The sequence below is a fragment of the Scyliorhinus canicula genome, chromosome 17, assembly GCF_902713615.1.
Source record: "Scyliorhinus canicula chromosome 17, sScyCan1.1, whole genome shotgun sequence".
NCBI classification, from domain to species: domain Eukaryota; kingdom Metazoa; phylum Chordata; class Chondrichthyes; order Carcharhiniformes; family Scyliorhinidae; genus Scyliorhinus; species Scyliorhinus canicula.
Genome location: NC_052162.1, coordinates 117410634 through 117554812, shown reverse-complemented (window position 1 = coordinate 117554812; position 144179 = coordinate 117410634). Strand labels below are relative to the sequence as shown.

The window sequence follows — 144179 nt, the reverse complement described above, 5'->3', positions numbered from 1 at the left end:
GTCATGTTGCACCTTTATAGAACCTTAGTTGTCGCACTTGGAATATAGTGTTCAATTTTGGTTGCCACATGACCAGAGGATGTGGAGGCTTTGGAGAGGGTACAAAAGAGGTTTACCAGGATGTAACCTGGTATGGAGGGCATTAGCTATGAGGAGAGGTTGGATATACACGGTTTGGCCTCACTGGAACAACAAAGGTTGAGGGGCAACCTAATAGAAGTCTACAAACTTATGAGGGGCATGGACAGAGTGGATAGTCAGAAGCTTTTTCACAGGGTGGAAGAATCAATTACTTGGGGACATAGGTTGAAGGTATGAGGTCAAAGTTTAGAGGAGATGTGTGAGGGAAGCTTTTTTTTTTACATAGAGGGTAGTGGGTGCCTGGAACTCTGCCAGAGGAGGTGCTGGTGAAAGCAGGTATGATAGTAACGTTTAAGGGGCATCTTCACAAATACATGAATAGCATAGGAATAGAGGGATACAGATACGGAAGTGTAGAAGGTTTTAGGTTAGACAGGCAGCATGGTCGGTGCTTGGCTTGGCTTGGAGGGCCGAAGGGCCTGTTCCTGTGCTGTACTTTTCTTTCTTCTTTGTGACCTGCTTCTCACAGAGGGTGATGAATTTGTGGAACTCGCTGCCGCTTAGTGAGGTAGAGTTTGAGTCATTAAATGGTATAAAGGAGATAGACATATTTCTGATTTTAAAAACAGGTTTAAGGGATATGGGAACAGGTAGGGAGGTGGATTTGCGACCAGGAAGATATCAGCCATGATCTGATTGAATGGCGGAGCAGGCTTGAGGGGCTGAATTGCCTTCTTCTGCTCTGAATTTCTATGTTCCTATATTACAGAACTATAAATAATATATCTAATCTGTACCATATAAGAACACTAGACATATTTCTGTCCTATATTAATTTACCGTCTCCTGAAATGTCAGCCATCTCCTGGGGAAACCAGCCCTTTAATTGTGAACATTGGGAAAGAGACCATCCTTTTAGCCAGACAAATCAATGTGTCAAGCTGAGGGAGCAAAGGATGCCAATGTCCTTGAGAAAGAGAGACCTGGGCCAACCTTTCCTCCCTGCACCCTCCCTGGATTCACCTCCTTTCCCTTCAATTGCTGCAACTCACCAATTGAAGGTCAGAAGGAGAAAATAAAGTGTTTTACTCACAGATGTTGGAGACAGGAGAAAGTGTCCGTCTGTGTGAAGCTCAATCTTCATTAACACAAAGCTGGCACTTCGATTGGCTGGAGCACCATAGTCCTTCCGGTTGTCAGCATATTCCCATGGTCAACATCTCAGCAGGAAGTTCAAAATGTGGAGATGCCGGCGTTGGACTGGGGTGAGCACAGTAAGAAGTCTTACAACACCAGGTTAAAGTCCAATAGGTTTGATTCACCTGAGGAAGGAGCTGCGCTCCGAAATCTCGTGTTTGAATCAAACCTGACTTCTTACCAGGAAGTTCAAGGGACGGGTTTTCCACTGCCCATGCGCAACTTCCCCTCCCCCCTTGGACATGCGCAGTCCCAAGCTGGGGATGGAGTGAGAGATCTCACTTTGGCCGGAGTATCAACCGGTTGCCAGGAAACCTTGTCTGGAGGAGGTGCAGGAAGAGGGGTCACAATCGGTGGGGGCGGGGTTCCCGTGTGCGCCCGGCCTTCGCACTGGAACCCGGAGACATCAGGGAGCAGCAGAGTAATTGCTATTGGATGATTCAGGCACATCGTTATTGTGACGTCACGAAGACTGCCCAGCACAGTCTCCACTTGTTCCGGTTGCCGGAGCTTCCTCCACTGTCTACCCAGCAAACCTGCTGCTCCTGTCTCTGAGTGAAGATTGAACTTCACACAGACTGAAACCTCTTCCTGTCCCCAACATCTATGAGTAAAACACTTTCTTTTCTCCCCTTTTCCGTTTATTTTCTCATTCTGACCTTCAATTGTTTAAAATCTCAGGCCCAGATGAGATGTATCCCAGGCTGCTGTGGGAGGCAAAGGAGGAGATTGCAGAGGCTCTGACAATTTTCAGAAGCGGTGCCGGAGGACTGGAGCACAGATAATGTGGTTCCATTATTCAGGAAGTGAAGTAAGGAAAAAACAGGAAATTACAGACTGAGCCTCACCTCAGTGGTAGGGAAACTTTCGAAAAAATTCTGAGGGCCAGAATTGATCTCCACTTTGGGAGGTAAGGATTAATCAAGGATAATCAGCATGGTTTTGTCAGGGAGATCACGTCTTACAAATGTGGCCTTTTCAGGAGCTGTCTCAGTGTGTAGCTAATGGTAGTACAGTTCATGTAGACTACAGGGACTTCAGTGAAGCATTTGACAAAGTGTTGCATGGGAAACTGGTCAAGAAGGTAAGAGCCCATGGGATCCAGAGCAATTGGCAAATTGGATTCAGAATTAATTAGTGGTAGGAGGCAGAGGATGATAGTTGTAGATTGTTTTTGTGACTGGAAGCCTGTGTCAAGTGGTGTTCCACAGGGATCAGTGCTGGGCCCTTTGTTGTTCGTAGTGTACATTAATGATCTGGATGTGAATGGAGGAGGTATGAGCAAGTAAGTTTGCAGATGATACAAAAATTGTTTGTATGCTAAGTAGTGAGGACGAAAGATTAAAGGGTGAGTACGGGGGGTCAGAGGGATCTTGATGTGCCTGTCCATAGATCCCTGAAGTCAGAAAGGAAAGTAGATACAGTGGTTCAGAAGGGATATGAGATACTTCTATTAGCTGAGGTATAGAATGTAAGAGCACGGAGGTTACGATGGAGCTGTATAAAAAACAGTCTTTAAGCCATAGCTGGAGTACTGAGTGCAGTTCTGGTTGCCACATTAGAGGAAGGATGTGATTGCGCTGGAGAGGATGCAGAGGAGATTCATTAAGCATGTTGCCTGGGCGTTTCAGCGATGAAGAGAACCTGGTTAGGAGTTTCCTGGGAGCAGAGGAGGCTGAGGAGATATGTGATATGGGCGGCACAGTAGCATAGTGGTTAGCATTGTTGCTTCGCAGCACCAAGGTCCCAGGCTCGATTCTCCTCCTGTCTCCATGGGTTTCCTCCGGGTGCTCCAGTTTCCTCCCACAAGTCTCGAAAGACGTGCTGTTAGGTCATTTGGACATTTTGAATTCTCCCTCTATGTACCCGAACAGGCGCCGGAATGTGAAGACTAGGGGCTTTTCACAGTAACTTCATTGCAGTGTTAATGTAAGCCTACCTGTGACAATAAAGATTATCATTATACAGATTTATGAAGGACATAGCTAGAGTAGATAGGAAGAAAGCTTTCCTTTTAGTTGACGGGTCAGTAAACAGTGGGCATAGATTTAAGATAAGGGGCAGGAGATTTAAATGGGATTTGAGGAAAAATATTTTCACCAGAGGGTGGTGGGAATCTGGAACTCGCTGCCTGAAAGTGTGGCAGAGGCGGGAAACCTCACAACATTGAAGAAATGAGATGAGCACTTGATAGGCCATAGAATACAAGGCTATGGACCAAGTGCTGGAAAGTGGGATTGGAATATATAGGTGTTTGATGGCTGGTACAGAAATGATGGGCAAAGGGCCTCTTGTTTTGCTGTAAAACTCTCTGATTCTATGAGATTTGTCTTCATAGAATCCCTACAGTGCAGAAAGAGGCCATTGGGCCCATCAAGTCTGTACCAACTCTCCAAAAGAGCAGCCCACCGAGGCCCAAGCCCCAACCCTATCCCCAGCTAACCTTATTGGACACTAAGGGGCAATTTAGCATGGCTAATCCACCTAACCTGCACATCTTTGGACTGTGGGAGTAACCCGGAGCTCCTAGAGGAAATCCACACAGACACGGTGAGAACGTGCAAACTCCACACAGACAATCAGCTGAGGCTGGAATTGAATCCGGTTCCCTCATGCTGTGAGGCAGTAGTGCAAACCACTGTGTCTCACCGTGTGTTATATGATACAGATTAGATTATTACTGATGGTTATGAAATAAAATACATTCATTATTCTTGTTTTGGACTGTAGTACAGTAGCTACATTATATATTTCCAATCAGATTTATAACAGAAGAGGAGTCCATTGGACATTTTGAGTCGATGCCGACTCTGTTGGATATTTCTGTCATTATCGAGTGGGTCCCATTCTGTAACCCTGCAGCACCCATCCAATTTCATTTAGAAATTATTATCTCTGCTTGACTCCCCTCATAGGCAGCAAGTTCAAGGACATGATCAGTCACAATCCCCTGTATCTAAACCAACTGAAACAATCCTAAACATTAAAACATTTTCAGTCCAGTAACATAGACGTAGAACATAGAACAGTACAGCACAGAACAGGCCCTTCGGCCCTCGATGTTGTGCCGAGCAATGATCACCCTACTCAAACCCACGTATCCACCCTATACCCGTAACCCAACAACCCCCCCCCTTAACCTTACTTTTTAGGACACTACGGGCAATTTAGCATGGCCAATCCACCTAACCCGCACATCTTTGGACTGTGGGAGTAACCCGGAGCTTTTGGGCAGCAGGGTAGCATAGTGGTTAGCATAAATGCTTCACAGCTCCAGGGTCCCAGGTTCGATTCCCGGCTGGGTCACTGTCTGTGTGGAGTCTGCACGTCCTCCCTCTGTGTGCGTGGGTTTCCTCCGGGTGCTCCGGTTTCCTCCCACAGTCCAAAGATGTGCGGGTTAGGTGGATTGGCCATGCTAAATTGCCCGTAGTGTCCTAAAAAAGTAAGGTTAATGGGGGGGTTGTTGGGTTACGGGTATAGGGTGGATACGTGGGTTTGAGTAGGGTGATCATGGCTCGGCACAACATTGAGGGCCGAAGGGCCTGTTCTGTGCTGTACTGTTCTATGTTCTATGTTCTATCTTTGGACTGTGGGAGGAAACCGGAGCACCCGGAGGAAACCCACGCACACACGGGGAGGACGTGCAGACTCCGCACAGTGACCCAGACGGCAACCGAACCTGGGACCCTGGAGCTGTGAAGCATTTATGCTAACCACCATGCTACCGTGCTGCCCAGACATATATCTGTCTGGCAGCCTCTGTGTCCAGGTCAGGAAGCATTGAGCAGAGATCTGTCAATCAGCCTGAATCAGCACCTTCAGGAGAATTGGGAGGGTGAATATTAGATACAGCAGAGTGAGAATGGAGGGAGAGTGTGTGGGATGGAGATTTACAACTTTTGGGGAATGAGAGAGGAAAGAATGTTCCACATAAACTACAATTGTCTGTTCTGAATTTCTATCCTATACTGACAGTGATGATATTTGTAAACTCCTTTTACAGGATATTAGAAGAGGAAGGTCTACAGACAGAAATCTCAAAACGAAACATTGTATCAACATCTGACAGTCACTCGATTCATTAGGTTCTGAATATCATTGGCCTGTCAATCTAGAAGAACAAACGTTTGTCTGTTCTGTGGGCTTCAAGAGATTTAAAACATCAGTGTGGCTGGAAAAGCACCGAGACACACACACCCGAGTGAGAGTGTTCCAGAGCACTGACTGTGGAAAGAGCTTTAACCAGTTACACAACCTGAAAAAACATCGCACCATTCACAGCGGGGGGAGGCTGTACACGTGTTGTGTGTGTGGACGAGGCTTCAACTGATTGTGCAACATGGAGAAACCGTGGAAATGTGGAGACTGTGGGAAGGGATTTAGATCCCCATCTGTGCTTGAAACCCATCGACATAATCACACCGGAGAGAGGCCGTTCACCTGCTCCGTGTGTGGAAAGGGATTTGCTCACTTATCTAACCTGTGGAGACACAGTGTCACTCACACCAATGAGAGACCCTTTAAATGCTCTGACTGTGGGAGTGGCTTCAAAAGCTCTCGAGAACTGATGTCCCACCAACGAGTTCACACAGGGGAGAGGCCATTCATCTGCTCGCAGTGTGGAAAGGGATTCACTCACGTATCTAACCTGCGGAGACACAGTCTTACTCACACCAATGAGAGACCCTTTAAATGCTCAGACTGTGGGGGTGGCTTCAAAAGCTCTCGAGAACTGATCTCTCACCATCGAGTTCACACTGAGGAGAGGCCGTTCACCTGCTCTGTGTGTGGAATGGGATTCACTCGCGCATCTAACCTGCGGAGACACAGTGTTACTCACACCAATGAGAGACCCTTTAAATGCTCAGACTGTGGGGGTGGCTTCAAAAGCTCTCGAGAACTGATGTCTCACGAGCGGGTTCACACTGGGGAGAGGCCGTTCATCTGCCCTCAGTGTGGGAAAGGATTTTCTCAGTTATCCAACCTGCAGAAACACCAGCGATTTCACTCTGGGGAGAGGCCTTTCATCTGTTCTCAATGTGGGAAGGGATTTTGTGTTTCATCGCACCTGCTGAGACATCAACAAGTTCACAAGTGAACAAGGGATTGGATTCTGCTGTTCATATTTCTGCTCTTAATTACAGCCAGGACTGCATTGTGTTCATTCTGTCAGTTGGTCAATGGGGATGGTTGGAAGGTTTCTTTCTGCTGGACTGGCCGGTCTCACGACTTTGCCTCCTGTGGGCTGATGCTCTTTGGGCCTTGTTGTGAATATCTGGTTCCAAGTTTCACGAGGACCAGAGACTGAAAGGGTATTTGGACGTTGGAAGATATTTTATTTCCATTCCTGATTGGAAACCACCAAAGCAGCCACATTGCCATGAAGATGGGCTATGGTGGTTACATGATTATTTTGTTTAATTTATCTGGGTATTTCTCACAGAAGGAAACTGTCAAGGTATGAGGGACAAGTTGTGATACATTGGGAACTTACAGTAAAGGTGTGACAATAGATAGACAATTGCTGGCATTTAAAATATTCTAACATATTTACATCAAATATAAATTCCGTTAGAAGCAAAAATCCAACAGGAAACGTGATGGAACCGTGGCAAGCAAAATTTAAGATTCCCATTAGTTCAAAGTGAAAGAAAGTGGGTAAGAATGTAGTAAGCCTGAGGATTGGGAACTTGTTTAGAAATCAGCAACGGCGGACCAAGAAACTGATGATGAGGAATTAGAATACGAGAGCAAACTCAGAATAGTCAACATGGATTTAGGAATAGGAAATCATGTTTGACGAACGTTTTGGAGTTTTTGAGGATGTCACTAACAGAATTGATAATGGGGAGTCCGTGGATGTAGTACACTTGGAGTTTCAGGATGTTCCTTAATAAAAACCCCACAGGAGGTTAGTCAGCAAAATGAAAACACATGGGATGGGAGGTAATATACTGGTGCTGCAGTGGTTATCCCTGCTGTCTACGGCGCTGAGGACCCGGGTTCAATCCTGGCCCCAGGTCACTGTTCATGTGGAGTTTGCACATTCTCCCCGTGTCTGCATGGGTCTCACCCCCTCAACCCAAACATGTGCAGGGTAGGTGGATTGACCACACTAAATTGCCCCTTAATTGTAAAAAATAATTGGGTACTTATTTAAATTTAAAATGTAGATTCTCTGCCATTTTTCTATTCCCACTACTATAAATTCTCTTGTCTCCCCCTGAAACGGACCCACGTTTGTCTTCGCTAAATATTTCCTTTTTACGTACCTATAGAAGCTTTTACTGCCCACACACGGCAGCTACTGTTTGGTGGTCTATAAACAACTCTTACCAATGTTTGCTGCCCTCTGCTGTTTCTTAGCTCCACCCAAACAGTTTCCACATTTTGTATCCCTGATCTGAGATCCTCCCTTACGTACTGACGCCATCCTTGTTATCTGCGCAGCATCACCTCCTTTTCCTTTTTGCCCGCAGTATTAGCAAACGTAACGATCATGCCTTCAGTCCCGTCATCCAACTCATTTATATAAATTTTAAAAGTTGAGGTCCCAGCACTGATCCCTGTGACACACCGCTCATTACATATTGCCAACCAGAAGATGACCTATTTATGCCGACTCCCGGTTTTCTGGCAGCTCGCCAATCATTCACTGTGAAAGACAGTTCCGGGGTTAAAGCCTGCAGATTGGGAAAAGAAAAGAATGGAAACCTCTGGATTGAATAATCACTTTGAACTGGTTCTGAGACAATTGAGTTTCAACTTCCAGGGTAGAGTAGAGAATAATTGTGGAGTAGAATTTTAGATTGTGTAAAAGGGAAAAGTTGTATTTTATACTTTAATGTGCAGGTTTCCTTCAAAAATAGTGTTTCGTTAATGTTGTTTCTATTTTGTTTGTTGCAGCAAAATCATAAAGATGTCTTGTCATGTGATCCTTTAATTTGTTGACTGCAAATTTGATTTTTTAGTATTAGTTACTGACCTTTACAGAGATCCTAATCCACAAGTTTTGACTTCCCATTTGAGCCTCGGGCACCTTTCTGTCTCTATTGCTCGTCTCAATGACAGCCAGGCAATGGAGCGGAGGGCTGAATTTAGCTGGGACCTGCGCTCCAGTTGGGAAATTGCCACGGGTGTGACACTAATAAAGAGACAGGGAGTTGCTGGAGAACTGACTGGAAAATGGACCCCCAACCAATCAGGGTTCGGCGGTGGGGTAACTGGGGCTGATGGGGTCGTGACCCCCCAGGTTCAGTGCCCCTGTGTCCAATGTGGGGAGTCACAGGAGCTGGGTACAGGGAGCTGAAGAGAAACATTTGGGTCTAGAACATTGTGAACATGGTTTTATTCTGGTTATTCTTTTACTCTGGTTGTCTTTGATCCTCAAGTCATTTTCTGATTTTTTAAATCCATGTTCTGCTTCATTAATAAACTTGTTTCATTAAAAATATATATTTTTTGGTCTTTTTCTAATTAAATTCATTCACTTTGGGGAAAGTGAGTGAGAGGGGTTGGCAGGCTCTTTAACAGAGAGTGAGCCCCTCTAAGGTAATTAGCAAGGGAGCCAGAAGGGTGGAGGAGACTTTTTCATTTGACGCACAATGTTTAAAAATGAGATTCAGGGATGAACTAATTGATCCAGGCTCTTTGAGTAGGGAACAAGGAATGTCAATAAAGGGCAACCTGGAGATGTAGTTTATCTAGATTTCCAGAAGGTATTTTCTAAGGGGCCACATCAAAGGTTATTACACATACTGGGAGCTCATGGTGTGGGGGGTTAACCTATCAGCAAGGATAGAGGATTGGTTAGCTAACAGGAAGCAGAGAGTTGGTACAAATAGGTCATTTCTGAGTTGGTAAGATGTGACAAGTGGAGTGTCACAAGGATCAGTGCTGGGCCCTCAACTATTTACAATCTGTATTAATGAGTTGGATGATGGGATTGAATGCATGGCGGCTAAATTTTCTGATGACGCAAAGATAGTTCGGAAAGTAATTTGTGAAGTGGACATAACAAGTCTGCAAAGGACGTTAAGTGAATGACAAAACTCGACAGATGGAGGATAACGTGGGAAAATGTGAATTGTCCACTCTGGCAGGAAGGATTAAATAAAACAATATCATTTAAATGGTGAGACATTGCAGAATGATGAGGTACAGAGGGATCTGGGTGGCCGTGGACAGGAATCACAATAAGTTAGTTTGCAAGTACAGTAAGTGGCTCGATCGAGTACTTAAACAGTTTAATCAGGCTTTATCGAGTGAGTTGAAATCACTTGGGAAGGCCAATGGAATATTATGTGTATGGCAAAGGGACTGGAATATAAAAGTCGGGATGTTTTGCTGCAGTTGCACAGGGCCTTGGTGAGACCATATTTGGAGCACTGTGTACAGTTTGGGTCTCCTTATTTCAGAAATGGGATAATTGCATCAGAAGCAGTTCAGAGGAGGTCGACTCCCCGGATTCCTGGAATGAGGGGGGTTATCCTCTGAGGAAAGGTTTGACAGGTTGGGCCTGTATCCAGTGCAGTTTAGAAGAATGAGAGAGGATCTCACATGTTTCAATAAGATCATGAGTGGAATTGACAGAGAGATTGCTGAGAGATTGATTCCCCTTGTGGCAGAGACTAGAATTAGGGGACACGGCTTAAACATTAGGGGTGTCCCATTTAAGAATATTGTTTTTCTCCTGAGGGCTGTGGATCTGTGAATCTCTCTTTCCCCAGAGAGTGCTGGCGGCAGGGTCAGTGAATATGATTTTGGATTGAATTTGATAGATTCTTGATTGACGAGGGAGTGAAAGGGTGGAGGAAGGAAAGTGGAGTTGAGTTAAGACCACAATCAGATCAACCCTGATCTTATTGAAAGATGGAGTGGGCTCAAGGGGCCGAATAGCCTGCGACTGAGCAGTAATATCAAAGTGCAGCAGTATTCCCATTACACTCTGGGTAGAAGAACCATCTCCAGGTATTCCCATGCCAAGCAGTGAAAACATGGTGGCCTTGACACCCAGGTGTTGTCTAGGATTCCAGACACTCTTGTGTTCTCTGTCCTCTGGGAGCTGTTTATCTCCCTGTTCCCACACAGCAAGTCGTCTGTTCTCAGCTCTGCTCGATTTCTGAGGGAGTTTGGTCCCTTTTACACCTTTCGGATCAATAAAACATTTGGTCAGTGAAGACTCAAACCACAATTTCCCATCCTGTCATCTGTCAATCATCCTTATCCAGAGCATAATAACAGGAATAAAAACAGGAGAAGTATAACACTCAAATTCAAAATAAATCCACAGCCAGTCATAGAATTTAATTTAATGTTCACTCATTAGCAAGAAAACCTGAAGTAGGGAGTCCCCCAGGATTCTTGCACTCCATACCTTGAGGGGGAGGAAAACTCTCTCTCCGACCCCTCACTCAATTTCACTCTGTTATTTTCCCATTCTGTTCTGGCTCCACCTGGGACAACATCGATTTGATTTTTTCTTCTGAATTAGCGCTGTGAGTTCCAGGTTCCTGGTACATTAGGACAGATGCTTCGAGGAACAGATCAAACATGAATGTAAAAGATTCTCCAACTGTCTCTTTGTGGACAGTTCTTACTCAGTATTATTTCTCCCAAGCCCTTCCTTGTCCCATTATCGCTTTAATTTCACTCCCACTTTGCCCATGTCCAGTGTGTTTAATTCTATCCGGATTGTTTTAAAGTCAGTTTCTCTCTGGAGTGTGTGTCAATGTCTTGATGATGTCACAATGGTGTCTCAATCCCCTAGCCACATTAACCATTTCATCTCCTGCTGTGTCTCCAGTAGCTGTGTGTGTTTGGTACCCGGTCTTCAGTCCATTTCACCGTGAATTTAGGCTTGTTATTTTTCACATGTAACAAATCACAACTGCACACCCACACCAGGATCCCAAAATCATGTCACATATTCTTAACTCTCAGATGCGCTGATGAAAAGATCAAAGTGAGTGTCTGTCTGTCTTATCTGCCCTGTTATGGTGCTGATATTTCATGTCGTGGCCGGGCTTTCAAATGTGCATTTCTTTAAAACAAAGTTGATGGGCCAAGATGTAAATATTTCCAGAAGAAAGTGATCAACTTATTCATGCCGTCTGCACATTCCAGACTTTCACTAGAGCGTCGGAGGATACCAGATTGATATATTCCATTCAACCACACCCAAGGTAAACATTCCAATCATTTATTGTCCAGGACAATATTCCCAGTATCTTTCAAACAGAAATTAAACATTCCCGTCTGATCGCAGATATTAACATATTCTGTTTGTTTGTTCAGGTCAGGCTGGGATTGTTCACCTTGGAGCAAAGGAGGTTGAGGGGAGATTTGAGAGAGGTAGACAAGATTATGACAGGTTTATTTGATTTGATTTATTATTGTCACATGTATTAGTGTACAGTGAAAAGTACTGTTTCTTGCATGCTATACAAACACATAGCGTACATAGGAAGGAGAGACTGCAGAATATAATGTTACAGTCACAGCTAGGGTGTAGAGAAAAGATCAACTTCTTACGAGGTAGGTCCATTCAAAAGTCTGATGGCAGTCGGCAAGATGCTGTTCTTGAGTCGGTTGGTACGTGACCTCAAACTTTTGTATCTTTTTCTTGACGGAAAAAAGTGGAAAAGAGTATGTCCGATGCGCCGTGGGATCCTTAATTATGCTGGCTGCCTTTCCGAGGCAGCGGGAATTGTAGACAGAGTCAATGGATGGGAGGCTGGTTTGCGTGATGGACTGTGCTACATTCACAACCTTTTGTAGTTTCCTACGGTCTTGGGCAGAGCAGGTTCAATACCAAGCTGTGAGACAACCAGAAAGGATGCTTTCTATGGTGCATCTGTAAAAGTTGGCGAGAGTCGTAGCTGACATGACAAATTTCCTTAAGTCTTCTGAGAAAATAGAGTCGTTGGTGGGTTTTCTTAACTATAGTGTCGGCACTTCCGGTGGCGTCTTTGAGGGAGTAAGTTGCACATTTGGTGGTTCTCGCTCCGGACGGACTTTTGGACCTTCCCCCCCCCCCCCCGACTTTGTTGTGCTTTTGATCGCTGGATTTGAAGGTAAAAGCACTCAGGCACTGAATCCATACATAGGTGTATGGAACTAAGAAGCAGAAAAACTCAAAAACATTAAAGAAGAAGGCACGCACGGGCTGTGTGGAGGCTGCAGCTGAAAACAACATGGCCGATGTCGGGATCCCGATGCAGACAGCCCAGCCAACAACGGAGCATCTGTTGAAGGTCATCCAAGAGGGTTTCACCGTGTTGAAACGGGACAGTTTAGACTCAATTCAAAAATCGATCAATCGGTTGGAGCACAGGCTGGATGTCCAGGATCGGACAATCCAGAAGATGGAGAAGGCACTGGAGGAGCAGGAGGATCACCAAACGGTGGTGGAGATGGAGATGGGAAGGCTGAAGGACCAACAAAAAAGGCTTCTGGAGAAGGTAGAGGGCCTGGAAAATAGATCCCGTCGGCAGAACGTAAGAATCGTTGGTCTCCCGAAGGGGGCTGAAGGAGTGGATACTGCAGCGTATGTGGCAGGCATGTTCCAGAATCTGTTGGGGAATGATGTCTTTCCTCGTCTGCTGGAGATGGACAGGGCGCACAGAGCGCTGGTGAAGCAGCCGCGGTCTGGTCTGCGTAAGTAAAAGTTATTCGGTTCTGGGGTTATTTTTTTTGTGTTCTGATGGGGGTAGTTGGTTGTGTCTATTACTTTGTGTGACCTGAATTGGGGTCTATTGTCAGGGTTTTCTTTGTTTTATCAGAGAAGTGGTTTCGATGGGCGGGGGGGGGGGGAGAATGAGGGAACAATAGATGGGAGACTTGTTGGCACCGGTGTTGAGAGCCACGAGGCTAGCTGGGTGAGATAGTCTACAGAAGCCAGGTTAGGGGGGTGGGGGTGTGCATATAGCTAGTTTATGGCAGGGGTTAGGTTACAGGGTGTTGTTGTTAGGGGGGAGGAGGGGTGTAGTTGATCTGCTGACGAGGGAGGGACTTGGGCTTAATAACACGGGGCAGCACGGTAGCATGGTGGTTAGCATAAATGCTTCACAGCTCCAGGGTCCCAGGTTCGATTCCCGGCTGGATCACTGTCTGTGCGGAGTCTGCACATCCTCCCCGTGTGTGCGTGGGTTTCCTCCGGGTGCTCCGGTTTCCTCCCAGTCCAAAGATGTGCGGGTTAGGTGGATTGGCCATGCTAAATTGCCCGTAGTGTCCTAAAAAGTAAGGTTAAGGGGGGGGTTGTTGGGTTACGGGTATAGGGTGGATACGTGGGTTTGAGTAGGGCGATCATTGCTCGGCACAACATCGAGGGCCGAAGGGCCTGTTCTGTGCTGTACTGTTCTATGTTCTAACAGTGAGGAGGTCGGAAGTGGGGGCTGCCAGGAGGCGGGCCAGGGGAGGCGCGACACATAGGCTGGGGGCAGGCTCAAGAAAGGAGATGGCTGATCGGCGAAGGAGGGGTGGCACAGTGCCCCCAACCAGGCTTATCACCTAACGTTATAGGGTTAAATGGACAGGTCAAGGGGGCACGTGTGTTCGCGCATTTGAGGGCTCTGAAGGCGGACATAATTATGCTACAGGAGACTCATCTGAAAGTAGCTGACCAGGTTAGATTAAGGAAGGTGTGGATTAGCCAGGTCTTTCATTCGGGGCTGGATACTAAGACCAGAGGGGCTGCGATTTTGATCCACAAACTGGTGCAATTTGAGGCGGGCAGTACAGTTTCAGATGGGGGTGGAAGATTTGTCATGGTTAGTGGTAAGCTCGAGGGGGTGAGGGTAGTTTTGGTCAATGTATACGTCCCGAATTGGGATGATGTAGATTTTATTAAGAAACTACTGGGGAGGATATCCAACCTGGACTCGCACAAGCTGATTATGGGAGGTGATTTTAACACAGTCCTTGATCCCAGCCTGAATCGGTCGTGTCCAAAAACGGGTAGGGTGCCAGCAGTGGCAAAGGAACTGAGAGGGTTCATGGTGCAAATGGGGGGGGGGGGGGGGGGGGGGTGTGTGACCCATGGGGAAGGGGTTTTCGTTCTATTCACCCGTTCATCAGGTGTATTCCCAAATTGATTTTTTCATCATGAGCAGGGATTTGCTGGCGGGGGTAAGGGATGCAGAATATTCAGCGATCACTATTTCGGACCATGCTCCACATTGGGTTGATCTGCAGGTCTGTGGGGAAAGCTATCAGTGCCCACAATGGAGGTTAGAGGTTGAAATGTTGGCGAACGAGGCGGTGTGCAAAAGGTTGAGGAAATGTATGCAAAACTACAGAGACAGATACCATCCTTCCCACGCCTGCCACGAAAGGGGATCCAGGACAGGGTAGTGTCCAGTGGATGGGATGGGGAGGGTTTTGGATATATATAAAAGGACTTATGGGAGCAGAGGAGACGCAGACCGAGGTGCTGAATCTTCAGTGGGAAAAGGAGGTTGGAGGTGAGTTAGAGGATGGCGTATGGGCGGAGGCATTGAGCAGGGTAAATGCGACCACAACGTGCTCCAGGCTCAGCCTGATCCAATTCAAGGTCGTCCAGCGGGCCCACATGACAGAGGCCCGGGTGAGTAAAGTTTTTGGGGTGGAGGACATGTGTGCTAGATGTGCGGGAGGACCAGCGAACTATGTCCACATGTTCTAGGCATGTCCAAAACTCAGGGGGTACTGGTAGGGATACGCAGACGTTACGACCCGGGTACTGAAAACAAGGGTGGTGATGAGTCTAGAGGTGGCAAATATGGGGGTTCAATTAGGCAGGTCCCTGTCGGATGGGATCCGTTTTTTGTTTCGCACTATGCTATTGTTGTTTGTCCACTGTTTTATCCGGTTGTTGTTTATTTTGCCAAAAATACCTCATTAAAATTGTTTACTAAAAAAAAACTATAATGTCGGCATAGGGTGGGCAGGACACGTTGTTGGTGATATGGACACCTAAAAACTTGAAGTTCCCGACCCGTTCTACTTTGTTCCCATTGATGTAGACAGGGGAATGTTCTCCACTACGCTTCCTGACATCGATGACAATCTCCTTCATTTTGTTGACATTGAGGGAGAGATTATTGTCGTCGCACCAGTTCACCAGATTCTCTATCTCATTCCTGTACTCTGTCTCGTCATTGTTTGAGATCCGACCCACTACGGTGGTGTCATCAGCAAATTTGAAAATTGAGTTGGAGAGATTATTGTCATTACACCACGCCACTAGGTTCTCTATCTCCCTCCTGTACTCTGACACATCGTTGTTTGAGATCTGACCCACTGCAGTCGTGTCATCGGCAAACATGGAGGTGGAGTCAAATTTTGCCACACAATCGTGTGTGTACAGGGAATACTGTAGGGAGCGAAGTACACAGCCTTGTGGGGCCCTGGTATTGAGGACTAACGCAAAGGAGGAGGCATTTTTGTTTATCCTTACTGATTGCTGTCTGTGGGTCAGGAAGTCAATGATCCAGCTGCAATGGGAGGAGCCAAGTCCTAGGTTTTGACATGAGCTTGGCTAGGATTATGGAGTTGAAGGCAGAGCTGTAATTAATGAATAGGAGTCTGACAGAGGAGTCCTTGTTGTCGAGATGCTCCAGGAATGAGTGTAGGGCCAGGGAGATGGCGGTGGAGCCTGCGGTGGACAGGTAGGGCCATGGTGTCTGCGGTGGACAGGTAGGGCCATGGTGTCTGCGGTGGACAGGTAGGGCCATGGTGTCTGCGGTGGACAGGTAGGGCCATGGCGTCTGCGGTGGACAGGTAGGGCCATGGCGTCTGCGGTGGACAGGTAGGGCCATGGCGTCTGCGGTGGACAGGTAGGGCCATGGCGTCTGCGGTGGACAGGTAGGGCCATGGCGTCTGCGGTGGACAGGTAGGGCCATGGTGTCTGCGGGGGACAGGTAGGGCCATGGTGTCTGCGGGGGACAGGTAGGGCCATGGTGTCTGCGGTGGACAGGTAGGGCCATGGTGTCTGCGGTGGACAGGTAGGGCCATGGCGTCTCCGGTGGACAGGTAGGGCCATGGTGTCTGCGGGGGACAGGTAGGGCCATGGTGTCTGCGGGGGACAGGTAGGGCCATGGTGTCTGCGGGGGACAGGTAGGGCCATGGTGTCTGCGGTGGACAGGTAGGGCCATGGTGTCTGCGGTGGACAGGTAGGGCCATGGTGTCTGCGGGGGACAGGTAGGGCCATGGTGTCTGCGGTGGACCGGTTGCGGTGGTATGCGAATTGCAGTGGATCAAGGCACTCTGGGAGTGTGGAGTTGACGTGTCTCATGGCCAACCTCTCGAAGCTCATCATAATGATCGATGCCAAGGCCACCGGATGGTAGTGGTTGAGGCACGTTGCCTGGTTCTCCTTTGGCACCGGTATGGATGGTGGTCTTCTTGAAGCAGGTGGGAATCTCGGAACGGAGTAGGGAGAGGTTGAGGATGTCCGGAAACACATCCGTCAGTTGGTCTGCACAGTATCTGGGTGCACGACCAGGGATCCCGTCAGGACCTGCCGCTTACCAAGGGTTCACTTTCAAGAAGGCCGATCTGACTTTGGAGGCTGTGACGGTTGTTATGTCACAGGTTTGTGTCTCCAAGGTTGCTGGGGCAGTTGACAAAGATTTGTTGGTTTCCTGTTGAAGTGAACATGGAATGCATTGAATTTGTCGGGGAGGGGTGCCCTGTTGCCAAAGATTCTTCTCGGCTTTGCAGCTCATTATGTTGTTGAAGCCGTGCCACAACCGACAAGAGTCCATGTCATTAGTCTGTGCTTCTAGCTTAGTCTGGTATTGTTTCTTGACGTCCTTGTTGGCTTTGTGGAGGTCGTACCTAGATTTCTTGTATAGGTCAGGGTCGCCTGTCTTGAATGCCTCAGACCTGGCCTTCAGTACGGAGTGAATCACCCGATTAAACCATGGTTTCTGGTTGGGTAACATAGATATTACTTTCTTTGACACACAATCTTCTACACACTTGCTGATGAAGTCTGTGATGGTGCTGGCAAACTCGTTTAGGTTGGCTGCCGAGTTCTTGAATATGGACCAGTTCACTGACTCCAAGCAGTCGCGTAGGAGCTCTTCTGTTGCCTCAGACCAGCATTTGCACGACATTCTTAACCGGATTCTCCCGTTCAGTTTCTGCTTGTATGCCAATAGAAGGAGCACCATTTTGTGGTCCGATTTTCCGAAGTGCGGTTGGGGATGGATCGAGAGGCGCCCTTGATATTTGTGCAGCAGTGGTCAAGGATGTCGGGGCCCCTGTTGGGACAGGAGATGTGGTGGTGGAATTTTGGCTGTACACTCGAGGTTGGCCTGGTTAAAGTCCCCGGCCACGATGAACAAGGCCTCCGGGTATTCTGCTTCATTGTTAGGTGTGACGTCGCTCGTGTTTGATCAGGTTGGATGAGGTTCTGAACCTCTTTGTGCAGTGAGAGCAGCTGAACGGTCTCTCCTCAGAGTGAATGCGCTGGGGGGACATCAGTAACTGTGAACTTTTGAAACCCTTGCTGCAGTCAGAGCATTTAAAGGGTCTCTCATTGGTGTGATTGACATTGTGTTTCAGCAGGCTGGATATTTGAGTGAATCCCTTATCACACACAGAGCAGATGAACGGCTTCTCCCCGGTGTGAACTCGCTGGTGTGTCTGCAGGCTGGATAACCGCGTGAATCCCTTATCACACACAGAGCAGATGAATGGCCTCTCCCCAGTATGAACGCTCTGGTGGCTCTTCAGGTGGGATAACCGAGTGAATCCCTTATCACACACAGAGCAGATGAATGGCCTCTCCCCAGTGTGAACTCGCTGGTGGTTCTGCAGGTTGGATAACTGAGTGAATCCCTTATCACACACGGAGCAGATGAATGGCATCTCCCCGGTGTGAAGTCGCTGGTGTGTCTGCAGGCTGGATAACTGAGTGAATCCTTTATCACACACAGAGCAGATGAATGGCCTCTCCCCGGTGTGAACTCGCTGGTGGATCTGCAGGTTGGATAACTGAGTGAATCCCTTATCACACACAGAGCAGATGAATGGCCTCGCCCTGGTATGAAGTCGCTGGTGTGTCTTCAGGTTGGATAAATGAGTGAATCCTTTATCACACACAGAGCAGATGAATGGCCTCTCCCCGGTATGAACTCGCTGGTGTTTCTGCAGGTCGGATAACTGAGTGAATCCTTTATCACACACAGAGCAGATGAATGGCCTCTCCCCGGTGTGAACGCTCTGGTGGCTCTTCAGGGTGAATAACCGAGCAAATCCCTTATCACACACAGAGCAGATGAACGGCTTCTCCCCGGTGTGAAGTCGCTGGTGTGTCTGCAAGTTGGTTAACCGAGTGAATCCCTTATCACACACGGAGCAGATGAATGGCCTCTCCCCGGTGTGAAGTCGCTGGTGTGTCTGCAGGCTGGATAACTGAGTGAATCCTTTATCACATACAGAGCAGATGAATGGCCTCTCCCCGGTGTGAGCGCTCTGGTGGCTCTTCAGGGTGGATAACCAAGCAAATCCCTTGTCACACACGGAGCAGATGAACGGCTTCTCCCCGGTGTGAAGTCGCTGGTGTGTCTGCAGGCTGGATAGCCGAGTGAATCCCTTCCCACAGTCCGAGCAGGTGAATGGCCTTTCCCCAGCGTGAACTCGTTCATGTCTCCGCAGGCTGCCAAAGACAGCGAATCCCTTTTCACACTGAGAGCAGGTGAAAGGCCTCTCTCCAGTGTGACTGCGTTGATGACTTTCCAGCTGGCATGGGGCTGTGAATCCCTTCCCACAATCCTCACATTTCCATGGTTTCTCCATGGTCCGGGTGACCTTGCGTCTCACCATGTTGGACGATCAGTTGAAGCCTCGTCCACACACAGAACACGTGTACAGTCTCTCCCTGCTGTGAATGGTGTAGTATTTTTTCAGGCTGTGTCACTGGTTAAAGCTCTTTCCACAGTCAGTGCTCTGTAACAGTCTCACATTGGTGTGTGTGTCTCAGTGGCTTTTCCAGACACACTGATGTTTAAAATCTCTTGAAGAAGACAGAATAGACAAACAGCTCTCCTTCTAGATTCAAAGGCCGATGATATTCAGTTCCCAAGAATCGAGTGACTCAGTCAGTTCTTGACGTTATATTTAGTTTGAGATATCCACCTCAAGCTCTTCTTGTTCTAAATTCCTGCAGAAAGATTTTACAAAAATCATCACTGTCAGTACAGGATAGAAATTCAGAACAGACAATTCTAGTTTCTATCGAACATTGTTAGCTCTCTCGCTTTCCCTCAAATGCTTAAAATCTCCATCCCACGCACTCTCCCTCCATTCTCACTCTGCTGTATCTAATATTCACCCTCCCAATTCTCCTGAAGGCACTGAATCAGGCTGATTGACAGATCCATGCTCACTGCTTCTTGTCCTGGACACAGAGACTGCCAGACAGATATATGTCTATGTTATTGGACAGAAAATATGTGTAATTTACAGAATGGATTCACTTCCTCCCCTCCCAATTCTTATGAAGGTGCTGATTGATGCTGGTCAACAAATCTAAACTCATTACAACCTGTACATCTAAGTATATTTACTGATTAGAGATGGGGCGATTCTATATAATGTAGGTACAGTACTATATTACAAAGCTAGAAATAATAATGCATGTATTTTATTACAGAAACATCAATAATATATAATACATTCCATATAACTCTGTCCAATATAAAAGTTTTTAAAATTAATTTATGGGATGTGAGAGTCGCTGGTTCAGCCAGCATTTATTGCCCATCCCTAGTTGCCCTTCAGAAGGCAGTGATGAGTTGCCTTCTTGAACCGCTGCAGTCCTTGAGTTGTAGGTACATCTCCTGTGCTGTCAGGGAAGGAGTTCCAGGATGTCGCCCCAGCAACAATGAAGGAAGGGCGATATATTTCCAAGTCCGTCTGGTGAGTGACTTGGAGGTGAACCTCCAGGTAGTGGGATTCCCAGGTATCTGCTGCTCTTGTCCTTTTAGATAGTAGTGGTCATGGGTTTGGAAGGTGCTGTCGGAGGAACCTTGGTGAGTTACTGCAGTGCACATTGTAGATGGTATACACGGCTGCCATTGTTCGCCGTTGGCGGAGGGTGTGAATATTTGTGGAATGGGGAGCAGTCAAGCTGGCTGCTTTGTTCTGGTTGGTGTAGGACAGCATCTTGAGTGTTGTTGGAGCTGCACTCAATCAGGCAAGTAGTGATGACTCTATTACACGCCCGACTTGTGCCTTCTATATGGTGGACAGAGTTTGGGGGTCAGAAGGTGCGTTACTCGCTGTGGTCTTTGGCCTGCCCTGGTAACCACAGTATTAATATGGCTGGTCCATTTCAGTTTCTGATCAATGGTAACCCTCAGGATGTTGGTTGTGGGGATTCAGCGATGCTAATGCCACTGAATGTCAAGGGGCGGAGGTTAGTTCCTCCTTTGTAGGAGATGGTCATTGCCTTGCACTTGTGTAGCACAAATATAACTTGCCACTTCTCAGCCCACATCTGGATACTGTCCAGGTCATGCTGCATTTGGACATGGACTGCTTCATTATCTGAGGAGTCACGAATGGTGCTGAACATTGTGCAGTCATCCACAAACATCCCCACTTCTCGCCTTATGATGAAAGGGAGGTCATTGATGAAGCAGCTAAAATGGTTGAGCCTAGGAGTGTGCCCTGAGGAACTCCTGGAGCTGAGATGATTGACCTCCAACTTCCACAAGCATCTTCCTTTGTGCCAGGTATGACTCCAACCAGCGGAGAGTTTTCCATGATTCCCATTGACTCCAGTTTAGCTGGGGCTACTTGATGCTATACTCGGTCAAATGCTGCCTTGATATCAAGGGCAGTCACTCTCACCTCACATCTGGCATTCAGCTCTTTTGTCCATGTTTGAACCAAGGCTGTAATGATGTCAGGAGCTGAGTGACCCTGGTGGGACCCAAACTGAGCGTGCCATGAGCAGGTTTTGCTAAGTAAGTACCACTTGATAGCACTGTTAATGACTCCGTCCATCACTTTGCTGATGGTGGAGAGTATTCCGACAGGGAAGTAATTGGTTGGCTTTGATTTGTCCTGTTTACTGTTCCCTTTGATATCAGCCATCTCCTGGGGAAATCAGCCCTTTAACTGTGAACATTAGGAAAGAGACAAATAAATGTGTCAAGCTGAGGGAGCAAAGGATGTCAATGTCTTTAAGAGAGAGACCTGTGCCAACCTTTCCAGAGTCTGCACCCTCCCTGGATTCACTTCCTTTCACTTCAGTTGCTGCAAGTCACCAATTGAAGATCAGAATGATAAAAGAAATGGAAAGGGGGAGAAGAGAAAGTGGTTTACTCACAGATGTTGGAGACAAGAGGAGGTTTCAGTCTGTGTGCAGCTCAAGCTCACTCAGGGTTGGAGGAACAACAGCTTTGCTCGGCACAAACCTCCATGTCCAGCTTCCGCATTGAGACAATGGGGGAGCTCTGATTGGCGGAGGAGCAGAGTCCTTCCGGTCCTCCAATCTTCCTATTGGTCAACACCTCAGCAGTAAGGTCTGCACATGCGTAGCTTCCCCTCTCCCTTAGACAGGCGCCGTCCCATGTTAGGGGAGGGGCAGATCACCGACGGCCGGAACTGTCAGCAGGTTGCCTGGAAATATTGTCGCGAGGATGTGTGAAAGAAGGGAACTGTGGGTGGGGGCGGGGCGGGGCTCCCGCATGTGCGCGCTCTGGGCAATGACGTCACCGCGGAACGGATTTATTCCTGTTGGCTGATTTAGGAGGAGCTCCTTTGTGATGTCACAATATGGAGGTTGGCCAATGAGTTTCAGACTAAAACTTCCTCCTCTGGGCAACATCTGGGAGCAAATCAATGTCTCCCTTTCAGAAGGTCATAAGATATAGGAGCAGAGTTAGGCCATTTGGCCCATCAAGTGTAATCCTTTAACCCGATTAAAAACGTCTAATTCCTCCTTAAATTTACTCAGTGTCCCAGCTCCACCGCACTCTGGGGCAGTGAATTCCACAGATTCACAACCCTTTGGGGGAAGCAGTTTCTCCTCAACTCTTTAGAATTTGTGACCTCTTTTTAAAAATAATCTTTAATGTCACAAGTAGGCTTACATTAACACTGCAATGAAGTTACCTGTTCGGGCACACAGAGGGAGAATTCAGAATGTCCAAATTATCTAACAGCACGTCTTTCAGGGCTTGTAGGAGGAAACCAAAGAGGAATCATAGAATTTACAGTGCAGAAGGAGGGCATTCAGCCCATTGAGTCTGCACCAGCCCCTGGAAACAGCACCCCAGCCCAGCCCAGGCCTCCACCCCATCCCTGTAACCCACTTAACCTTTTTGGACACTAAGGGCAATTTATCATGGCCAATCCATTGTTTATCATGGCTAATCTACCTAACCTGCACATTTTTGGACTGTGGGAGGAAACCTGAGCACCTGTACAAAACCTGCACAGACACGGAAAGAACGTGCAGACGCCACACAGCCGGTGACCCAAGCCGGAATCGAACCTGGGACCCTGGAGATGTGAAGCAACTGTCCTAACCACTGTGCTAACATGCTGCCCATCTTATCCTCAGACTATTACCTCTCGTTCTAGAATGCCTGAAAGACTTGCTGTTAGGTGAATTGAACATTCTGAATTCTCCTGTGTACCCGAACAGGCACCGGAATGTGGTGACTCGGGGAGTTTCATAGTACAACTTTATCACTGTACCCAATTCACTTTTTCCAATTAAGTTGCAATTTAGCGTGGCCAATCCACCTGGGCTGCACATCTTTGGGTTGTGGGGGCAAAACACATGCAAACATAGGGAGAATATGCAAACTCCGCATGGACAGTGACCCAGATCCGGGAGCGAACCTGGGACCTCGGCGCCGTGAGGCAGCAATGCTAACCACTGTGCCACCGTGATGCCCCATTGCCGTGTTAATGTGAGCCTACTTGTGAAAAAAATAAAGATTATTATTATTAAGAGGGAATAGCCTCTCCAAAGCAGCCTGCAGGACGTGCGATAATGCAGAATCGCCGAGCAGAAACTATTAGCCAAGTTCCGCACACATGAGTATGGCCTCAACCGGGACCTTGGAATCATTTCCCATTACATTCACCTCACCACCATCTGGCCTGGGCTTGCAAAATCCTACCAACTGTCCTGGCTTGAGACAATTCACACCTCTTTAACCTGTGATTATCCCTCTCTCTAGTCACTCTGTCTGGACCTGTAAAGACATAATTACCTGCAAAGACTCGCATTCAAAAGTATCGTCTTGCATCATTGACTTTATCTATATATATGTTTCTGGAACTCACCTCTTCACTCACCTGAGGAAGGAGCTGCGCTCCGAAAGCTAGTGATTCAAAGCAAACCTGTTGGACTTTAACCTGGTGCTGTAAGACTTCTGACTGTGCTCACCCCAGTCCAACGCCGGCATCTCCACATTAAAGTAAAAGGGCAAAGTGGCCGCACGGTGGTGTAGTGGTTACTGCTGCTGCCTCACGGCGCCGAGGTCCCAGGTTCGATCCCGGCTCTGGGTCACTGTCCGTATGGAGTTTGCACACTCTCCCCGTGTTTGCATGGGTTTCACCCCCACAACCCAAAAATGTGCAGGGTAGGTGAATTGGCAATGCTAAATTGCCCCTTAATTGGAAAAAATAAATTGGGTACTCTAAAAAATTTTTAAAGTAAAAGAGCAAAGTTTATTTATAGTTTAAGAGTTACATTCCTAATAAAAATAGTGTTCAGGCATTGTTGCTTCTAGTTTTTTGCAGTAAAAGGCATAAAACTTGAAGTTTTTGCCTTTTGACTCTTTAATTTGTTCACTGGGTTTAGAATTTATCTTTTAAAGTTACTGATCTTTTCATAAATCTTGATTTAGACTACAAGTTTCAACTTTCCATTAAGCCTCAGGCAACTTATGTCTCTCTATTGCTCATGTCGATGACAGCCCAGCAACAGAGCTGAGGGCTGGAGATGCTGTCACTACTTGTAGGAGCTGGAATCAGTAGAAAGAAGAACCATAGTTTCTGGTTGAGCTTTATGTTAGCTGTCTGACCATGATGACCATATATAAATAGCTAACCAGGTAATATGCTATGATGAGGGTTCAGAAACAGACCCTGGGTGGACGGGTTCACTGAAACTGTGGGCTTGTCAGCTGTACAGTGAAACCAGGCATCCAACAGCCACAGAGACCTCTAATATTGGACACTGGGTTTAACCCTGTTCTGTATTAAACAGACCTATCTGATACTGGGGGTGATATAGTTAATCTGACCCTTAATTCATTCAATTCCAAAAGTGAATAACATTGATTCAAGTACAGTGATTACTCTGTTAATCTGTGAATAAAGAGGTGTCAGTTCATGCAGATCTCTGTCTGAACTCAATTTCATTACTTATTTTTGTTACTGACTCAGGTGCCTCTCTCTCTCTTTTCTCTCCTCTCACTCCTGCCTCTCTCAGTCTCTGGTGCCCCCCTCTCTCTCTCGTGCCTCTCTCTCCCTCTGCTGCCTTTCTCTCCCTCTGCTGCCTCTCTCTCTCTGTTATCAGTGCTTGGGAAGGCAGGTGGGATAGTTTCCTTTGGTAGCTGAGGGCCGAGAATATAAGAACAGGGAGATTGTGCTGGAACTGGATCAAACACCAGTTAAACCACAGCCGGAGCACTGCAGACCGTTCTGGTCACCACATTGCAGGAAGGCTGTGATCACACGAGGCTGCAGAGGGGATTTATGATGATGTTACTCGGGATGGAGAATTTTAACTATGAGGAAAGATTGGAGAGGCTGGGGTTGTTCTCATTGGAACAGAGGAGGCTGAGGGGAGATTGAATTGAGTTGTGTGTAATTCTGAGGGGCCGAGATAGAGTGAATATTTCCCTCAGCAGAGTCCAGCCCCTGCAGTCAAACATGAAGTGGCTGGTGTGTCAGGAAGTGGGATGAGTGAGTGACTCTCTATCCGCACAGAGAACATGTCAACAGCAGCTCCCCAGTTTGAACTCGCTGGTGTGTCAAGAGGCTGGAGGATTGGCTGAATTCCATCCCACTCCTGGAACATTTTTCAATGTCCTCTCCCCAGTGCCAGCAGGCTGCCTGACTGAGAGAAGCTCTGTCCACAGACAGAGCAGATGAATGGCCTGTCGTTAATATGTTGATGCTGGTGTCATATTGATATTGTTCATTCCGGGGACTTCCGGTGACAACATGTTGGTGGATGTCACACGTTAGGTGGCTCCTGTGAGAGTCACTGATTTTTGGACTTTTATGCTCGGTTTAGGGAGTTTCTGGATGAGTTGTTGTGGGAAGTCATAAGGAGGTCAAGGAATGTCGAAGTCCCAGAGGAAAGGTGCTGGAAAGAAGGGGGTGAGCGAAGGTCCGCCGGCGAGTGCTGCTGTGAGTCCTGCAGGAAGGAAGATGGCGGGGGCTGGGTGGTCGGGTGTGGCCGCTCCCCTCACCGGGGAAACTCTGACCGAGGTGATGTCAGAGCTTCAGACATAAGTAGATATTACCCCTTTGAACTGAATCACCCATATTCCTCTCGGTGGTCTGTTCTATTCTCTGAGCCATCACCCATTTGTTCCGGTTGATCCTCGGTCGTCTCTGAAACGGAATCTTCGATGCTTGGTTCTTATACTCCTTCTGACCCGTGTCCCAGACAGGTCAAATTTACTCTACTTCAAACTGTCGAATTACATCTTTCTTGTAACCACAGAGCCATTCGTCAGACATTGTGGTTAAAGGTGTCAACTCAGCATTTCACAATCTTTTCCATCAGTGCATTGCAGACTCTAAATAGGTCACTGGTCAAAAGGTAACAGGTCTCATTTCAAGTTGACCAAATCTTTCCCATCCTGCCTGCAATCAGTCAATTTAGCACAAACAGGGTCTTATTGCCACAGTGGAGTTTGAAAGGCTGTTTGCCAAGCGTTTGGAGGTGCTTTGGAGGGAGATGACAGCTTCACTTTAGAGTGGGTGGAGGAGGCGTTTGCACTGGTAAAGGCGGCAGAGATGAAGACGTCGGTTGAAGTGTGGGAGCAAGGAGAGAAGTTGAAGGGGGATGGAGGAGACACTGTCACAACACAGCAACCAGTTCACCTCGATGGGTGAGGAGCTGTGGAGAGTAACGGGGGTTAACAAAGGCTCAGAGCGAAGGTAGGGGACCTGGAGAACTGGTCAAGGAGGGAAAATATGAAAATCGTGGGCCTGCCTGAGGAGTGGAGGGCCTGAGGCCGACCGAGTACTTGGCAAAGATTTTTGCTGAGTTGGTGGGGGAGGAGGAAGATCCACCTGCTACGGGTTAGACAGGTCACATAGGTCACTCAGGCCGAAGGCTGGAGTGAATGAGCCACCACGGGCGGTTATGGTCGGCTTCCACAGCTACCACGTGAAGGAAAAGGTTTTGAGCTTGGCACCCTAGCAATGCCACGTAGGCACCCTGGCAGTGCCACCCAGGTGCCAGCATGGCAATTCTGGGGTGCCCAGGTAGCACTGGCAGGCTGGCAGGCGTACTGCCAGGGTACCACGCGGGCAGTGCCAAGGTGTCAGGCTGGCAATTTGCTCGCACTGAGGATCAAGTCCGGGGATGCACTGCCCATGTGAGGTGGGGTGGAGAGGCCCGAGGACCCCCTTATAGGTGAGTTGAGACATTGGGGGGTCCGGGGGTCGAGTCAGGGGATCAAGGCGGCTTCACTTAACATTATTCCAGCACTGAGGGGCTTTCCTTTTGGAGATCCTCAATGCAGGAATAATGCTGAGTGCAGCCTTGTGTGGCATTCCCCACCGGAGCAGTTAAAAAAAGCAGAATGCCAATAGTTAGTGCATGCGAAGTGGGAAGGTGTTGGTCGATGCAGATACCAAGATCTGACGGAGTAGCTGGTGAGAAGGCGGGTGGCCTTTCGATGGGTGAATGGGGCATAGTCCGGCAGCAGAGTGAGATTTGGAATGGTCGACCCAGCAAAGCTGAGAGTGACTCATAACTCAAAGACTTTTATTTTGAGGCGGCGGAGGCGTTTGTTAAGGCTGAAGGACTGAGACTGAGATGAGAGTTGGGATTTGGACTTGGTTGGTGGGGACGGGGATTGTGTTCTCTTATTGAGGGTTTTCTATTTTATTGGTGATTTGTTTCTGTCTCTTAAATTGGGGGGCGGTTTATGTGCATGTGTTGTGTTTTTTCTCTTATGCACGCGGTTCTGTATTGTTTCTTGGTATCAGGGAGGTGGGTTTTGGGCACATGGGGCTGGGTTACTGAGGAGGGGGTGGGGAGGAGAGGGGGCTCTGGCAGGGGTCGCCACATGAGGAAACGTAGGTTGGCTAGTGAACGGGAATGTGGTGGGGAGGGGCTGTGGTCATTGGTACCTGGTCAAAAAGGTTTCAATGGACCTGGGAGGTGTGAATGGTGGGGGGAGGGGATCGATCCTGAGTGAGGTGTCTTAATTTTGCTGCATAGTCCCCATAGCTCTCGACTCCCTTATCGGAAATTGGTAGAACTCATCCTTGAAATATTCAATCCACTGATCCCAGTGGAAGAGAAATCCAGGGACAAACAACCCTCAAAGGAAAGAGATGATTGGAAATATATAATGTAGCTACAGTTAATATATGTTTTTTTTAAATTAAATTCAGAGAACCCGATTAATTTTTTTTTCCAATCAAGGGGCAATCCAGCATGGCCAATTCACCTATCCTGCACATCTTTCTGGGTTTATGGGGGTGAGACCCACGCAGACACGGGAGAATGTGCAAACTCCACATGGAATGTGACCCAGGGCTGGGACCGAACCCGGGTCCAAACTTTCCAGTGTCTGCACCCTCCCTGGATTCACTTCCTTTCCCTTCAGTTGCTGCAAGTCACCAGTTCAAGGTCAGAATGAGAAAAGAAATGGAAAGGGGGAGAAAAGAAAGAGTTTTACTCACAGATGTTGGAGACAGGAAGTAGTTTCCCTCTGTGAAACTCAATTTTCATTCACACAAAGCCCGCGCACTGATTGGCTGGAGGAGAACAGTCCTTCCGGTCCTTCATTTCTTCCCATTGGTCAACACCTGAGCAAGAAGGTCAGGTTATTGACTCCTCCCTGCACATGCGCAGCTTCCCCTCTCCCTTGGACATGCGCAGTCCCGCGCCGCCCACCCGCGCGGCGGATAGAGCCGTTTCTCCAGTCCGGGGAATTGTGGGAGCCGAGGCCGCCATTACTCATCTGGAGCCCAGTCTCCAAACTCCTGGGACTGGGATGAAAAGTGCGGGTACGGGACAATCACTGGATTTGACTGTGACGTCTCCCTTTGCAGAACAGTTTGTTAACTTCAGGTGTAAAGATTTAGACATCTGGGTGACATATTGGGGAGGGAATAGGTGAGACTGAAACTGAACCCGAGAGTCAGCACCTTCAGGGAAGGAGGATTGAGGGAAAAGCAGGAGGAGCATAGTGGGATGAAGTAGTGTTACAATCAGTAGGGAGGAGGTAGAGATTGGGGACACAGATTTATTGTTTGAGACAAAGAGTGATTCTGCTGTTGTTGCTGTCACAAACCTTATTGATGCTGAAGGTTGGGGCTTATTTTTGCTGATGTTAGAGACCCCTGTAACTGAGATGGAGTTTAAAATTCTGGATTCAGGTCAAATGAACCACATTTGAAATGCATACCCTGTGTCCTGTCCTTCTTGTAGTTCAGTTGTGTCTGCTGATTGCTGGGTGATCAGTGTCTCTTTAAGAACTGCAGTTTGTGATCTCTCCACATTCATTCAGGGACTCTCAGCTGAAATTATTTTACAATAAAACATTCACTGTCAGCATCGCACCCAAACAAATCCATTGGTGTGAAATCAACAATACCAAGTCGGAAATGTTCCACTGATTGAAATGACATAGCATGGACATCAAATAAACATGCCATAAGGTCCACCTGGTCTGTGATGGTTTTGATGCTCCACATATGTTTCCTCCCAGTCTTCTTCACCTTCACTGTCAGTCAGAGCTCAGTGGATAACACTCCTGCCTCTGAGTTCCAAAGGATATAAATTTAAGGTGAATGGTGGAAGATATAGGGGGGATGTCAGAGGTAGGTTCTTTACCCAGAGAGTAGTGGGGGCATCGAATGCACTGCCTGTGGAAGTAGTTGAGTCGGAAACATGAGGGACCTTCAAGTGGCTATTGGATAGATACAGTAGAATGTGAGGGTATAGATTAATTTGTTCTTAATCTAGGACAAATGTTCGGCACAACATCGTGGGCCTAAGGGCCTGTTCTGTGCTGTATTTTTCTATGTTCTATGTTCTGGGTTAATTTCTCAATCAGGACTTGAGAACAAAACCCACGGCTGCCCTCTAGTGCAGTGCTGAGAGAGTGCTGCTCTTTTGGGGGTGCCATCTTTCAAATGATGTGTGAAACTATGGTCCCATTTTCCTCCTTTGGTGAATATAAAATATCCCAAATCATTCTTTTTGAAGAAGAGCAGGGAAGTTAAGTAGGGTAAAACTAACCTGTCTCACGATGGTCTAAACCCAGCTCATGTTCGCTATTTGTGGGTCAATATATATCCCTCAATCAACATCACTAAAACAGAACATTATTATCCTCTTGCTGTTTGTGGGATTTTGTTAACTGTCAATAAGTTGTAGGAAGACTACACACAGATACAGACAGGTTAAGTGAGTGGGCAACAGTTTGCAGATGGAATATAATGTTGGGAAATTTGAATGCGTTCATTTTGTCAAGAATAATAGAGAAACACAATTCTATTTAAATGGAGAGCGATTTCATTACTCAGTGTTACAGGGGGATCTGGGTGTCCTGGTGCAGGAATCACAAAATGTTAATATGAAGGTGCATTAAGTGATTAGGAAAACAACTGAAACATTCATGTTTCCCACAAGGGGAACGAAAGTTACAGCTGTGCAGGGCTTTGGTGAGACCACATCTGGAATATTGTGCACTATTTCTTCACTTTGTTTAAAACACAAAAATGTAATTGTGTTAACAGCAGTTCAGAGAAGGATCACGCGACTCATTCTCAGGATGAAGGGCTTCTCTTATGCAGAAAGGTGGAACATGTTACGTCCTTAGCCACAGGGGTTCAGAGGAAGGAGAGGTAATATTATAGAAATATTTACAATCCTAAGGTGATTCAATAGGGTGGAAATTAGGTGGATGTTTCAAATATGAGACTAGAACCAGGGGACATAGTTTACCAATGTGAGATCCACCATTCAGAAGGTGATTGAGGAGAATGTATTTCTCACAGAGGGTGTTTAGCCTGTGGAATTCTCTTCATCAGAGAACAGTAGGGCTGGGCCATTGAATATATTCAGGGTAGAGTTAGACAGATTATTGACAAAGGAGACAAGGGTTATGGGGTGAGACAGGAAAGTGGAGTTGTAATCTCAACCAGATTAGCAATGATCTTATAGAATTGGGCAGCAGGTTCAAAGAGCTGAATGGCATACTCCTGTCCCTATGTTCCTATCTTGTTTTGCCTAAATTTGCTGCCACGTTTCCTACACAACAGTGACTACACTTCAGAAAGTACATAATTGGCTGGAAAGTGCATCGAGAAATCCAGTGGCCCTGAAAGCTGTTATCCAAGTCTAAAGCTACGTTAGAGTATCTGACACTTAAAGGGAGATGCTATTGAAGATATTTCATCACCGAGCTTATGTATAGTACAAATTATTAATGACACAAATGTGTTAATGAGGTGAAGTTTAACAGCCAATTATGATAAAGTGGCTGACTCCAACTATTCTCCATGGAATCACTAGTCTTTTTAGTGACTGCAATGTACTGACATCACCAAACCTAAACACGTAGAGCTTCCATACTCATCGATCCCCAAACAGGCTGAATGTGCCCTACACCCAAAGTGGGGAGTCACAGGAACAGAGTACAGAGGAGCTAAAGAGGGTCCAGAACATTGTAAATATCCTTTTAGTCTGGCTGTCTTTGAGCCTCAACTCATTTTCTGCTTTTTATAACCATGTTCGGTTTCATTAATAAACTTATATCAGGAAAAATATTTGATTTGTGTTGACATTTCTTGATTAGACTGATGCACATTAAGGATAGCGGGTAAGAGGGGTTGACAGGCTCTTTAACAAAAAGTGAGTCCCTCGAAGGCAGTGTTTTTCAAACAGTTTTACTTAGTACCCATTTTTGTCAACCGATCGATCTTCGTGACTCACATCGGCCGAAATGTGCGACCCACATTGGCCGATCTTTGCGAGCCACATCGGCTGACCTATGTTACTCTCAGTGGCCGACCTTCGTGACCCACCATTTTCACTGACCTTTAATGTGACAAGTGAGCCTGCTTGGTACTCACGATCTCACTTGCTTTGTTATTCAATGTTTCATTTCTGACAACGACTTCAGCAGATTATTCAAGATCTCACCGCATCCATTGAAAAAAATGAAGACATTTATCCTCAAACTTGCCATGTTTCGTCATCAAATGTCTTTGAAGTTTTGAGGGTTTTAAACTTTCACTTCCCAGTGTTTCCCTGTATATAACACACTTTGAATCCTGATTTGCAGTGGGACAATAAATAACGCATACCTCAAGTATTCATCTTTATGCTGCTTTGTTCCTGTTCGCAGCTTCTTCTTCATGGATTGTTCACCAGAGGCCCTGGAGCTCAAAATGGAGGAATCACTCTCGTGCGCCCAGAGCACGTGATGTCAGTGTGGCCTGCTGTCTGCCACCATGCGAGACAGAAGACTCCAGCCATTTAAAAAGAAATTCTGCTCCTGGGTCAGCGCACTGACATCAGGAGGCCGGGTTCTACCCCGCTGGGCTCCGGGCCTGCACACTGCTGAGGGGGCACCTATGCAGGGAACAGCCGGCATTCTAAAAGCCGGTTGCACCGTTGAGCACCAATTCTCGTGATCCGGAACGCCATGGCACGACCCTCCCGATACCCGCCCAGGACCTACCCACAGGTTGTGCTGCTGGATTTGAAAATGACTGCTCCAAGGTAATTGGCAAAGGAGCCAGTCGGGTAGATGAGATTTTATTTTTTGACACAGCGAGAGGTTCGGATCTGCCTGAAAGCTGATTCAATAGTATCTTTCCAAAGGGTAAACACTTGAAAGGTAAGAATTTGCAAGGCTGTGGGGAAAGAGCAGAGCAGTTGGATGAATCAGTGAGTCCTTCCAAAGAGATAGCAAGGGCATGATGGGCCAAATGGTCTCCTCCCGCACCAAATGAATCTGAGCCTCCTGCTTTTGTGCAGGTTAAAAGGGACACATTTCATTGCAGCCTCTTCCCTGTATATGTATTTAAAGAGATGGTTTTCTCTTTAGCTCTGAGTGACCGATATAACAATTGGTTGGAACCCATTTCCCAGTCAGTACTCCAGCACCTTCCTGTCTCTCTATTAGTGCGATGCCCAGGGCAGTTTCCCAACTGGGGCACAGGTCCAGTTATTCTCAGCTAAATTCAGCAACCAGCTCTCATTGAGACGAGCAATAGAGACAGAAAGGTGCCCGAGGCTCAAATGGGAAGTCAAAACTTGTGGCTCTAAACCGAGACTTCAACATTTGTCAACCAAATCCATGTTATTTATACTGGGGTTTCTATTATTACCGTGCCACCCCTTTTCATGTTACATTGATGTACTTTAGGGAAAGTGGGTGAGAGGGAAGGTGGGAGTTTTAACGGGCAACTTTCCCTTTCTAACTTTGCATTGTCGATAGTGTCAGCCGTGGCTCAGTAGGCAGCTCTCTCACCTCTGAATCAGAAGGTTGTGGATTCAAATCCAGGGGAGTTATCCCCGGTGTCCTGGTCAATATTAATCCCTCAATCAACATCACTAAAAACAGATCATCTGCTCATTATCACATTGCTGTGTGTAAATTGGCTGCTGCATTTCCTACATTGCAACAGTGACTGCACTTAAAAAGTACTTCATTGGTTGTAAAGTTCTTTGGGACGTCCTGTGGTTGTGAAAGGTGCTATAGAAATGCAAGTTCGTAAATTGAAGATTTAGGTTTTCAGATCTTGTTATCTGGAACTTTATTGATTTCAGCCAACCCCAACTTTTCATTTCATACATTCACTTTGGTTCAGACAAGGCAATTAAGACAAAGACAGAATTCTCTTGATATTAAATTTAAAAAGTTTATTCAAAGAAACTTTAAGACATTGACTTTTACAACTTCATGTGGGTGATCAGTCTGTAGCAGCGTAACCCTCTCTGGCTCCTTCTTTGACAGTAATTCTTGTGGAATTCAGCCTCGGGATTCTGGCTCCTTCTTTGACAGTAATTTCCTTGGAACTCGGCCTCGGGAATCTTCAGTACTTGGCCAGCAAGAAAGACCTTCAGAACCTCTGCTTTTATCCCCAAAGTGACCATTACCTCAGGTCAGAGTTGGGCCTGTGGTCACATGACAATTGGTCAATTTGGTCACTGGATTAATTTAATTGGATCCCCAATTACAGACACCACCTTCTCTCATTATCTCAGACAGGAATACAATAGAACTGTTTCATACTGTCCCTTTATTTGATTCTATACAATCCCTTATTCATACAGTTTCAAATGTTGAGGCTAATCAGAGCTTGAAGGTCTCTCTTGCCAGTACATTTATCCTCATTGCATTCTGTACAGACACAGCAATTGAGCTTTTACATTTTTATAGCAAATAAAACTCAGACTCTGATTATAACTACTGATTCATTATTGATTATTTAATTGTCACTCAATTAAGGCTCATTACTTAATCAGTCATCTGTGACTGACTGGCAGCTAATTAATACAGTCATCTTTAATTAATACATTTGGTTAATACAATATCCACTGGTTGAAAAAGACAGTTTTATGGAAGACAATCACTTTCTTTCTTACTAACTTTGATTGGATTGAACAATGAGTCTCAGACGTGAGCCAGACTTTGGCAGGATATGATACCCTGTAGCTTCACAAAATTCTGGAACAATTTGTTACTTTAAACAATTTCACCTTATTCATCAGTTTTGACAAACAGTTTGGTTTATACAGAATTAATTTTTAAAAGACAGGTCCAGTCAGGTTTCAGAGTTTAACTTGGCTTCCTTAACCTTGTTACTTATAACAATGAAGATGATGAGCGATTGATGTTTAAAAAGAAATATTATTCATGAGGCAGACCCAGAATTTCTGACATTACAACAGTGACTACACTTCAAAAGTACTTCAAAGGCTGTAAAAAGCTTTAGGAGATTGTGTGGTCATGAAAGGTGTTATAGAAATAGATATAGAATCCCTTGAGTGCAGAAGGAGGCCATTCAGCCCATCGATTCGGCACCAACCCTTCAAAAGAGTACTCGACCCATATCCACTCACCCACAACCCCATAACCTAACCTGGACACTGAGGGGCAATTTATCAGGGCCAATCCCCCTAACCCATACATCTTAGGACTGTGGGAGGAAACCAGGGCACTCAGTGGAAACCCACACAGACACGGGGAGAACGTACAAACCACACACAGTCAGTGACCATAGCCAGAATTGAACATGGGTCCCTGGTGCCGTGAGGCAACAGTGCTAACTACTATGCCATTGTGCCACTCAAATAAATATAACTTATTTTTAGAACTAGTTTCCAAACTTGGATACATCACACTCGGTCCACTCACCAAGATCACTCATAAAGACCGAGACTTGATTTTATGTAGCAACCATGTCTTTTTCACTGCATTTCAAAGACCCTGTGAAAATCCAAACACAGTATCTCATGAAAGTATTTGATTTAAAACAGAATGATTTGTTGTGATTTGGGATTCACTGCCTGACAATGGTGCAGGAAGTAAATTCGACTGTAACTTTCAAAAGTGAACTGGACAGATTATGCAGGAAAATAAACTTGCAGGGTGATGGGACCAATTAGATTGTTCATTCAAAGAGATAGCATGGGAATGGTGGGCTGAATGGCCTCCTTCTTTGCCCTTTGATTCTCATTTACATTTGAAGAAAATCTTAGACTTGAACCAGAGTTTGGCAGTATTTGGGAAATACCTGAAATCCACTTCCTACGAGGGGATAGAAGCAGAGATGATGGAATGGTTTCCAAATAGAAATTGGATGGGCTTTTGAGGGAAATAAACGAACCGGGAATAGAACAGGGCAATCATTTGATCAACAGAAACCTACAAGTTGTGAATCTTTGGAATTCTCTACCCCAGAGGGCTGTGGAAGCTCAGTCATTGAGTGTGTTTAAAGCAGAAACTGACAGATTTCTAAATACCAATAACACAAAGGGATATGGGGATAGTGTGGGGAAAAAGCATTGAAGTGGATGATCAGCCATGATTGTATTGAATGTTGGAGCAGGCTCGATGGGCTGAATGGCCAACTCCTGCTCCTATGTTCCAATGGTACAAAGATGCAAGAGACACCCAGATAAATTAGACAAAAGAACCATGTAACCACCATAGCCCATCTTAATTGCAACGTGGCTGCTTTGGGAACTAAATATCTTCCAACATGCAAACACCTATTCATTCTGTGCTTCTCGTCAAACCTGGAACCAGGTAATCGCAACTAGCCTCAAAAATGGTCAGCCCACCGGAGGCAGAGGTGTTAGACCGGCCAGTCCAGCAGAAAGAAACCCTCCAATCATCACCATTCACCAGATGTCAGAATTAACAAAATGCAGTCCTGGATGTCAGTGAGAGCAGAAACAATAACAACGGAGCCAACAGCTGGAATTTGTGAACTTGTTGGAGTCACAACAGGTATGATGAATCACAAACCCCCCTCCCCACATTGAGAGCAGATGAATGGTCTCCCCCCCCAGAATTAACTCGCTAGTGTCTCTGGATCATTGAATGTCTCCCCTGCTCAGAGCAGGTGAATGGCTTCTTCCAGGTGTGAACTCGCTAGTGTTCCTGCAGGGTGTATGGATATCTGAATCCCTTCTCTCACCGAGCAGGTTAACGCCTTCTCCCCTGTGTGAATGCGCTGGTGTGTCTGCAGGCTGGATAACCGAGTGAATCCCTTCTCACACTGAGAGCAGGTGAATGGCTTCTCCCCAGTGTGAACTCGCTGATGTATCCGCAGGCTCGATGAAGTAGTGAATCCCTTCTCACACTGAGAGCAGGTGAACGGCTTCTCCCCAGTGTGAACTCGCTGGTGTTTCCGCAGGTCAGATGACTGAGTGAATCCCTTCTCACACTGAGAGCAGGTGAACGGCCTCTCCCCAGTGTGAACCCGCTGATGTATCCTTAGGTTGGATAACTGAGCGAATCGCTTCTCACACTGAGAGCAGGTGAACGGCCTCTCCCCAGTGTGAACTCGCTGGTGTATCTGCAGGTGGGATGACTGAGTGAAACCCTTCTCACACTGAGAGCAGGTGAACGGCCTCTCCCCAGTGTGAACTCGCTGGTGTGTCCGCAGTTCGGATGACTGACTGAATCCCTTCTCACACAGAGAGCAGGTGAACGGCCTCTCTCCAGTGTGAACTCGCTGATGTATCCGCAGGTTGGATAACTGAGCGAATCCCTTCTCACACTGAGAGCAGGTGAACGGCCTCTCTCCTGTGTGAACTCGCTGATGTGTCCGCAGGTTGGATAACTGAGCGAATCCCTTCTCACACTGAGAGCAGGTGAACGGCCTCTCCCCTGTGTGAATTCGCTGGTGTGTCCGCAGGTCGGATGATTGAGTGAATCCCCTCCCACACAGAAAGCAGGTGAATGGCTTTTCCCCAGTGTGAACTCGCTGGTGAATCTGCATGCTCCTTAAAGTAGTGAATCCCTTCTCACACTCAGAGCAGATAAACGGCCTCTCCCCAGTGTGAATCTGCTGGTGTGTCCGCAGGTCGGATGATTGAATGAATCCCTTCCCACACACAGAGCAGGTGAATGGCTTCTCCCCAGTGTGAACTCGTTGGTGTTTCTGCAGGTTGGATAACTGAATGAATCCCTTCCCACACACAGAGCAGGTGAACGGCCTCTCCCCAGTGCGAATGCGTCGATGAGCTTCTAGTGCAGATGGAGCCCTGAATCTCTTCCCACAGTCCTCACATTTCCACCGTTTATCCAGGGTGGGGGTGTCCTCGTGTCTCTCCAGGTTTGTCGATCAGTTGAAGCCTCCTCCACACACAGAACACGTGTGCAGTCTCTCCCCGCTGTGAATGGTGTGATTTTTTTTTTCAGACTGTGTAACTGGTTAAAGCTCTTTCCACAGTCAGTGCTCTGGAACACTCTCACTCGGGTGTGTGTGTCTCGGTGTTTTTCCAGTCACAATAATGTTTTGAAGCCGACAGAAAAGACAAACATTTCTCCTTCTAGATTCAAAGTCCGGTGATATTCAGTGCCAAGGAATTGGGAGACTCAGTCAGATTGAGACGTGACGTTTGAGATTTCTGTCTGTAATTCCTCCTCTTCTAATTTCCTGTAAAAACAATTTACAAAAGTTACTTTTCTTCTCCTCATTTTGGAGAAGGTATCCTGAGGGTAACGACAGTCTGGCCATGGGGTTAATCCTCCGGGTCCTCAGTCTTATTGAGTAATGTCCCCTTGGATCTATTGTGGTGGTGATTCTTCTGTATTTTTGTTATTATGGGAGGGTTTATGTGTTGTTGACTTTATCCTACTCTGGTACAGACGGGGCTTTTATCCGTGAAAGGAGCAGTTTGGGGAAACTTTGGTGCCTCTGGTGTAAAGTGGGCTGGAGGAGGGGGTAATGGCGCACGGCCGATTGTGGTGTGAAAATCTGTTCCTGTTCTCCCTGTGGCCTAAATAATGGCGGCAGTTAATCTGCAAATTCTCTCAGGGAATGTACGGGGATCCATCACCCTATCAGAAGGAAAAAGATCCTCTCCTTTCTTAAGGAGAAAGTCGACATGGCTTTATTACAGGAAACACATCTGGATTATGAGGAACACTTTAAATTGAGGCGAGATTGGTTGGGGCAGTTTTTTTCACCTTTTTTTCATCCAGTAACAGGATTGTGGCGATGCTTATTATACACTATCCAAGCAGTCAGGGTAACCCTGCCGATTACAATGTGCATGTCAATTTCCTTTGTGCCGGTGCCCCATCTCCCTCCCCTCCGCCCCCTTCACTCGTCGTTTCTGGGTCCTTTCCTGGGCCCTTCACTGTACAATGGGAGTTATCTGTTATTTACAAGTGGACGGTGCCTGGCTGGTCCGATACCCTGAAGGCTGCCATTTGTGGGCACGGCCCGATGCTCATAACCATGGACATTGCCTCTCAATAGGCTGTGCAGAATTCGACAAGTCTGGGGCATACCCAGAACATGTGGGCATGGTTTGCCAGGCCCCGCTGGCACCATTCACATTTGTCCTCCGTCTCCGGGAAGAACCTGCTCATTCGGGTTCTTGTCAGGTGTGCTCTGTGCACAACATTCAGCTGCATGAAGCTTAGCCTTGTGTAGGAGAAGGTGGAGTTGGTCCCGTTCAGTGCTTCGCTCCAGAGTCCCCACCCTATTCCCGTCCCTCGCTCTTCCTCCCATTTTTCCTGGGTTTTGTCAAGTAAGGAGCGCATCCTTATTCAGAGTTGTCCGTACAGGTCCCCACAGTTTCCCTTCCCCAGACTGTCTGTGCCCAGTAACTCCTCTTGCATTGTGCTTCTCAGGGTTCCTGGGTATGATGGTGTCTCCTTGTGGAGAAAGCTTTTGACCTGGAGCTCATCCCTGTTTGGTAGGTCCAGTCTCTCTGTCAGCTCCTATTTCCTGTCTATTTCCTGTTTAAAAGTCCCCAACCATCAGTGTTCCTCCGTCCTGTCTCCACCCCTTGAAGGTGGCGGCGAGAATGGCTGGTGCAAACCTATGGTTGCCGCAGATGGGGGCCACGATGGACACATCGGTCAGACTGAAATGCTGCCACATCTGGTTCCAGGTTCTCAGGGTCACTACCACCACTGGACTGGAGTGTTTTGCTGCCGGGGATGGGAGTGCAGCCGTGACGAGGGCCCGGAGGGTCGTTCCTGTACATGAGGACTCGTCCATCATCACCCATTCCGTGTCAGGGTCCTTTCCCCATCCCCTTACTCCGCTGTGGCTGCCCAGTTATCAAATTGCAAATTCAGGAGGGCCAGGCCTCCCATGTTTCTTCTCCATTGTAGTACTATTTTAGGGATTTTTCAATTCTTGCCCCTCCGCACAAATTCCATAATCATCTTATCTATTGAATGGAAAAAGGCCTTGGGGATGCAGATCGGTAAGGATCTAAACAGGAAGAGGAACCTGGGCAGTACGTTTATCTTGATCATCTGCATCCTCCCCGCCAGGGAAAGCAGGAGTCCATCCCATCTCTGTGGGTCGTTTTTGACTTCCTCCGCCAGATTGGTCAGCTTCCACTTGTGGATCCGTGTCCACTTCTGGGAAACCTGGATCTCCAGATAGCGGAATTTATTTTGGGCTATTTTAACTGGGAGGCCCTCCAGCTCTGCCCCTCCCCATTCTGAATTCTCCCTCAGTGAACCCGAACAGGCGCTGGAGTGTGGAGACTGGGGGATTTTCACAGTAACTTCATTGCAGTGTTAATGTAAGCCTACATGTGACAATAATAAAGATTATTATTACACCAGTCTCTCTCTGTTATTCTTTACCTGGCCTATTTTCCTCATGGCTGCCTTCTTTCTCAGCTGGTGAGCCAGCAGGCGGCTAGCCCTCTCCGTGCTCATAACAGATCCCCCATGTCTGGCGGAGTTGGTGCACTGCCTTCCTGGTGGATAGCAGGTGAAAGTTCTTTTGCAGCTTCTTCCTCTCCAGCAGAAGCTCTATGGTCAGGGCCTCGGAGTATCGTCTGTCAACCTCTAGAATAGAGTTGATCAGTTGCTGCCTAACCGCTCTCTCTTCCCTGTCTCTACCAGCCTTTTGGCGATTATTTCTCCCCTAATCACAGCTTTCAGTGCCTCCCAGAACGTGGAAGGTGAGACTTCCCCGTTCTGGTTGTTAGTGATGTACTTGCCGATGGCCGGTGATGTTTTCTGGCAGAAGACCTTGTCGGCCAAGTGGGTCGCGTCCAACCTCCATGTGGGGCTTTGGGCTTGGCCCGTCTCCAACCTCACATCCATGTAATGTGGAGCGTGGTCTGAGATTACAATCATGGATTATTCCGCTCTGGCTATTTCTGGAAGCACCGATTTCCCCACAACAAAGAAGCCAATGCGAGTGTGGACCTTGTCTACTGGTGAGAATGAGAATTCCTTCTCAGCCGGGTGTAAGAACCGCCAGGGATCCACTTCCCCATCTGTTCCATGAACCGCCAGGGATCCACTTCCCCATCTGCTCCATGAACAGCCAGGGATCCACTGCCCCCGTTTGCTCCAGGAACGTTCCCAGTTCCCTCGCCATGCGTGTCATTTTCCCTGTTCTAGGATTGATCCGTCAGTCAATGGATCCTGTAAACAGTTGTGAAGTTCCCCCTCTCATCATCAGGCCGTATCCCCCCTCTTCCATCACCCCCCCCCCCCACCGCACCATATCCCCCCCTTCTATCTCCCCCCACCCCACCGTATCCCCCCTCTTCTATCTCCCCCCCCACCCCACCATATCCCCCCTCTTCTTTCTCCCCCCCTCACCACCGTATCCCTCTCCTCTATCTGCCCACCTCCAGACGCTCTCTTCCCAGTGGGAGATGTGCCGCGGTCCCGCTCTCTCTCGTACTTCCTGGCACTAGCTTTCCCGCTGGTGTGTGGCCCCCTCACCCAGGATCGATCTGACCCGCTCCTACACCCGCTCTGCTTGTGTTCCTGCTGTCCCCTCCTCACCCTCTCCTGCGCTCTGCTCTCCTCTCCCCCTCCCTCCTATCCGCTGGCTCCTTTGTTCATTGCGAGGTGACGCAGTCGGAGCGACCTGTGAACCCTGTCGATCTCTAGCGGTTTGGGGAAGCTGTCCCTCCCAATCAGGTTGCCCAGCATTTGGGCCACGTAGTCGATTGGGTCCCTGCCCTCGATCCCCTCTGGCAGGCCCACTATCCGAATGTTCTGCCTCCCTGACCGATTCTACTGGTCCGCGACCTTTTCCAGCTCTCGAACTGTGCTGCCCTGGGCTTCCAGTTTCCTCCACATGCCATTGAGCACCTTCTGCCTGGCGGCTAGCACCTCCGCCAGCTTGACCGTCACCCTTATCTCAGCCTTAATGTCATCCTTCATTGCGTTTAGTTCCTTGGTTAGGAACATCCTCCAGCCATCGCCTGGTCGGGGTAGGGGTGGGGCTTGTTTTCTGGGTGGCCGGTCTCCCTCTCTCGGGAGACTGGAGACCCCTCGCCTCGTGGGCCCGCCGACCCGCTTGCTCGCCGCTCCTGTCACTTGCCGCAGTTTCTGTGACCCTGCAGCCTTTCCAGCTGTTGCTTCCTGGCATTTTGTTGTCCGCAGTATTGCTGAGGGTGAGGGGATGTCTAAGTCTGATTTTGCGGCTAAATTCGGCCGACAGTGCCTATTTTTCTGTTGGATGGAGAAGAGCCACCTGATGTTTGACTACTCAGCACATCCCCGTCACAAGTTCCCTCTCTTTTGAATGTTGACTTGAAACTGCGACCTTATGCTCCGGCGATAAGGCTGGAGGACATCCTTCCGACAATCGTGCGGGAGAACCAGACTGGGTTTATACGGGGAAGATTTTCCAGGAACAATGTTGGAAGGTTGCTGAATGTGATTCAGGCTTTTCAGAAATATCCATTGGATGGGCTGCTGATCTCCTCCGATGCAGAGAAAGCTTTTGCTCGAGTTGAGTGGAATTATCTGGTGTATCCGCTGCGAGGTTTCGGGTTGGGTGAGGATTATATTGAGTGGATTCAATTGTTATATCACAGACCGGCAGCGGCGGTGATCACCAATGGTTTAAGGGTATCGCAGTTTGAGCTTCAGAGAGGGACGAGGCAGGGCTGCCCTCTGTCCCCCTTGTTGTTGGCCACTGAACCATTGCCAGAGGATATTAGATCGCATCCTCTGATGTCGGGACTGGGGGGTGGGGTGAGGCAGCACAAGATCACCCTGTCTGCAGATGACAGGCTCCAGTTTGTGTTGAACCCCAGTGTTTCAGTCCCGGCCATTATTGGGGTAGCGGATATTTTCATTCAGATTTTAACATTTACAAAGTAAAACCAACACAAAACGCCTAAACCCACCCCAACTCCCTAACCGACCTCTCCAACTCCCTTCTCTCCCCCAAAGCAGTTGACGGTAACCAGCTCCTTGAAATTATAGAACATAGAATCCCTACGGTGCAGAAGGAAGCTATTCAACCCATTGAGTCTGCACCGGCTCTTTGAAAGAGCACCCTACATAAGCCCATGTCTCCACCCTATCCCTGTAACCCATTAACCCCACCTACCCTTTAATGTAAGCCTACAAAGCCTCCGTCACCCTGCTCCAACCCCTCACCTACTCTGCGTTCGCCACCCAATAATAGTATAACCGGTTCAGCACAGCCAAACCCCCTGACTGTCGCCCTCTCTGAATCACCGTCTTCCTAATCCTTGCCACCCTATCTGCCCACACAAACGATTAAACCAACCTATCCACCCCCAGAAAGAACAATTTTGGCAAAAAGACCATTAGGCACTGAGATAAAAATAAAAACCACAGCAAAATGTTCATCTTAGCCAGCAGCACCCGACTGTGGATAGATTTAGTGCCTTCTCTGGTTATAAGATGAATTTTACTGAGTCAGAGGCCATGCTGGTGGGGGGAGGAGGAGTGTTGAAGGGTAAGCCCCCCTCCGCTTGCTAAGTTCCTAATCAGATGCTCTCCCCATGGGATTTAAATATCTGGGAATGTGAATGACCCCTCTTTCAGACAGCTATATGGGGCTAACTTTCCACAGCTGATGGTGACTATTAGGAGGGACCTTGTCCGGTGGTCGGCTCTTCCGATTTCATGGTGAGGGAGGATCACCTTCATTAAAATGAATGTGTTGCCCAGACTGTTGAACCCTCTGCAGATGCGGCCTATACTGCTGTCGACCAGAGTCATTAAATAAATTAATGGAATGATTAATACATTTATCTGGAACAAAAATAAACCTCACCTCAAGTTTGTTGAGCTCCAATCACCAGGAGCTAAGGGAGGTTTGTGTCTCCCGAATATCTGGCTTTATCAATTGGCCTCTCATCTTATGTTCATATGGAATTTGGTTAGGATAGACCCAACATCCTTCAGGTTGGATATGGAAGCAGGCCAGCCAGTTCTCCTTCTGTCCAAAACTGGCATAGGCTGATTACGGAATGTATCCCATTGGAATTTTTAATGTCTGTACTTCATTCTAAGTCTGATGCATTTGTTAAATTATGAGACCCGTGTCTCAAATACATGTGTTCTAATCTGGTTGACCTGCTCCTCCAGGGCTTTCCATCAGTGAATTCAATTCAACTGAGCCCAGAGTAGGGCACAGTGAGGCACAATGGTTAGCACTGCTGCCACACAGAGCCAGAGACCCAAGTTCAATTCCTTAAGTGGCTGTCTGTGTGGAGATGCGCATACTCCCTGTGTCTGCGTGAGTTTTCTCTGGGTGCTCCGGTTTCCTCCCACAGTCCAAAGATGTGCAGGTTAAGTGGATTGGTCATGCTAAATTGCCCATTACGGTCCAAAGATGTTAGATTAGGTGGGTTGGCGATGATCAATGCACCGGATTATGGGGAGAGGGTGGGGAGTCTGCTTTTTCTGAGGGTCAGTGCAGGCTTGAAGAAGCAAATGGCTTCCTTCTGCACTATAGAGATTCTGTGTCATCTATATTATTTTAATTCAACTATGCTGTTAGTTTGTTTTGTAATATTTTGGGGTATGCGCCCTGCATTGTTATTCTTCTGTTTTTATATAATCTTATCCTCTTTCCCCACTTACTATGTTAACCTGTCAACTGGTTGTACAATTAACCTGGCATTTCATATGGAGGCTCTGGTCGCTCAAATATCCTGCTATGAATTAATTCTGCAATGTGTTGCTTGTAATTATGCGGCAATATCTCTTGTCCCGCTCTGTGCCCATTTTCCACCAATTTTTCTGTTATTCTGTTGCATTCATTATTTTAAAAATGGTTAAAAAAAGGCATGACAAAAGAAACATTAAAAATCTGTCCAACTCATCCTTGAATATATTCAGTGACCCACAGACTCCACTCGTCCCTGAGGAAGAGAATTCCATAGACTAATAGCCTTTTGAGGGAAGAGATGACTGGAAATATATAAATAGCTACAGTACAATATTACACAACCAGAAATAATAATAAATGCACTTTATTACAGACCATAAATAATATATCTAATTTAAAAATATAGACATATCTCTGTCAGATATTAATTTACTGTCCCATTAAAATGTCAGTCCTGTACATCTTTGGGTTTGCGGGGATTAGACTCAAGCAGACATGGGGAGAATGTGCAAACTCCACACGGGCAGTGAACTGAGACCGGGGATGAACCAGTTCCCTGGTGCTGTGAGGCAGCAATGCTAACCACTGCGCCACCATACTTTATTTAAAGAAAAGAAAATAATATTTAAACGTTAACCCGGACACCAACAGATTGCTTGCAGTTTCTTAAGGCAAATTACCGCGGATGCTGGAATCTGAAATGAAAGAGAAAATGTAGGAAAATCTCAGCAAGTCTGGCAGCATCTGGAGGGAGAGAAAAGAGCGAACGTTTCGAGTCCGATGAGTCTTTGTCAGAGTCATTAGACTCGAAACGTCAGCTCTTTTCTCTGCCAGACCTGCTGAGATTTTCTAGCATTTTCTCTTCCTTTAATTGTGAAGATGATGTGGAGATGCCGGCGTTGGACTGGGGTGAGCACAGTAAGAAGTCTTACAGTACTAGGTTAAAGTCCAACAGGTTTGTTTCAAACACGAGCTTTCGGAGCACTGCTCCTTCCACAGGTGGAGGAAGGAGCAGTTCTCCGAAAGCTCGTGTTTGAAACAAACCTGTTGGACTTTAACCTCGTGTTTTAATTGTGAACATTAGGAAAGAGACCATCCTTTTAGCCAGACAAATAAATGTGTCAAGCTGAGGGAGCAAAGGATGTCTATGTCTTTAAGAGAGAGAGAGACCTGGGCCAACCTTTGCATAGTCTGCACCCTCCCTGGATTCACTTCCTTTCCCTTCAGTTACTGCAAGTGACCAATTGAAGGTGAGAATGAGAAAAGAAATGGAAAGGGGGAGAAAAGAAAGTGTTTTACTCACAGATGTTGGAGACAGGAGTTTTTTTTCCTTCACTTCCGCTGTGACATCACAATGGGACCCTGCCTGAATCAGCCAATAGGAGTTACTCTATTCCGCTGTGTCATCACCGGGTTCCAGTGCGCAGGCCCGGCGCTCCCCGCCCCCTCCCGTTGTTTCGCCCGCCCCCTGAACAAGGGAGAAAAAAACCGACAACAGAACCTCCTCGAGACAAGGTTTCCAGGCAACCGCCTGACGGCCAGAGCGAGAAGCCAATCGGTGATCTCCCCCTGCCCACGACTGCGCACGTCCAATGGAGAGGGGAAGCTGCGCATGTGCAAAGGGTAGCCCGCCTCATGACCTTTTCCTGAGCTATTGACCAATAGGAAGAGTTGGAGGACCGGAAGGACTCTGGTCCTCCAGCTAATCAGCGCGGGCTTCGTGTGACTGCTGGATTGAACTTCACAATGACGCAAACTTCCTCCTGTCTCCAACATCTGTGAGTAAAACACTTTCTTTTCTCATTTTGACCTTCAATTGGTCACTTGCAGCAACTGAAGGGAAAGGAAGTGAATCCAGGGAGGGTGCAGACTCTGGAAAGCTTAGCCCAGGTCTCTCTCTCTCTCTTAAAGACATTGACATCCTTTGCTTCCCTCAGCTTGACACATTTATTTGTCTGGCTAAAAGGATGCTCTCTTTCCCAGTGTTCACAATTAAAGGGCTGGTTTCCCCAGGAGATGGCTGATATTTAAGGGGCCAGTAAACAGGACAAATCCAACCCAGCCAATTACTTCCCTCTTGGAATACTCTCCATCATCAACAAAGTGATGAAAGGAGTCACTAACACCGCTATCAAGTGGCATTTACTTAGCAATAACCTGCACATGGACGCTCAGTTTGGGTACCGCCAGGCTCACTCAGCTCCTGACCTCATTACAGCCTTGGTTCAAACATGGACAAAAGAGCTGAAAGCCAGAGGTGAGAGTGACTGCCCTTGGTATCAAGGCAGCATTTGACCGAGTATGGCATCAAGGAGCCCCAGCTATACTGGAGTCAATGGGAATCTGAGGGAAAACTTTCCATTGGTTTGAGTCATACCGGGCACAAAGGAAGATGGTTGTGGTGGTTGGAGGTCAATCATCTCAGGTCCAGGACATTACTGCAGGAATGATGGGTTTCCTCCAGGTGCTCTGGTTTCCTCCCACAAGTCCCGAAAGACGTGCTTGTTAGGTGTTTTGGACATTCTGAACTCTCCCTCTGTGTACCCGAACAGGTGCCGGAGTGTGGCGACCAAGGGCTTTTCACAGTAACTTAATTGCAGTGTTAATGTAAGCCTACTTGTGACTATAATAAAAGATTATAAGGAGAATTGGGAGGGTGACTATTAAATACAGCAGCATGAGACTGGATGGGGAGTGTGTGGAATGGAGATTTAGAGCATTTGAGGGAAAGAGACAGAGCAAAGAATGTTCGCTAGAAACTAGATTTGTCTGTTCTGAATTTCTTATCCTGCACTGACAGTGATCACTTTTGTAAAATCTTTTTGCAGGAAGTTAGAACGAGAGGAGTTTGAGGTAGATATCTCAAACTAAATATTGCGTCAAGAACTGACTGAGTCACTCAATTCTTGGGAACAAAATATCATCAGTCTTTGAATCTAGAAGGAGAAATCTTTGTCTATTCTGTCTGCTTCAAGAGATTTTAAACATCAGTGTGTCAGGAAAAGCACTGAGACACACACACATGTGTGAGACTGTTACAGAGCACTGACTGTGGAAAGAGCTTTAACCAGTTACACAGGCTGAAAAAATACTACACCATTCACAGCAGGGAGAGACTGTTCTGTGTGTGGACGAGGCTTCAACTGATGGTCCAACGTGGTGAGACGCAAGATCACCCGGACCATGAAGAAAGCATGGAAATGTGAGGACTGTGGGAAGGGATTCAAAGGCCCTTACGGGCTGGAAAGGCATCAACGCAGTCACACTGGAGAGAGGCCGTTCATCTGCTCTGTGTGTGGGAAGGGATTCACTGACATTGGCAACCTGCAGAGACATGAACGAGTTCACACTGGGGACAGGGCATTCACCTGCTCTGACTGTGGGAAGGAATTTACTCGGTTATCCCACCTGCAGAGACACCAGAGAGTTCACACTGGAGAGAGACCATTCACATGCAGTGTGTGTGATAAGGGATTCACTCAGTTACCCAACCTGCTGGTCCACCGTCGAGTTCACACTGGGGAGAGGCCATTCACCTGCACTGTGTGTGGGAAGGGATTCACTCGGTTATCCCACCTGCGGACACACCAGCGAGTTCACACCGGGAAGAGGCCATTCATCTGCACTGTGTGTGATATGGGATTCACTCAGTTAGTCCACCTGCAGTCACACCAGCGAGTTCACACTGGGGAGATGCCATTCACCTGCACAGTGTGTGGGAAGGGATTCACTCAGTTATCCAGCCTGCTGAGCCACAATGTCACTCACACCAATGAGAGACCCTTTAAATGCTCTGACTGTGGGAAGAGTTTCAAAAGATCTCAGGCGCTGATGATCCACCAGCGCATTCACACTGAGGAGAGACCGTTCGGCTGCTCTCACTGCACAAAGAGGTTTAAAACATCATCCAACCTGATGAAACACCAGCGGGTTCACACCGGAGAGAGGCCATTCGCTTGCTCCAACTGTGGGAAGGGATTCACTCAGTCATCCCACTTGCTGAAACACAATGTCACTCACACCAATGAGAGACCCTTTAAATGCTCTGACTGTGGGAGTGGATTTAAAAGCTCTCAGGTACTGGTGATCCACCAGCGCACTCACACTGAGGAGAGACCGTTCAGCTGCTCTCACTGCACAAAGACATTTAGAACATCATCCACACTGTGGAGACACCAGCCAGTCCACACTGGAAAGAAGCCATTCACCTGCTCTCACTGTGGGAGGGATTCACTCAGTCATCCAACATGCTGAGACACCAAAGGGTTCACAAGTGATGACGGGTTAGATTCTGCTGTTATTCCTGCTGTTAATCACATCAAGGACTGAACCTGGAGTGGGTGGAGAGGTTTGTCTCCTCGTCAACTCCTCCTGGTGCTCGGACGTGGCGACTCTGGCGAACTACTGCTCCCCGGACCTGGAATACCCGACTGTGAAGTACCGTCCATACTACCTTCCACGGAGTTCACTTCTGCCATCATCACAGCGGTCTACATCCCACCCCAGGCGGAAGTGAAGAAGGTGCTTGATGAATTGTAACCGCTATAAATAACAATGAAGCAGAATAACCGGAGGCCTTGTTCATCGTGGCCGGGGACTTCAACCAGGCCAACCTCAAGACTATATAGCCAAAATTCCACCAACACATGTCCTGTCCCAACAGGGGCCCCAACATCCTTGACCACTGCTACACAAACATCAAGGGCGTGTAGCCATCTAAGATGGACACTGGGCTACAAAATGGAGTACTGCTAAGGCTGCAGGGAAAAACAGTCTTAGTGAGGACAAGCAGCTTGCAGAAGACTAATTTGCATTCTGCACGTACAGAAACCAGTTTCTGGCCAGGTGCAGAGTTTCAACCAAAGGTGCAAATGGAAACAGATCTGCATAGTAATGAGGTGATCCAGATCCAGACCCCGCACAATAGAAACATTTAAGTATCAATGGATACTTTTCCGTAGACGCCCAGACAGAATGGCGCCACAGCAACCAACACAAAGAGCCGTAGGGACTGCCCCACCCATCGAGGAACGACCCTCAGATTGGGGAGTTTGGAAAATATCGATTGGGAGAGACCCAATCGATACCCGGCAGGTAAAAGAACCGCCCCAAGGGGGCACGGACTTCTAGGACCTATAAGAGTAGGTCCCGCACATGGTTCGGTCTGCTTTGCTCCGGCTCAGGACTGCTTGCTTGCTCCGGCCCAGACTTGTTACATCGCATCCTGACTCCAGTTTCATCACCAGCCGTTGAGCCTCAGCCATCGAACTGTAAGTGCCAATACAACGATCGCTACGTGATCCAGACCTTGCTAGATCCTGACAACGTTAAGAATCAGAAAGTTGCAGACCAAGAACGGGACAAAGGCCTTGTTCCCTGACCATGCCTGTTCCTGTCTAGATAAGTATTTAGTTGTTTAGTATTAGAAGTAAGTTAGTCTCTTTAGCGTATGCATGTGTATTTATTATATTTGTTATAATAAACACCAATCGTTTGGACTTACTAATCGGTGTTAAGACTTATTGCTTTGAACCTGACCTTGATATACTTGTGACGGTGTCTCAATACGGCACCTGGCGACTCCGAGCATAATTACATATACAGAGCCATAGTAGTGTTAAGCACACGGCCTTTAAACGGAGGCGTGTTAATCACACTCCAGTAAAACGAGCAACATTTAGTGGCGACATCCTGACGGGACGCGGTTACAAGTGGCACCCCCACTCCGTCGAGGACCCAGAAATTTGAATTAGAAATCTGATTGGAGAAAAAGGAAAAATCACAAGTGGTCAAGGTGTTCAAACCAATAAAGATAATTCGGAAGTGTGTTTTGTGCATGCGTACTAACAGGGTTGTAAGGTAAACCTGAGAGCTTTTTGTTGAGACGAACTGTCGGGAGTTTTGTGAGCGGAACATAGCGAAAGCCTTACCCGTCTTGTAAAACATTACCTCAACACCCCCTGTCCTAAATTAAGAGAGAAAGAGAAAATGGCCATGCAGGCAATGGAACGCCTCATGAACCCAGAACGGTTTGTGGTCGCAGCGACCAGCAGTAGCCGAGTAGGTCAGTGTCCCGTGTGGAAGCTGGAACTCCGCAAGTACCTGAAAGGAAAGGGATGGCCCCTTTGGGATGAGTTCTGTATGAATGAGGAGACAGGTCCCGGAAGTATAGGACATACTTGGTGGGAGAACCTCTCTCAAATTCATAAGAAAAATCCGAGTAAAGCACGCAAGCCGATGGCAATCGTGTCCTGTTTGGCACAGTTGCGAGGCACTGAGGAGATCGTTCAGACGCTCCGAGCAGAATTAGAAGAGAGAAACAGGATGAGCAAAGTTGATGTCAGGGACATAGAAAAGGAAAACATGGAACTAAGAGGGAAGCTGGCAGAGAAGGGTAGAGAGGTGGATGATGCCAAGAGGGCACATCAGTCATGTCTAGCCCATCTGAGCAGTTCCCAGACCCAGTATGAAAAAGCCTATCAGGATGTGCAACGCGCCGTCCTGATAAGAGAGGAATCGGAAAAGCAGGTAGAGGCATTGCAGAGGCAATGCTCTGACCTTAAGGCAGCGTTAAGAGCACTCCATGCTGCCACCACAGAACAAAGACAAAGCACAGTGGATCATGCCAAGTGTAGGAAGCAGATTGCGGAGCTGCAATCTCTGCTTTCAGTGCAGAATGGGTTCCAAAGTACTTTTGGAACGCAGTTAGATGAGGAGAATGCCCCAGACTGGCAGGAATTGAGTGAGACAGCGCAGCGCTATGTTCAAGGAACATGTGCGCCAGCACCGCAGCAGAAAAGAAAAGCACCCCAACCTCCAACAGATCAGATAGTTACCGCAACTATGAATCCAGTCACCACCCAAAGGAAAGCGACCACAGAAGGCGCACCCGATATCACCTACACCACCCCCTTAACTGTAACCCAACTCAGGGACGCGTGTGAGAAAATCACTCCGTTTCTCCCACCGCAGACCCCCACCACTTTTTCGCGAAAGTGAAACAGCAGGCAATCATGTACGGCCTGGACGAGAGAGAGCAGGTTAAGCTCACGGTTCTGAGCTTAGACCCGTCTGTAGTAGCAGCCCTCCCCGACCCACAGAACGTTGGAGGAGGCACACTAGAGGAAATGCACACCTCCATCTTAGATGCAATGGGATACAATAGAGGAGACCCAGTCGAAGGACTAAATAAGTGCCGACAAAAAAGGACAGAGCATCCCACAGCATTTGCAGGAAGGCTGTGGATCCATTTCAACGCAGTTTTCGGCGATTTAAACCGAGCGCATTTGAACCGTGAAAACATGGTTAAATGGACGCGCACCATAATTTCCCATGCCACAGATGCAGGACAGAGTGCTTGCAATAGCTATGACCCCTCAGAAGAGGCCCATAACGAGAAATGGGTTCTGAAAAGATTGTCCCGCGCTTGGGAACAATCGGTTCAGGGCAGAATTAAAATAAAGACCCCAGAGGAAGCTCAGGCTGCTGCGGACATTCAGACAGTGAGAGCACACCAAAGACCCGCATGGGTAAATGAAGGGAAGAACAGCCCTCCACAGAAGTTGCTCGAATGCTACAACTGTGGCCAATTAGGACATTTTGCAAAGGAATGCTATGCACCCCAAAGATCACAGAGAGGCCAGCAGACAGGCACTCTGAACAGAAATAGAGCAAAGCCGATCCATAGTATAGGAATACAGTCAGGACAGACCAATGTGGACGGAACGGACTGACGGTGTTCGGGCTCCCCCACTTGGGTCTGTGACACTCTTTGGGATCAATCCGGAAGACCGGTAGTCACAGCTAAGGTTAGAGGGAAGCCCATAGAGTTACTTTGGGACACAGGAGGGTCCCGCACCACAATTAATTCCACCACCACGGCACAGGCAGACACGTGGCCGACCACCTCCACCATCACACTTAGTGGTTTTACAGGACACTCACAGCAGGGACACATTACAGCCCCCGTAGCAATCCAGCTAGGGAACATCTCTACCAAACACCCCGTCGTTTTAGTAAATCTTCCCCGTACAGCAGAACACATATTGTGAATAAACTTTATGAATGCCCATAGCCTGTCATTCGACCCACATAGCCTGTCATTCGACCCAGTAAACCAGTGTGTCTGGCGAATGGCAAGGTCAGACAGAGCACCCGCTACTCTCACAGTAGGAGAGTACGCTAATCGGATTAGCGCATTAGGCGACTATTCTTTCGACCTGACTACACTAAGCACGGACAGACAAGTGAGAGCAGTTTTAAATAGTCACCGGACAGCATTTGCCAGTCACCGGCACGACTGCGGCAGAATGACTGGACAAGTTCAAGTTACCGGACCTGACCCCCGACCATAGAAACAGTACAGATTTTCCCTAGAAGCAGAGAGAGAAATAGGGAAAGTAATAGGTAGCTTATTGGAGCAAGGGGTACTTAGAACAGTAGCCTCGACCAATAATGCTCCTATTTGGCCAGTGAGAAAGCCCGATGGACCATGGCGACTGACCATTGATTATCGGGAGCTCAACAAAGTAACCCCAGCAGTAGCCCCCACGGTAGCAACAAGTCCCGAGACCATGCTCAAACAGGGACTCAACTCCAAATATTTCACGGTATTGGACATTAGCAATGGCTTCTGGTCAATCCCATTGGCAAAGGCGTGCCAGTACAAATTTGCCTTCACATTTAAAGGACAGCAGTATACGTGGACATGCCTCCCACAAGGATTCCACAATTCACCCTCCATTTTCCACCGACAGCTGGCAAATGGTTTAGAAAAATTTACCCGCCCCGAATGTCTGGTACAGTATGTGGATGACCTATTACTGCAGACAGACACAAAGGCAGAGCACATTACGCTTCTGGCCAAGCTCCTGGAACTTTTAACCTCGATTGGATGTAAAGTTAACCCCAGAAAGGCCCAGATATTGGAAAATAAAGTGATGTATTTGGGTACAGTCATCACACACGGCAAACGCGAGATTGAATTCAAAAGGATTGATTCGATTGTCAAATTGCCCCTTCCCCAGAATGTTTCAGCCCTCCAGTCGTTCTTAGGACTGGTTGGGTACTGTCGGAACCATATCGATGGATTCGCGACAAAGGCAGCCCCACTCTCAGACCTCCTTAAGAAAGGAGCACCTTGGGAATGGCTTCAGCAGCATACAGAGGCTGTGGAAGAGTTAAAGAAAGCCCTTAGCGCAGCACCCGCGCTACAAGTCCCAGACCAACTCTCCCCCTATGCAATAGAGGTAGCGAGCACAGATCTGACCCTCTCGGCCGTGTTACTTCAGGAACGGCACGAGCAGCTACGACCCGTGGCTTATGCCTCAAGACTTTTAGACCCAGTAGAACAAGGATTCTCAGCCTGCGAGAGGCACCTCCTAGCAGTTTTCTGGTCAGTTCAATACTTTTCCTACATCACTGGACTCAACCCCATCACCATTTTGACCGAGCACACCCCCACACAGTTACTCCTAGACGGTCGACTGAAGGACGGTTCAGTTAGCCAGATTAGAGCAGCTAGGTGGACGTTACTTCTACAAGGACGGGACATTACGGTTAAACGGACCCGCACACACACATTTTTAGCCGACAACCTCCAATATCCAGGACAGCCCCATGAATGCGAAATTGTAGCACCGCTACACAACACAGGACCCTTCATAGCGAAGACACCCCCCAGGAAGATAGGGAACCCACGACAAAGCCCCCAACACACAGACACGTGTGGCCCACTGAAGATATACGTGGACGGTTCATCCACAGTTTTAGATGGTGAGCGTATCACTGGATGCGGCATCTATGCAGAGGACACGCAGGGTCGCGCTTTAGAGGAGATTGCATTAAAATTGCCAGGTCACTTAGGCGCGCAGGCAGCAGAGCTCGCGGCCATAGCTTACATAGTGGACCACCCTGATTCCTTCCCCAGCCCGGCAGACATATATTTGGACAGTCTATATGTCTGCAACAGTTTAACGGATTTTCTATCCCTGTGGAGGACACGAGGTTTTGTCTCCGCAGACAGGAAACCCCTTCCATCAGCCCCTTTACTCCGCCACATCCTAGACAAAGCGAAGGATAGGACCTTTGGAATTATCAAAGTTAGGAGCCACCATAGGTCATCCCCCCCTGGAAATGTAAAAGCCGACACACTGGCAAAAGCAGGTTCCAGGCGAGGACACTTTTGGACACCCCCAGCTAGCGCACCAGCTAGCGCCCCTGTGAGTGCAGTTCAAGTCTCACAGACGGACATTAAAGATTTAGCCGAGGCACAGAAGCAGGATGAAGATCTCAGGGAGATTTTTAAAGGAAATTTTGTGCCACAGTACGATAAGTTCCGACACGCTCTGACCACACATGAGGGTGTGATCATCAAGGACCAGCTTTATGTAGTCCCGCAACAGGATAGAAATCAAATGATTGCCTTGTTCCATGACGGTCATGGACATCAAGGGATCGACCCGACCACGAGGCACCTCCGGCAACTCTGTTGGTGGCCTAATTTAAGGACCGATGTTACCCATTACATCGAGAATTGCCTTATTTGCGCCCAGAATAACCCGGAGAGATATTCCAAGAAGGCACAGCTTCGGCATACTCGACCAGTTAATGGCCCTTGGACAAACCTCCAGATCGACTTTATAGGACCATTGCCCCCTTATAGGAATGGCTATAAATACGTGCTGGTTGTAATTGATACCTTTACCAAATGGGTAGAGGCATTCCCCTCACGAACAAATACAGCTGAGACAGCTGCAAAGATCCTGACCCACCACATCTTCACGAGATGGGGTTTACCCAGAAGTATAGATTCGGACCAGGGATCTCACTTCACAGGACGTGTCATGAAGAACGTCCTGACCATATTCGGCATTAAACAAAATTTTCACATTGCGTATCACCCACAGTCAAGCGGGATTGTAGAGCGCATGAATCGGACCCTAAAATCGACGCTTAGAAAAATGGTTCAGGAAAACAATTCTACATGGGATTCAGTACTCCCATTTGCACTAATGTTTATCCGCAACACGGTTTCAACATCCACAGTTTTCACCCCACACACACTCATGACCGGACGCCCTATGAAAGGTACAGAATTCCTTTTAGGACTGGACATGACTAGCCCCGAAGTGACGGCCCTCACGCATGAGAAAGCTGTTAAAGACCTAGTTGAGACTGTGAGGTCTGCACAGATCGCAGCCGCAGTTCAACTGGGAAAACAACGCAAACAAAGCACAGCTTGCTTTAATAAGAACGTACACCCCACAGAATTTCAGGTTGGGCAACAGGTAATGCTATCTGTGTATAACCCCAGCAGTTTTTTGGCACCAAAATATTCCGGCCCGTACTCAATTTCGGACAAAATTAGCCCCTCAGTTTACAGGATAAAATACCCCAATGGAAAGACTGCGTAGTTCCATATTAACCAACTGAAGGCATATGGAACACAGTCTAATCACTGCACACCATGTCCTGCTAGACACAGCAGAACATCTCGCCCCGCCCACTAGAGACACGTTTCCACCATCCCCCTCACAGACCAGTTCATCATCGGACTCGCCCACGACTCCGCCCACTGACTTCAGACCACGCCCCGAAACGCCCACAAGCTGCCACAGCAGAGACAGCGAAACTGACACTGACTTTGAGGACAGCCACAGCACACAACCCTACAGCCCCCACTGTAGCGACTACGACCCCGACTCCAGTGACCCCATGGAAGTCACCTATGTTAAATACCCAGACCCACCACCCGACCCCGACGAACCCGACAATACCCCTTCAGGTTTAGACCCCACACTTTGGCACAGGAACAATTCATACAGATTTGTCCGTAACGATGAAAGTGACCCCCGGTCACATAATTCCAAGATTGCATGCCTGATCCACACAAGGGTGTGGGATCCGGGAGAGCAGGACGACACGGTGTCTGAATCCCGATACGGCAACCCCTTTGTAAACCTGTTCACAGAGGCAGAGGAAAAGTGAGGTGTCCAGATGATGTAAAATAGGAACCACTTGAGGGAAGCGATATCCTTTCTGATGGAACCTGCACGTATGTTTTGTTTGTAAGTTTACGTTTGTTTGTCTTTTAATGTTAATGGTTCAGTTGGAGGTTGGCCACCTTCTTTTCAGCTAAAAAGATTGTGACCACCTCACATGATGGCTAAAATGTATGGAGCACAGCTCAACTTTTCACAAGGAGCATCTTGGCTCCTCCCTTGTTTTTTAGGTGCCCCTCTATTCGGTGAATAGAGGCTGCAATCCCACGGTTAACACATTCTTGCCCGTTCATTCCAGGTTACTCAGGCAGTGGAGAAACGGCACTGAGGACCCGCCCTGTCTGAGAACCCATTTTGGTCAGCCAAGCTCGGGTACGGCACAGCACGCCTTACCTGGGGATTTCATCCAAATCTTACCCGTAGCGGCCCATACGCAACTCATTCGACCTTTCGTTTCAAAATTTGCTTTCATTTTTCATTAGGTAGCCCTTAGGCCGCCATCCCACATGCTATTTACATCCAGGAACATTCGGATGGTAAATTGGCAAAGCCTGCGAGACAGCTCGCAGGAGGAAAGTTGTTAGGTGTATTTCTGCTCCTAAATTCACTTTTGAGAAAAAAAAAATGAGGGGAGTCACAGGGAGTGACTTGGCCAGTCATTTAAGGGTCAATTGGAATGAGAGGACAGATACACTAACAAGTACGGATATTAAACTGTGTATTGACAGATACTGTGCTTGATCCCATAGCTTTCGAAAGACGAAAGAGGGTTCACGGCAAGGATCGGCCATACAGAAGGAAGAGGACAAAGAGAACGAAGAGAAGACCATGATGGAAGCCTATCTATTAGTTTTAAACGTTGTTGTATTTGTATATGTGCAAGCAAGTCACGTTTCCCCCAAAATCCTCGCCGTTAATGTTTCCCTCACACCAACTCCCCTGTGCTCAGCACTGATCAGCAAAGTTCAGACCTGGTGCACAAAATTCATGACATGGTACTCAATGTCGTACGTGATTGAATCACTGTTGGTGATTGCAATTCTCTGCATCATTGTACAGACCCTCAGGTTGAGGAAATGGAAAAGGAGAGCCTCCCGTTCCTGCCCCTCAACCATTTACGGAGTTCGATCCCCTATTTTTCGGTTTCACCAATCCCCCCAACCCCTTGATGAATAAAGCAATATGTTAATAAAGAAGACACTAATGTATTATATTGTTCTGAACTCGACTGCTGAGTCAGAAAGTGATATGTAATGTGGTGTGAATGGATAAGGTTTTTAGACTGTAATAAAATGTTTAAAATGAGATAAGGATAGTACTTGTGATAGGTAGAGGTTCCCGGTTATTGGTAATGCATGTCCCCTTTGACATAGCGCCAAGTAGAAATGTGAGTTAAAATTTTTTTTGCCATAGTTAAGGACAGAGTAGACGCCCAGGGACTTGCTAAGGTCAGGGAACACAAAGAGGGCACCCAAAGGCACTCGAAGAAACGTGCATAGGTGATCCTTCACAATTTCTTGTGAGGATCACAAGGAGGGAATGTAGCCATCTAAGATGGACACTGGGCTACAAAATGGAGAACTGCTAAGGCTGCAGGGAAAAACAGTCTTAGTGAGGACAAGCAGCTTGCAGAATACTAATTTGCATTCTGCATGTACAGAAACCAGTTTCTGGCCAGCTGCAGAGTTTCAGCCAAAGGTGCAAATGGAAACAGATCTGCATAGTAATGAGGTGATCCAGATCCAGACCCCGCACAATAGAAACATTTAAGTATCAATGGATACTTTTCCGTAGACGCCCAGGCAGAATGGCGCCACAGCAACCAACACAAAGAGCCGTAGGGACTGCCCCACCCATCGAGGAACGACCCTCAGATTGGGGAGTTTGGAAAATATCGATTGGGAGAGACCCAATCGATACCTGGCAGGTAAAAGAACCGCCCCAAGGGGGCACGGACTTCTAGGACCTATAAGAGTAGGTCCCGCACATGGTTCGGTCTGCTTTGCTCTGGCTCAGGACTGCTTGCTTGCTCCGGCCCAGACTTGTTACATCGCATCCTGACTCCAGTTTCATCACCAGCAGTTGAGCCTCAGCCATCGAACTGTAAGTGCCAATACAATGATCGCTACGTGATCCAGACCTTGCTAGATCCTGACAACTTTAAGAATCAGAAAGTTGCAGACCAAGAACGGGATGAAGGCCTTGTTCCCTGACCTTGCCTGTTCCTGTCTAGATAAGTATTTAGTTGTTTAGTATTAGAAGTAAGTTAGTCTCTTTAGCATATGCATGTGTATTTATTATATTTGTTATAATAAACACCAATCGTTTGGCCTTACTAATCGGTGTTAAGACTTATTGCTTTGAACCTGACCTTGATATACTTGTGACGGTGTCTCAATACAGCACTCCGTGCATAATTACATATACAGAGCCATAGTAGTGTTAAGCACACGGCCTTTAAACGGAGGTGTGTTAATCACACTCCAGTAAAACGAGCAACAGGCGCCTGATGATCCAGCCCCGACCGCACTTTGGAAAATCGGACCACAAGACGGTGATCCTTCTCCTGGCATGCAAGCAGAAACTTAAGCGGGAGAATCCGTTTAAGAAGGTTGTGCAAATGCTGGTCCGAGGCAACAGACGAGCTCCAAAGCGACTGCTTGGAGTCAGTGGACTGGTCCATATTCAAGAACTCAGCAGCCAACCTAAACAATTTTGCCAGCACCATCACAGACTTCATCAGTAAATGTGCAGAAGATTGTGTGTCGAAGAAGGTAGCACGGTAGCATAGGGGTTAGCACAATTGCTTCACAGCTCCAGGGTCCGAGGTTCGATTCCCGGCTGGGTCACTGTCTGTGCGGAGTCTGCACATTCTCCCCATGTGTGCAGGGGTTACCTCCGGGTGCTCTGGTTTCCTCCCACAGCCCAAAGATGTGCAGGTTAGGTGGATTGGCCATGCTAAATTGCCCTTGGTGTCCAAAATTGCCCTTAGTGTTGGTTGCGTGGGGTTATTGGGTTATGGGGAGAGGGTGGTGTGGGCTTGGGTAGGGTGCTCTTTCCAAGAGTCGGTGCTGACTTGATGGGCTGAAGGGCCTCCTGCACTGTAAATTCTATGATTCTAAAGGTAGTATGTACGTTACCCAACCAGAAACCATGGTTTAGTCGGGAGTAAAGGCCAGTTCTGAGGCATTCAAGACAGGTGACACTGACCTGTACAAGAAATCTAGGTACAACCGCTGGAAAGCCAACATGGACATAAAGAGACAATACCAGACTAAGCTAGAATCACAGATTAACAACATGGACTCTTGTTGGTTGTGGCAAGGCTTGAACAAAATAATGCGCTACCAAACAAAGCCGAGTAAAATCTTTAGGCGCAACCCTCCCCGACAAATCCAATGCATTTGATACTTGTTTCGAGCAGGAAACCAACAAACCGTTGTCAACTGCCCCAGGAGCCATGGACACACCCATACCCACCGTCACAGCCTCCAAAGTCAGGTTGGTCTTCTTGAAAGTGAACCCTCGAAAAGCGGCAGGTCCTGACGGAGTCCCTGGTCGTGCACCCAGATCCTGCACGGACCAACTGACGGGTGTGTTCGCGGACACCCTCAACCTCTCCCTACTCCGTTGCGAGGTTCCCACCTGCTTCAAGAAGACCACCATCATACCGGTGCCAAAAAAGAACCAGACAACGTGCCTCAATGACTACCATCCGGTGGCCTTGACATCGATCATTATGATGTGCTTCGAAAGGTTGGCCATGAGACACAGCAACTCCAGATTCCCAGAGTACCTTGAGCCACTGCAATTTGCATACCACCGCAACCAGTCCACAGCAGACGCCTTCTCCCTGACCCTACAATCATCCCTGGTGCATCTGGACAACAAAGACTCCTATAGTCAGACTCCTATTCATTAACTACAGCTCCGCCTTCAACACCATAGTCGCAGCCAAGCTCATATCAAAAGTCCAAAACCTAGGACTTGGCTCCCCCCTCTGCAACTGAATCCTTGACTTCCTGATACACAGGCCACAATCAGTAAGGATAAACAACAACTCCTCCACGAAAGTCCTCAATACCAGGGCCCCACAAGGTTGCGTACTTTGCTCCTATACTCCCTGTACACACACGACTGTGGCAAAATTTGGCTCCCACTCCATCTACGAGTTTGCTGATGACATAACTGTAATGGATCGGATCTCAAACAACGATGAGTCAGAGCATAGGAGGGAGATAGAGAACCTGGTGGCATGGTGTAATGACATGAATCTCTCCCTCAATGTCAGCAAAACTAAGGAGCTAGTCATTTACTTCAGGAAGCAAAATATCGTACACACCCCTGTCTGCATCAATGATGCTGAGGGGGAGATGGTTCACAGCTTCAAATTCTGAGGTGTGCACATCACCAACAAACTGTCCTGGTCCACCCACGTCGACACTACGACCAAGAAAGCACAACAGCGCCTATACTTCCTCAGGAAACTAAGGAAATTCAGCATGTCTACATTGAATCTTACCAATTATTACAGATACACCAGAGAAAGCATCCTATCTGGCTGCATAACAGCCTGGTATGGCAACTGCTTGGCCCAAGACCGCAAGAAACTACAGAGAGCCTTGAACACAGCCCAGTCCATCACACAAACCCACCTTCCATCCATTGACTCTGTCTATACCTCCCACTGCCTTGGGAAAGCAGGCAGCATAATCAAAGACCCCTCCCACCCGGGTTATTCTCTCTTCCATCAGGCAGGCGATAAAAAAGTCTGGGAACTCACAATAACAGATTCAAAAACAGCTTCTTCCCCTCTGTTACCAGACTCCTGAATGACCCTCTTATGGACTGAACTGATCTCTCCACGCATCTTCTCCACAGAGTAGCACTACACTCCGTATGCTTCACCCGATGTCTACGTATTTATATTGTGTATTTCAGAAGTTCATAAGGTATAGAAGCAGAATTAGGCCATTCGGCCCATCAAGTTTGCTCTGCCATTCTATCATGGCTGATATGTTCCTCATCTGCTGCCTACAATGTTGCAGACCAAGAGCTGGATTGCAAAATGAGCCAGATCATCTCCTCCCTAGAACACATGACCGAGGAGCGGGAGTGGGCAATTTAGCCTCCCAATCCTCACACCCTCAATGTGGCTGATCCTGGCCTCAACTCCACTGACCTGCCCGTCCTCCATAACCTCCGTATGTCCTTTTGTTTTTTCATGTATAGAATTATCTGTCTGGACTGTACACAGAACAATAGTTTTCACTGTACCTCGGAGCACGTGGCAATAAATCTAAATCAAATCTTGTTCATTCTGACACTTGGTGAAGTGGGCGGGTCAGAGAATTTCTTTCGGCTGGACCGGCCGGTCTCACCACTTTGCTTCCAGTGGGCTGATGCTCTTTGAGCCTGGGAGAGCACATTTCCACTGACATGATCCACAAAAGCTGATGAAGGACATTTATTTTGTCCTGGACAGTAAATAGTGTTTTCCCCCACTAAGGTAGATCTCAAATAAAATAATACATTTGTCTCTGTTCCATTGAGTCTACAGCACAGGGCCAGGCCAGTCAGCTCAATTTGTCTCTCAGTATTTATGCTCCACATGAGCCTCCACCCACCTCTCTTCATCTCCCCCCATCAGCATCTCCTTCTATTCCTTTCTCCCTCATGTATGTATCTAGCTTCCCCTTCAATGTATTCATGCTGTTCAGCTCAACCACTCACTGTGGGACTGAGTTCCACATTCTCACCACTTGCTGGGCAAAGAGGTTTCTCATCAAATCCCGATTGGATTATTGAACCCCTTCATCATCTTAAAGATTTCCCTCAGATCACCCTTCAGTCTTCTCTTTTCCAGAGAAAAGCAGCCCCAGCCTTTCCTGAGGGTGAAATGCTCTCAGTTCTGGTATTATTCTTGTGAATCTTTGTTGCACTTTCTCCAGTGCCTCCATTTCCTTGTTCTAAATGGAGATGACAAATGTTGACAGTGCTCCCAGTGTAGTCTAACCCTGGCTCTAAACAAGTTGAACATAATCTCCCTGCTTTTCAATTCTATCCCTCTAGAATGGAACCCTATATATGGGCCCCACACTTTAGGAAAGATGTGAAGTTCTCCGAGAGGGTGTAGAGGAGATTTACAAGAATGGCACCAGGGATGAGGGACTTCAGTGCGTTGGAGAGACTGCAGCAGCTGAAATTTCGATCAGAGCCATGAGGGCACAGAAGGAGGCTATTCAGCCCATCAATTACATGTTGGCTCTGGAGCAAACCAAATCCCAGTGCCCCATTCTATCCCTGTAGCTCTACAATTTAGTTCCCTCAAATGCCGATCCAATTTCCATTTGAAATCCTCCACTGTCTTCATTTCCACCCCCCACACAGGCAGCGAGTTCCAGGTCATTACCATTCACTGCATCAAAATATTCCCTCTGATTCGAATCCCGGCCCTGGGTCACAGTCTGTGTGGAGTTTGCACGTTCTCCCCATGTTTGCGTGGGTTTCACCCCCACAACCCAAAGATGTGCAGGTTAGTTGGATTAGCCACGCTAAAATTGCCCCTGAATTGGAAAAAATAATTGGGTACTCTAAAAATTTTTTTAATGTTCTCCCTGACAGACCCCCACCCCCACATCTCTAACCCTAAACCTGAAATCTGTGTCCCCCTCATCCTTGTCTCATCAGCGAATGGGAACAGCTTTTCTTTATCCACCTTACCTAAACCTGTCATAATCTTGCCCACCTCTCTCAAATCTCCCCTCGACCTCCTTTGCTCCAAGATGAACAATCCCAGCCTGACCTGAACAAACAAACAGAATATGTTAATACCTGGGATCGGACAGGAATGTTTAATTTCTGTTTGAAAGATACTGGGAATATTGTCCTGCACAATAAATGATTGGAATGTTTACCTTGGGTGTGGTTGAATGGAATATATCAATCTGGTATCCATCTACGCTCTAGTGAAAGTTTGGAATATGTGGATGGGTGAAAAAGTTTATCACTTTCTTTTGCAAATATTGGCATGCTTTTAAAAATAATTTAGAGTACTCAGCTATTTTTTTCCAATAAAGGGGTAATTTAGCATGGTCAATCTATCTGCCCTGCACATCTTTTGGGGGTGAGACCTATGCAGACACTGGGGAGAATGTGCAAATGCCTCACAGACAGTGACCTGGGACTGGGATCGAACCCGGATCCCCAGCGTCGTGAGGTAGCAGTGCTAACCACCGTGCCACGCCGATATATTTACATCCTGGCCCATGAACTTTGTTTTAAAGAATTCCACATTTGATATCCCGCCACGACATGAAATATCAGCACCATAACAGGGCAGATAAGACAGACAGGCCCTCACTTTGATCTTCAGCGCATCTGAGAGTTAAGTATATGTGACGTGATTTTGGGATCCCGGTGTGGATGTGCAGTTGTGATTTGTTACATGTGAAAAACAACAAGCCTAAATTCATGGTGAAATGGACTGAAGACCGGGTCCCAAACACACACAGCTACTGGAGACACAGCAGGAGATGAAATGGTTAATGTGGCCAGGGGATTGAGACACCATTGTGACATCATCAAGACATTGACACACACTCCAGAGAGAAACTGACTTTAAAACAATCCGGATAGAATTAAACACACTGGACATGGGCAAAGTGGGAGTGAAATTAAAGCGATAATGGGACAATGAAGGGCTTGGGAGAAATAAGTAAGATTCCTGGGGGACTCTCTGCTTCATGTTTTCTTGCTAATGAGTGAACATTAAATTAAATTCTATGACTGGCTGTGGATTTATTTTGAATTTGATTGTTACACTTCTCCTGTTTTTATTCCTGTTGTGGTTATGCTCTGGGTAAGGATGGTTGACAGGTGACAGGATGGGATATTGTGGTTTGGGTCTTCACTGACCAAATGTTTTATTGAACCAAAAGGTGTAAAAGGAACCAAACTCCAGCAGAAATCGAGCAGAGCTGAGAACAGACGACTTGCTGTGTGGGAACAGGGAGATAAACAGCTCCCAGAGGACAGAGCAAACAAGAGTGCCTGGAATCCTAGACAACAGGGGCAGCACGGTAGCATAGTGGTTAGCATAAATGCTTCACAGCTCCAGGGTCCCAGGTTCGATTCCCGGCTGGGTCACTGTCTGTGCGGAGTCTGCACGTCCTCCCCGTGTGTGCGTGGGTTTCCTCCGGGTGCTCCGGTTTCCTCCCACAGTCCAAAGATGTGCGGGTTAGGTGGATTGGCCATGCTAAATTGCCCGTAGTGTCCTAAAAAAAAAGTAAGGTTGGGTTACGGGTATAGGGTGGATACGTGGGTTTGAGTAGGGTGATCATTGCTCGGCACAACATCGAGGGCCGAAGGGCCTGTTCTGTGCTGTACTGTTCTAAAAGAAAAAACACCTGGGTGTCAAGGCCACCATGTTTTCACTGCTTGGCATGGGAATGCTGACTCCCTGTACCGGGGACGGAGCGTGGGGAAGACAATTGTTTGAGAGTTTGACGTGGCTTTGGCGGGTACAGATGGTTCAATGACAGGCTTTGTAATTGGTCCATTCAAATGTTAACCCAATGATTGGGTTAAATCAGTCTCCATAGACTTTGTGATGTAATAAAGTATAAGAAGGGATTCCCCGAGCACAGAGATTTGTTGAGGTTTTACATATTCCACTGACTGGGACCATGGCATCTGGGGCAGAGCAGGGAGCATTTACCTGGAGTTGGTGCTTCTACCCAGAGTGTAATGGGAATGCTGCTGCCCTTTGATATTACTGCTCAGACATGAGCATGTGTCAGCTCTTATTTATACTGAATAACATCTAACCACTGTCACCAATAAGGGTTATCACTGTGAATCATTTCAGAGTTTGGGGAAGCGGGTGTTAAGCGTCTATACCATACAAATTAGGAGCAGAACACGACCATTCGGCCCCTCGAGCCTGCTCCACCATTCAGTAAGATCAGGGATGATCTGATTGTTGTCTCAACTCCACTTTCCTTCCTCCACCCTTTCACTCCCTCGTCAATCAAGAATTTATCAAACTCAGCCTCAAAACGTATTCACTGATCCTGCCCCTCCACTCTCTGAAGATCCACAGACCCACGGCCGTCAGGAGAACAAATATCCTCATCAGCATCTTAAATGGGAACCCCATGGGCTGGATTCTCCGCTTGCCAGCAGCGCACCGATGCCTGGGGATTTCCTGGCGGCGTGGAGCTGCCCACAATGGGAAACCCCATTGACCGACTGGTGAGACGGAGAATCCCGCAGCCAGCGGAGCGCACTGCACCAGAAAACTGAATCACGGCCCCGATTTTTAAACAATCTCAGCATTCTTTCTGTCAATTCCACTCAGGACCTCGTGTTTCAATAAGATTATCTCTCATTCTTCTCAACTGCAATGGATACAGGCCCAACCTGTCAAACCTTTCCTCAGAGGATAACCCCCTCATTCCAGGAATCCGGGGAGTCAACCTCTAAATTGTTTCTAATGCAATTACCTCATTTCTGAAATAAGGAGACCCAATCTGTACACAGTGCTGTAAATATGGTCTCACCAAGACCCTGTACAACTGCAGCAAAACATCCCAACTTTTATATTCCAATCCCTTTGCAATAAACAATATTCCATTGTGCTTCCCAATCACTGGCTGTACCTGCAAACTAATTTATTGAGATTTGTGTATCAGGATACCCAGATCCCTCTGTACTCAGAGTTCTGAAATCTCTCCATTTATATATGCTGTTTTATTTAATCCTTCCTGCCAAAGTGTACAAGTTCATGCTTTTCCACATCATGCTCCATCCATAACATTTTTGTCCATTCACTTAACCTATTTATTGTCCTTTGCAGACTCCTTAAGTCCGCTTCAGAAATTACTTTCTGACCTATCTTTGTGTCATCAGCAAATTTTGCTGTCAAGGACGTCACGGTGGTGCAGTGGTTATCACTGCTGCCTCACAGCTCTGAGGACCCGTGTTTGATCCAGGCTATTAATCAGGAGATTAGAGAAGCTTGTAGCATGGGTAAAACAGTTATCATGGGTGACTTCAATCTGCATATAGTCTGTAAATCTAATGAGCACTGATGCTGTGGAGGGCAAGTTTCTGGAGTGTGTAGGGACGGTTTTCTAGAACAGTAAGTTGAGGAACCGACTAGAGAACCAGCTGTCTTAGATCCAGTATTATGTAGCGATAAAGAGATAATTAATAATAATCTTTATTGTCACAAGTAGGCTTACATTAACACTGCAATGAAGTTACTGTGAAAAGCCCCTCGTCGCCACATTCCGGCGCCTGTTCGGGTACACAGAGGGAGAATTCAGAATATCCAATTCACTTAACAGCACGTCTTTCGGGAATTATGGGAGGAAACCAGAGCACCCGGAGGAAACCCACGCAGACACGAGGAGACTCCACACAGACAGTGACCCAATCCAGGAATCAAACCTGGGACCCTGGCGCTGTGAAGCAACAGTGCTACCCATAGTGCTACCGTGCCACATATAATAATCTTGCTGTAAAAGAACCTTTAGGGCTGAATGACCACAATATGACAGAATTTTACATTAAGTTTGAACATGAGGTACTTCAATTTGAAGCCAGGGTGTTAAATTTGAACAAAGGAAATTCTGACAGTGTGAGGGACAAATTGGCTGAGGTGGTTGTGAAAAATACATTAAAGGTGTGACAGTACACAGGAAATGGAAAGACTTTATAGAATTATTACACCGTTTACATTCCTTCAAGGCACAGGAACCCCAAACAGAGGGAGTTTAAAAAAACATAACATTTAGAGTACCCAATTCATTTTTTCCAATTAAGGGTCAATTTATCATGGCCAATCCACGTTCCCTGCACATCTGTGGGCTGTGGGGTGAAACCCACACAAACACGGGGAGAACGTGCAAACTCCACATGGACAGTGACCTGGGGCGGGATCAAACCTGGGACCTCGGTGCAGTGAGGCAGCAGTGCTAACCACTGTGCCACTGTTATGCCCGCCAACAGAGGAAGTTAAAGACAGTATAAGATTGAAAGAAAAGGCCAATAAAGTCACCAGAAATAGTAAAGCTGAGGATTGGGAGGATTTTACAATTATGCAAAGGAGGGCAAAGACACTGATAAAGAAAGGGAGAATAGAATATCAATGTAAACTAGAAAAACAACATTAAAAATGGACTAAAAGCTTCAGTCGGTACATAAAAAGGAAACATTTGGTGAAGATAAACATGGGTCTTTTCTAGGTAGAGACAGGAGAATTTTATAATCGAGCATAGATCTTTAAAATGTCATAAACAAGTGCAGAAAGTCATGGAGAAGACTAATGAAATGCTGGCCTTTATATTTAGAGGACTGGAGTATAAGGACACAGACGTTATGCTGCAGCTTTACAGAACTCTAGTTAGACCCCACTTGGAGACTGTGAGCAGTTCTGGGCACTAAACCTAGAGGTGACCAGCTGTGTAGATGAGGGAAATGCATTTGACGTCGTCTATTTGGACTTCAGCAAGGCTTTTGATAAAGTCCCACATGGGAGACTGAGAGCGAAGGTAAGAGCCCATGAGATCCAAGGAAACTTGGATCCAATATTGGCTGAGTGGCAGGAAGCAGAGGGTGATAGTTGGAGGGGTGTTTTTCTGACTGGAAGCCTGTGTCCAGTAGGGTCGCACAGAGATCAGTGTTGGGGCCCTTGCTGTTTGTGATTTATATAAATGACTTGGACATGAATGTAGGAGGGTTGATCAGTAAGTTTGCGGATGACATGGAAATTGGTGGGGTGGTAAATAGTGAGGAGGATAGCCTTTCATTACGGGGGGAGATAGACGGGTTGGTCAGTTGGGCTGATCAGTGGGAAATGGAATTCAATCTGGATCAGTGTGAAGTGATGCACTTGGGCAGGTCAAACAAGGCAAAGGGAATACATGATAAACGGCAGGACCCTGGGAAGCACCGAGGATCAGAGGGACCTGGTGTGCATGTACACCAATCCCTTAAGGTGTCAGAGCAGGAGGATCCAGTGGGTAAGAAGGCAGATGGCAGACTTGTCTTTATTAGCTGAGGCATCGAGTTTAAGGGCAGGGAGGTTATGCTTGAACTGTACAAAACATTGGTTAGGCCACAGCTATAGTATTGTGTGCAGTTCTGGAATCCACATTATAGGAGGGATGGGATATCACTGGAAAGGGTGCGGAGGAGATTTACCAGGATGTTTCCTGGTTGGAGAGTTTTAGTTATGAAGAGAGATTGGATAGACTTGGATTGTTTTCCTTGGAGCAGCGGAGACTGAGGGGGACATGATTGAGAGGTTAAAAATTATGAGGGACAGAGATAGAGGAGACAGGAAAAAACTTTTCTCTTTGGTGGAGGGATCAGTGACCAGGGGGCACAGGTTTAAGGTAAGAGGCAGGAGGTTTAGAGGGGCTGTGAGGAAAAGCTTTCTCACCCAGAAGGTGGTGGGAGTTTGGAACTCGCTGCCTGAAAGGCTGGTGGAAGCAGAAACCCTCAGAACATTTCAGAAGCATTTAGATGGCGATGCCCAGGCTATAGGCCAAGTGCTGGAAAATGGGATTAGAATAGCGTTTTTTAAAATGTTTTTATTCTCCATTTTCACATTTTCCTTCAAAATTTACACCCCACCAACAGACAGTAAACAGTAACAAATACAAAATCAATCTCCTTAATAATAACAACGATCCCATCCTCCCACCACCCCAAACAGCGGTTGAAGCCGGCCAGTGAACAGGAGTGAGATGGGGGGGAGGGGGCTGCGGCCATCGGAGCATGGCAGAACAGGGTCCGAAGGGTCTAGCTGGGGTGGAAATTTGGGAGGAAGGAACCGACGTTGGGGGGAGGAGTTTTACAAGTGACAGTGGAGGGAAGGAGTTTGGGGGGCGGGGGGGATGGTGTTTACAACTCTTGGGATTAGAATAGTTAAGCGGTTGTTTTGGACTGGCGCAGACTCGATGGGCCGAAAAACCTTTACTGTGCTCTATGACCTATGTGAAGTTGGTTACAATCGGATCAGCTGGTGTCTCTGATGGATAATCGAGTGATTCACTTCTCACACTGAGAGCAGGTTAACGCCTTTTCCCCAGTGTGAATTCGCTGGTGTCTCTGCAGGCTGGATAAGTGAGTGAATCCCTTCTCACACTGAGAGCAGGTAAATGGCCTTTCCCCAGTGTGAATCCACTGATGTGCCTGCAGGGTAGATGAACGAATGAATCCCTTCCCACACTGAGTACAGGTAAACGGCCTCTCCCCAATGTGAATCCACTGATGTTCCTGCAGGGTAGATGAACGTCTGAATCCCTTCCCACACTGAGAGCAGGTAAACGGCCTCTCCCCAATGTGAATGCACTGATGTCTCTGTAGGGTGGATGAATGTCTGAATCCCTCCCCACAATGAGAGCAGATAAACGGCCTCTCCCCACTGTGAATCCGCTGATGTCTCTGCAGGGTGGATGACTGTCTGAATCCCTTCCCACAATGAGAGCAGGTGAATGGCTTCTCCCCAGTGTGAATTCGCTGGTGTCTCTGTAGGTTGGATAACCGAGTGAATCCCTTCTCACACCGAGAGCAGGTGAATGGCCTCTCCCCAGTGTGAGCTCGCAGGTGTTTCCACAGGCTGAACGAACGACTGAATCCATTCCCACACTGAGAGCAGGTGAATGGCTTCTCCCCAGTGTGAACCCGCTGGTGTCTCCACAGGCTGGATAAATGTTTGAATTCCTTCCCACATTGAGAGCAGGTAAACCGTCTCTCCACAGTGTGAACTTGTTGGTGACTGTGAAGGTTGGATAACTGAGTGAATCCCTTCTCACACTGAGAGCAGGTGAACGGCTTCTCCCCAGTGTGACTGCGTCGATGAGCTTCCAGCAAACATGGGGCTCTGTATCCCTTCCCACAATCCGAACATTTCCACGGTTTCTCCATGTTTTGGATCATTGAAGCCTTGACCACACACAAACACGTGGACGGTCTCTCCCTGCTGTGAATGTAACCAGTGATGTAACTGGTTAAAGCTCTTTCCACAGACAGTGCTCTGGAACACTCACACTCGGGTGCGTGTGTCTCGGTGCTTTTCCAGTCACACTGATGTTTAAAATCTTTTGAAGTCAACACATGAGGCAAACATTTCTCCTTCTAGATTCAAAGGCTAATGATATTCAGATCGAAAGGAATCGAGTGACTCTGCCAGATTGAGACGTGACGTTTGAGATTTCTGTCTGTAATTCGTCCTCTTCTAATATCCTGCAGAAACAATTTACAAAAGACATCACTGTCAGTAGAGGATAAAAATCCAGAACAGACAATTAAGTTTCTATGGAACTTTCCTCTCTCATTCCCCAAAAACTGTAAATCTCTGTCCCCCACAGATCCAAAACATGGAGAAACCGTGGAAATGTTTGGATTGTGGGATACAGTGCCCCATGTTTGCTGGAAGCTCATCGACGCATTCACACTGGAAAGAAGCCATTCACCTGCTCTCGGTGTGAGAAGGGATTCACTCAGTTATCCAACCTACACAGACACCAGCAAATTCACACTGGGGAGAGGCCATTCACCTGCTCTCAATGTGTGACGGGTTTCACTCAATTATCCAGCCTGCTGAGACACCAGCGGATCCAATCCAATCCAAATTTTCTCAGGGAATGTACAGGGCATCCATCGCCCTATCAGAAGGAAAATGATCGTCTCCTTTCTTAAGGAGAAAGTCGACATAGCTTTATTCCAGGACACGCATCTAGATTAAACTCAATTGGGGCGACACAGTGGCAGGGTGGTTAGCACTGCTGCCTCACAGCTCCAGGGTCCCAGATTCAAATCTGGGCTCGGGTGACTGGCTGGGTGGAGTTTGCACATTCTCCCAGTGTCTGTGTGGGTTTCCTCCGGGATCTCCGGTTTCCTCCCAGAGTCCAAAGATGTGCAGATTAGGTGGATTGGCCACGCTAAATTGCCCCTTAGTGTTTAAAAAGGTTAGGTAGTGAATGAGTTGTCTTGAAGGAGTTGGGTGACTGGGATAGGCTGGAGGCATGGGCTTAAGTAGAGTGCTCTTTCAAAGGCAGGTGCCGACTCATTGGGCTGAATGTCCTCCTTCTGCTCTGTAGGGATTCTGTGATGAGGAATACTTAAAATTGAGGCGGGATTGGGTGGGGCAGTTTTTTTTTGCCTCCTTTTCATCAAATAGCAGGGGTGTGGCAATCCTTATTAATAAAAATATCTCATTTAAGGTTGAAACCTACACCAAGGACAAAGAAGGTAGATATGTTATCATTAGAGGTTCAGCGCATGGAGATGCTGTTTCAATAATGAATGTTTATGGATCCCCGAATTACTCCCCGGCTTTCATTACTAAGGTTTTTGGGGATTTTGTAGAGTTAGTTTCGACTAACTCTTTTGTGGTTGGTGACTTCAACTGCCACTTAAATCCTCTGGTAGATAAGCTCCCGGTTACCTGGAGCAACCCCCCCCCCCCCCCCCCCCCCACGCTGCCAGCTGGGGCGTTGGCCTCGGCTTGTGAGGAGGTGGGTTATGTGGATGTTTGGAGAACTTTGCACCCGAGGGGCGGAGATTTTATCTTCTTTCCAGCCCCACAGCAATGTCAGACTAGAATCGACAACTTCCTTGTGCCAAGGACAATCCTGCACCTGGTGTCCTCCTGCAACACAGGAAAAATCGTAATTGTGGACCACCTCCCCCCCCCCCCCCCCATTTTGTCCCCAAGGTTCTGCTCAAGGGCTCACGTTCCAGTCAGATAAGAGGTACTTCATTTACTACATATTTTAAGGAAGAGTTTGAGTTCTTCCTTTTGGTTAACTCGATCCCTGGTATTTCCACCTCCATTTTGGGGAGATGTGTAAAGTTCATAGTCGGGGGCTGGTCATTTCTTCCACAACTAATAAAAGGTGCAGGATGCTGGAGAACCAGAGGCGTCTGGAGGTTTGTTTGGCGAAGGCCGAGGAGAATCATATGGAGGCCCCGAGTAAGCTATCGCTGAAGGAGGTTAATGCAGCAAGAGTGGCTTTGGACTCCCTGTTGACTCAGCAGGTTGCGAAAAGTTGAAAGTTTGCGAGGCAGAAGTTGTACGAGTTTGGGAATAACACGAGCAAATACAAAGGCCGACTTTGGAGTGATTTTCGCTGTGTAGCTTGGCGGAGGGAAAAGGGTCATGAAGATGGAAGAAATAAACAGGAATTTGGGGAATTCTATGCAGGATTATACAAGGCTGAGCCTCAGGAAGCTCAGATGTCAAAGACCATGAAGGAGTTGCAGCTGGATAAAGCACTGGGATTTGATGGGTGTGGGTTTTATAGGGGATTTGAGGATTTATTGTTATAATAACCTTTATTGTCACAAGTAGGCTTACATTAACACTGCAATGAAGTTATTGTGAAAAGCCCCAAGCCGTCACATTCCAGCCCCTGTTCGGGTACAGAGAGGGAGAATTCAGAACGTTCAAATTACCCAACAGCACGTTGTTCGGGACTTGTGGGATAAAATCGGAGCACCCGGAGGAAACCCACGCAGACGCAAGGAGAATGTGCAGACTCCGCACAGACTATGACCCAAGCCAGGAATCAAACCTGGGACCCTGGACCTGTATTCCGCTGAGTCGTCACCGGGTTCCAGTGCGCAGGCCCAGGAGCCCCTCCCCCACCCATTGTTCACCCTCCCCCACCCATTGTTGCCCCTCCCCCTGCAACTCCTGGAGACAAGGTTTCCAGGCAACTGGCTGACGGAGCAGCAAAGCAACAATGCTAACCACTGTGCTTCCCTGCTGCCCATGTTGGATCCATTAGTGGGTAATATTGTCATTCTTTTGACTCAGGGATGCTGCCACCGATTCTTCATCAGGCTTATGTTTGATTGATTCTGAAGGCGGGCAAGGACCACAGGAGTGGGCCTCTTAGCAGCAAATCTCTCTTTTGAATCTTGACTTGAAGCAGCTATCTAAAATATTGGCAAGAAGGCTGGAGGATATCCTTCCGACAATCATTTTTTAAAAATAAATTTAGATTAGCCAATTATTTTTTCCAATTAAGGGGCAATTTAGCGTGGCCAATCCACCTACTCTGCACATTTTTGGGTTGTGGGGGCGAAACCCACGCAGACACGGGGAGAATGTGCAAACTCCACACGGACAGTGACCCAGAGCCGGGATCGAACCTGGGACCTCAGCGCCGTGAGGCGGTTGTGCTAACCACTAGGCCACTGTGCTGCCCTTCCTTCCGACAATCATGTGGGAGGTCCAGACTTGGTTTTTAAGTGGAAAATTTCCCAGTAACAAAGATGGAAGGTTGTTGAATGTGATTCAGGCTTTGCAGAAATGTACATTGGATGGGTTGGTGATCTCCTTCGATGCAGAGAAAGCTTTTGATCGAGTTGAGTGGATTTATCTGGTGTATACGCTGCAAGGCTTCGATGAGGATACATCAAGTAAATACAATTGTTTCATCAAAAATAATATCGCCATAGTCCCAGATGACCATCGGCTGCTTCCCCTTTGAGGGGTAGAGTTACTTGGTGGTGGTTTCCTGAAGATCACCATATCTCAGGTGAGGGACAAGGTTGAGAAGGCTGGGCCTTCATGTGTAATCTCAGCTGGCACAATAACTGAACACAGGCTGCTAGCCTCGCTCTGCATCACTAACCAGCTGAGCTAAATTCCCCGCTGTTACATTACAGGCTGGGCAGTGGCAAGGCTTATGGTTGTCGTATTTGAGCTTCAGAAAGGGTCTCGACAAATAAATGTGTCAAGCTGAGGGAGCAAAGGATGTCAATGTCTTTAAGAGAGAGAGAGAGACCTGGGCCAAGCTTTGCAGAGTCTGCACCCTCCCTGGTTTCACTTCCTTTCACTTCAGTTGCTGCAAGTGACCAATTGAAGGTGAGAATGAGAAAAGAAATGGAAAGGGGGAGAAAAGAAAGTGTTTTACTCACAGATGTTGGAGACAGGAAGACGTTTCACCTTCACTTCCGCTGCGACATCACAATGGTGCCCTGCCTGAATCAGCCAATAGGAATTACTCTATTCCGCGCTGTCGTCACCGGGTTCCAGAGCGCAGATGCAGCCCCTCCCCCACCCATTGTTCCCCCTCCCCCTGCAGCTCCTGGAGACAAGGTTTCCAGGCAACCGGCTGACGGCTCCGGCCAGAGGGAGAAGCCGCTCGGTGATCTCCCCTCCCCCGATCCGTGACTGCGCATGTCCGAAGGAGAGGTGAAGCTGAGCATTTGTGAAAGAGAGCCCGCCTCCTGCCCTTTCACCTGAGGTATCGACCAATGGGAAGAGTTGAGCGCAAGCATTGCGTGAATGGATATTGAGCTTCACACAGAGTGAAACCTCCTCCTGTCTCCAACATCTGTGAGTAAAACTTTCTTTTCTCCCCCTTTCCATTTCTTTTCTCATTCTCACCTTCAATTGGTCACTTGCAGCAACTGAAGGGAAAGGAAGTGAATCCAGGGAGGGTGCAGACTCTGCAAAGCTTGGCCCAGGTCTCTCTCTCATAAAGACATTGACATCCTTTGCTCCCTCAGTTTGACACATTTATTTGTCTGGCTAAAAGAATGGTCTCTTTCCTAATGTTCACAAATAAAGGGCTGCTTTCCCCAGGAGATGGCTGACATTTAAGGGGACAGTAAATTAATATCAGACAGAGATATGTCTGCTGTTATATGGTACATATTAATTATATTTTTATGGTTCTGCAATAAAGTACATTTATTATTATTTCTAGTTGTGTAATATTGTGCTGTTGCTACATTATATATTTCCAGTCATCTCCTCCCTCAGAGGATTGTTAGTTTCTGAATTTCTCTTCCACAAGGACCACTGGAGGCTGGGGGTCACTGAATATATTTAAGGATGAGCTGGATGTATTTTTAATATTTTAAAATGTTTTTTTAACCATTTTTAAAATCATGAATGAATGCGACAGCATAACAGAAAAAAATGTGGAAAATGGGTACAGTGCAGAACTGATATTGCCGCATAAATACAAGCAACACATTGCAGAATTAATTCGTAGCAGGATATTTGAGCGGCTAGAGCCTCGAGATGAAATGCCAGATCAATTGAACAACCGGTTAACATAGTAAGTGGGGAACATAGAACAGAGAGAAATACAGCACAGAACAGGCCCTTCGGCACACAATGTTGTGCCGAACTTTTGTCCTAGTTTAATCATAGTGTCCAAAATTCTCTGATAATCTAAGGGCAATTTATCATGACCAGTCCATCCAATCTGCTCATCTTTGGACTGTGGGAGGAAACCGGAGCACCCGGAGGAAACCCACACGCACACAGGGAGGATGTGCAGATTCCACGCAGACAGTCACCCAAGCCGGAATTGAACCTGGGACCCTGGAGCTGTGAAGCAATTGTGCTATCCACAATGCTACCGTGCTGCCCTTAAGAACAAATTAATCAACACTCCATTATTCTACCATAATCCATGTACCTATCCAATAGCCGCTTGAAGGTCCCTAATGTTTTCGACTCAACTACTTCCACAGGTAGTGCATTCCATGCCCCCACTACTCTCTGGGTAAAGAACCTACCTCTGACATCCTCCCTATATCTTCCACCATTCACCTTAAATTTATGTCCCCTTGTAATGGTTTGTTCCACCCGGGGGAAAAGTCTCTGACTGTCTACTCTATCTATTCCCCTGATCATCTTATAAACCTCTATCAAGTCGCCCCTCATCCTTCTCCGTTCTAATGAGAAAAGGCCTAGCACCCTCAACCTTTCCTTGTAAGACCTACTCTCCATTCCAGGCAACATCCTGGTAAATCTCCTTTGTACCTTTTCCAAAGCTTCCACATCCTTCCTGAAATGAGGTGACCAGAACTGCACACAGTACTCCAAATGTGGCCTTACCAAGCTTTTGTACAGCTGCATCATCACCTCACGGCTCTTCAACTCAATCCCTCTGTTAATGAATGCTAGCACACCATAGGCCTTCCTCAACACTCTATCCACTTGAGTGGCAACTTTCAAAGATCTATGAACATAGACCCCAAGATCTCTCTGCTGCTCTACATTGTCAAGAACCCTACCGTTAACCCTGTATTCCGCATTCATATTTGTCCTTCCAAAATGGACAACCTCGCACTTTTCAGGGTTAAACTCCATCTGCCACTTCTCAGCCCAGCTCTGCATCCTATCTATGTCTCTTTGCAGCAGACAACAGCCTTCCTCAGTATCCACAACTCCACCAATCTTCGTATCATCTGCAAATTTACTGACCCACCCTTCAACTCCCTCATCCAAGTCATTAATGAAAATCACGAGGGGGATCCGAAGGGGAGGCAGAGAGCACAGAGTCTCACTCTATACAGATGACCCACTCCTCTACATTTCTGACCCACAAAGCAGCATGGACGGAATCATTGTGCTCCTGAAAGAGTTTGGAACCTTCACGGGCGACAAACTCAACATGAGCAAAAGCAAGATCTTCCCAGTACACCCGCAAGGGGGGGGGGGGGGGGGGGGGGGGGTTTGGGGGGGGGGGGGGGGGGGTGGGTGGGAAGAATGCTAGGATCCCAAAGAAGGTCCTACAAAAAACAAAATCCTGGGGGGGCTAGCCCTCCCAAACCTACAATTCTACCACTGGGCAGCGACAGCCAAGCGAATAAGGGGATGGATCCAGGAGCCAGAGGCCGAGTGGGTGCGCGCGGAGGAGGCCTCCTGCGTGGGGATCTCCTTCCGGGCCCTCGCCACGGCAGCACTCCCATCCCCACCCAAAAAACACTCCAGCAGCCCGGTGGTGATAGCCACCCTCCAATCCTGGAACCAACTGCGGCAGCAATTTGGCCTGACCAAAATGTCGGACAAAGCTCCCATCTGTAACAACCATAGATTCACACCAGCGCTGACTGACGCCACCTTCAAAAGGTGGAGGCAGGACGGGGGGACACTGACAGTCAGGGACCTATACACGGACGACAGGATCGCAACACTGGACGAACTGACAGAGAAATTTCAGCTAGCCAGGGGGAACGAGCTAAGGTATCTGACCTTAAAAACTTCCTACGAAAGGAGACAAGGACGTACCCACAACCGCCACCACAGACACTACTGGAAGAACTACTGGACGCAAGCATACTAGACGAGGGAAACTGTAGTGACATGTATGACCGACTGGTAGATAGGGCCGACACCGTACTGGACGCAACAAGAAAGAAATGGGAGGACGACCTGGGGATGGAGATAGGGTGGGGACTCTGGAGCGAAGCACTGCATAGGGTCAACTCCACCTCCACGTGCGCAAGGCTCAGCCTGACGCAGCTAAAAGTGGTACATAGAGCCCACTTAACAAGAACCCGTATGAGTAGGTTCTTCCCGGAGGTGGAGGATAGATGTGAATGGTGCCAAGTTGGCCCGGCCAACCACGCCCACATGTTCTGGTCTTGCCCCAGACTTGTGGAATACTGGACAGCCTTCTTCGAGGCAATGTCCAAAGTGGTGGGAGTGAGGGTGGAGCCATGCCCGAAAGTGGCGGTCTTCGGGGTCTCGGACCAGCCAGATCTATTCCTGGGGAGGAGGGCGGACGCCCTTGCCTTTGCCTCCCTGATCGCCCGCCGTAGAATCCTGTTTGGCTGGCGGTCAGCAGCACCACCCAGCGCTGCAGACTGGCTGTCCGACCTCTCGGAATCTCTCCAAATGGAGAAAATCAAACTCGCCATCCGAGGGTCAGACGACGGCTTCCACAGAACGTGGGAGCCATTCACGCGACTGTTCCGGGACCTGTTTGTGGCCAACAAATAAGAGGAAGAATAGCCAGGTAGCCAAGAATCAGGGGAACTTAGTCAAGAATCAGGGGAGGGTATCCAAGGCATGAAAGGGAGAGAGGGACTGGGAGGGTGGGAAGGAAGGGGGGGGGGGGGAGGGGGAGGGCGGCTAAACCTGAAGAAAGAAAGGCGAACCACAGGGGGAGGGGGGAAGACAGCTGAACTTGAGGAGGGAGGGGCGAACCGTGGAGGGAGGGGGGACAGGAGAGGAGAACCAGCGGGATGGGGCGGGGGGGGCAGGGAAACGGGAGCCGGAAGGAAGGCACGGGGTGCCAAAACGTGTATGACATCTCCAGGAGCGGGGAACGAGGAGGTTGGGGATGGAGGACAGGCGGAGGCGAGCGGGGGACGGCAGCGAGAGCCGTCCGGGAGAGGCACGCGACCTGGCCAGGTGTCGCACATTGTGGTTATCTCCCTGGCACCCAAATGTATATTTGCCCCCCCCCCCCCCCCCCCCCCGTACTTACGTGGTGTAAATAATTCGGCCAGATGCAGAGCTGCCGCTGTCGAGTTGGTGCACAGTACCCCACCAGTTAGTCTATTTCACATTTTATTGTATTCTATGTTGGGGTGTGCCCTTCTCTTCTAAATATGTGTATACATATAGATATATGTTTCTTATACTGTGTACATAACGGTAATTATACCTTGTTCAAAAACCCAATAAAAACCTTTATACAAAAAAGGGACAGATCTCATTGCAGCCTCTTCCCTGTATATGCATTTTAAGAGACAGGTTTCTCTTTCCCTCTGAGTGACCGATATAACAATTGGTTGGAGGCCCATTTCCCAGTCAGTCCTCCAGCACCTTCCTGTCTCTCTATTAGTGCGATGCCCATGGCAGTTTCCCAACTGGGGCACAGGCCCCGTTATTCTCAGCTAAATTCAGCCTCAGCTCCGTCGCCTGCCTGTCATTGAGACGAGCAATACAGACAGAAAGGTGCCCGAGGGAAGTTAAAACTTGTGGCTCTAAAGCAACACTTTAAAATTTGTCAGTCAAATCTATGTTATTTATATTGGATAAAAGCAAATTACTGCGGATGCTGGAATCTGAAACGAAAGGGGAAATGCTGGAAAATCTCAGCAAGTCTGGCAGCATCTGTAGGGAGAGAAAAGAGCTAACGCTTTGAGTCCGATGACTCTTTGTCAAAGAGTATTGGGGTTTATATTATTAGATTTAGGTACTGGAGGCAAAGGGTGGGGTTTTTAAAGGGTAACTTTCCATTTCTAACTTTGTATTGTCTATAGTGTCAGCCGTGGCTCAGTGGGCAGCTCTCTCACCTCGGAGTCAAAGGTTGCGGGTTCAAATCCCAGTCCAGGGACCTGAGGACAAAATTCAGTTCGAACATTCCTCATCCCAGCATTGAGGGAGTGCTGCACTGTCAGAACAGCTTCTTTCAAATAAGATGTTGAACTGAGGCCCTGTCTGCCCCTCTCAGGTGGGTGTAAAAGTTCCCACAGCCACTATTTTGAAGAAGAGCAGGTGAGTTATCCCCGGTGTCCTGGTCAATATTTATCCCTCAGTCAACATCACTAAAAACACATCATCTGCTCATTATCACATTGCTGTGTGTGGGATCTTGCTGTGTGTAAATTGGCTGCTGCGTTTCCTATATTACAACAGTGACTGCACTTCAGAAATATTTCATTGGCTGTGAAGCACTTTGGGACATCCTGTGGCTGTGAAAGGCGCTATATAGTTTTTAAATTTATGTTTTCTGATCTTGTTATCTGGAACTTTATTGATTTCAGCCACCCCCAACTTACCATTGAATAAATTCACTTTGGTTCAGACAAGGCAATTAAGGCAAAGACATTAGTCTCTTGATATTAAATTTTAAAAGTTTATTCAAAGAAACTTTAAGACATTGACTTTTCCAACTTCATGTGGGTGATCAGTCTGTAGCAGCGTAACCCTCTCTGGCTCCTTCTTTGACAGTAATTCTTGTGGAATTCAGCCTCGGGAGTCTGGCTCCTTCTTTGACAGTAATTTCCTTGGAACTCAGCCTCGATAATCTTCAGTACTTGACCAGCAAGGAAGACCGTAAGAACTTCTGCTTTTATCCCCAAAGTGACCATTACCTCACATCAGAGTTGGGCCTGTTGTAACATGACCATTGGTCAATTTGGTCACTGGATTAATTTAATTGGATCCCAATTACTGACACCACCTTCTCTCATTATCTCAGACAGGAATACAATAGAACTGTTTCATACTATCCCTTTATCTGATTCTGTACAATCCCTTATTCAGACAGTTTCAAATATTGTGGCTAATGGAGGTCTCTCTTGCCAGTAAATTTATCTTCGCTGCATTTTCTTTACAGACACAGCAATTAAGCTTTTACATTTTTACAGCAAATAAAACTCATCATTCACTAGAACTACTGAGTCATTATTGATTCATTAATTGTAACTCAATTAAGGCTCATTACTGAATCAGTCATCTGTTACTGACTGGCAGCTAATTAATACAGTAATCTTTAATTAATACACTTGGTTAATACAATATCCACCGGTTGAAAAAGACTATTTTATGGAAGACAATCACTTTCTTTCCTATTAACGTCGATTGGATTGAACAATGAGTCTTAGATTTGAGCCAAACTTTGGCAGGATATGATACCCTGTAACTTTACAAAATTCTGGAACAAATTGTTACTTTAAACAATTTTGCCTCACTCAACTTTGGTTTATACAGAATGAATTTTTAAAATAAAGGTCCAGTCAGGTTTCAGAGTTTAACATGGTTTCCTTAACTTTGCTACTTATAACAGTGAAGATTGACGAGTGATTGATTTTTTAAAAGAAATATTATTAATGAGGCAGACCCAGAATTTCTGACATTACAACAAAAATACTTCAAAGGCTGTAAAAAGCTTTAGGAGATTGTGTGGTTATGAAAGGTGTTATAGAAATAGATATAGAATCCCTTGAGTGCAGAAGGAGGCCATTCAGCCCATCGAGTCGGCACCGACTCTTCAAAAGATCACTCTACCAATATCCACTCACCCGTAACCCCATAACCTAACCTGCACATCCCTGTGCCACTCAAATAAATGTAATTTAATTTTAGAACTAGTCCCCAAACTTGGATATAATCACACTAGGTCCACTCACGAAAATCATCACTAAAGACTGAAACTTCATTTTATGTAACAACCATATCTTTCACTCCATTTCAAATCCCCTGTAAAACTCCAAACACAGTGTATCGTGATTTGAAATTCACTGCCTGACAATGGTGCAGGAAGTAAATTCAACTGTAACTTTCAAAAGGGAACTGAACAGATTCTGTGGGAAAATAAACTTGCAGGGCGATGGGACCAAATCGATTATTCATTCAAAGAGCTAGCATGGGGATGTTGGGCTGAATGGCCTCCTTCTTTGCCCCCTGATTCTCGTTTACATTTGAAGAAAACCTTCGACTTGAACCAGAGTTTGGCAGTATTTGGGAAATACCTGAAACCCACTTCCTACCAGGGGGTAGAAGCGGAGATGATGGAACGTTTCCAAAAGGAAATTGGATGGGCTTTTGAGGGAAATAAACTGACAGGGATACGGGGATAGAACAGGGCAATCATTTGATCAATAGAAATCTACAACTTGTGAATCTTTGTAATTCTCTACCCCAGAGGGCTGTGGGAGCTCAGTCATTGAATGTGTTTAAAGCAGAAACTGACAGATTTCTAAATCCCAATAACACAAAGGGATATGGGGATAGTGTGGGGGGAAAGGCAATGAAGTGGATGATCAGCCATGATCGTTTTGAATGGTGGAGCAGGTTTGACGGGCTGAATGGCCAAGTCCTGCTCCTATGTTAAAATGATACAAAGATAGGTAGGAAAGTAAATTGTGAAGAAGACATAAGGAGGTTACAAAGGGATATAGATAGGTGACATGAGTGGGGAAAGTTCTGTAAAATCTAGTATTATGTGGGAAAATGTGACATTGTCCATTTTGGCACAAAGAATAAAGAAGCTTATTATCTAAATGGTGAGAGATTGCAGAGCTCTGAGATTCAGAGGGATCTGGGTGTCCAAGAGCATGAATCACAAAAGGCGAGTATACAGGTACAGCAAGTAATTAGGAAAGCTAATAGAATGTTATTGTTTATTGTGAGGGGAATTGAATACAAAAGTAGGGAGGTTATGCTTCAGTTATACAGGACATTGATGAGACCACATCTGGAGCACTGTGTACAGTATTGAAAATAAAATGAAATGAAATGAAAATGCAAATGAAATGAAAATCACTTATTGTCACGAGTAGGCTGCAATGAAGTTACTGTGAAAAGCCCCTAGTTGCCACATTCCGGCGCCTGTGCAGGGAGGCTGGTACAGGAATCGAACCATGCTGCTGGCCTGCTTTAAAAGCCAGTGATTTAGCCCAGTGTGCTAAACCAGCCCTCATTGCTGTCATTTAAGGAATGATGTAAATGTGTTGGAAGCAGTTCAGAGAAGGTTTACTGGACTCATACCTGGAATTGGAGGCTGGTCTTATGAGGAATGATTGGACAGGCTGGGCTTGTGTCCGATGGAGTTTAGGTGACTTGATTGGACCGTGCAAGATCTTGAGGGGCCTTGACAGGGTGGATGTGGAAAGGATGTTTCCTCTTGTGGGAGAAAATAGAAATTGGAGTCACTTTAAAAGTAACAACTTGCCCACTTAAGGCAGAGTCTTTGGAACTCTCTTCCTCAAAGGGCAGTGGAAGCAGAGACTTCGAATATTTTGAAGGCAGGCTGAATAGATTCTTGAAAAGCAAGGGGGTGAAAGATTATCAGGAGAGAAGGCGGGAATAGGACCATACTAAGACCAGACGTAATAGGAACAGGAGTAGGCCATTCGGCCCTTCAAGCCTGGCCCATCTTTCAATAGGATCACAGCTGATCTGACATTTCTCACGTTCACTTTCCTGCCCTTTCCCTGTAATCCTCGGTTCCTTTACTGATGAAAAATCTATGTCGGCCATAAATATACACAAGGACTCTGTCCCCTCAATTCACAGTTCCAAAGACTCTCAGAAGACTTTCCTCCTCATCTCAATCTTAATTTTGCTCCTCTTTATTCTGAGACGATGCCCTCTGGTCCAAGACTCTCCCATGAAGAACCTGTGAAGCCCCTTAAGAATCCTGTCTGTTTCAATGAGATCACCTCTCATTCTTCTAAATTCCAATGAGTAGAGTCCCAACCTGTTTAATCTTTGCCCCGAAGACAATCCCTCCATAATGGGGATCATCACAGTGACCCTTCTCTAAACCTCCTCCGATGAAATATTTCCTTACACAAGGGGATCAGAACTGCTGACAGTTCTCCAGATGTGGCCTCACCAGCACCTTGTCCAGCTGCAGCAAGACTTCCCGACTCTTATACTCCAACCCCCTTGGAATCAGGGCCAACATTCCATTAGCTTCCTGATTACCTGCTGCACCTGTCTGCTAGCTTCCTGTGTTTCGTGCACAAGTTCCCCCGAGTCCCTTTGTGTTGCAGCTTTCTGCAGTTTTTCTCCATTTAAATAATACTGTTCTTTTGTTCTCCCTTCTGAAATGAACTTCACATTTTCCCACATTATGCTCCATGTAGCAACCTTTTGTCCACTTGCTCAACCTCTCAATATCTCTTTGCAAACTGTTTGTATCCCCCTCACAACTTGCCTTTCCACCTATTTTTGTGTTGTCTTCAAATTTGGCTACAGTACGTTCGCTTCCTTCCTCCAAGTCATTAATATAAATTGTACACAGTTGTGGTCCCAGCACTGATCCCTGTGGAACCTCACTGGTTACAGGTCACCAACCTGAAAGAGAACCCTTATCCCCACTCACTGTTCCTGCTCATTAGCCAATTCTCTATCCATGTCAATATACTACCTCCAACTCCATGGGTTCTTATCTCATCCACTATCTCTGTAGACATTTCTTTTAGGATTCTAGGATGCAGCCATCCAGGGGACTTATCTTATCCCCATTAGTTTGTCCAATACAACTTCTCCAGTGATGGTATTTAATTGCTCCCTCCGTATTCTTTAGTATTGATGGGATATTCGAAGTACCTTCCACCGTAAAAACTGATGCAAAATATCTGTTTAACTCCTCTGCCATTTCCTTGTTCCCTATAACTGACACAGTGGCATGGAGGCACAATGGTTAGTACTGTTGCTTCACAGCTCCAGGGACCTGGGTTCAATTCCCAGCTTGGGTCACTGTCTGTGCAGAGTCTGCATGTTCTCCCCAAAACTGTGTGGGTTTCCTCCGGGTGCTCCGGTTTCCTCCCACAAGTTCCAAAAGACGTGTTTGTTAGGTGAATTGGACATTCTGAATTCTCCCTCTGTGTACCCAAACAGGGGCCGGAGTGTGGCGACTAGCGGATTTTCACAGTAACTTCATTGCAGTGTTAATGTAAGCCTACTTGTGACAATAATAAAGATGATTATAATAAAGAATATTATTACGCTCTCTCTCAAGATTTATTTTCTAAGGGGCCTCTGTGGAGTTGAGGTTACAATCAGACCAGCCGGGAACTTACTGAATGGTGGAGCAGGCTCGAGGGGCCGAGTGGCTCCTCATTCGGATGTTATCACATCCTTTATAATAGATTGTAGCATTTTCCCTCCAACTGATGTCAGGCTAATGGGTCTGTGGTTCCCTGTTTTCTCTCTCTCTTCATAGCTTCATTTTGCTGTTTAATTTTTGCTTCTTAAAGGAATCTATATTTTATGTAAATAAAATGCGAGCGGTTGCCTGTCTATTGTCTATCGTCATACACAGAACAACAAAGAACAAAGGACAGTACAGCACAGAGCCTGCTCGGATCATGATGTCTGTCTAAACTAAAACCTTCTGTGCTTCCAGGATCTGTATCCGTCTATTCCCATCCTATTCATCGATTCGTCAAGATGCCTTTTAAACGTCGCTATCATCCCTGCTTCCACCACCTCCTCCAGCAGCGAGTTCCAGGCACTCACCACCCTCTGTGTACAAAAACCTCCCTCACACATCTCCTCTAAACTTTGCCCCTCGCACGTTGCCCCTCAAACCTTAAACCTATGTCACCTGGTAATTGACTTTTCCAACCTGGGAAAAAGCTTCTGACTATCCACTCTGTCCGTGCCACTCATAACCTCGTAAACTTTTATCAGGTCGTCCCTCAACTCCGTTGCTCGAGTGAAAACAAACTGAGTTTATCCAACCTCTCCTCATAGCTAATACCCTCCAGGCCAGGCAACATCCTGGTAAACCTCCTCTGTACTCTCTCCAAAGCCTCCACATCCTTTTGGTAATGTGGTGACCAGAATTGTCGGCAATATTCCACGTGTGGCCTAACTAAGGTTCTGTACAGCTGCAGCATGACTTGCCAATTTTTATACTCAATGCCCCGACCAATGAAGACAAGCATGCCGTCTGCCTTCTTAGCTACCTTATCCACCTGCATTGCCACTTTCAGTGATATGTTTATTGTAATTTCCCAATCTACCAGACAACTTGCCCCTCAAACCATGACAGTTTCCTTCTGCGAGAAACACCCAGATAAATTAGGCAAAAGAACCCTGTAACCACCATAGCCCATCTTCATGGCAACGTGGCTGCTTTGGGAACTAAATATCTTCCAACGTGCAAACACCTTTTCATTCTGTGCTCCTCGTCAAACTTGGAATCAGGTAATTGCAACGAGGCTCAGAAATGGTCAGCCCACCGGAGGCAGAGGTGTTAGACCGGCCAGTCCAGCAGAAAGAAACCCTCCAATCATCACCATTCACCAGATGTCAGAATGAACAAAATGCAGTCCTGGATATCAGTGAGAGCAGAAACAATAACAACGGAGCCAACATCTGGAATTTATTGTGAACTTGTTGCAGTCACAACAGGTGGGATGAATCACAAAACCCCTCCCCACATTGAGAGCAGATGAATGGCCTCTCCCCAGAATTAATTCGCTAGTGTATCCGTAGTTGGGACGGGTCATTGAATGTCTCCCCTGCTCAGAGCAGGTGAATGGCTGCTTCCAGGTGTGAACTCGCTAGTGTTCCTGCAGGGTGTATGGATATCTGATTCCCTTCTCTCACTAAGAGCAGGTTAACACCTTCCCCCTAGTGTGAACTCGCTGGTGTGTCTGCAGGTGGGATAACCGAGCGAATCCCTTCTTACACTGAGAGCAGGTGAATGGCCTCTCCCCAGTGTGAATTCGTTGGTGTGTCCGCAGGTTCGATGAAGTAGTGAATCCCGTCTCACACTGAGAGCAGGTGAATGGCTTCTCCCCAGTGTGAATTCGCTGATGTATCCGCAGGTTGGTTAACTGAGTGAATCCCTTCTCACACTGAGAGCAGGTGAACGGCTTCTCCCCAGTGTGAACTCGCTGATGTATCTGCAGGTTCGATGAAGTTGTGAATCCCTTCCCACACTGAGAGCAGGTGAATTGCCTCTCCGCAGTGTGAAGTCGCTGGTGTAGCCGGAGGCTCGGTAAAGTAGTGAATCCCTTCTCACACTGAGAGCAGATGAATGGCCTCTCCCCAATGTGAACTTGCTGGTGTGTCCGCAGGTTCGATGACGTAGTGAATCCCTTCTCACACTGAGAGCAGGTGAACAGCTTCTCCCCAGTGTGAACTCGCTGGTGTGTCCGCAGGTTCGATGAAGTAGTGAATCCCTTCCCACACTGAGAGCAGGTGAATGGCTTCTCCCCAGTGTGAAGTCGCTGATGTATCTGCAGGTTGGAAAACTGAGTGAATCCCTTCTCACACTGAGAGCAGGTGAACGGCTTCTCCCCAGTGTGAATTCGCTGGTGTGTCTGCAGGCTGGATAACACAGTGAATCCCTTCTCACACTGAGAGCAGGTGAATGGCCTCTCCCCAGTGTGAACTCGCTGGTGTCTCTGGAGTTGGGGTAACACAGTGAATCCCTTCTTACACTGAGAACAGGTGAATGGCTTTTCCCCAGTGTGAAGTCGCTGATGTATCTGCAGGCTGGATAATCGAGTGAATCCCTTCCCACACTGAGAGCAGGTGAACGGCCTCTCCCCAGTGTGAACCCGTTGATGTCTCTGCAGATAGGATAACTTAGTGAATCCCTTCTCACACTGAGAGCAGGTGAATGGCCTCTCTCCAGTGTGAAGTCGCCGGTGTGACTGCAGGGCGGATAACTGAGCGAATCCCTCCTCACACTGAGAGCAGGTGAATGGCCTCTCTCCAGTGTGAACCCGCTGGTGTTGCTGCAGATCGGATAAAGTAGTGAATCCCTTCCCACACTGAGAGCAAGTGAACGGCCTCTCCGCAGTGTGAACTCGCTGGTGTCTCTGCAGGGTGCATAACACAGTGAATCCCTTCCCACACACAGAGCAGGTGAATGGCCTCTCCCCAGTGTGAATGCGACGATGAATGTCCAGCTGAGATGGAGCCATAAATCCCTTCCCACAGTCCATACATTTCCACCGTTTCTCCATGTTTTGGGTCTCCTCGTGTCTCCCCAGGTTTGACGATCAGTTGAAGCCTGTAAAAGAAAAAAATGGGAAAATATGTCATTTGAAACATGGAGGTCTGGCAATACCTGGATAAGGTACATGAGAGAATGTAGGGAAAAATCCCACGAAGGGTTAACAGCAGCTGCAAAAGAAGGTTTTGAAATGCAGATAGCCTTTATCAAACAGGCATTAAGAAAACAGCTTGTGACTATTCAAGCTGTAAAACTAATGTATGTCTTTTAAGTCACAGCAGATTGAACTTTTAGTTATATGGAAAAAAACAATATTTTGCACCTTCTTTGAAGTTAATTATTTTAGTAAGCAGCTAAAAAAGAATTGCTAGGATTTTCAGTTGAAATGGGTGACAAATGTTTAGGTGTGAAATTCTGCTGACACCAGGTGAATATGGGAAGCTGGAGACGTATCCACGGGAACACAGGTTAGCCCCAAATCGGAGTCAGAGTTCTGAGCTGGGGTCACTATTTGGTAATAAAGCAACTTTAGAAATTACAGAAACCAGATATAACACCCCTCTGGGATCAAAGTACTTTTGAACATCACAAAGGAAACAATATAATCAGAGTTCGATGAGCTGAAGTCATGCTCAATATGAATACAGAGTCGTGTTAGAAATAATTCAGATTAAAGGTACCTTGTTCAATCACGAGTAAAATAAAGTTACTTTACGATATCATATAAACGTAATCACTGCTAGAAGGAGAATATAAACCGTAAAGAAGGGGACAGCCAGCAGAGAGTCAGCTCTCATAGCTCGTTCACGGGAAGGATATAGCATAGCAACCGAGCAGAACAGCAAATCCATCTGAGGAAGACCAAAAGCTAAAGAAGAGAGATTGTCACGGTGGAACTGAAGGTCTTTTCAACCAACCAGGAGAATCCAGAGCCAAGATCTTTTTACTTTTCTGTAAAGACAGTGATTGCATCTTTTAAAAGAAAAAATGTAATAATAAAATAACTTAAACGTTTTAACCTGAAACATTGGTTATTACAAAGTCTACTTTACTTACTTAGCACCGTGGGACCAGGCTCGATGCTACTAAGTGGTAAGTAGATGAAATTCTTAGATGAAGATATGGGTTATACTGGGGGAATAACTTGAAACACTAGTTTGACCCGAATAGCACCCACCTAAGTCTGCAGAGGAGTCAGGGAGTGAGAATCCCTGTTCACCATTTACAATGTCTTATTGACATTTTTTGGTATGGGGGAATTCTAAGAATAGTGGTGAGTTTTTTTACTTCAAGCTCGTCCACACACAGAACACGTGTACGGTCTCTCCCCGCTGTGAATGATGCAATGTTTTTTCAGGCTGTGTAACTGGTTAAAGCTCTTTCCACAGTCAGTGCTCTGGAACACTCTCACTCGGGTGTGTGTGTCTCGGTGCTTTTCCAGTCACACTGATGTTTAAAATCTTTTGAAGCTGACAGAACAGACAAACCTTTCTCCTTCTAGATTCAAACTTCGGTGATATTCAGTTCCAAGGAATTGAGAGACTCAGTTAGATTGAGACGAGACGTTTGAAATTTCTGTCTGTAATTCCTCCTCTTCTAATATCCTGGAAAAACAATTTACAAAAGACATCACTGTCAGTACAGGATAGAAATTCAGAACAGACAATTCTAGTTTCTGGAGAACATTCTTTCCTCTCATTCCCCAAAAGGTGTAAATCTCAATCCCACACACTCTCCCTCCATTCTCACTCTGCTGGATCTAATATTCACCCTCCCAATTCTCCTGAAGGTGCTGATTCAGGCTGATTGACAGATCCATGCTCACTGCTGCCTGTCCTGGATACAGAGACCATTACAAATAGGAGCTGCAATTGGCCAATCGGCCCATCGAGCCTGCTCATCTATTCTGTGGGATCATTGACCGATCTATGTCAGCGACATTCTCCGTGTTATTGACCAGAGGATGAGTGTGGTGACTCAATATCTGTGAGCTCATGAGGCCGAGCTGTAAAACACCATGAAGAGGCTCGATGATCCGGAGAGAATTCTGAATATTGAGCAAGATGCCTCCTCGGGGGAGGTAAGATTTAAATCCTTGGAAAACCGACTGAGCGGCGTTGGGGGGGGGGGGGGGGGGGGGGGGGGTGTCCTGGAGCACTTGGAGAACCAAGGATCAGAGAAAGAACATCCGAGTCGTCGGCCTGCCAGAAGGTGTGGAGGGTAAGGCTCCCGTTAGGTGCTTCGAGGATCGGCTGCCACATTTTCTCAAGATGGATATGAAGTCTGGGTGTTTCCAATTAGAAAGGGCATCGGATCCTGTCTTTGAGGCCGAGGGATAGTTTTCATCCCAGGCCTGTAATCATTCACTTCCACAACTTGAAAGATCACCAGAGGGTCCTGGAAATGGGTAAGGTGAGGTGGGACCTGGCTCCATGAGGGAGTGAGGATTTCCTTCTTCCAGGACTTTTCGGCAGCCACACAAACGAAGCATCGAGGCTTCGATGAAATTTGAAGGGAAATCAAGGTTGCGGGAGTGAATTATGTCGCTTTATCCTGCGACCCTGAAAATTGTATCCGACAACTCCGTCAAGTCTTTCAATAATCCGACTACTGCCTTGGCCATTGTTGAATCCACGATGGGCAAGGATTTGGAGGGATGGTTTGCAGCTCAGTATAACTCAGGCTCTAATCCGGACTCTTTCCCTATCATGGTGTTGTTGTCTGAATTTGTTATCTTTTATCCCGTTGAAGAGAGTTGTTATTCTGAGAGCGCCGATTGAATGTCTTCTTCTCCTTGAGCGTTACAGGGACTCGTATTATCTTATCTCAGTTATGGTATATGTGCCGTGTGCTTATTATCCGTCATCTTTCTTCTATTATCAGAGCGTTAATCATGGCAGAACCGAGTGGTGCCATTGCCGAGGGGTGGGTGGTGGTGGATGCAGGTCTTCACGGGTGGGTCTAAAATGTGGGAGGGACATTTGATCCCCATTCCCTTGTTGGCCCTTCTTTTCTTCTTCTCATTTTGGAGAAGGTATCCTGAGGGTAACGACAGTCTGGCCGTGGGGTTAATCCTCCGGGTCCTCAGTCATATTGAGGAATGTCCCCATGGATCTATTGTGGTTGTGATTCTTCTGTATTGTTGTTATTATGGGAGGGTTTATGTGTTGTTGACTTTATCCTACTCTGGTACAGACGGGGCTATTATCTGTGAAAGGAGCAGTTTGGGGAAACTTTGGTGCCTCTGGTGTAAAGTGAGTTGGAGGAGGGGGTAATGGCGCACGCCCAATTGTGGTGTGAAAATCTGTTTCTGTTCTCTCTGTCGCCTCACTAATGGCGGCAGTTAATCTGCAGATTTTCTCAGGGAATGTACGGGGCATCCATCACCCTATCAGAAGGAAAAAGATCCTCTCCTTTCTTAAGGAGAAATTTGACATGGCTTTATTACAGGAAGGGGGGGGGGGGGGGTTTCCACCACCTTTTCATCAAGTAGCAGGGGTGTGGAAATCCTTATTAATAAAAATATCACTTTTAAGGTTGAAACCTGCACCAAGGACAAAGGAGGTGGATATGTGATCATTAGAGGTTCGGTGCATGGAGGTGTTGTTTCATTAATGAATGTTTATGGACCCCCGAATTACTCCCCGGAGATCATTACAAAGGTTTTTGTGGATTTAGTAGACTTCAACGGCCACTTAAATTCTCTGGTAGATAAGCCCCTGGTTACCAGGAACCCCCCCCCCCCCCTCCCCTCCCTCCCTCCCTCACTCCCTCATGCTGCAAGGTAGGGCGTTGGCCCCGGCTTGTAAGGAGTTGGGTTATGTGGAGAGCTTTGCATCAAAGGGTATAGATTTTACCGTATTTCCAGCCCCACATCAAAGTCATAATAGAATCAACGACTTTTTTCTGCTGAGGACGATCCCATACTTGGTGTCCACAGAAAACATCGTAATTGTGAACAATCTCCTCATTTCTCTGGAGATCCTACTCGAGGGCTCACCCCCAGGTTAAGAGTGGTGATTTGATGCTTCCCTGATAAGAGTTACGTCATTTCCGACACATTTTGATGAAGAATTTGAATTATTCAGTTTCTTTAACTTGGCTCCTGGTATTTCTCCCTCCATTTCCCCCTGCAGACATCTATAGCTCCTGCCAGAGTGTGTGTGTGTGTGTGTGTGTGTGTGTGTATGTATGCGTGTGTGTTTGGGGGGGGGGGGGGGGGCTGATCATTTCTTACGCTGCTAATAAAAGGTACAGGATGCTGGAGCACCAAAGGCGCCTGGAGGTTTGTCTGGCAAAGGCCGAGGAGAATTATAAGAAGGCCCCGAGGAAGCGATCGCTGAGGGAGGTTAACACGGCAAGAGTGGCTTTGGACCCCCTATTGACTCAGCAGGTCGGGAAAAGATTGTAGAAGTTTGGGAATAAACCGAGCAAATCCCTGCCATATAGCAGTGGTTAGCACAGTTGCTTCATAGCATCAGGGATCCGCATTCCATTCCTGGCTTGGGTCTCTGGTCTATGCAAAGTCTGCACGTTCTCCCCGTGTCTGCGTGGGTTTCCTCCAGGTGTTACAGATTCCTCCCACAAGTCCCGAAAGACATGCTGTTAGGTAGTTTGGACATTCTGAATTCTCCCTCATGGTACCCGAACAGGCGCCAGAGTGTGGCGATAGTGGATTTTCACAGTAACTTCACTGCAGTGTTAATGTCAGCCTAATTGCGACACTAATAAAGATTATTATTATAGCGGATTTGAGGATTTGTTGTCAGATCCATTGGTGGATATGTATTGTCACTCTTTTGACTCGGGGATGCTGCCAGCAACTCTCTGTGACGCTTATATATCTTTGATTCTGAAGACGGGCAAGGACACGGAGGAGTGGACCTCTTATTGGTCAATCCCTCTTTTGAATCTTCACTTCAAACTGCTATCTAAAGTTTTGGTGAGAAGGCTCGAGGACATCCTTCCGACAATTGTGCAGGAGGACCAGACTGGCTTTATCGGGGAAGATTTTCCAGTCACAACTTTGAAAGGTTGCTGAATGTGATTCAGGTTTTTCAGAAATATGCACTGGATGGACTGGTGATCTCTTGGATTGGATTTGTTGATTGTCACGTGTACCGAGGTACAGTGAAGAGTATTTTTCTGCAAGCAGCTCAACGGATCATTAAGTCAGGGGTGGATTAACCATTAAGCAAAATAAGCACGTGCTTAGGGCATCAAGGGAAGGGGGCACCACAGAAATTTTCCATAGCCGAATTTACCATGGTCCATGGGCCATATGGTGCAGTACTGCAAATGGTGCAGCTGAACCAGGATCCGCAAAAAGGGGCCCCCACATTAAATGAAAAAATTACATACAGATATATACAATAATAACAAGAGCACTCAGAGAGTGCAGACCTCCTCCAAGGGTTATGAAATCGAAGGGAAAAAAAATCCCCCCCCCCCCCACATAAATGAAAGCAGGGGAAACTTTGTATGCAGTCTGTGAAATTTGTATACAATCTGTACAACGTCAGTGGAAAAAAAACAAACACACACATACTCCGACAAAAACATAACCTCCTTGGTGGAAGTAAAAATAAAGATAATAGTAATGATAGAGGTTAATGATATACATTAATCTTGGGAATACAACAAAATTAGAATCTGGTAACTGCCCCACGGTCCACGGAGGCTCCCGTGATCGTTCTTGTCTTTTATTTCCTTTTATTTCCTTTTCTTTTCATGTACTTGTCTTTTATTTCCTTTTCTTTTCATGTACTTAATCATTAAGTACATGAAAAGAAAAGGAAATAAAAGAAAATACATAATACGGCAACACAAGGTACACAATGTAACTACATAAACACCGGCAACAGGTGAAGCCTACAGAAGTGTAGTGTTAATAAGGTCAGTCCATAAGAGTGTTGTTTAGGAGTCTGGTAAAAGCGGTGTACTGAAAGCATTTGCTCAAGTTGAGTGGATTTATCTGGTGTAAACACTGAGAGGCTTCAGGGTTGGGTGAGGATTATATCAAGTAGATTCAATTATTATATTAAAGGTAAAGTCACCATAGTCCCAGATGACCAGAGGCTGCTTTCCCCTTTGAGGCGAGGGACAGGTTTGAGAAGGTGGGGCCTTCATGAATAATTTCAGCCGTTACGGGAATTAAACCAACGCTGCTGGCCTCGCTCTGCTTCTCTAACCAGCTGAGGGAAACCAGCCCTCTGTTATATTACAGGCTGGGCAGCAGCCGGGCTCATGGATGGTTTATATTTGTCGTATTTGAGCTTCAGAGAGTCTCGACAAATAAATGTGTCAAACTGAGGGAGCAAAGGACGAGAGAGAGAGAGAGAGAGACCTGGGCCAAGCTTTCCAGAGTCTGCACCCTCCCTGGATTCACTTCCTTTCCCTTCAGTTGCTGCAAGTGACCAATTGAAGGTGAGAATGAGATAAGAAATGGAAAGGGGGAGAAAAGAAAGTGACTTACTCACAGATGTTGGAGAAAGGAAGAAGCTTCCGTCTCACTGAAGCTCAATCGTCACTCACACAAACCCCGCGCTCTGATTGGCTGGAGGACCAGAGACCTTCCGGTCCTCCAAAACTTCAATTGGTCAACACCTCAGCAGGAAAGATAGTGGGCGGGCTCTCGTTCACACATGCGCAGTCCCGGGGGGGCCCCGCGGAGATCACCGAGCGGTTCCTCGCTCTGGCCGGAGCCGTCAGATTTCCAGCAGGTACACGTGCAGGCAGAGGACGAACAAAGGGTCGGGTCGGGCCTCCCGAGTCTGCGCCTGCGCACTGCAACCCGGAGACGACACCCGGAACAGCGTGATTCCTATTGGTTGATTCAGGCAGGGCGCCATTGTGATGTCACAAAGCGGAAGTTGGATGAAATCTCCCCCTGTCTCCAACATCTGTGAGTAAAACACTGTCTTTTCTCCCCATTTCCATTTATTTTCTCATTCTGACCTTCAATTGGTCACTTGCAGCAACTGAAGGGAAAGGAAGTGAATCCAGGGAGGGTGCAGACTCTGCAAAGCTTGCCCTAGGTCTCTCTCTCTTAAAGACGTTGACATCCTTTGCTCCCTCAGCTTGACACATTTATTTGTCTGGCTTAAATGATGGCCTCTTTCCCAATGTTCACAATTAAAGGGCTGGTTTGCCCAAGAGATGGCTGACATTTAAGGGGACTACAAATAATATCGTCCCGCAATATGCCTGGTGTTATAAATTGCAGATTTTTTGATTATTGATAGTTGTGTAATCAAGTATATTTATTATTATTTCCAGTTGTGCAATATAGTTCTGTCACTACGTTATACATTTCAAGTCATCAGTTCCCTCAGAGGGTTGTTAGTCTCTGGATTTCTCTTACACGGACCAGTGGAGTCAGGGAGTCACTGAATATATTCACGGATGAGTTGGACAGATTTTTATTTTGTTATGGTTTTTTAACCATTTTTTAAATAATGAATGGAACAGAGTAACAGGAAAATTGGTGGGAAATGGGCACAGAAGAGAACAAGAGATATTGCCGCATAAATACAAGGAACACATTGCAGAATTAATTTGTACCAGGATATTTTAGGGATCAGAGACACTATGTGAAATGCCAGATCAATTGAACAACCAGCTAACAGGTTAACACAGTGAGTGGGGAAAGGTTATACAAAAACAGATTATACAATGCACACCCCAAAATATTACAAAATAGACTAACAGCATAATCGAATTAAAATGAAGAACACAACATAGATGACATAGAATTCCGATAGTGCAGAAGGCCATTCACCCCTCAGGTGTGCACTGAGCCTCAGAATAAGCCCTTCACTGAGACCCATTCCCCATCCTATCCCCGTACATCGATCATGGCCAACCCGCCTAACCTACATATCTTTGGATATTAGGGGCAATTTAGCATGACCAACCACTTTAGCTACACATCTTTGGACTGTGGGAGAAATTCGGATCACCCGGAGGAAACATGGAGAATGTGTAAACGCCACACAGACAGCCACTCAAGGAATCAAACCTGGGTCCCTGGCAGCAGTGCTAAATACTGTACCCCACTCCCGGCCTAAGTTGAATTTAATTTACTGATGGAAAGCCCAGGAGGAGTGAGTCTGCTGGACGAAGTCAAAAATGGCCCACAGAGATGGGATGGACTCCCGCTTTCCCTGGCGGGAGGGTGCAGATGATCAAGGTACTGCCCAGGATCCTCTTCCTATTTGGATCCTGACCAATCTACACCCCCAAGGCCTTTTTCCATTCAATAGATAAGATGATTATGGCGTATGTGTGTCAGCGTCATGGGGAATGCATACAACAATGAAACCCACGCTCTCACCCCCTTGCCAGAGTCATAATTACATTTAGTCACCTCCTGATGTTACTGGAGAGCCAACTCCTCTTCACAAAATCCGTTTGATCCTTAGAAACCACCACCGGCACACACCCCTCCTACCTACACGGCAACACTTTCACCAGGGCCTTCATGTCCGTGTTTAACAGTGAAATGGGCCTGTAGGACACACACTCTGGTGGGTACTTCTTTTCTGAGATCAATGTCTGCACCAACGTAGCCGACAGATCTCCCTCTTCCACCCCCTCACTAAACACACAACAACTGGGGAGGGGCAACTCCGTCATAAACTGCTTAGAAAATTCCACCGGAAAGCCATCGCCTACCCCGCCTTCATCCTGCCAATACACTCCATTACCTCCCTTAACCCCAATGGCTCCTCCAGTGCTGGCCTCTACCCCTCCAACTCCGGGAACTCCATCCCATCCAGGAACTGCCCACACCCGCCACCTCCCCCACCGACTCGGCCCTATACAGCCCCTGGTAGAAGGCCTTCAACACCTCATTTATCCTTTTGGGTCCAATACCACCTCCCCCTTCGCCGCCTTCACCTGCAGAATTTCCCTTGACGCTGCCTGATACTGCAGCTGGTGGACCAGCCTACGCCTCGCCTTCTCCCCATGCTCACACTGCAGCCCCCTCACCCTCTGCAGCTGCCCACCGCCCTACCCATCGCCAGTTGGTCAAACTGCCCCTGCAACGTCTTCCTTTCTGCCAACAATTCCTTCGTGGGGTCCACCTCCACTACCTCATCCAGTAACCACCGGTGCTCCTCTCTTCTCACCCTCTCCCTGTCGGCTTTAAATGAAGTGATTTCTCCCCGGATACCGGCCTCCCACAACATGGCCGCCGGCACCTCCCTGATCAGGTTGAGCTCAGCCTAGTTCTTAATCGCTCCTCTCGCCTTCCCACAGAATTTCTTATCAGCCAAAAGCCGAGAATTCATCCTCCACCCCGGTCTCTGCACCTGTCCCGATCAAAGCCTCACACCTAACCAGTGCGGTGATGGTCTGAGATCATGATTCCAGTCCGACCATCGCCATCAGCACCGACCGGCTCACTACAAAAAAATCAATCCTGGAATACACCCTATACACGTGCGAGAAGAAGGAATATTCCCTCTCTCCCGGGTTCACGAACCTCCACCGATACACCATCCCCATCCTTTCCAGAACCTTCAGAGCTCTTTCATCATTCTCGAACTTCCCATCGACTTAGGGCTCGACCTCCCCGACCTCCATGACACAATTAAAATCCACTCCCATGATCAGCTGCAGAGAATCCAGGTCCGGAATCGCTCCCAGTAACTTCTTTACAAAACCAATATCATCCCAATTGGGCGCATACACATTTACCAACACCACCGCCGTCCCCTCTCACCTACCACTCACCATCACAAACCTCCCCCCAGGTCCAACACCTCTCTGGCCCCCGTAAACCCTGTTCTCTTGCTCAACAAAATGGCCACCCCCTTGACTGTGAATCAAACCCCGAGTGAAACACTTGACCCATCCATCCCTTCCTCAGTCTTATCTGACCTTTCACCCAGAGATGAGCCTCCTGCAAGAAAATCACCTCTGCTCCCAAACTCTTCAGGTGTGCAAACATACGGGACCTCTTGACCGGCCCATATAGTCCGCGGACATTCCATGTCACGATTCTCACTGGAGGCTTACGCCTCCCCGCCCCCCCCTCTAGTGTCCGCCAACATCACCATTGGGTTCCCCCCCCCCCCCATCCCCACACTGAACCGGGCCCAACCAAGATGGTTCCCCCACCCTGCCCAGAACCAAACCCATCCTCCATACCTCCCACGTCGCCGTACCTCCTCCCATCCCTTACTCCCCCTCCTCCCACACTGGCTAACCACCCCCCACCCCAGGCTTCACTACACTTCCGTTCACTGGCATTACCTGGTACCGTGGTGACTGCACCCAAAGGCCACCCCCAACAACTCCCCCATCCCCTCCCCCCACACAACCCACATTGATCTTGCGTAGAAACGTGGCCGCGTGCAACAAGCAACGGACTACATAGATCACCCAAAGTCTGGCTGGGTACAGCACCCCGAATCGGACCTTTCGCCGATATGGTACTGCCTTGGCCTTGTTGAACCCCGCCCGCCTCCAGGCCAACTCCGCTCCAATGTCCTGATATATCCTGATTCGGTTTGCCTCCCATTCACAGTCCTGCTGTGCCCTGGCCCACCGCAGGATCTTTTCTTTGTCCTGGAACTTGTACATCCGCACAATCACTTCCCACGGCGGCTCCCCCACTCTCAGCTTCTGCCTCGGGGACCAATGGGCCTGATCCACCTCTGGGGCCTTGTCCAACACCTTCTCCTCCACCAACTTGGCCAGCATCCTGGCAACGTAGCTCGTAGCACTCATTCCCTCCACTCCCTCTGACAGACCCATAATCCACAGATTTTACCACCTGGACCTGTTCTCCTGCTCCTCCACCTTAGACCGCAGCGACTTACACAACTCCCCCAGGATCACCACCTCCACCTCCAACGGCACAATACGGTCACTCTGATCGGTCCCCACCTTCTCCACTTCACGGATCATCACCCTCTGCATCTCGAGGCACTTTCCCACCATTCCAGGGTCCCGCAAAGAGGTGCCACTGCCCCCTGAATCGCCTCGGCCAGTCGCTCTGCATTCCCTTCCTCTGCTGCCCAAACTCCTCTTTATTTAAAAATATTTCTTATTCTCCTTTTTCACATTTTCTCCCAAATTTGCATCCAACAATAAACAATAATCAGTAACGAATATCATGTCAATCCCCATATCAATAACAACGATCCCATCCTCCCACCAAAGCCCAGACATTAGCCCGCATGCTATCATAAACAGATGACAAAGAGGAATCAGGAATCACCCATAGTCACCATTAACACCTACAGTCCTCCCCCCGCCCCCCCCCAACCCACCCAGCCCCCCTAATGTTCAATGTGATCCAATTCTCGAAAGTGCATAATGAATAACGCCCATGAATTGTAGAACCCGTCCATCCTTCCCCTCAGTTCAAATTTGACCTTTTCAAGCGTTACGAATTCCAGCAGGTCCCCCCGCCATGCCAGGGCACAGGGTGGAGAGGTTGATCTCCACCCCAACAGGATCCGCCTTTGGGCGATCAATGAGACAAAGGCTACAAGATCTGCCTCCGCACCCATTTACAACCTCGGCTGGTCCGACACCCCGAATATGGCCTCCCGAGGGCCCGGGTCCAGTTTCACGAGCACCACTTTATAGATTACCCTAAACACCTCCTTCCAGTAATCCTCCAGCTTTGGACAGGACCAAAACATATCAATGTGATTTGCGGGGCCCCCCTGCAACATTTGCCGAAACTCCTCTTTAATGAGGTTGCCAGTTAACTGCTCCATCTGCAGACCCTCCCCCCTCCTCCCTAACTGGAACAGCGCCAAGAGTCTCCCCAACTCTTTCACCAGCTCTTTACCTATCTTCAGTCGGGTCTGATAGCCCATAAACATGCCCATCCAGGGGAGAACCTCCTGCCCTGCACCCTCCGCTCCACTTTACTGCTGAATGTACCCGGAACTCAGGCAAAAAAGGGACAAAGCCAACACCTTCGAGCAGGAGCCGCCCTGTGTGCGCCCACTCACTCCATGGCTGCTACTGGAAGTCCATGATGCGCACTTTTGAATTCAAAACACCCAGGATTCACATCCAGCTGGAGAAAACATGGCAGCCGGTCCTCGAAGAACCTAATGGGAGCCTCACCCTCCACACCTTCTGGCAGGCCGACAACTCGGATGTTCTTTCTCTGACCTCGGTTCTCCAAATCCTCCAGGACCTCCGCCACGTCACTCGGCCGGTTTCCAAGAATTGAATTCTTGCCTCCGCCGAGGAAGCATCTTGCTCAACGTTCAGGATTCTCTCCTCCGGATCATTGAGACACTTCATGGTGTTTTACAGCTCAGCCTCATGAGCTCAGAGATATTGAGTCAGCTCACTCAGCCTCTGGTCAATAACACGGAGAATGTCGGCAGTCATCATTTTCACCGCCTCCGAGAGAGCCCCGGAGAGCGCGGGGTCGAGAGACTTCCTGAGGGTCAGGCCGCCATGTTGAAAAGGCGGCTCCACTCCCACTGAATCCGCCTGCACTCTTAGCGATGGATGTTTTGACGTTTTTCAGCATAATCCCACCAAACCCAATCCCGAAGCCTTCCAGGGACATGACAACAAATATTAATTGAAGGATGAGGTAGATGAGTGCCAGGCAATCAGGATAAATGACGGATTCTATGCGAATGGCACCAGAACCTGCGGAAAAGCAGCTACTCCCCCACCCACCTCGCGTGGATCCCCCCAGACAGATTTCTGATTGATGAGGGAGTCGAGGGTTCTGGGGAACAGGCAGGAAAATGGAGATGAGGGAGGGATTTCTTCACACGAGGATGTGGAGGCTTTGGAATTCTTAGAATGTTAGAATTCCTACAGTGCAGAAGGAGGCCATTCGGCCCATCGAGCCTGCATGGATCCATATCCCACCCTATCCCTGCAGCCCCACATTCTAACCTGCACATCCCTGGACACTAGAGGGCAATTTAGCACAGCCAATCCACTTACCCCGTACATCTGGGAGAACCCAGAGCACCCGGAGGAAACCCATGCAGACACGGGGAGAACGTACAAACTCCACACAGACATTGACCCAAGGCTGGAATTAAACCCAGGACCCTGGCATTGCGAGGCCGCAGTACTAACCACTGTGCTACCGTGCTTCCCCAATTCTCTACCCCAGAGGATTGTGGGGCCTCGGTCATCAAATATTTTCAAGACAGAGATTGACAGGTTTCTAGATATTGAAGATATCGGGGGATAGTGTGGGAAAATGGTGCTGAGGTAAATCGGACAATGATCCCATTGAATGGTTGAGCAGGCTCGATGGGCCAAATGGCCGACTGCAACTCCTATTTGTTATGATCTCTGTGTCCAGGAGTGAGAATGGAGGGAGAGTGTGTGGGATGGAGATTTACAGCTTTTGGGGAATGAGGGAGGAAAGAATGTTCCATAGAAACTAGAATTGTCTGTTTATGAATTTCGATCCTGTACTGACTGATGATTCTTTTTCAGGCGATTAGAAGAGGAGGAATTACAGAGAGAAATCGCAAATGTCACGTCTGGGATCTGTCAGAGTCACTCGATTCCTTGGACCTGAATATCATCAGCCTTTGAATCTAGAAGGAGAAATGTTTGCCGGATCTGTCAGCATCAAAACATTTTAAACATCAGTGTGACTGGAAAAGCACCGAGACACACACACACCCGAGTGAGAGTGTTCCAGAGCACTGACTGTGGAAAGAGCTTTAACCAGTTACACAGCCTGAAAAAACATCGCACCATTCACAGCGGGGAGAGACCGTACACGTGTTCTGTGTGTGGCCAAAGCCTCAACTGATTGTCCAAACTGGAGAGACACGAGGAGACCCAAAATTTGGAGAAACCATGGAAATGTGGGGATTGTGGGAAGAGATACAGTTTCCCATCAAGGCTCGAAGCTCATCGACACATTCACACTGGGGAGAGGCCGTTCACCTGCTCTGTGTGTGGGAAGGGATTCGTTCAGTTATCCAACCTGAAGTCACATCAGCAAATTCACACTGGGGAGAAGCCATCCACCTGCTCTCAGTGTGGGAAGGGATTCACTCAGTTATCCAGCCTACGGAAACACCAACGAGTTCACACTGGGGAGAAGCCATTCACCTGCTCTCAGTGTGGGAAGGAATTCAGAGATTCGTCCAACCTGCGAACACACCAGCGAGTTCACTTGGGGGAGAAGCCGTTCACCTGTACTGAGTGTGGGAAGGGATTCTGTGTTTCATCACAGCTGCTGAGACACCAGCGAGTTCACACTGGGGAAAGGCCGTTCACCTGCTCTGTGTGTGGGAAGGGATTCACTCGGTCATCCTATCTGTTGAAACACCAGGGAGTTCACAAGTGATGACAGGAATTAGATTCTGCTGTTATTGCTGCTGTTAATCACATCCAGGACTGAACCATGTTCATTCTGACAGTGAATGAAGTTGGAGGGTTTCTTTCTGCTGGACTGGCCCGTTTCACTGGGTTTGCTTCCAGTGGGCTGATGCTCTTTGAGCCTGGGAGAGAACATATCCACTGAAATGATCCACAGAAGCTGAAGAAGGACATTTAATTTATTACTGGATAGTAAAGAGCATTTATCCCCCCACTACAGACAGATATAACATAAATACAGAAAGAACTGGAAAAAAGCAGCAGGTCTGGCAGCATCTGTGGAGAGAGAAACAGAGTTAATGTTTCACGTCTAATGTAACTACTTCTGAACTAAAGAGAGGGAGAAATGTGATGGATTTAATGCTGGTGAGAAAGGGGGACGGTCAGACAGAACAAAAGGGAAAGTCAGTGACTTTTCTAGTCAGCAATAACCATGAGAGTAATGGAAGGCGATAGAGGTAAAAGGATTAAATAAGAACTCATTAAGAATAATTAACTATAATCATATTAAGGATATTAGGGGCTGGTTTAGCACAGGGCTAAATCGCTGGCTTTGAAAGCAGACCAAGGCAGGCCAGCAGCACGGTTCAATTCCTGTACCAGCATCCCTGAACAGGTGCCGGAATGTGGTGAATAGGGGCTTTTCACAGTAACTACATTTGAAGCCTATTTATGACAATAAGTGATTTTCATTCATATCATTTCAGCATTACTTGAGTGTAACAATAGCTGGTAATCCACTAAGGGTTAATCCAGATCATACACTTTAATTTCTTAAGTTTCACATCTGCAAGGTCAGTGACGTCAACTAGCTAAAAGGCCCCATTGTATCGTAAGAACTGGTGCTGCTGTCCTAAAAACGATTAGTCCAGTTTCTATGGTAACAGCCAGTCTAGGGTGATAATGCCTTTACGAAAACTGTGTTTTTCAATTAATGTTAGATGCAGGTGTGGATATTTTGCAAAATTGGCAAGCGATGGAATCGGAAATTTGCATCGATACATTTAAATGCAAATATCTCTTAAATTGAGGGACAGACATTTTGGCTGAATTGAGGAAATTATAAATTAATTAAAGCCAATCAGAAGTAAAAAGAAGGCGAGACATTAAGATAATAATCTCCTTAAAAATCACTTACCGAGATGGAAAAACTCATCCTGGGATCACCCCATCTATATTTCTGAAACCTATTTCCTTTGCTGCTTGCTTCTGCTAATCACCATCTTTCTTTTGTTTAAATTACTTAGTAATTTTATCCTGTGTATTATGCTTTGAAGAATTACCATGATCTGCAATTGAATGAAAACTCACTACTGTATTCGCTAAAGATAATCAATCTGACTAGCTTGCTACAGGGCTAGTTGGAAACTTTTTACATTTTGTATTGAAAATAAGTTTACCAGTGGCACAGCTGACAAATAAAGTACAAGGGGACTTTGCCAAAAAGCACAGACTTGATCTCTGTTATTTGAGAACTGAGAAGGAATAACTGATATCCAGGGTTCCATTTGTCAGGGATTGGTTAGAGGGAGGGTGAGATTAAATGTGAAAAAATGTCCTGGAACAAAAGGCAAAGGGAGAGGTAATGGTTGTGGTAAAGAAACAAAGCATTGGTCCAGAGTCAGTGTTAATGGCAGAATAAAGGACAGCTCTGTCTGGAAGCAAAAAACATGAAAACAAGATGCAGACTGGCACTCGGCAAAAAACCAAATCAAAATGGAGGAGAGAGTTCAGGGTGTGAAGTTGTTGATCTCAATGTTGAGCCCAGAAGGCTGTAAAGTGCCTCATGGGAAGATGAGGGGCTGTTGGTCCAGCTTGTGTTGGGCTTCTCCGGAACATTGCAGCAGGCCGAGGACAGGAATGTGAGGCTGGGGGACTCAGTGACGTATTTAGGAGAGGGGGACACACGGGTTCTAAATATAGGTTTGAGGCACAGCGGCCGCTGACGGGAACTTCCAAACCCACCAACCTGACTGGGGAAGATACAAACCCACCGGAAATACCCAGGAAGGAATAAAACAAGAAAGGTGCGATTACTCTTCAGATTCCGAGGTGTCGCAGGGTTCGGTAAGTAACAAGGTGGTGAGGGCGGCTCTCCCTCTCCCCTGCCGAATATGTTGCCGATGGCGACGATATTGGCCGTATTGTGGTGGCCGGATTAGAGAAACATCATCAAAACTTGGGGGTGGGATTAAAGAAATCGGTCGAGGAGGCCCCGGCTCATATCTCTGCAAAATGGGAAAATCTGAGTAAAATCCTGGAAACACGGGGTGCCACAGAGAAAAGCTGGGAACAGCCTCTCCGACTATACTGATCGGATCGTAACAGCCTCTCCGACCACACTGATCGGATCGTAACAGCCTCTCCGACCACACTGATCGGATCGTAACAGCCTCTCCGACCATACTGATCGGATCGTAACAGCCTCTCCGACCACACTGATCGCATCGTAACAGCCTCTCCGACCATACTGATCGGATCGTAACAGCCTCTCCAACCACACTGATCGGATCGTAACAGCCTCTCTGACCATACTGATCGGATCATAACAGCCTCTCCGACCATACTGATCGGATCATAACAGCCTCTCCAACCATACTGATCGGATCGTAACAGCCTCTCCGACCGTACTGATCGGATCATAACAGCCTCTCCGACCATACTGATCGGATCGTAACAGCCTCTCCGACCATACTGATCGGATCATAACAGCCTCTCCGACCATACTGATCGGATCGTAACAGCCTCTCCGACCATACTGATCGCATCGTAACAGCCTCTCCGACCACACTGATCGCATCGTAACAGCCTCTCCGACCATACTGATCGGATCGTAACAGCCTCTCCGACAGTACTGATCGGATCGTAACAGCCTCTCCGACCACACTGATCGGATCATAACAGCCTGTCCGACCACACTGATCGGATCGTAACAGCCTCTCCGACCACACTGATCGGATCGTAACAGCCTCTCCAACCATACTGATCGTATCATAACAGCCTCTCCGACCATACTGATCAGATCGTAACAGCCTCTCCGACCGTACTTATCGGATCGTAACAGCCTCTCCGACCATACTGATCGCATCGTAACAGCCTCTCCGACCGTACTGATCGGATCGTAACAGCATCTCCGACCACACTGATCGGATCGTAACAGCCTTTCCGACCGTACTGATCGGATCGTAACAGCCTCTCCGACCATACTGATCGGATCATAACAGCCTCTCCGACCATACTGATCGGATTGTAACAGCCTCTCCGACCACACTGATCGGATCGTAACAGCCTCTCCGACCACACTGATCGGATCGTAACAGCCTCTCTGACCACACTGATCGGATCGTAACAGCCTCTCCGACTATACTGATCGGATCATAACAGCCTCTCCGACCACACTGATCGCATCGTAACAGCCTCTCCGACCATACTGATCGCATCGTAACAGCCTCTCCGACCGTACTGATTGGATCGTAACAGCCTCTCCGACCACACTGATCGGATCATAACAGACTCTCCGACCAAACTGATCGGATCGTAACAGCCTCTCCGACCATACTGATCGGATCGTAACAGCCTTTCCGACCATACTGATCGGATCGTAACAGCCTCTCCGACCACACTGATCGGATCATAACAGACTCTCCGACCATACTGATCGGATCGTAACAGCCTCTCCGACTATACTGATCGGATCGTAACAGCCTCTCCGACCGTACTGATCGGATCGTAACAGCATCTCCGACCACACTGATCGGATCGTAACAGCCTCTCCGACCGTACTGATCGGATCGTAACAGCCTCTCCGACCACACAGATGGGATCGCAACAGCCTCTCCGACCATACTGATTGGATCGTAACAGCCTCTCCGACCGTACTGATCGGATCGTAACAGCCTCTCCGACTGTACCGATCGGATCGTAACAGCCTCTCTGACCATACTGATCGCATCGTAACAGCCACTCCGACCATACTGATCGGATCGTAACAGCCTCTCCGACCATACTGATCGGATCGTAACAGCCTCTCCGACCACACTGATCGGATCGTAACAGCCTCTCCGACCGTACTGATCGGATCGTAACAGCATCTCCGACCACACTGATCGGATCGTAACAGCCTTTCCGACCGTACTGATCGGATCGTAACAGCCTCTCCGACCATACTGATCGGATCATAACAGCCTCTCCGACCATACTGATCGGATTGTAACAGCCTCTCCGACCACACTGATCGGATCGTAACAGCCTCTCCGACCACACTGATCGGATCGTAACAGCCTCTCCGACCACACTGATCGGATCGTAACAGCCTCTCCGACTATACTGATCGGATCATAACAGCCTCTCCGACCACACTGATCGCATCGTAACAGCCTCTCCGACCATACTGATCGCATCGTAACAGCCTCTCCGACCGTACTGATTGGATCGTAACAGCCTCTCCGACCACACTGATCGGATCATAACAGACTCTCCGACCATACTGATCGGATCGTAACAGCCTCTCCGACCATACTGATCGGATCGTAACAGCCTTTCCGACCATACTGATCGGATCGTAACAGCCTCTCCGACCACACTGATCGGATCATAACAGACTCTCCGACCATACTGATCGGATCGTAACAGCCTCTCCGACTATACTGATCGGATCGTAACAGCCTCTCCGACCGTACTGATCGGATCGTAATAGCATCTCCGACCACACTGATCGGATCGTAACAGCCTCTCCGACCGTACTGATCGGATCGTAACAGCCTCTCCGACCACACAGATCGGATCGCAACAGCCTCTCCGACCATACTGATTGGATCGTAACAGCCTCTCCGACCGTACTGATCGGATCGTAACAGCCTCTCCGACTGTACCGATCGGATTGTAACAGCCTCTCCGACCATACTGATCGCATCGTAACAGCCTCTCCGACCATACTGATCGGATCGTAACAGCCTCTCCGACCATACTGATCGGATCGTAACAGCCTCTCCGACCACACTGATCGGATCGTAACAGCCTCTCCGACCATACTGATCGCATCGTAACAGCCTGTCCGACCGTACTGATCGGATCGTAACAGCCTCTCCGACCACACTGATCGGATCGTAACAGCCTCTCCGACCACACTGATCGGATCGTAACAGCCTCTCCGACCATACTGATCGGATCCTAACAGCCTCTCCGACCGTACTGATCGGATCGTAACAGCCTCTCCGACCATACTGATCGGATCGTAACAGCCTCTCCGACCATACTGATTGGGTCGTAACAGCCTCTCCGACCATACTGATCGGATCATAACAGCCTCTCCGACCGTACTGATCGGATCGTAACAGCCTCTCCGACCGTACTGATCGGATCGTAACAGCCTCTCCGACCATACTGATCGGGTCGTAACAGCCTCTCCGACCATACTGATCGGATCATAACAGCCTCTCCGACCATACTGATCGGATCGTAACAGCCTCTCCGACCGTACTGATCGGATCGTAACAGCCTCTCCGACCATACTGATCGCATCGTGACAGCCTCTCCGACCATACTGATCGGATCGTAACAGCCTCTCCGACCACACTGATCGGATCGTAACAGCCTCTCCGACCGTACTGATCGGGTCGTAACAGCCTCTCCGACCACACTGATCGGGTCGTAACAGCCTCTCCGACCATACTGATCGGATCGTAACAGCCTCTCCGACCGTACTGATCGGATCGTAACAGCCTCTCCGACCGTACTGATTGGATCACATCACTAGAAACCAGGCTGACGTACAAAAGTCTAACAGGATTAGACAGGGTAGATTCAGAAAGAATGTTCTCTATCGAGGGGGAGTCCAGAACTGGACTCATAATTTGAGGATAAGGGATGGTAAACCTTTTAGGACTGAGGCGAGGGGAAATTTCTTCACCCAGAGACTGGTGAATCTTTGCAATTCACTATCACAGAAAATAGTTGAGGCCAAAATGTGTAATTTCAAGAAGTAATTAGATACAGTTCTTGGGGCTGAAGGGATCAATGGATATGGAGGGAAGGCTCAGGGTATTCACAGAATTATAGAATTTACAGTGCGGAAGGAGGCTATTCGGCCCATCGAGTCTGCACCGGCCCTTGGTAAGAGCACCCCACTTAAGCCCACACCTCCAACCTATCCCTGTAACCCCACCCTCTATCCTCTCTGGCAGACCCACTATTCTGACGTTCTGCCATCTGGACCGGTTTTCCTGGTCCTCCACTTTCCCTCTTCGGCTCCCTTGGGCCGTCACCAACCTTCTCACCTCCGTTTCCAGAGCTTCGATCCTGTCGCTCTGGTCCGAGGCAGCTTTCTCCAACTCCAGGATTGTTTTCTCCTGTGCCTCCACCTTCCTTCCCAGGCCTTTGATGGTTCGCTGCATTGGGTTTGTTGCCTCCGACATCACCTTCATCATCGTGTGGAGCTCCGTCCTGATCACCTCCTTCATGGCATTTAGCTCTCTTTCCAGCACCATTCTCCATTAGTCCCCCTGCATGTGTGTGTGTGTGTGGGGGGGGGGGGGGGGGGGTCGCTGCGTCCTGCTCCGCTGTTCGGTTCGCCGGCTTTTCCCCCTCCTGGTTCGCCTGAACCTCCGCCTCGCCTCGTGTGGCCTCCTGTCTGTGCACCCGCAGTTCCTGCCCCTTTCCTTCGCTGCTGCTCCTAATATCTCGCCATCCCCTCTGTTTGTTGCTGCCAGGCATGTTCCTTCCTTGCGTCTTTCACCCTTGGATGGATTTTGGTGGGCTTTTTAAGCCAGAATTCCCGATAAATTGCCTCTGTGGGGTTTGTTTGGGTGGAGAGCCACCTGATGTGTGTCCGCTGAGCAGATCGCCACCACCAGAAGTCTTGCCCCTATTTAACTTGATGATCAGCCATGATCATAATGAATGGCAGAGCAGCTCGAAGGGCTGAATGGCCTCCTCCTGCTTCTATTTTCTATGTATGTTTTATGTATTCAGCCCACCCAAAATATGTCTCCCATCAAGGCGCCAACCTGGAAAAATCCTCCCACACAGGACATCAACGCAAATTCCACCGGGCAAATGAATGGGAATCATTGGACTTGACAAACAAGGACCTGGTCTGAAACCCAACCCAACAGCTGCCTGCTTTCCACCTTCCCAGGAAAGAGTGGTCCACACTTAACAGGTTCAGGACCGGCCAGGGCCCCTGCCTGACCAACCTCCACAGATGGGGCATTAGTACCAGCTCACCTCACAGAAGAATGTCCAATCCGCAGACACAGCGGAGGCCTATCCGCACTCAACACAGGCAGGACCAGAAGAAACTGCTCGGCTGGGAGACTTTGCATTCGCTAAATAAAATACTGGACCAAAGCTCCTTGTGATGAAGACAATTCCTTCAGACTGATCAGCATCACCTTCAGCCTCAGAATTCTCTCTGCCATGTGTCACTTTGATGACCCTGGTTTTCCACTTTGGGCAGTTCATCACAATGATATTTTCAGTCGGACCTGAAGCTGCTGTTAATTGTTCCCCAGTCATTCCTGGGGTTCATTCACCTATTAGTGCTGTTCCAATTCTGACTATTGATTGATATCTAGATCTGCTAAAGATACTTTCACCCTAATTCACAATCTGTCCAAGTCCAAATATGCATCATAGATATCCAATAGATCATCTTTCTTGTAAACCTCATTAACGAAACCCTAATGGAAAATCCAAACTTTAATCAGGATCCAACTGACCGGCGACCAGCTCCCAGAATACTTTGCTTCTGATTTTCCCTTTGTTAGGAAGTGAGAATGCTGAGGCCGGACCTTGTTTCCTCCTTGGTGGGGACGTAACCCTTGTCCACATCTCCACTTCATTCTTCCACTGGTCGTATGGCTCAGACTCCGAGAACATCGGCGAGTAATCAGACCCTGACAATTTCCACTCGCTTCAGTTATTTCCCACAAAAACTACTGGGATTGTAAGATTCTGTCTGAAATGTTATTTTCCAACTTTCACCATATGATAAGGGTTGTGTATTACCATAATATAATCCTGAGAGTCTTTTGGTGAAGGAAGAAACTGGAACCAATCTGTACTTGGTATAGATTTATTCACAGAGTGAAACATTACAGGTAGATACCTCCTGACCCCACTCCACTCCATGTCAGAAAGGAGGGGAATTAATTTAAACAGCCCTGATTTCTCCTCTCACTACTGGTCTGTAAACAGAATGGAGGTTTTGATTCCTGATCTCCCCCTTTATAAGTGGTGGTGTATTTTCCTTCACCTTTCAGTTTGGTGTGAGCTCGAACCTCCATTAAGAATCCAGCCTCTGGCGTTGCCCTGGTGACGGGCCGGTGGGCGGGGCTAGGCCTCCTCCCGCACCGCCCGCTCCGGACTCAGCCGCACCGACTGCCCGGTGAGCCCTGTGCCGCCTGCAGCTGCCGCACGGAGCCCTGGACACCCCGGTGTTTATGCCGGTGGGAACCCAGGGAACCCTGAAGGGAATCGCCATCCCGCAGCTGGAGGCGCTGGGCTGCCAAATCTGCCTGGGCAACACCTACCACCTGGGCATGAGGCTGGGGCCGGACCTTATCAAAAAGGCCAATGGACTGCATGGTTTCATGAACTGGAAGAGAGCACTGCTAACGGATAGCGGTGGGTTCCAGATGGTGTCTTTAGTGGAGTTGGCAGAAGTGACGGAAGAAGGGGTGCGATTTCGCTCTCCTTACGATGGGAAGGAAATTCTTCTCTCGACCGAAACATCCATTGAAATACAGAATGCTCTAGGTTCAGACATCATGATGCAGCTGGATGATGTTGTCAGCAGTACAGTGACTGGGCCGAGGGTGGAGGAAGCCATGTTCAGGTCTGTTCGCTGGTTAGATCGCTGCATTGCAGCAAACATGAATCCCGGGCAGCAGAGTCTATTTGCCATTATCTGGGGGGGGGGGGGGGGGGGGTCTGGATGCTGAACTGCGGAAGAAATGTCTGACAGAGATGATTAAATGTGCGTCTCTGGTTTTGCCATCGGAGGATTGAGTGGCGGGGAGGAGAAGGATCATTTCTGGAGAATGGTGAAGCTGAGCACAGAGTACCTCCCACCCGTGAAACCACGTTACCTAATGGGAGTGGGGTATGCGACAGATCTGGTGGTGTGTGTGGTTCTGGGCTGTGACATGTTTGACTGTGTATTTCCCACACGCACAGCGTAGTTTGGATCTGCACTCGTTCCCTGGGGATCTTTGCAGTTGAAGCACAGGCAATATGCCAAGGATTTCGGGCCCATCGATGAGGATTGTGAATGCCCGACTTGTAAGAGGTACACTCGAGCATATCTCCACGCTCTGTTCAGGAGTGACACTGCCGTCCTCCATCACATCACCATCCACAACATTGCCTACCAGCTGAACCTGATGCGCTTTATTCGTGAGAGTATTCAGCAGGAGAAATTCCCAGCGTTCGTTCAGCAGTTCATGAAGCGGATGTATGGGAGTGTAGAACAGTACCTACGCTGGGCAGTTGAAGCATTAAGTACTGTCAATATTAAACTGGAATAAACACTGTCACCAGGAATGGGTTATGTGCTTCAAGATCTGTTGCTGGGTGAAGATGCGGAACCCGGCCACAGCATCAGTGAACGAGGCAGCTCCCATCATGTGGCTCTGATCTCTCCCACTGTTACTCTCACCCCTGTTGTGTTGCTGAATGTGTAATTTGTTACAAAAATAAAAGTGATTTAAAAAAAAAGAAATGCTTCCTTGATAAACAATGTACAACACAAGTGACAACAATCTCCGGTTACTCGTCACAGGATCTATCCGGGAATGTGCCGATCCTGGCCAGGCTGCCTGGTGTTCAGGCTGGAGAGGGAATTTTGTTGTAGGTTAGTTGGATGCTGGACATGGAGAAGCTGGACATGGAGGTTCTTGCCGAGCAAAGCTGTTGTTCCCCGAACCCTGAATGAGCTGCACACAGACTGCAAAATCCTCCTGTCTCCTTCATCTGTGAGTAAAAGACTTTCTTTTCTCCCCCTTTCCATTTATTGTCTCATTCTCACCTTCAATTGGTGACTTGCAGCAACTAAAGGGAAAGGAAGTGAATCCAGGGAGGGTGCAGACTCTGGAAAGCTTGGCCCAGGTCTCTCTCTCAAAGACATTGACATCCTTTGCTCCCTCAGCTTGACACTTTTATTTGTCTGGCTAAAATGATGGTTTCTTTCCTAATATTCACATTTAAAGGGCTGGTTTCCCCAGGAGATGACTGACATTAACAGTAAACAGGACAAATCAAACCCAACCAATTACTTCCCTCGGAATATTCTCCACCATCAGCAAAGTGATGGATGGAGTCATTAACAGCGCTCTCAAGTGGTACTTACTCAGCAAAACCTGCTCACGGATGCTCAGTTTGGGTCCAACACTCAGCTGCTGACCTCATTACAGCCTTGGTTCAAACATGGACAAGAGCTGAATGCCCGAGGTGAGGTGAGAGTGACAGCCCTTGGCATCAAAGCAGCATTTGACCGAGTATGGCATCAAGGATGAGCAGCTAAACTGGAGTCAATGAGAATCGGGGAAAACTCCCCGCTGGTTGGAGTCAAACCTGGCACAAAGGAAGATGGTTGTGGTGGTTGGAGGTCAATCATCTCAGCTCCAGGAGTGCCTCAGGGCACATTCCTATACCCAACCATCTTCAGCTGTTTCATCAATGATCTCCCTTCCATCATAAGGTGAGAAGTGGGGATGTTTGCAGATGACTGCACAATGTACAGCACCATTCTCAACTCCTCAGATAATGAAGCAGTCCATGTCCAAATTCAGTAAGACCTGGACAATATCCAGGCTTGGCCTAACAAGTGGCAAGTTACATTGTGCGACACAAGTACCAGGCAATTACCATCTCCAACAAAGGAGGATCTAATCACCGCCCCTTGACATTCAGTGGCATTAGCATCGCTGAATCCTCCACAACCAACATCCTGAGGGTTACCATTGATCAGAAACTGAACTGGACTAGCCATATTAATCAGGGCATCAGGGCAGGTCAAAGACTTCAGCGAGTAATGCACCTCCTGACCACCAAAGCCTGTCCACCACATACAAGACATAAGTCAGGCATGTAATAGAATAATCACCACTTGCCTGGTTGAGTGCAGCTCCAACAACACTCAAGATGCTACTCTACACCATCCAGAACAAAGCAGCCTGCTTGACTGCTCCCCATTCCACAAATATTCAAACCCTCCACCGCCGACGAACAGTGGCAGCCGTGTGTATCATCTACAAGATGCACTGCAGTAACTCACCAAGGTTCCACAGACAGCACCTTCCAAACCCATGACCACTACTATATAGAAGACAAGAGCAGCAGATACCTGGGAACCCCACTACCTGGAGGTTCACCTCCAAGTCACTCACCAGACGGACTTGGAAATATATCGCCGTTCCTTCATTGTTGCTGGGGCGACATCCTGGAACTCCTTCCCTGGGGCAGCATGGTAGCATGGGGCAGCACGGTAGCATGGTGGTTAGCATAAATGCTTCACAGCTCCAGGGTCCCAGGTTCGATTCCCGGCTGGGTCACTGTCTGTGCGGAGTCTGCACGTCCTCCCCGTGTGTGCGTGGGTTTCCTCCGGGTGCTCCGGTTTCCTCCCACAGTCCAAAGATGTGCGGGTTAGGTGGATTGGCCATGCTAAATTGCCCGTAGTGTCCTAAAAAGTAAGGTTAAAGGGGGGGTTGTGGGGTTACGGGTATAGGGTGGATACGTGGGTTTGAGTAGGGTGATCATTGCTCGGCACAACATCGAGGGCCGAAGGGCCTGTTCTGTGCTGTACTGTTCTATGTTCTAATTCCTGGAGTAAAAATGTGAGTTGCTGATCCTGCCCTCGTCCAGCCTTCCTCAGAACCTGCCTCGTCTCTGCCCGGTGTGAACAATCGGTTCCACCCCAATTGGGTGAGGTGCTGAGGAATTGACTGAAGGTTTGTTAGCTGAAGGACAGTGATAGCAAGCAGCAAATTCGTGTTGGTTTTACATTGGTAAGGACGAGGGGTTCACACACTCCATCGCAAAGGGTCACAGCTACACCTCCGCTTCTCTTCCTGTCAGCTCAGCCGTGGCACACCAACCCCACCTCACAAACCCAGAAGCTGCTCACACTTACCGCAGCTGGAGCTTCAGGACTGAGGACCACTGAGATATCTAACTGTAGGGAGTATAATGGCTGAGCCAACACCGTGTACAACCCTGGAGAGCTACCTCAGCAGATGCCCAGAGGGAACGCAGCCGTGTACCTCAGCCCGCGAGCAGCTGGGGTGCTGACAACACGGACTGGAAATACCACAGGATGACCATGGGTTTATCAACCATTGTCGACCAGGCTTTGACTGTAATTCTGCGCGACTCCACTAGATGGTGCAGTTGGCACCCTGCAGTCTGAGATTACTCCACTAGATGGTGCAGTTGGCACCCTGCAAATTGAGATTGCTCCACTAGATGGTGCAGTTGGCACCCTGCAGTCTGAGATTACTCCACTAGATGGTGCAGTTGGCACCCTGCAATATGAGATTACTCCACTAGATGGTGCAGTTGGCACCCTGCATCCTGAGATTACTCCACTAGATGGTGCAGTTGGCCCTGCAGTCTGAGATTACTCCACTAGATGGTGCAGTTGGCACCCTGCAATCTGAGATTACTCCAGTAGATGGTGCAGTTGGCACCCTGCAGTCTGAGATTACTCCACTAGATGGTGCAGTTGGCGCCCTGCAGTCTGAGATTACTCCACTAGATGGTGCAGTTGGCACCCTGCAGTCTGAGATTACTCCACTAGATGGTGCAGTTGGCACCCTGCAATCTGAGATTACTCCACTAGATGGTGCAGTTGGCACCCTGCAGTCTGAGATTACTCCACTAGATGGTGCAGTTGGCACCCTGCAGTCTGAGATTACTCCACTAGATGGTGCAGTTGGCACCCTGCAGTCTGAGATTACTCCACTAGATGGTGCAGTTGGCACCCTGCAGTCTGAGATTACTCCACTAGATGGTGCAGTTGGCTGGGTTTAGCCAATCCTGGTTTCTACAGTAACCAATAGGCTCAAAACAAATATTAAAAGTATTTTGGAGAGAAAAAGATATTTACACTAGAGGTGTGAAATTGATATATTACTGGTCAACAGGAATAATTATTGACCAACTTTGTCAGCAAACTTCCGACAGTCAAGTATATATTTTTAATTCTATTCCCATTGCTGGATTCAGCAACAGACTGGGTATTTGTTCATCTATTCACACAGACTGGGTATTTGCTGAACTCTTATTCTATGTATAATCAATGACTCATTTCTTCTCTCGTCATTAGCAGTTGTATTAAGAATCTTGTGAAAATAAAAGAAAAATTCTCCTTCCAGAAATCATCTGGGAGATTTGCTAAAACTTTTTTTAAAATCCAGTCTCAGGGTGGACTCAATCTCTATTTGGTGTGGATTTGTTCACAGAGTGAAATGTTACATTTATAGACCACCTGATGTCAGTCAGTGTCTCTTTCTGCTCCTTTAAAACAAATAACATTGAATAGGCAGTGAAACAAAAAACAAATTACCAAAGTAAAGTTATAAAACTTGAAACTAAAATGTTATCTTGTGAGTCAATGACGCAGCTCAACCCCCGCAGTGCCCACCGGGAATGAAGAATGGCTCAAGTAACCATCTAATCCAGGGGTGGGCAAACTTTTCCGTGCAAGGGCCACATTCAGAAATTCACAATTTTAAAGGGCCGCATAGTATATTAAGTAAAATGATTACTTCACCCGGTTATGATTCTGGGCGCCTCATGTGGAACATAGAACAGTACAGCACAGAACGGGCCCTTCGGCCCTCGATGTTGTGCCGAGCAATGATCACCCTACTCAAGTCAACGTATCCACCCTATACGAGTAAGTAACCCAACAGCCCCCCCCCCCCCCCCCCATTAACCTTTTAAAAAAAAATTTTTTTTTTTAAAAGTTTTTTTAAAAAAATAAAAAATTTTTAATGACTTGGTGGGCCGCATAAAGACCTTTGGCGGGCCGCATGCGGCCCGCGGGCCATAGTTTGCCCACCCTTAATCTAATCAATACTGTGTATACTGAAACCCAACAGATACAATTAACACCCACAGTCAGAGCATCTAAAAAGTCTCTAATCAGTATGACTGCCCTGGTGTCTTAGCAGCTCAGATGAACAAATAAATCCCTTCCCACACACAGAGCAGGTGAATGGCCTCTCTCCACTGTGAACCCGCTGGTGTGTCTGCAGGTGGGACGACTGAGTGAATCCCTTCCCACACATGGGGCAGGTAAAAGGCTGCTCCCCAGTGTGAACCCGCTGGTGTGTCTGCAGATGGTATGACTGAGCGAATCCCTTCCCACAGTCAGAGCAGGTGAACGGCCTCTCTCCGGTGTGAACTCTCTGGTGTCTCTGCAGAGTGGATGAATCAATGAATGCTTTCCCACACATGGAGCAGGTGAACGGCCTCTCCCCACTGTGAACCCGCTGGTGTGACAGCAGGTTGGATAACTGAGTGAATCCCTTCCCACACGCAGAGCAAGTAAAAGGCCGCTCCCCATTGTGAATTCGCTGATGTGTCTGCAGGTGGGATGACTGAGCGAATCCCTTCCCACAGTCAGAGCAGGAGAACGGCTTTTCCCTGGTGTGAACTCGCTGATGTTTCTGTAGAGTGGATGAATCAATGAATCCCTTTGCACACCGAGAGCAGGTGTATGGCCTCTCTCCAGTGTGAACTCTCTGGTGTAACTTCAGGTTGGATGACTTGGTGAACCCTTTCCCACACTCAGAGCAGGTGAATGGCCTCTCCCGGGTGTGAATTCGCTGATGTAACTGAAGGTTAAATAACCGAGCGAATCCCTTCCCACACTCAGGGCAAGTGAACGGCCTCTCCCCAGTGTGGCTGCGTCGATGAATTTCCAGCTCAGATGGGGCTTTGTATCCCTTCCCACAATCCCCACATTTCCATGGCTTCTCCATTTGGCTGGTGTTTATGTGACTCGCCAGGTTTGGGAAATCGGTTGATGGCTTGGCTCACACACACACACAACACACACAGTCTCTCCCTGCTATGAATGGTGTGATTTTTTTTTCAGGCTGTGTTAAGTTATTTTCACAGTCAGTTAACTGTAACACTCCCACTTGTGTGTCTCAGTGCTCTTTCAGTCACACTGATGATTAAAATCTTTTGAAGTAGTCAAAACAAACATTTCTCCCTCGAGACTCAAGGCCAATGATATTCAGGCCCTGTGAATCTGAATGTCTTTGGCAGATGCTGACATGATGTCTGGTTTGAGATTTCTGTCTGTAAATCCTCCTCTTTAAACATCCTGTAAAAGGAGTTTCCAAAATTAATTATCAGTACAGGATAGAAATTCAGAAAAGACAATTCTGTTTTTATGGAATATTGTTTTCCCTCTTGTTTCTCCCAAAACTGTAATTTTCCACCCCACACACACTCCCTCCATTCCAGCCAGACAAATAAATGTGTTAAGCTGTGGGAGGAAAGGATGTCAATGTATTTAAGAGAGCGCGATCTGGGCCAACCTTTCCAGGGTCTGCACCCTCCCTGGATTCACTTCCTTTCCCTTCAGTTGCTGCAAGTGACCAATTGAAGGTGAGAATGAGAAAATAAATGAAAGGGGGAGAAAAGAAAGTGTTTTACTCACAGATGTTGGAGACAGGAGGATCTTTCAGTCTGTGTGAAACTCAATCTTCATTAACCCAAACCCCGCACTTTGATTGGTTGGAGGACCAGAGTCCTTCCGGTTTTCAGCATATTCCCATTGGTCAACATCTCAGCAGGAAGTTCAAGGACGGGTTCTCCACTGCCCATACGCAACTTCCCCTCCTCCTTGGACATACGCAGTCCCAGGCCAGGGGGTGGAGTGAGAGATCTCACTGTGGCGGGAATATCAGACGGTTGCCTGGAAACCTTGTCTCGAGGAGGTGCAGGAAGAGGGGTCACAGTCGGTGGGGGCGGGGACATAATCGCTAGGGGCGGGGCTCCCGTGTCCGCGCGGCCGGCCTTCGCACTGGGACCCGGAGACATCGTGGCACAGCAGAGTAATTGCTATTGGATGATTAATGCATGGCGTCATTGTGACGTCACAAATACTTCCAGCACAATATCACTGATCAAGGTTGCACGGAGCTTGTCCACTGTCAGCCCAGCAAAACTGCTGCTCCTCTGTCTGAATGAAGATTGAGCTTCACACAGATTGAAACTTCCTCCTGTCCCCAACTTCTGTGAGTAAAACACTTTCTTTTCTCCCCCTTTCCATTTCTTTACTCATTCTGACCTTCAATTGTTTAAAATCCCAGGCCCAGATAATATGTTTCCCAGGCTGCTGTGGGCTGCAAGAGAGAAGATTGCAGAGGCTCTGGTCACAGGAGCAGTGCCGGAGGACTGGAGGCAAATAATGTGGTTCCATTATTCAAAAAGTGAAGTAGGGAAAATTCAGGAAATTACAGACCAGTGAGGCTAACCTCAGTGGTAGGGAAACTTTTGAAAGAGGAACTTCTTCACCCAAAGGGTTGTGAATCTGTGGAATTCCTTGCCCAGTGAAGCAGTTGAGGCTCCTTCATTACATGTTTTTAAGGTAAGGATCGATAGTTTTTTGAAGAATAAAGGGATTAAGGGTTATGGTGTTCGGGCCGGAAAGTGGAGCTGAGTCCACAAAACATCAGCCATGATCTCATTGAATAGCGGAGCAGGCTTGAGGGGCCATATGGCCTACTCCAACTCCTAGTTCTTATGTTCTTGTGTATGATCAAGTATGTTCACAGATGATACAAACGTTGTTTGTATGATAAGAAGCGAGGAGGAAAGATTAAAGGGTGTTGTCGGACTGGTTAGATGGTTAGAACAGTAGCAAATGGAATTTAACCCTGAAAAGTGTGAGGCAATGCATTGTGGGAGGATTAAAAGGAAAGGGAATATACAATGAATAGTAGGACTCTCGGAAGTACAGAGGGTCAGAGGGACCTTTTTTTAAAAAAATAATTTTTATTGAAATTTTTACAAAATATTAACATCACAACTATATTAACAAAACAACCGCGGCAACACCCCAAGAACAACACCCACCCATCTTCAAACGCAACTACAAACAAATGAAAAAACAAAAGAACACCCAAACACCAAAAGGGAAAGAAATAACACCCACCACATCCCACAATCCCATGTACACCGTTCTCCCTCCCACCAAACCAAACCCCCCCCCCCCGGGTTGCTGCTGCTGCCGGCCTATTTCCCTACCGTTCCGCCAGGAAGTCCAGGAAAGGCTGCCACCGCCTAAAGAACCCTTGTACTGATCCCCTCAGGGCAAATTTCACCTTCTCCAATTTGATGAACCCCGCCATATCATTGATCCAGGCCTTAAGCTTGGGGGCCTCGCATCCTTCCACTGGAGCAAGATCCTCCACCGGGCTACTAGGGACGCAAAGGCCAGAACACCGGCCTCTTTCGCCTCCTGCACTCCCGGCTCCACTGCCACCCCAAAAATTGCGAGTCCCAAGCCTGGCTTGACCCTGGATCCCACCACCCTCGACACCGTCCTTGCTACCCCCTTCCAAAACTCCCCCAGCGCTGGGCATGCCCAAAACATATGGGCGTGGTTTGCTGGACCCCCCCCCCCCCCCCGAGCACCTAGCACACCTGTCTTCGCCCCCAAAAAACCTACTCATCCTCGTCCCAGTCATGTGGGCCCTATGCAGCACCTTGAACTGTATGAGGCTAAGCCTCGCACAGGAAGAGGAGGAATTCACTCTCTCCAGGACATCCGCCCACGTCCCCTCCTCAATCTCCTCACCCAGCTCCTCTTCCCATTTACCCTTCAGTTCCTCCACCGAGGCCTCGTCTACCTCCTGCATCACCCGGTATATGTTCGAAATCCTCCCTCCTCCAACCCACAACCCCGAGAGCACCCTGTCCTGCACCCCACGTGGGGGCAGCAAGGGGAACCCCTCCACCTGCCGCCTGGCAAACGCCCTCACCTGCATGTACCTAAACATGTTCCCCGGGGGGAGCCCAAACTTCCCCTCTAACTCCCCCAAGCTCGCGAACCTCCCCTCCACAAACAGGTCCCTCAACCTCCTAGCCCCTACCCTATGAGGGTCAGAGGGACCTTAATGTCCCTGTCCATAGATCTTTGAAGTCAATAGGAAAGATGGATATGGTGATTCAGAACAGATATGGGACACTTTGATTAGCTGAGGTATAGAAGATAAGAGCACGGAGGTTACGATGGAGCTGTGTAAAACACTCTTTAAGCCATGGCTGGAGTACTGAGTGCAGTTCTGGTTGCCACACTACAGGAAGGATGTGATTGCACTGGAGAGGATGCAGAGGAGATTCATTAAGCATGTTGCCTGGGCGTTTCAGCAATGAAGAGAACCTGGTTAGGAGTTTCCTGGGAGCCGAGGAGGCTGAGGAGATATGTGATATGGGTGGCACAGTAGCAAAGTGGTTAGCACTGTTGCTTCACAGTGCCAGGGTCCAACGTTCGATTCTCCCCGTGTCTCCATGGATTTCCTCTGGGTGCTCCGGTTTCCTCCCACAAGTTCCGAAAGACGTGCTGTTAGGTAATTTGGACATTCTGAATTCTCCCTCTGTGTACCTGAACAGCCGTCGCAGTGTAGCAACTCGGAGCTTTTCACGGTAACTTCATTGCAGTGTTAATGTAAGCCTTTCTGTGACAATAAAGATTATTATTATACAAATTTATGAAGGACACAGCTAGAGTAGATAGGAAGAGAGCTTTCCCCTTAGTTGACAGGTCAATAAACAGTGGGCAGAAATTTAAGGTGAGGGGCAGGAGATTTAGATGGGATTTGAGGAAAAAAATTTTCACCAGTGGGTGGTGGGAATCTGGAACTCGCTGCCTGAAAGTGTGGCAGAGGCGGGAAACCTCACAACATTGAAGAAGCATTGAGATGGGCACTTGATGGACCATAGCATACAAGGCTACGGTCCAAGTGATTGGAATTCATATGTGCTCGATGGCTGGTGCAGAAATGATGGGCCGAAGGGGCTCTGGCTCTGCTGTAAAACTCTGTTTTCATAGAATCCCTACAGTGCAGAAAGAGGCCATTGGGCCCATCAAGTCTGTACCAACCTTCCAAAAGAGCAGCCCACCGAGGCCCAAGCCCCCACCCTATCCCCAGCTAACCTTATTGGACACTAAGGGGCAATTTAGCACGGCTAATCCACCTAATCTGCACATCTTTGGAATGTGGGAGGAAACCAGAGCTCCTGGAGGAAATCCACACAGACACGGTGAGAACGTGCAAACTCCACACAGACAATCAGCCGAGGCTGGAATTGAATCCGGTTCCCTCATGCTGTGAGGCAGTAGTGCAAACCACTGTGTCTCACCGTGTGTTATATGACACAGATTAGATTATTACTGATGGTTATGAAATAAAATACATTCATTATTCTTGTTTTGGACTGTAGTACAGTAGCTACGTTATATATTTCCAATCAGATTTATAACAGAAGAGGAGTCCATTGGGCCTTTTGAGTTGATGCTGACTGTCTGTTGGGCAATTCTGTCAGTCTCGAATGGGTCCCATTCTGTAACTCTGCAGCACCCATCCAACTTCATTTAGAAATTATTAATCATCTCTGCTTGACTCCCCTCATAGGCAGCAAGTTCAAGGACATGATCAGTCACAACCCCCTGTATCTTAACCAACCGGAACAATCCTATACATTAAAACATTTTCAGTCCAGTAATACAGACACATATCTGTCTGGCAGCCTGCATGAAGATTTTCAGGTACCTGTCCAGGACAGGAAGCAGTGAGCAGGGATCTGTCAATCAGCCTGAATCAACACCTTCAGGTGAATTGGGAGGGTGAATATTAGATACAGCAGAGTGAGAATGGAGGGAGAGTGTGTGGGATGGAGATTTACACCTTTTGGGTAATGAGAGAGGAAAAAATGTTCCAGAGAAACTACAATTGTCTGTTCTGAATTTCTATCCTATACTGACGGTGATGGTATTTTGTAAACTCCTTTTACAGGATATTAGAAGAGGAAGGTTTACAGACAGAAATCTCAAAACAAAACATTGCATCAACATCTGACAGAGTAATTCGATTCATTGGGTTCTGAATATCATTGACCTGTCAATCTAGAATAACAAACGTTTGTCTGTTCTGTTCGGCTTCAAGAGATTTTAAACATCAGTGTGACTGGAAAAGCACCGAGACACACACACACCCGAGTGAGAGTGTTCCAGTGCACTGACTGTGGAAAGAGCTTCAACCAGATACACAACCTGAAAAAACATCGCACCATTCACAGCGGGGAGAGAAAGTTCCCGTATCCTGTGTGAGACTTTAACTGATTGTCCGACTTGGAGAGACACAAGGACACCAGCAACATGGAGAAACGGTGGAAATGTGGGGACTGTGGGAAGGGATTTAGGTTCCCATCTGTGCTTGAAACCCATCGACACAGTCACACCGGGGAGAGGCCGTTCACCTGCTCCGTGTGTGGGAAGGGATTCACTCAGTTGTTTCACCTGCAGAGACACAGTGTCACTCACACCAATGAGAGACCCTTTAAATGCTCTGACTGTGGGAGTGGCTTCAAAAGCTCTCGAGAACTGATCTCTCACCAGCGAGTTCACACTGAGGAAAGGCCGTTCACCTGCTCTGTGTGTGGAAAGGGATTTTTTTTTTTTTTTTTAATAATTTTTATTGAAGAAATTTTTCAAAATACAAACATTTTAACCCGCCCTACATTTACATTTAAATTATAACAAAACAAAGTCAAACCCCCCTACTTAACAAAAAAGTCCCCCCCACCCCCTAATCGCGCGTCCCCCCCACCCCCCCCCCCCCCCGCCGGCGAACCGACAGTCAGACCAACTTATCATTTCTAGCAGTGTCCTCGGGCAGGCCTTGCCCGTGCCACCACCGCTACCGTATTTCCTTCGTCGTTGTCCCCCCCCCTCCCTCCCGCCCTCCCCTCCCCTCCCGGGTTGCTGCTGTCACGGCCTCAGTTTCTATCTCTGATCTAAGAGGTCCAGGAAGGGTTGCCATCGCCTGAAAAACCCCTGCACCGACCCTCTCAGGGCGAATTTGATCCTTTCCAATTGGATGAAGTTTGCCATGTCGTTTAACCAGGTGTTAACACTCGGAGGCCTTTCGTCCCTCCACTGAATCAGGATCCTCCTCCGAGCCACCAAGGACGCAAAGGCTAATATTCCAGCCTCCCTCGCCTCCTGTACCCCCGGTTCCACCCCAACCCCGAAGATCGCAAGTCCCCATCCTGGCTTGACCCTGGACCCCACCACTCTCGACACCGTCCCTGCCACCCCCTTCCAGAACTCCTCCAGTGCCGGACATGCCCAAAACATATGTGCATGATTCGCAGGGCTTCCCGAACATCTAATACACCTGTCTTCACCCCCGAAAAACCGACTCATCCTTGTCCCCGTCATGTGGGCTCTATGCAGTACCGTGTGGAAAGGGATTTGCTCACTTATCTAACCTGCGGAGACACAGTGTCACTCACACCAATGAGAGACCCTTTAAATGCTCTGACTGTGGGGGTGGCTTCAAAAGCTCTCGAGAACTGATCTCTCACCAGCGAGTTCACACTGGGGAGAGGCCGTTCACCTGCTCTGACTGTGGGAAGGGATTTTCTCAGTTATCCAGCCTGCAGAGACATCAGCGAGTTCACACTGGGGAGAGGCCGTTCACCTGCTCTGACTGTGGGAAGGGATTCTCTCGGTTATCCAGCCTGCAGACACACCAGCGAGTTCACACTGGGGAGAAGCCGTTCGCCTGCTCTCAATGTGGGAAGGGATTCAGTCATCCATCCCACCTACGGAGCCACCAACGAGTTCACTCTGGGGAGAGGCCTTTCATCTGCTCTCAATGTGGGAAGGGATTTTGTGTTTCATCGCACCTGCTGAGACATCAACAAGTTCACAAGTGAACAAGGGATTGGATTCTGTTGTTAATATTTCTGCTCTTAATTACAGCCAGGACTGCACTGTGTTCATTCTGTCAGTTGGTCAATGGGGATGGTGGGAGGGTTTCTTTCTGCTGGACTGGCCGGTCTCACGACTTTGCCTCCTGTGGGCTGATGCTCTTTGGGCCTTGTTGTGAATACCTGGTTCCAAGTTTCACGAGGACCAGAGACTGAAAGGGTATTTGGATGTTGGAAGTTATTTTGTTCCCATTCCTGATTGGAAACCTCCAAAGCAGCCACATTGCCATGAAGATGGGCTATGGTGGTTACATGATTCTTTTGTTTAATTTATCTGGGTGTTTCTCAAAGAAGGCAACTGTCAAGGTATGAGGGACAAGTTGTGACACATTGGGAACTTATAGTAAAAAGTGTGACAATAGATAGACAATTGCTGGCATTTAAAATATTATTACATATTTACATCAAATATAAATTCCTTTTAGAAATAAAAATCCACAGGAAATGTGATGGAAACGTGGCAAGCAAAGTTTAAGATTCACATTAGTTCAAAGGAAGAGGTTCAGTAAGTGGGTAAGAGTGTAGTAACCTGAGGATTGGGAACTTCTTTAGAATTCAGCAAAGGCGGACCAAGAATAGAGGATGAGAAGGGAGTTTTAATATGGGAAATGAGGAAATGGCTGAGGAACTGAACAGGTTTTTTGGGTCGGTCTTCACAGTGGAAGACACAAATAACATGCCAGTGACTGATAGAAATGAGGCTATGACAGGTGAGGACCTTGAGACGATTGTTATCACTAAGGAGGGAGTGATGGGCAAGCTAATGGGGCTAAAGGTAGACAAGTCTCCTGGCCCTGATGGAATGCATCCCAGAGTGCTAAAAGAGATGGCTAGGGAAATTGCAGATGCACTAGTGATAATTTACCGAAATTCACTAGACTCTGGGGTGGTCCCGGTGGATTGGAAATTAGTAAACGTGACGCCACTGTTTAAAAAAGGAGGTAGGCAGAAAGCAGGAAATTATAGGCCAGTGAGTTTAACTTCGGTAATAGGGAAGATGCTGGAATCTATCATCAAGGAAGAAATTGCGAGGCATCTGGATAGAAATTGTCCCATTGGGCAGACGCAGCATGGGTTCGTAAAAGGCAGGTCGTGCCTAACTAATTTAGTGGAATTTTTTGAGGACATTACCAGTGCAGTAGATAACAGGGAGCCGATGGATGTGGTATATCTGGATTTCCAGAAAGCCTTTGACAAGGTGCCACACAAAAGGTTGCTGCATAAGATAAAGATGCATGGCATTAAGGGTAAAGTAGTAGCATGGATAGAGGATTGGTTAATTAATAGAAAGCAAAGAGTTGGGATAAATGGGTGTTTCTCTGGTTGGCAGTCAGTAGCTAGTGGTGTCCCTCAGGGATCCGTGTTGGGCCCACAATTGTTCACAATTTACATTGATGATTTGGAGTTGGGGACCAAGGGCAATGTGTCCAAGTTTGCAGATGACACTAAGATGAGTGGTAAAGCGAAAAGTGCAGAGGATACTGGAAGTCTGCAGAGGGATTTGGATAGGTTAAGTGAATGGGCTCGGGTCTGGCAGATGGAATACAATGTTGACAAATGTGAGGTTATCCATTTTGGTAGGAATAACAGCAAACGGGAGTATTATTTAAACGATAAAATATTAAAGCATGCCGCTGTTCAGAGAGACTTGGGTGTGCTAGTGCATGAGTCACAGAAGGTTGGTTTACAAGTGCAACAGGTGATTAAGAAGGCAAATGGAATTTTGTGCTTCATTGCTAGAGGGATGGAGTTTAAGACTAGGGAGGTTATGTTGCAATTGTATAAGGTGTTAGTGCGGCCACACCTGGAGTATTGTGTTCAGTTTTGGTCTCCTTACTTGAGAAAGGACGTACTGGCGCTGGAGGGTGTGCAGAGGAGATTCACTAGGTTAATCCCAGAGCTGAAGGGGTTGGATTATGAGGAGAGGTTGAGTAGACTGGGACTGTACTCATTGGAATTTAGAAGGATGAGGGGGGATCTTATAGAAACATTTAAAATTATGAAGGGAATAGATAGGATAGATGCGGGCAGGTTGTTTCCACTGGCGGGTGACAGCAGAACTAGGGGGCATAGCCTCAAAATAAGGGGAAGTAGATTTAGGACTGAGTTTAGGAGGAACTTCTTCACCCAAAGGGTTGTGAATCTATGGAATTCCTTGCCCAGTGAAGCAGTTGAGGCTCCTTCATTACATGTTTTTAAGGTAAAGATAGATAGTTTTTTGAAGAATAAAGGGATTAAGGGTTATGGTGTTCGGGCCGGAAAGTGGAGCTGAGTCCACAAAAGATCAGCCATGATCTCATTGAATGGCGGAGCAGGCTCGAGGGGCCAGATGGCCTACTCCTGCTCCTAGTTCTTATGTTCTTATGTTCTTATGTTCTAAGAAACTGATGATGAGGAATTAGAATATGAGAGCAAACTCAGAATACTCAACATGGATTTAGGAATAGGGAATCATGTTTGACGAACGTTTTGGAGATTTTGAGGATGTCACTAACAGAATTGATCAAGGAGAGTCCGTGGATGTAGTACACTTGGAGGTTCAGGATGTTCTTTGATAAATACCCCACAGGAGGTTAGTTAGCAAAATGAAAGCCCACATGGGATAGGAGGTAATATACTGGTGCTGCAGTGGTTAGCCCTGCTGCCTACAGCACTGAGGACCCAGGTTCGATCCTGGCCCCAGGTCACTGTCCATGTGGAGTTTGCACATTCTCCCCGTTTCTGCATGGGTCTCACTCCATCAACCCAAAGATGTGCAGGGTAGGTGGATTGGTCATGCTAAATTGCCCCTTAATTGGATACTCTAAATTTAATTTAAAAAATGTAGATACTCTGCCATTTTTCTATTCCCACTACTATAAATTCTCCTGTCCCTCCCTGTAATGGACCCACGTTTGTCTTAGCCAAATATTTCCTTTTTACGTACCTATAGAAGCTTTTACTGCCCACACACGGCAGCTACTGTTTGGTGGTCTATAAACAACTCTTCCCAATGTTTGCTGCCCTCTGCTGTTTCTTAGCTCCACCCAAACAGTTTCCATATTTTGTATTCCTGATCTGAGATCCTCCCTTTTGTACTGACATCATCCTTGTTATCGGCGCAGCACCGCCTCCTTTTCCTTTTTGCCCGCAGTATTAACAAACATAATGATCAGACCTTCAGGCCCAGCACCAATCCCTGTGACACATCGCTCGTTGCATCTTGCCAACCAGAAAATGACGTATTTATGTCTACTCTTGGTTTTCTGGTAGCTCGTCAATCATTCACTGTGAAAGACAGTTCTGGGGTTAAAGCCTGCAGATTGGGAAAAGAAAAGAACGGAAACCTCTGGAATGAATAATCACTTTGGACTGGTTCTGAGAGAATTAAGTTTCAACTTCCAGGGTAGAGAATAATTGTGGAGTGATTTTAGATTGTGTAAAAGGGAAAAGTTATATTTTATACTTTGTAGGTTTCCTTCAAAAATAGTGGTTAGTTAACGCTGATTCTATTTTGTTTGTTGCAGCAAAAGTCATAAAGACTTCTTGTCATGTGATCCTTTAATTTGTTGACTGGGAATTTGAATTTTAAATATTATAGATATAGATATAGAACAGTACAGCACAGAACAGGCCCTTCGGCCCTCGATGTTGTGCCGAGCAATGATCACCCTACTCAAGTCAACGTATCCACCCTATACCAGTAACCCAACAACCCCCCCCCCCCCCATTAACCTTATTTTTTAGGACACTAAGGGCAATTTAGCATAGCCAATCCACCTAACCCGCACATCTTTCGACTGTGGGAGGAAACCGGAGCACCCGGAGGAAACCCACGCACACACGGGGAGGACATGCAGACTCCGCACAGACAGTGACCCAGCTGGGAATCGAACCTGGGACCCTGGAGCTGTGACGCATTTATGCTAACCACCATGCTACCATGCTGCCCTTAGTTACTGATCTTTACAGAGATCGTAATCCACAAGTTTTGACTTCCCATTTGAGCCTCCGGCACCTTTCTGTCTCTATTGCTCGTGTCAATGACAGGCAGGCAATGGAGCGGAGGGCTGAATTTAGCTGGGACCTGCGCTCCAGTTGGGAAATTGCCACGGGTGTGACACTAATAAAGAGACAGGAAGGTGCTGAAGGACTGACTGGAAAATGGATCCCCAACCAATCAGGGTTCGGCGGTGGGGTAACTGGGGCTGATGGGGACGTGACCCCCAGGTTCAGTGCTCCTGTGTCCAATGTGGGAGTCACAGGAGCAGGGTACGGGGAGCTGAAGAGAAACATTTGGGTCTAGAACATTGTGAACATGTTTTTATTCTGGTTATTCTTTTACTCTGGTTGTCTTTGATCCTCAAGTCATTTTCTGATTTTTTTTAACCCATGTTCTGTTTCATTAATAAACTTGTTTCATTAAAAATATTTGTTTTTTTTGTCTTTTTCTGATTAAATTCATTCACTTTGGGGAAAGTGGGTGAGAGGGGTTGGCAGGCTCTTTAACAGAGACTGAGCCCCTCTAAGGTAATTAGTAAAGGAGCCAGAGGGGTGGAGATTTGATTTTTATTTTGACACACAATGTTTCAAAATGAGATTCCGGGATGAACTAATTTATCCAGGCTCTTTGAGGAAGTAACACGGAATGTCAATAAAGGGGAACCTGGAGATGTGGTTTATCTAGATTTCCAGAAGGTATTTTCCAAGGGGCCACATCAAAGGTCACTGCACAAAATAGGAGCTCATGGTGGGGGGGTTAACATATCAACATGGATAGAGGATTGGTTAGCTAACAGGAAGCAGAGAGGGGGTATAAGTGGGTCATTTCTGGGTTGGTGAGATGTGACAAGTGGAGTGTCACAGGGATCAGTGCTGGGCCCTCAACTATTTACAATCTATATTAATGAGTTGGGTGATGGGATTGAATGTATGGCGGCTAAATTTTCTGATGATGCAAAGAGAGTTCAGAAAGTAATTTGTGAAGTGGACATAAGGAGTCTGCAAAGGACTTTAAGTGAATGGACAAAAACTTGACAGATGGAGGATAACGTGGGAAAATGTGAATTGTCCAGTTTGGCAGGAAGGATTAAATAAAACAATATCATTTAAATGGTGAGACATTGCAGAACGATGAGGTACAGAGGGATCTGGGTGGCCGTGTACAAGAATCACAATAAGTTAGTTTGCAGGTACAGCCAGTGGCTCGATCGAGTCCTTGAACAGTTTAATCAGGCTTTATCGAGTGAGTTGAAATCACTTGGGAAGCACAATGGAATATTATGTATATGGGAAAGGGACTGGAATATAAAAGTCGGGATGTTTTGCTGCAGTTGTACAGGGCCTTGGTGAGACCATATTTAGAGCACTGTGTACAGTTTGGGTCTCCTTATTTCAGAAATGAGATAGTTGCATTAGCAGTTCAGAGGAGGTTGACTCCCCGGATTCCTGGAATGAGGGGATTATCCTCTGAGGAAAGGTTTGACAGGTTGGGCCTGTATCCATTGCAGTTTAGAAGAATGAGAGGGGATCTCATGTGTTTCAATAAGATCATGAGTGGAACTGACAGAGAGATTGCTGAGAGAATGTTTCCCCTTGTGGCAGAGACTAGAATTCGGGAACACTGCTTAAAAATTAGGGATCTTCCAATTTAAAAGATGATGAGAATATTGTTTTTCACCTGAGGGCCGTGGGTCTGTGAATCTCTCTTTCCCAGGGAGTGCTGGAGGCAGGGTCAGTGAATATGATTTTGGATTGAATTTGATAGGTTCTTGATTGACGAGGGAGTGAAAGGGTGGAGGAAGGAAAGTGGAGTTAAGACCACAATCAGATCAGCCCTGATCTTATTGAATGGTGGAGCAGGCTCGAGGGGCTGAATGGCCTGTTCCTGTGTCTGAGCAGTAATATCAAAGAGCAGCAGCATTCCCATTACACTCTGGGTAGAAGCACCATCTCCAGGTAAATGCTCCCTGCTCTGCCCCAGATTCCATGGTCCCAGTCAGTGGAAGATGTAAAACCTCAACAAATCTCTGTGCTCAGGGAATCCCTTCTTATACTTTATTACATCACAAAGTCTATGGAGACTGATTTAACCCAATCATTGCTGAGCTATCATTTGAACGGACCAATTACAAAGCCTGTCATTGAACCATCTGTACCCACCCAAACCACGTCAAACTCTCAAACAATTGTCTTCCCCACGCTCCGTCCCCAGGACAGGGAGTCAGCATTCCCATGCCAAGCAGTGAAAACATGGTGGCCTTGACAGCCAGGTGTTGTCTAGGATTCCAGGCACTCTTGTTTTCTCTGTCCTCTGGGAGCTGTTTATCTCCCTGTTCCCACACAGCAAGTCGTCTGTTCTCAGCTCTGCTCGATTTCTGCTGGAGTTTGGTCCCTTTTACACCTTTCGGATCAGTAAAACATTTGGTCAGTGAAGACTCAAACCACAATTTCCCATCCTGACACCTGTCAACCATCCTTACCCAGAGCGTAATCACAACAGGAATAAAAACAGGAGAAGTGTAACAATCAAATTCAAAATAAATCCACAGCCAGTCATAGAATTTAATTTAATGTTCACTAATTAGCAAGAAAACCCAAAGTAGGGAGTCCCCCAGGAATCTTACAGTCTGCACCTTGAGGGGGAGGAGAACTCTCTCTCCAACCCCTCATTCAATTTCATTCTGTTATTTTCCATTTCTGTTCCGGCCCTGCCTGGATCAACATCTACTCGATCTTTTCTTCTCTTGAAGGAGCGCAGTGAGTTCTCGGTCACTGGTACATAAGGACAGATGCTTCAAGCAACATATCAAACATGCATGTAAAGCTTCTCCAGCTCTCTCTTCCCCCATCTAACTGGTGGACAGTTCTTACTCACTATTACTTCTCAGAGGCCCTTTATTGTCCCAATCAGAGTTTTCACCGCTGGCTTGGCCCAGCATTTATTGCCCATTACTTGATGCCCTTGAGAAGGTGGTGGTGAGCTTCCTTCTTGCGACGCCGCAATTCTTGTGGCATTAATACATCCACTGTGCTGTTAGAGATGGAGTTCCAGGGCCCAGCGCTGATGCATCCACTGTGCCATTTGTTTGTGGGTCGGGTGCCAATGAGGTGAGCTGCATTGTTCTGTATGGTGTTGAGTTTCTTGAATGTTGGAGCTGAACTCATCCGTGCAAGTGGAGAATGTTCCACCACATTCCTGACTTACAGATGGTGGACAGGCTTTGGGGAGTCAGGAGGTGAGTTACTCTCCGCAGGATTCCCAGCCTCTGACCTACTCTTGTAGCCACAGTATTTATATGGCTGGTCCGGTTCAGTTTCTGGTCAATGGTAACCAAGATGATGACAGTGGGGAAATTCAGTGATGGTAATGCCATTGAATGTCAAGGGGAGGTGGTGAGATTCTCTCCTGATGGAGGTGGTCATTGCCTGGCATTTGTGAGGCTCAAATGTTACCTGCAGGACTGCTGAGCTTATTTCTGATCCATTGGTGGTGGGATTGTTTAGCTCGGTCTAATATGTGCTGCTTATGATGTGTGGCATACAAATAGTCCAGTGTCATTCATAATAACACTGCTTCCTCACAGCGTTGGGGACCCGGGTACGATTCTAGCCGTGTGTGGCTGTCTGTTTGCATGTTCTCCCCCTGGGTTTTCTCCAGACCCTCCATTCCTTCCACAGTCCAAAGATGTGCAGGTTAAGTGGGCTTACAGGGATAGGACGGGGGAATGGACCCAGGTAGGGTGCTACTGGGGGGTTAGTGCAGACTCAGTGGGCCAAATAGCCTCTTTCTACTCTGTAAGGATTCCATTCTATGGAATAGACTTCCTCGTGATTTCTTGCAAATCAGTGCTGGGCCATTTCAGGTGATATTTAAGAGCCAACCACATTGCTGTGGACCTGGAGTCACATGTAAGCCAGGCATGGTAAGGACGGCACATTTCCTTCCCTAAAGGACATTTGTGAACAATAATTGAGAATGATTTCATGGTCTTCATTAGTCTTGTAGTTCCAGATTTTTATTGATTGATCTACATTGGTGGGATTTGACCCCGTGACCTCTGAGCATGTACCTGGATCTCTGGATTACAATTCCAGTGACAATTCCACTCAGATACTGCATTGCTTAAATACTAGCCCTCAACTTGCCTAGATCACTGAATGCAGTTTCCCAATCTATCACTGCTAACAGACTCAATCATGTGAGAAACACCCAGAGAAATTAAACAGAGGAATATCAAATGATCACAGCCCATCTCCATGGCAACCCAGCGTGCTTTGGGGAGTCCCAGTTTTAAACTCTATCTGTTACATTCCAAAGATATTCTGTGATCCATTTAAAATATTAAATTAGAAACTCACAACAATTCTCAAAAAAACATAAACCTACAGGAAGCAAAGTCACGAGACTGGCCTGTTCTTCAGAAAGAGACCTACTGACCCTCCCAACAATCAGAATGAACATGGTTCAGTCCTGGAAGAGATCAACAGCAGCAGGAACAGTAAAATCCAAAATCTGTAATCACTTGTGACCTTTCTGGTGTCTCCGCAGGCTGGATGACTGAATGTATCCCTTCCCACATACACAGCAGGTGAATGGCTTCTCCCCAGTGTGAACATGTTGGTGTGTCAGCAGGTTAGATGACTTAGTGAATCCCATCCCACATTCTGAGCAGATGAATGGCCTCTCGCCCTTGTGAACCCGCTGGTGTATCAGCAGGGTGAATGATTCACTGAATCCCTTCCCACACATGGTGCAGATGAACGGCCTCTCTCCAGTGTGAACCCGCTGGTGTGACAGCAGATGGGATAACTGACTGAATCGCTTATCACACTCGGAGCAGGGGAATGGTCTCTCCCCGGTGTGAATGCGCTGGTGTGTCTGTAGGCTGCATAACCGACTGAATCCCTTCCCACACGCAGTGCAGGTGAACGGCTTCTCCCCATTATGAACTCGCTTGTGTGTCAGCAGGTTCCATGAGGTAGTGAATCCTTTTCCACACTCCGAGCAGGTGAATGGCCTCTCCCTGGTGTGAACCTGCTGGTGTCTCAAGAGGTGGGATAACTGAGAGAATCTCTTCTCACACTCAGAGCAGGTGAACGGCCTCTCGCCGGTGTGAACTCGCTGGTGTGTCTGCATGTGGGATAAATGAGCGAATCCCTTCCCACAGTCAGAGCAGGTGAATGGCCTCTCTCCAGTGTGAACTCGCTGGTGTGTCTGTAGGTTGCATAAATGAGCAAATCCCTTCCCACAGTCAAAGCAGGTGAATGGCCTCTCCCCAGTGTGAATACGTCGATGAGTTTCCAGCTCAGACGGGAATCGACATTCCTTCCCACAGTCCCCACATTTCCATGATTTATCCATGATGCTGGTGTCTTTATGTCTCTCCAAGTTCAGCGATCAGCTGAAGGCCTGTCCACACATACAAGACGGGCAATGTCTTTCCCTGACACAAAGTATGCCAAGTTTTATTTTCAGGATGTGTAACAAGTTAAAACTCTATCCAAAGTTAGTGCACTGGAACAGTCTCAATCGGGTTTGTATGTCTTGGTGCTTTTCCAGTCACATTAAGGTGTCACCTCTTTGAAGGTAAACCAAACAGACAAACATTTCTCCTTCTCGATTCAAAGATCGACGATCATCGGGTCCTGATGAATTGAGTGACATGAGGTTTGGATTGACATGACGATCAGTAAATCCATTCTCACCTTCTCATCTCCTGTAAAAGGAATTTGCAAATGTCAATACAAGGTAGAACAAACAATCCTAGTTGCTATGCCACATTCCTTCCTCTCTAGTTTTCATTCTTTCATAGTACCTGGGCTGGGCCACGATATTTTCCCATTCCTATTCGCCCATCAGAAGCTGGTTGTGAGCTGCCTTCCTGAAGCTCAGGAGTTGGACATTTTGTCCATCAAACATTTTGCAAATCCTCTCCCACTCCCTCAGCTGACAGCCCAGCATGCGGGCACACAGTATTAAAACTAATGACTGGCCTAATAATCCAGAGACCCAAGTTAACGCTCTGAATTGCACCATTACAGACAGTGAAATTCGAACTGCATAAAAATATGGGATTAAGTCTAATGATAACCATGAAATAATTGTTGAATATTGTAAAAATCCGGTTCAATGTCCTTTCGAGGGGAAATCTGCTGTCCTTATCCAGTTTGGCCTACATGTGACTCCAGATCCACTGTAATGTGGTTGACTTTAAATGCCCTCTGAAATGGCAGAGCAAGCCACTCAGGTCAAGGGTAATTAGGGATGGGCAATAAATGCTGGCCCAGCCCACATCCCATGAATTAATTTTAAAAATATACTTTACTGGTGAATCAGAATAATCTAGTTTGTATCTACAACACTGCACATCCCCAAATCCATCAAACATTTGGGAAAGTCCCCTCCCTGACTCCACTCTTTCAGCTGGCAGCCCAGCGCACAGGTACACAAAGAGTACATATTACAATAGTAAAGAAAATAAATGTACTTTACTGGAGAATCTTCTGGGACATACCAAATAAAACTACACCTATTCAAGACATGTCCTACTTTATTATACAGCACCAGGTTAAAGTCCAACAGGTTAATTGGGACTCACTAGCTTTCGGAGCACTGCTCCTTCCTCAGGTGAGTAATGAAGGACTTCAAATAAACCTGTTGGACTTTAACCTGGTGTTGTATGGCTTCTAATTGTGTACACGCCAGTCCAACGCCAACATCTTCACATCATGGCTACTTTATTATAGTCTCACTGGATTCACTTCCTTTCCCTTCAGTTGCTGCAAGTGACCAATTGAAGGTGAGAATGAGAAAAGAAATGGAAAGGGGGAGAAAAGAAAGTGTTTTACTCACAGATGTTGGAGAGAGGAGGATGTTTCAGTCTGTGAAGCTAGAGGAGCAGCAGCTTTGCTGGACAGACAGTGGAGGAACCTCCATGCAGCCAGTGGTACAGATCCAGTCCTGATTGGCTGGAGGACTATAGCGCTTCAAGTCCTTTACGGATTTCTATTGGTCGCTCCGCTTCATGGCAACTATCAAGGGTGGCCCCAGCTCACATGGGGGCGGGGTGGACTTTATCTCACGTTGCTCTGAGTTGGTGTCCAATCCGCAGTATCTTGCTTCTGTAACCACAGATATCGCTCCCAATGGAACTGTACTGATGATAATAATCGCTTATAGTTACAAGTAGGCTTCAGTTAAGTTACTGTGAAAAGCCCCTAGTCGCCACATTCCGGCACCTGTACAGGGAGGACGGTACGGGAATTGAACCGGTGCTGCTGGCCTTGTTCTGCATTACAAGCCAGCTGTTTAGCCTACTGTGCTAAACCAGCCCCGTGTGAGGGGGCGCCCCTGAGTCATTGTGACGTCAATATAGTGACCTGCCAGAATCAGCCAATAGGAATCATACCTCCACGGTGACCCCCTCCGGCTTCCAGTGCGCCGGCCCGGAACCTGGACACGGAAGCCCCGCCCCCACCATTTGCTTCCCCTCCTCCAGGTTTCCAGGCAACTGGCTGACGCTCCGGCCAGAACGAGAAGCCGCTCCGTGATCTCAATGTCCTGGCCTGGAACTGACAATGGCCAAGAGAGAGGTGAAGCTGCGCATGTGCGGGGGAGCGCCCACCCCATGACCTTCCTGCTGAGGTATTGACCAATGGCAAGTGTCGGAGGAGCGGAATGACTCGGGTCCTCCAGCCAATCAGCGCAGTCTTTGTGTAAATGAAGATTGAGCTTCACACAGACTGAAACCTCCTCCTGTCTCCAACCTCTGTCAGTAAAACACTTTCTTTTCTCCCCCTTTCCATTTCTTTTCTCATTCTCACCTTCAATGGGTGACTTGCAGCAACTGAAGGGAAAGGAAGTGAATCCAAGGAGGGTGCAGACTCTGAAATGAAATGAAAATTGCTTATTGGCACGAGTAGGCTTCAGTGAAGTTACTGTGAAAAGCCCCTAGTCGCCACATTCCGGCGCCTGTTTGGGGAGGCTGGTATGGGAATTGAACCGTGCTGCTGGCCTGCCTTGGTCTCTGGAAAGGTTGTTCCAGGTCTCTCGCTCTCTCTTAAAGACATTAATTTCCATGGCTCCCTCAGCTTGAAGCATTTATTTATCTGGCTAAAATTGTGGTTTAATTCAAAATGTTCACAGTTAAATGGCTGGTTTCCCCAGGAGATGGCTGACATTTAAGAGGACAGTAAATGAATATAGGATGTCAAGTGTTGTTATATGGTACACATTTGGTATATTGCTTATCGCTCTGTAATAAAGTACATTTATTATTATTTCCAGTGCAATATGTACTGTGGCTGTGTTATATAGTTCCAGTCATTATGGCACAGAAACGACTGTGTTCAACAACTGGAGTCCATGCCGACTCTCTGTAGGACAATCTAGTCAGTTCCATTCCACCGTGATATCCCCAATGCACTGCAAGTTTATTTCCTTAAAATACCAATTTCATATTAAAGTCGTAAATCCACTCCACTGCCACCACCCTTGTATAAAGTGAATTCCAGGTCACAACCACTCAATATCTAAATAAAGTCTTCCTTAGATTCTCCTGTTAACTCTAATCAGTAAATATACTTATATGTAGATGTTGAAGTGAGTTCCCAGGGCAGAGGCACCTGCGTTATATGTCATATTTATATTAAATGTATATTTTTGCTATTAAACTAAAAATGTATAAATCCTAGCTGCCACATTCCTGCAGAGGATCAGGTCACGTAGACACACAGAGGGTAGTTTGTTCAACAGAACTCCACTTATCGGCTGCCCCCAGGCAGTTGTCTCTGAACAATGGAACCAGGATAAGGAAGTCTCAAGCTTGTGACAGATTGTAAAGGCCCAAGGACAGTTAATAAAGGTTGTAGAAAACATCATTAAGAAGCCTCTGCCTTTCCATGAGCTGATCACACAGCCCCATCATGTTGAGTAACTAATTTCATTGGATTGATATGTAGTCTAGAATCTGTACGATTGGCTCATGGCCAGGCGAGGTGGGCAGAGTGAATGTTCTGATACTGTGTCCCCAGTGGCTTACTCCCCGCTGGCGTAATCATTAAATGTTTGGAGCAGACCCGAATGCTGAGTGATTCTTTTGGATTAATTCCCGCTAACAGTAGATTTTTTAGCTTTAGAAAGAAAGGGATAAGCAGTGATCTGTCAATCAGCTTGAATCAGCACCTTCAGGAGAATTGGGAGGGTGAATATTAGATACAGCAGAGTGAGAATGGAGGAAGAGTGTGTGGGATGGAGATTTACAGCTTTTGGGGAATGAGAGAGGAAAGAATGTTCCATTGAATCTAAAACTGACTGTTCGGAATTTCTATCCTGGACTGACAGTGATGACTTTTCTAAACTCCTTTCACAGGATATTAGAAGAGGAGGAATTGCAGACAGAAATCTCAAATGGCACGTCTTGATCTGACTGAGTCAGTTGATTTCTTGGGACCTGAATATCATCGGCATTTGAATCTTGAAGGAGAAATGTTTGCCTGATCTGTCTGCTTCAAAAGATTTTAAACATCATTGTGACTGGAAAAGCACCAAAACACACACCCGAATGAGAGTGAATCACTGCAGTGACTGTGGAAAGAGCTTTGACCAGTTACACTGCCTAAAAAAACATTGCACCGTTCACAGCGGGGAGAAATCATACACGTCTTCAACTCATCATCGATCTTCGATGGTAACAAGTGCGCCATGAAGAAACCGTGGAAATGTGATGACTGTGGGAAAGGATTCCAGTCCCCATCTGCACTTGAAACCCATCAACGCAGTCACACTGGGGAGAGGCCGTTCACCTGCTCTGAGTGTTGGAAGGGATTCAGTGATTCATCCAACCTGCTGTCGCACCAGCGAATTCACACTAGGGAAAGGCTATTCAACTGCTCTGAATGTGGGAAGGCATTCACTCATTCATCCTCTCTGCTGCGACACCAGCGAGTTCACACTGGGGAGAGGCCGTTCACCTGCTCTCAGTGTAGGAGAGGTTTTACTCAGTTATCCAGCCTGCAAACACACCAGCGGGTCCACACTGGGGAGAGGCCGTTCACCTGCTCTCAGTGTCGGAAAGGTTTTACTCAGTTATCCAGCCTGCAAACACACCAGCGGGTCCACACTGGGGTGAGGCCATACATCTGCTCTGAGTGTAGCCAGGAATTCAGTCAGTTATCCCACCTTGTGACACATCAGCGATTTCACACTGGTGAAAGGCCATTCACCTGCTCTGAGTGTGGCAAGGGATTCAGTCGGTTGTCCCAACTGCTGATACACCAACAGGTTCACACCGGGTAGAAGCCATTCATCTGCTCCGAATGTGGAAAGGGATTCACTGATTCATCCGCCCTGCAGAAGCACCAGCGAGTTCACACTGGGGAGAGGCCGTTCACCTGCTGTGACTGTGGGAAAGGATTCGCTCAGTCTTTCCAACTGATGACTCACCAGCAGGTTCACACAGGGGAGAGACCGTTCTCCTGCTCTGAGTGTGGGAAGGGATTCACTCAGGTGTCCAACCTGCTGAGGCACCAGTGTGTTCACAAGTGATTAAACGGGTTGGAATCTGTTGTTATTGCTGCTGTTAATCACATCCATGATTGAATTGTAACATAGAATCATACAATCTCTACAGTGCAGGAGGCCATTCAGCCCATCGAGTCTGAGCTGACCCTTGGAAAGAGTACCCTACCTCGGCCCAAACCTTAAGCCTGTAACCCAATAACCTCTCCTAACCTCTTTTGGACACTTAGGGACAATTTAGCACAGCCAATCCACCTAACCTGCACATCTTTGGTCTTTGGGAGGAACCCGGAGCACTCGAGGGAAACCAACGAAGATATGGGGAGAAAGTGCAAACTCCACACAGTCACTCGAACTGGAATTGAACCCGGGTCCCTGGCGCTGAGAGGCAGGAGTGTGAACCACTGAGCCACCGTGCCATCCCTGTGCCACCGTGCCGTCCCTGGGCCACCGTGCCGTCCCTGTGCCATCGAGCCGTCCCTGTGCCACCGTGCCGTCCCTGGGCCACCGTGCCATCCCTGTGCCACCGAGCCGTCCCTGTGCCATCGAGCCGTCCCTGAGCCACTGAGCCGTCCCTGTGCCACCGAGCTGTCCCTGTGCCACCGAGCTGTCCCTGTGTCACCGAGTTGTCCCTGTGCCACCGAGCTGTCCCTGTGCCACCGAGCCATCCCTGTGCCACCGAGCCGTCCCTGTGCCACCGAGCTGTCCCTGTGCCACCGTGCCATCCCTGTGCCACCGAGTTGTCCCTGTGCCACCGAGCTGTCCCTGTGCCACTGTGCTGTCCCTGTGCCACCGAGCCGTCCCTGTGCCACTGTGCTGTCCCTGTGCCACCGAGCCGTCCCTGTGCCACTGTGCTGTCCCTGTGCCACCGAGCCGTCCCTGTGCCACTGTGCTGTCCCTGTGCCACCGAGCCGTCCCTGTGCCACCGAGCCGTCCCTGTGCCACCGAGCCATCCCTGTGCCATCATTCCGCCCCAAACATAAAGGGTTAACAGCTGGGATGCGCTAATGTATGAGACGGATGATGATGTACCAGTGGCATCAGCCAGTCATGTGTTAGACTCCGAGAGGTTGGAATCCTGCCTCTGAGCAGCATGCCTGCTCTGTAACCTGTTCAGATGTTGTTCTAATAAACAATTTTTAAGTAGAAATCAGAATGTGACCATAGTTTGTGTAAGAACGAGGCCCTTACCTATAGTCCAATATAGAAGGACACATCAAAGTACATGGTGGAAGCGATGAAGATGTTGATGTAAAAAACATTTTGGTCATGTCGAAGGAGGAGACTAACTGGAGGGAGAGGTAATAAATTCCCGACCTGGTGACCTGTCCTTGTCCTGAAGTGGAGATGCTGGTGGTGGACTGGGGTGAGCACAGTAAGAAGTCTTACAACAACAGGTTAAAGTCCAACAGGTTTGTTTCAAACACTAGCTTTTGGAGCACAGCTCCTTCACTCACACTCACCTGAGGAAGGAGCAGTGCTCCGAAAGCTAGTGATTCAAAACAAAACTATTGGACTTTAATCTGGTGTTGTAAGACTTCTTGACTTGGAGGAGGAGGTTCACTGGAGGGAGAGGTAATGATAACCCTCCCTGCTGAGCAGTCCCTGTCCTTGTTCTGGAGGAGGTTCACTGGAGGGAGAGGTAATGATGACCCTCCCTGCTGAGCAGTCCCTGTCCTTGCCCTACCCGCAGAGAGGCTAGCAGTGCAGGTTGTGGAAACACCATTTTCTCTGGTACTGAGCTGCATCAGGTCTTCACAAAATGAAGCAAAAGCTTCAAGTCAGCACCTTTCTTGTCTGTTACTGGACCAACTGCATCAACATTCTCAAAGGCCGGTGTGCAGGCGTCACTGCAGACTTTGTGTACATTCTCTAAAACGTTGACACATATTTTAGACAACTATAGAACCCCTGGACAATATATAGGGGCAGCACGGTAGCATGGTGGTTAGCATAAATGCTTCACAGCTCCAGGGTCCCAAGTTCGATTCCCGACTGGGTCACTGTCTGTGCGGAGTCTGCACGTCCTCCCCGTGTGTGCGTGGGTTTCCTCCGGGTGCTCCGGTTTCCTCCCACAGTCCAAAGATGTGCGGGTTAGGTGGATTGGCCATGCTAAATTACCCGTAGTGTCCTAAAAAGTAAGGTTAAGGGGGGGGGGGGGGGGGGGGGTGGGGGTGTTGGGTTACGGGTATAGGGTGGATACGTGGGTTTGAGTAGGGTGATCATTGCTCGGCACAACATCGAGGGCCGAAGGGCCTGTTCTGTGCTGTACTGTTCTATGTTCTCTATGTTGTGGGAGCGAGATGCAGTATAACGGGTTAACAGATGTCACAATTACTTTACGATATAATAATTGTCACAAGTAGGCTTCAATGAAGTTACTGTGAAAAGCCCCTAGTCGCCACATTCCGGCACTTGTTCGGGGAGGCTGGTACTGGAATTGAACCCGCGCTGCTGGCATTGTTCTGCATTCAAGCCAGCTATTTAGCCCACTGTGCTAAACAAGCCCCATGATGTGGATTCTGGTTTATTAATATGTGTTAGACTCTCAAGGGAGGGTTGAATTCACACCGAGGAGTAACATGCCTACTCTGTAACTTGTTTAGATGTCAAACTAATAAACAAGTGTTAAACAGACACCGGAGTAAGTCTATAGCCTAAGAATCAAATCCCATGTCTAGTGTCCAATCTAAAAGGACACATCTCAGAATAGGGATGTTTGGTTTGTGTTTCCTGTCTGCAAAAACCTCTCTACTGATCACCTGGGAAAGGAGATTACAAAGGCCATCGCTGTAAGTAAAGGGCAGAAATCCAGAACTGACAATTCCAGTCATCAGAGAACATCCTTTTCCTTCTCAAACTATAAATCACTGTTCCCAGCACACTCCCTATTGATTGTAACCCTAATGTATCCTCCTCTCACACTGCCATGGGCACCTCACTAACAGAGACAGGAAGGTGCTGGAGGATGGACTGGGAAAGGGGCCTCCACCAATCAGGGCCTGAGGGGGTGGGCGTGGTGTTATTGGGGCTGATGGTGCCGTGCCCACAGGGTTCAGTGCCCGTGTCCAAAGCAGGGAGTCACAGGAACAGGGTACAGAGAAACCAAAGAGAAACCATTTGGATCCTGAGCATTGTGAACATCCTTTACTCTGTCTTTGATCCTCAAATTATTTTCTATTTCTCACCTTGTCTGTTTTGATGAATAAACATTTATTATAAAAATATCTGATTTTCTGGACTTTTCATGATTAGATTGATGTACTTTAGGGAAAGTGGGTGAGAGGGGTTGACAGGCTCTTTAACAGAAAGTGCGTCCCTCCAAGGTAATTGGCAAAGGAGCCAGAGGGGGAGAGGAGATATTATTTTTGACACAGCGATGTTAGAAATGGGGTTCAGGGGCGGCACGGTGGTGCAGTGATTAGCACTGCTGCCTACGGCACTGAGGACCTGGGGTCTATCCCGGCCCTAGGTCACTGTCCGTGTGGAGCTGCACATTCTCCCAGTGTCTGCGTGGGTCTCACCCCCACAACCCAAAGATGTAAAGATAGGTGGATTGGCCATGCTAAATTGCCCCTTAATTGGAAAGTCTAAATTTTAGGGAGGCAATTGGCCCATTTTCCCCTTTTCCCAAACTCTGAAATGATTCACAGTGATAACCCTTATTTGTGTCAGTGGTTAGATGTTATTCGGTATAAAAAGGAGCTGACACATGTTAATGTCTGAGCAGTAATATCAAAGTGCAGCATTCCCATTACACTCTGGGTAGAAGCACCATCTCCAGGTAAATGCTCCCTGCTGTGCCCCAGATGCCATGGTCCCAGTCAGTGGAATGTGTAAAACCTCAACAAATCTCTGTGCTCGGGGAATCCCTTCTTATACTTTATTACATCACAAAGTCTATGGAGACTGATTTAACCCAATCATTGCCGAGCTAACATTACAAAACCTGTCATTGAACCAGCCACGTCAAACTCTCAAACAATTGTCTTCCCCACGCTCCGTCCCCGGTACAGGGAGTCAGTATTCCCATGCCAAGCAGTGAAAACATGGTGGCCTTGACAGCCAGGTGTTGTTTAGGATTCCAGGCACTCGTTTTCTCTGTCCTCTGGGAGCTGTTTATCTCCCTGTTCCCACACAGCAAATCGCCTGTTCTCAGCTCTGCTCGATTTCTGCTTGAGTTTGGTCCCTTTTACATCTTTCGGATCAATAAAACATTTGGTCAGTGACGACCCAAACCACAATTTCCCATCCTGTCACCTGTCAACCATCCTTACCCAGAGCGTAATCACAACATGAATAAAAACAGGAGAAGTGTAACAATCAAATTCAAAATAAATCCACAGCCAGTCATAGAATTTAATTTAATGTTCACTAATTAGCAAGAAAACCCGAAGTAGGGAGTCCCCCAGGAATCTTACAGTCCGCACTTCGAGGGGGAGGAGAACTCTCTCTCCAACCCCTCATTCAATTTCACTCCGTTATTTTCCCGTTCTGTTCTGGCTCCGCCTGGGACATCGATTTAATCTTTTCTTCTCCTGAAGGAGCACCACGAGTTCCAGGTTCCTGGTACATTAGGACAGATGCTTCAAGGAACAGATCAAACATGGATGTAAAAGATTCTCCAGCTCTCACTTTGTGGACAGCTCTTACTCAGTATTATTTCTCCCAAGCCCTTCATTGTCCCATTATCGCTTTAATTTCACTCCCACTTTGCCCATGTCCAGTGTGTTTAATTCTATCCGGATTGTTTTAAAGTCAGTTTCTCTCAGGAGTGTGTGTCAATGTCTTGATGATGTCACAATGGTGACTCAATCCCCTGGCCACATTAACCATTTCATCTCCTGCTGTGTCTCCAGTAGCTGTGTGTGTTTGGGACCCGGTCTTCAGTCCATTTCACCATGAATTTAGGCTTGTTATTTTTTACATGTAACAAATCACAACTGCACACACACACTGGTATCCCAAAATCATGTTACATATACTTAACTCTCAGATGCGCTGATGAAAATATCAAAGTGAGTGTCTGTCTTTCTTATCTGCCCTGTTATGATGCTGATATTTCATGTCGTGGCCGGGCTTTCAAATGTGGATTTCTTTAAAACAAAGTTCATGGGCCAGGATGTAAATATATCTGGGTGGCACAGTGGTTAGCACTGCTACCTCACGGCGCCGAAGACCCGGGTTCGATCCCGGCACCAGGTCACTGTCTGTGAGGAGTTTGCACATACCCCCGTGTCTGCGTGGGTCTGACCTCCACAACCCAAAGATGTGCAGGGTAGGAAGATTGGCTAAATTGCCCCTTTATTGGAATAAAATAATTGGGTCCTCTAAATTTTTTTTAAAAGCATGTAAATATTTCCAAGAGAAAGTGATCAACTTATTCATCCTATCTACACATTCCAGACTTTCACTAAAGCATCGAAGGATACCAGACTGATATATTCCATTCAACCACACCCAAGGTAAACATTCCAATCATTCATTATCCAGGACAATATTCCCAGTATCTTTCAAACAAAAATTAAACATTCCCGTCCGATCCCAGGTATTAACATATTCTGTTTGTTTGTTCAGGTCAGGCTGGGATTGTTCACCTTGGAGCAAAGGAGGTCGAGGGGAGATTTGAGAGAGGTGGAAAAGATTATGACAAGTTTATTTGATGTATTATTGTCACGTAGAACATAGAGATATAGAGAAATACAGCACAGAACAGGCCCTTCGGCCCACGATGTTGTAACAAACTTTTGTCATAGGTTAATCATAGATCGTAGAATTTTGGACACGAAGGGCAATTTATCATGGCCAGTCCACCCAACCTGCACATCTTTGGACTGTGGGAGGAAACCAGAGCACCCGGAGGAAACCCACACACAAACGGGGAGGATGTGCAGACTCCACACAGACCCAAGCCGGAATCAAACCTGGGACCCTGGAGATGTGAAGCAATTCTGCTATCCACAATGCTACCGTGCTGCCCTTAAGAACAAATTAATCAGGGCAGCACGGTGG

General features: G+C 47.5%; 4 protein-coding genes, 3 long non-coding RNA genes and 2 pseudogenes across 11 annotated transcripts; 4 read left to right on the top strand and 5 right to left on the bottom strand.

Annotated features, from left to right (window-relative positions):
• The first annotated feature begins 1911 nt into the window (after positions 1 to 1911).
• LOC119951385 lies at positions 1912 to 8729 on the top strand. Its single transcript, XR_005457602.1, has 2 exons — positions 1912 to 2188; positions 5282 to 8729. It is a non-coding gene; the product is annotated as an uncharacterized LOC119951385 (long non-coding RNA).
• Positions 8730 to 16200: 7471 nt separating this feature from the next.
• Positions 16201 to 28218, bottom strand: LOC119951356 (zinc finger protein 227-like). Of its 4 annotated transcripts, none has more exons than XM_038774493.1 (2): positions 28177 to 28218; positions 16201 to 19429 (listed from the first exon to the last, which is right to left on the bottom strand). In XM_038774493.1, the coding sequence occupies exon 2, from the start codon at positions 19090 to 19092 to the stop codon at positions 17635 to 17637; it is 1458 nt and encodes a 485-aa protein (XP_038630421.1). In that variant the 5' UTR covers positions 19093 to 19429; positions 28177 to 28218; the 3' UTR covers positions 16201 to 17634. The 4 variants fall into 4 exon arrangements, with proteins under 4 accessions (XP_038630421.1, XP_038630420.1, XP_038630422.1 ...); XM_038774492.1 differs by lacking the exon at positions 28177 to 28218 and adding an exon at positions 23590 to 23648; XM_038774494.1 differs by lacking the exon at positions 28177 to 28218 and adding an exon at positions 23578 to 23625.
• A 5137-nt stretch (positions 28219 to 33355) lies between these two features.
• Positions 33356 to 69866, bottom strand: LOC119951552 (oocyte zinc finger protein XlCOF6-like; the record flags this gene model as incomplete). The annotated part of the gene is made up of 4 exons (XM_038774744.1): positions 33356 to 37311; positions 41223 to 41584; positions 44754 to 44768; positions 69149 to 69866. Coding segments are annotated over 4 exons (2328 nt in total), but the record flags the coding sequence as incomplete, so codon positions are not given.
• Positions 69867 to 85683: 15817 nt separating this feature from the next.
• LOC119951357 (zinc finger protein 615-like) lies at positions 85684 to 93967 on the bottom strand. 2 transcript variants are annotated; one of them, XM_038774495.1, is made up of 3 exons: positions 93772 to 93967; positions 88780 to 88896; positions 85684 to 87349 (listed from the first exon to the last, which is right to left on the bottom strand). In XM_038774495.1, the coding sequence occupies exon 3, from the start codon at positions 87300 to 87302 to the stop codon at positions 85932 to 85934; it is 1371 nt and encodes a 456-aa protein (XP_038630423.1). In that variant the 5' UTR covers positions 87303 to 87349; positions 88780 to 88896; positions 93772 to 93967; the 3' UTR covers positions 85684 to 85931. The 2 variants fall into 2 exon arrangements, with proteins under 2 accessions (XP_038630423.1, XP_038630424.1); XM_038774496.1 differs by having other exon boundaries at positions 93768 to 93847.
• Positions 93968 to 94006: 39 nt separating this feature from the next.
• Positions 94007 to 101172, top strand: LOC119951384. Its single transcript, XR_005457601.1, has 2 exons — positions 94007 to 94196; positions 100748 to 101172. It is a non-coding gene; the product is annotated as an uncharacterized LOC119951384 (long non-coding RNA).
• An 8852-nt stretch (positions 101173 to 110024) lies between these two features.
• Positions 110025 to 111355, top strand: LOC119951361 (annotated as a pseudogene).
• Positions 111356 to 117675: 6320 nt separating this feature from the next.
• Positions 117676 to 138326, top strand: LOC119951551 (annotated as a pseudogene).
• LOC119951392 lies at positions 129690 to 135368 on the bottom strand. Its single transcript, XR_005457609.1, has 2 exons — positions 135058 to 135368; positions 129690 to 130049 (listed from the first exon to the last, which is right to left on the bottom strand). It is a non-coding gene; the product is annotated as an uncharacterized LOC119951392 (long non-coding RNA).
• Positions 131649 to 135064, bottom strand: LOC119951367 (gastrula zinc finger protein XlCGF8.2DB-like). The gene is made up of 2 exons (XM_038774510.1): positions 134502 to 135064; positions 131649 to 133365 (listed from the first exon to the last, which is right to left on the bottom strand). The coding sequence occupies exon 2, from the start codon at positions 133008 to 133010 to the stop codon at positions 132168 to 132170; it is 843 nt and encodes a 280-aa protein (XP_038630438.1). The 5' UTR covers positions 133011 to 133365; positions 134502 to 135064; the 3' UTR covers positions 131649 to 132167.
• Positions 138327 to 144179: the final 5853 nt, after the last annotated feature.

Coding starts and splice junctions, on each gene's coding strand:
- LOC119951357 (XM_038774495.1), bottom strand. CDS start 87,302: ATGGAGAAACGGTGGAAATGTATGGACTGTGGGAAGGGATTTATGGCT.
- LOC119951367 (XM_038774510.1), bottom strand. CDS start 133,010: ATGGATAAATCATGGAAATGTGGGGACTGTGGGAAGGAATGTCGATTC.
- LOC119951356 (XM_038774493.1), bottom strand. CDS start 19,092: ATGGTGAGACGCAAGGTCACCCGGACCATGGAGAAACCATGGAAATGT.